Source organism: Podarcis pityusensis (genome assembly GCF_964106645.2).
Source record: "Podarcis pityusensis genome assembly, chromosome: 2".
In the NCBI taxonomy this organism is placed as follows: domain Eukaryota; kingdom Metazoa; phylum Chordata; class Lepidosauria; order Squamata; family Lacertidae; genus Podarcis; species Podarcis pityusensis.
In genome coordinates, this window is record NC_138029.1 from 32107543 (window position 1) to 32249590 (window position 142048).

A 142048-nucleotide genomic window follows, 5' to 3' on the forward strand; every position below is an offset into this window, starting at 1 on the left:
GGCATTTTGTATTTAACTGCATTTCATAGTTTGGATGCAATGGAATTTGATATTTGATAGCTGACTTTATATGCATTAATAGCAGAGAACTGATACCAGGGTTTGTTTGTTTGTTGGGAAGATCACTTACTGTATATAGTTTCAATGTTAATGACTGTATAGATTTTAACATCTGTTTATCAAATTAGGTTTTTCTAACGTCACCAATAACTGAAACAAATTTGTAAATGATGTGCATGTGCAAGTATTGAATTCTGGATTTTATTTTGTACTGTTACTGTTTACTGCCAAACAAATACATTTACTTATCCTGTCAACATGGTAAAATTACGTTTGATTATATTTGCTAAATCATATGCAACAATGTTTATTATTTGACAGCTGACAACTAAAAAAAGATTTCGCATTTGACAACTGCCAAAATCAAAGCAATCAATAGATAGCAAGTCCTAAGTGCTCAAATGTCTACTTTTGAAATCAAAAGGCATATCCAATTTTCTAATTTGAATTTCAAATCTTTGTGAATATTAATTTTAGTATGTATGTGTGTATATATATATATATATATATATATATACATACTAAAATTAATATTCACAAAGATGAACAGAGAGGGGTGAGTTCATAGCACATTATCGCACACATGTGGTTTTCTTACATGGAAATTATATCCATGTAGGAAATCAAAATGAGGGAAGCAAGCAACGACTGCAAATTCCCTGCAAATGGTCACCACCAGTGTTTGAATAGTAGGGTCCACTGTCCTGATATACCGTAATCATTGTAAACAGGTAGCTTATTTTAATATGTGCTGCCAAATGTGTTAATAGTCAAATTCTTTTACGACGTGCAAATATACGGTTGTGTGTTGCAAAATGAATCCTTGCAGAGTAAGTTCCTAACAGTACAAACCAATCTAAGATTCATTAACCACACTTGGAGGAGTACTGACACCCAACCAGTGAGGAGGTACAGTGGTGCCTCGCAAGACGAAATTAATCCGTTCCGCGAGTCTCTTCGTCTTGCGGTTTTTTCGTCTTGCGAAGCACGGCTATTAGCGGCTTAGCGGCTATTAACGGCTTAGCGGCTTTAAGAAAAAGGAAACAAATTCGCAAGACGTTTCGTCTTGCAAAGCAAGCCCATAGGGAAATTCGTCTTGTGGAACGACTCAAAAAACGGAAAACTCTTTCGTCTAGCGAGTTTTTCGTCTTGCGAGGCATTCGTCTTGCGGGGCACCACTATGAGCAGTTCAGTTCTACTTTCAGGGCACATAAGCTACAAGTGTAGTTTGAATTTAAGCTCATTTGAGACGGGCCTTTTCCAGCTGTTGATTCATAACATTCCTGGCGTTCTTCTTCTGCGTTTTGTTTGATTTTTATTTTAAATTGCCTTGGAATCCTGCTGGTGTTAAACAGTATACACTTTGAGGAATGCATGTGGCATAGCTCCAACTGTCAGTGACACTTTTAAAGGGTGGAAAGAAGATTTAAAGTGGATAGCAGGTGTGAGGAAAGGCTACTGTTAAAGTTGTGGTTTTATTTATAACTTGTGCATAATCTAATATTAAAAAACCACATTCAGCATTTTGCATTTAATGTCTTTATAGGTATTTATTTAATAGGAATTATATACTGTTTCATAATCAAAACCTCTTCACAGTTAATATACAGGTAGAGAGGTTATGTTATGATAATTCCCATTTTGGAGATATTGGCATCTTCAATCAGCTTCCTCCTTGAGCAATGGTATCTTTTAAAATTATCTTTTATGTTCAAGAGGCCTGGAAAACCACATACCTGCAATCAAACTATTAATTGCAGAAGTTGACTTTCTACAGGCACACAGCAGTTTCTATCGGTTTCTAGCACACTCACTGTAAGGTATTGGAGACATGGAAGCAGTTCTGAAAATGGCATCCCCAGACCCCTCTAATATGTCATTGTAATGCTTGGTCTGTGAAATATAATCTTTTATTGTTTATGGGTTTTACCAGTTTTATATTTACAGATCACATTTTCATGCCTATACAATAATTCACATAGACATCCCCACCCAGCTTTCTATGGCAGTTCAGATACATCTCATTAAGGTCTGTGAAATATCATCATCATCATCATCATACCTGGTGCTTCTCTGTCCGCATCAATGACAGCTAAGGATGTGGAGCAGAGGCAGGAAAAGGTACGCTATAAAGAGATTCTGTCCAGGGCAAACATGACTACATGTTTGGAAGGACCAGATGAGAACTACTCTCTAGTAACATGGTGCATCCAATTCTAGGTGCATCCAATTCTAAACAAAACTCATAACCTACATTCATCCGTTGCCAATTCACATGGGCAGATGCAGAAAATAATGGACCATCACACACATGGAGGGAAGCTATTGTCTTTGTGCTCAAAATGCTCAGACCCAATATTAACTTATTTCCAGAAATCACAGGATGTTCCTGTGGAGACGTGCGTTTAAACAGATTTCAAGAAGTGAGAAAATCCAGCTCCTGTTGTTCTGCTGATAGAAATATTTATCTTTCATTGTATCAAAACCTGGGATTTTATTTGCCCTTCTGCTTTTGCTGCTGATTCAGATCATTTTGCTACATCCTCCTCTAGGTTTCTTACAGTCCTCCCTGCTCTACTTGCAGTGCTATACTGAAAGTGTTGCTACCACCCTGTGGTTCCATAGTCATGCAAAACCCTTAGGGCACTGGGAACACCAGCAAAAAAGGCAGGCAGCTCCATACACTTCCTCTGCCAACACCACTACCAGTATCCCTAGCACCAAGGCCAAACTAAATGACCCTTAGAATCAACTGCAGCCTGGACTCTCAGGGCCTCTATGTCTTCATGGGCAACAACAGAACAGTGTGGTTTGCGTACCTAGAGTCCACAGCCCTCATCCACAGCAGGAAGCTCAACTCCACCAAGCAAAGGGGGTTTCTCATCTCTTTATGCAGGGTAAATGGGTCCACAACCCATCCCTAAGACCTGGACACAGGTGCACATCAAATAGCTGGTGGTGCAACTCAGCTGGAAGCCTCCTGCAGGATGCATCCTATGAGCAGCTGAACACCTTCCATGGGGAGCTGGCAGATGACCTGGCTGGTTTCTAACACAGTGAATATGTGGAGGATTGGAGCATCCAAGCAGAAAATGGATTCCTGCATTGCAGGGGATTGGACTAGATGACTCTTGTCCAGTTCCAGTTCTATGGTTCTGTGGCTGACACACTGAATTGAATAGTGGCAACAGCAGTGGGGCATCCTCTTGAGCATTATATAGCTTCCAGTGCCACCCAGATAGCTATCACTCTGAAAATCAGCAAAATGCCTTTGCTCTATTGCAGTTTCCTCAGTAGTTCCTTTACAGAAATAGTGCTCCTTTCTAATGTTCTTTGTATTAAATTAGCCAGTACAGGCAGCCCCCCACTTACACGTGTCCAATATGTGTGTGACCATGTATACGTACATTGCACTGAACCCAGAAGTGACCTGGAAGTGTCATAAAGACGTCACTAAAAGGATGGAATGGGGGAAGAACTGGATGTTTGCAGGTTTTTTCAATGGGTTTCAATTATATGTGATTTCACCGACACGCAAGGTGCCTTGGAATGTAACCCCTGTAAACGGGGGTCTGCCTGTAATTCTAATATGAGCATTTTCCACCACCTTCCTGTTTGGTACTAATGTACCTAGCAAATATGGAAAACTATGGGGAAGTAATTGGATTAAATCCCAGAGCAAATTTTTGTTTTATTTTTGCTGATCGTACACAATGGAACTGCTTAGCTCCATTCTTCTCACTCTCTGCAGAAGTGATTCACAGTGATTCTCACTCTTTCTGCAGGAGCAGAGGAAAGCCCTAGGAATTTATTTGTCCTTAGTTCTTGATTTAATTAGAAACCTAATTAACAACTAATTAATGCTAATTAATAGAAACTTAATTAAAACTTGGGAAACAGGGGTTAGCACCAAGGAGAGTTCCCCATCCCATATTTTATGTACCTGATCTATGCCCCCAATGGCCACTTATGCTACACAAATTGAGACAACACAGCAAACATTTCATCATCCTTTGACCTCTATCCCAACTATATTGCTAGCCTGCCTGAACTGTGTTCAGGATGTTTGCTACAGGATTACAAAACTAACCAAAATCCTGTGTAAAAAATGTGCAGGAAGAATGAGGAATTATTCACTTGAGGCTATCCTGTGCTGAGCAGGGGTTCGGGCTAGGTGACATTCAACGTCCTTGCTGTCATTTTCTATGGATGGTTTTGACTTCCAGTTGGGTATTTTTTTGTAATGTTGTGGAACCACAAGTTCAGTATTAATGTTCCACCTTATGCTGCTTTCAGACTGCTGAAGTAGTGTTACTTTATGCTCTATTGGTTTATTCTGTTTATTAATAAATTGTTTTGGTGTTTGTCAACTGTAGCTGATAGGGAAAAGAAGAAGTGTGGGAGAAGAACCACAAGGTTTTGTGGCAAGAGGAGAGTAACTGGAAGCAGGGGTGAATTTAGCTTCTGGCAAAGTAGCCATTTGCCAGCTATAGAAGGCACACGCACAGATATTATTTTTTTGGCAAGGTTTATAATTGTGGAAGGAAGGAAGCTTGACACATTCAATTTGGGGAGATGGAAATTAATGGAAGGACGGGATGCTCTGCAATGAAATGTTCCTCACCTCCAGAAACATTTTATCATGCATTCAGATCCTGACTTGGGTCTCATATTTTGCCTGGTGTTAGCCTCAAACCTCTCTCTCTCTCTCTCTCTCTCTCTCTCTCTCTCTCTCTCTCTCTTACTTCAGAGTAAGCAGAACTAGAAAATTGGGTTCCGTTCCCCCCCAATCAAAGCTGTAAATGTCAGCATTAAAAAGAAACAATCCTATTCTGCATTCAGAAACAACAGGATTGCAATCAGAAATCTATTTTGCAGATTTCTAGAATTCCTTCTGGTATTATGAGGGTGCTCCCTTTCCCGCATTACAGCTGGGATGGCCACCTTTTAACCTGGTAAATTCACAGAAGTCAGTCTAGCCATTCAGTGGGCAAAAGTAGCTCATCATTTAAATTATGAAATACAGAATTGAAAAAACTAGGTCACTAATGGCTAGTAATATTTAAAAGGCTTACTGCTACAGCTTGCATACTTCAGCCGCCAATCGTTCTGCTTTGCACAGGAGCCAGAGCAGTTAACTGCTGTCTGCTTTCCCCCCGTTAAGTCTGCTCAATGTAAGGGGGCTCCTAGAAAGACAGGCTCAAGTTGTTATTCAGAATCAATTGGAGACATAGGTGGAATCTAGATATATAAAAAAAAGTTGTGAAAAAGCTTTTTAAAAAATGTTTTGAAAAACTATTGAATTTGCCATAGCTCACCATTACCATCTAGTGTCACATTTGTATAACACACTTTACAACACACTTAAAAAAAAATATTTACAGCTGTATAAAGGTAAAGGGACCTCTGACCGTTAAGTCCAGTTGCGGATGACTCTGGGGTTGTGGCGCTCATCTCGCTTTACTGGCCGAGGGAGCCGGCGTACAGCTTCCGGGTCATGTGGCTAGCATGACTAAGCCGCTTCTGGCGAACCAGAGCAGCGCATGGAAACGCCGTTTACCTTCCTGCCGGAGTGGTACCTATTTATCTACTTGCATTTTGACATGCTTTTGAACTGCTAGGTTGGCAGGAACAGGGACCGAGCAACGGGAGCTCACCCCGTCGTGGGGATTCGAACCACCGACCTTCTGATCAGCAAGCCCTAGGCTCAGTGGTTTAGACCACAGTGCTACCTGCATCCCTTTTGCAGCTGTATAGCTGAGTCTTATTGTCCAGCTAGATTTTGTTTCATATGCCACTCTGCTAGTGCTATTGTTAGGCAGAAAGAGGCTGTTGCTAGGTGCCATGAAACAACAGCAAGTTGTTTAATTTATTATTGGAGTATTTTTACTGCTAGGGAAGAAGTGAGACCTTTGTGGGATTTTCTGTCTCAGGTACCAGAATAACTTGACTGGCTCTAGGTACCATGCATGTTGATGGAGGTCGGGGAGTGCCACTGCTGCACTGCCTTAGGTGGAAAATATCCTGGGCCGGCCCTTTAAGTCACACTGAAAATGTTGTTGTTGGTATATGTCCATCTCATGAGACAATGGAGTGTCTCTTCCGAACGTAAAGTCAAACCACTGCATTAGCAGCAACGAAGTGACCTTTCCAGAGCGCAAGCCTGGGCAGTGTGTATGCAGGTCCTGGGCTGCTCAGACGACAAGACCCCCCCCCCCTTGGCCTCGCTGATGCCAAAGAAGAAGAGTTTGGATTTGATATCCCACTTTATCACTACCCGAAGGAGTCTAAAAGCGGCTAACATTCTCTTTTCCCTTCCTCCCCCACAACAAACACTCTGTGAGGTGAGTGGGGCTGAGAGACTTCAGAGAAGTGTGACTAGCCCAGCAGCTGCATGTGGAGGAGCAGAGTCACGAACCCGGTTCACCAGATTACGAGTCTGCCACTCTTAACCCTACACCACAGTGGCTCTCAAAGGAATGCAGAGCAATAAGTTTGGCACCAACTTGGCTGCAGGAGTTGCCAGAAGGAGACTACAAGGTGCCTCAGAGCATGTGTCTATTCATTGTGGCACCCCTGGTGGGTTTTTTTTAAAAAGCACACTATCTGTATTAAGTTTCTTACCAGTGCCAGAATGTCTGTGTTTTCAAATAATTTTTGTGTGTGAATGTGCACTTAATAACATAATTAACACACTCTGTACTTCTCTGCATTCTATTCCCTTCTTACCTAACTGTTTGCAATCCCACATTCTCTCCAATCAACTCAGGGTAGCACTTTACGCATCTGATGGACTGTAGTCCATGAAACCTTATGCCATAATAAATGTGCCACAAAACTGTTGTTTTGCTGCAAAAGACCAATACAGCATCCCCTCTGAGAAGATGAGACCTTTAGGGGACACACACACACCCTGTAACTTTAGCTCTGTTTCATTTTAATATGCATCTGAGCTACATTAGGGTGTGTTGACATTAGTGCTTATTCCTCATCCAGCTGCTAGTTTTTGAAGCAGCATGCACAATTCATACCAGTCCACAATTCATACCAGTCCACAATTCATACCAGTCCTGCAGTCTCTGGACAAATGCTGTTGCTTGATGCTTCCTTGCCCCTCTCAAATCAGCTTCAATCTGACTAGAGAACTGGATGCAGAGTTAAGTGGTAATGTGAACAGACCCTAACAGCCACCATGCATGTGCAGATGACAGCTTGATGAGCTGATGGGAGGCAGTCATGAGCAGGGCCATGCATCAGGTGAAGACATCCTTGGCCCCTCTCCAATGTGAACATTACTGTGCCAATGTGGATTCAACTGCAGCAGGCTGGGTGTGTGTGTTTGTGACCTTACTGCATTATAAGATACCAATGTGAGCATACGCTTAGACAAGATAGTGGCATTCAAACACCATAAATCACTGTGTATTTCCAGACGGGAAGAAACTTGTTTCTGTGCATTTATGTTTAGGAGGAGGAGAGGATATACAGTGAGTTGGTTGAGGGAGGAGAATAAATGCAAGACTAGGGTGCTCTGCCAATTAAGGAAAACACAGAATACTTTTGCCAACTTGCTATTTTTATTCTAGATTGGAATAAAGCCTTCCTACCTAATTCACACACATTTAATATAAACTATTGGAATAAACTACTTGTTTTGGCTTCTTATATTTGAAAATGTCTCTGAATTCAGGTGATGATCCTGATCCACACCAAAGGAGACCAGCACACTTCTTTGCACCATGATGCATTTATACAGACATGTTTTCTCAGCTGGGAATCAAGAATCAGCACCTCCAGGAGTTGGACAATAGGCACTTGGTTGGATGTATTTAAATGTTACTCATGTCCTTTCAGCATTGTGAAAGACCAGCGAATCCAGGTCATGTTCTAGATCATTAAGTAATCTGCAGTTTGCACGGTGCCAAGCGTTTGCGGAATTAAACAATGTCTGTTGCCTAACTCTTGCAAAACGAAAACAACACAGTTTTATTTTGTCTAAATTAATATACTTTGGTTCAAAGTGTGGTTTTGGTTCAAAAGTCTGGCTTTGGTTCAAAACGCTAATGTCTTGTGTGTAGCCACAGTTTCCGCAGGCATAGCAATATCCCCAGATGCTTCTTGAAGGAATAACTGAGGGAAACAATCTGGAAGTAATTATTTTAGAGCTTGCAGCAACCTTCCCTACACCCATTGTCAATTACAAACTTGACAGTATTCACTTCACTTCTCAAACTCTTCCAAACAGGAATGTGCATCTCACCAACAACCAAGTACATGCATAAGGAAATTGTTATTTTCATACTCTGGGCTGTGGACGAGGGTCTCAGTCTTCTTGGTGGTTGTAATCTCCCCTCTCTTTCCCCTGCCTCGTCTGAAATTTCTGACAGAATCTATTAGGTTTAGTTATACGTTTTTCACTTTAACAGAATTTCATGGATTGAGCTGGGATTTTGGCAGTTGCTCTTTTGGGCCTAGATATTTTTCTATTCTTCTTGCAGTTTTAACTTACCCAACAATTTTGGGATGAACAATTCAGGGTCCAAAACCTGTTTTTCCCACCCTTAGTACTAGGCCTTACAAAACCTATTAACATGTAGAGTCACTGATGCATCAAGCGTACACATCTGCTGGAAATGAGGGTGGTATTGCAGATGCATCACTATGTTTCTTTCATGATCAGGCCTATTTCGATCAAGACAAGTTCTTTTGGTGTGCCCTGGATGTCAGCTTTCTAGGCGGGTCCCAAAACTCCTGCTGCCTGAGTCATTTATGGCTTTTTTTGCGGCTACTAGGGGTGTGAGACGAAGCGGATGCGTTGTGAGTAGGCTAAGTCCACAATGTAAAGCACCAGGTTCACACACGTGAACACTGCAATGACCACCTGGCTGTCCCAGGGGCACTTGCCTCTGGAGCACTGGTAAGGGCGGTGTGGGGAGCCGTACTTACGGTCAAAGCAGAACACTGGCCAGATCACTGCGGCGCTCAAGTACATCAGGACAGCCACAAAGGTATAAACAACCACAAAGCGCTCAAAGGGGCACTTCAGCATGGCTGTCTTTCCCGTGACACTGAGGGCCACTACCACCACTGTCACCACAAAGCAAAAGCTGTAGACAGCCACGCACCACTGGGTTGCCACGTACCGGTCATATTGGCTGCCGTTCACCAGAGCTCCAAATATGATGCAAGCTACGAAAGCCTGTACAATTTTCAGGAGGCCAGAAACGGTGGCCATGTAGCTGGTCACCTGTCCCGGCTTGGCCCTCGTGAGGAATACTTCCGCGGCGTAGGCGATAAACAGAAGCCCTGCGAAAACACTGGCCGAGATGCGGAAGTCTCTTGCCTCGCACCCGTTGGAATGGCAGCCAAACTCGACGTAAAGCGGATAGATCACAGCAGCTGTGATGGACATGAGGGTGGCAAGCATGGCGAAGGCGGCGGTGAAATTCCCCCAAGAGATGCTCAGGCAGCTGTGGAGGCGCGTGAACTCGCAGGTGACGATAAAGACGGTGACTGCGAAGCAGAAGCACCAGACAGACATGCAGAAGGTGCCATAGGCCGCACTGAACCCTCCTCGGTGGGCCACAAGGCTGAACGTGGTACATCCAAAGGCTGCCTGCAGCAGCCGGGCAGCTCCAACACGAGATGCCACGGCAGCCATGTTGAGGTGTGTCCCTCTTGAGCTCTCCATCTCCAGATCAGGACCCCCCAGAATGTTTCTTTTGTGTTCGGATGTCGGCTGCTTGTCCTTGAGTTTCTACCCGATGCTGAATGACTAAGCGGGAGCTGCAGGGTGAATAAGCCCCATATCCCTCCGCCAAAAACCTTTGCTGGCTGCTATTTATGCCGCAGAGCATACATTTCTGGCAGCTTTTTGAGATAGCGTTGCCTCTGCAGTAAGAATATTGACCTGCCCTTCTGGTACGCTGCAGTTATGATCCATCAGCCCTGCTCTTCCGGGGTCTGTGTGTTGAGTAGTCTGTAGGCATCCCTGTCACTCTCACTCCACCTCAGCTGATCAGTTTCTCCCAAGTGGCTAGCAGGACGCCTATTCCGTCTCGGTTATGCAGCTGTAGCTCTCTACTATGTTGCTGCAAGGAGCCAGAATATAAATAGGAAGGTGTATTAATAGACTTATCTGGAATGGAATGAACTGCGCGGTCTGTGCAAAATAACGAGAGGGTTTTAGTTTCACCCAGTGCTGCTTTGCATGTTACTTTTTAAGCTCTGTGTCAAAAACCAAGTGAAAGTAATTTGAATTGCCTAAGATTAGAGCATGGGTAGGCAAACTAAGGCCCAGGGGCCAGATCCGGCCCAATTGCCTTCTCAATCTGGCCCGCGGACGGTCTGGGAATCATTGTGTTTTTACATGAGTAGAATGTGCCCTTTTATTTTAAATGCATCTCTGGGTTTTTTGTGGGGCATAGGAATTCGTTCATTTTCCCCCCTTCAAAATATAATCCAGCCCCCCACAAGGTCTGAGGGACAGTGAACCGGCTGAAAAAGTTTGCTGACGCCTGGACTAGAGTCCCAGAAGAAAGCATGGGGAAGCAAGGAGTCCACCTCAAATATATCATTTGTCTTGTCATGTTGAACTTTTCCTGCATGGTTGATGGTGGTTGCGGGGAGACATTCCATCTCCTTTCAGGGATTCGCTGAAACTGACTATTTGACCACAAGAGTGAACTCAAGAGAGCTAGTCACTTTTGTTGTTGCCATTTGTACTGAAGCTGGCTTACGCAAATTCTATTGCTCTATATGTAGTGATGGCCGCCAACTTGGATGGCTTTAAAAGAGGATTAGACAAATTCAAGGAGGAAATGGCCTGTAGCCATGATAGCTATATACTATATCCAGAGGTGGTATGCCTCTGACTGTTGGCAATCACTAATGGGCAGAGTGCTCTGGCACTAAGGTCCTGCTTTTAGGCTCCCCACAGGCATTCTGGTTGTCCACTGTGGCAACAGGCTCTGGAGCTAGATGGGCCCTGATCCTCTTAAGTTATTTAAAGCCCTTTAAGGACCACACATATCTGCTATTGGGTCCCTGGAGCACAGATTCACACAAAGCGGCAAAACGTCCTTGCAGGTTATTAACAGGATTTTTATTTGAAGTGCATATGCAGAACAAAGGTACAGAGCAATAAGTTTGCAATCTGCACACAGTAGTCAGGGTGCACCCCTTTATATAGATTTGCAAAATAGAATACCACCTGATCTCTTGTAAGTCACCTGATTTCTGGAAAATCGAAACTTATAATAAGTTCCTATTACCATATAAGGTCTTGGTCTTCTCTCCCTCCTTCCTGCAACCTCCCTCATCCTGGTATTACAAGAAATCCTTGTTCCTTATCTCTATCTGCCCAAGCTAGACATTCCGAGAGGCCCATTTGCAATGTAACATTTAAGCATGTCCTTCAGTAATAGAACAATTATATTGTAATATGCTCCTTCACCCACAGGCATCTGGTTGTCCACTGTGGCAACAGGCTCTGGAGCTAGATGGGCCCTGATCCTCTTAAGTTATTTAAAGCCCTTTAAAGCCCTATACGGCCTAAGACCCTCGTACCTACAGGACCACCTCTCCTGGTATGTCCCACGGAGGACCTTACGGTCTTCAAATAAAAACATATTGGAGATCCCAGGCCACAGGGAGGTTAGGCTGGCCTCGAACGCTCTGTCACAAGAGACATCTTTCCCCAGGGCCTGCAAGACATAGCTGTTCCACCAGGCCTTTGGCTGAGGCACAGTCTGACCCTCTCCTTTTGTAATCCTCATAGAACACTAGCCCAATGGTTGCCATTAATTTGATTTTAGAATGAATTGATTTTAGTATGTATTTCAATTAAATGATTATGATTTTATGTAAACTGTGTTATTTTTACTGTTGTTAGCTGCTCTGAGCCCGGCTTTGGCTGGGGAGGGCAGGATATAAATAAAACTTTATTATTATTATTATTATTATTATTATTATTATTATTGGCTTGCTCTTATCAACTGTTGACTGGCAGTGGGTTTTCCAGGGCCTGAAGCAGTGGATTACCATCTTTTCTAATCTTTGTTGTAAAAAGTTGAAATGCCAGGAATTGAAGCTGGGATTTCTGCATGCAAAGCGTGTGCTCTACCACTGAGCTATGAACCCCGAGATGTCTGCAGATTTGAGGTTGCAGAAGTTGGAAGTTAGCTTACCTCCTGCCCCTACAGGCAAGTGGCAGCTGTAGCTTCAGAGGCACCTCCATAGAAACTGGTCCCTGAAGCTCCATAGAAACTGGTCCCTGAAACTTAATGGCGCACACCAGCACTCTGCTTGGAGTAGATGTGGGCTGATGACAATGCCAGTTTACTTCTGCTCTGGGTAAGTAGGTGGAGGCCTGAAATGATACTCTGAGCTGTGAGGTCAGGAGGTAATTTTGCAGAGCAATCTGGCAGGGCACTCTCTTTTCTCCTCTCATAGTTTGGAGCAGTATTCTCAGTCAAGCATGGCTAGGGATAGTAGACTGCACAGTGACCTTACAATGCCAAAGAAAGCAGTTTGCTTGCAGGCCGGATTTCCTGGTTATTGTTTAACCCTCAGCTATCTATCCTTAGAGTGCTAACGACAGCTGCTTATATAGAAATCCATTGCTGGAGTATGGTTGGATTGTTCTGTAGTGTTATGGTCTTCCACTCCAAAACATTGAAGCAAAGACTGAAATTAATGTTCTTTCAAACTCATGTCTTTTGACATAGGGAAAATATGGTATCATATTCTTTTTTGTTTACCTTAAGAAAACAAAAATAAACTGAATATATAACAGGAACGCTGTTAGCAATGAGCAGCCCACACCAGATTTTGTCCAACATTTTAGACAGGAAATGTTCACATCAGATTAGAGAGGACCAAGATAATACAAACACTTTCTACTTCCGATTACTTTTGCTTTGTGTTACAAGCCCTTCATTTCTTTTTATATTCAACATGTCAGTGTCCCAGGTTTGCCCTAACTCTACTTGTTCTGGTTTCAGGTAACTTGTTGAATAACGAGCTAGAGAAAAAAGGAGGAAGGATTTCATTCATTCAAGTTTAGGCCAAGCTTGAACACCAAACAACCCATTAATTGCAGGAGCCCTCCAAATATTTAACTCACAAGTGTTTGTTGGAAGGCTGTCATTCATTCACCCATCTCCTTAATATTCTAATTTTCACAGTAAGCCAGACCATCAGTGCCATTCGATGAGGCCACCTGTCCCAGCTGCCAGATATTGCAAGACCATTACATAAGAGGGGAGCACCTTAGTACTATCTTTCTGTCTCGTCTGTCGCTGGTTGCATATACAGACCTCAGTGTGTAATGAGAGGTGGACATCTGCACCAGGGGGCCTTTTTAGCTTGCTATAAGAATTTTAAGGTCTCAAATATATAATATTCACAAATGCACACATATCTAAATATATAAACCATGTTTCTGAAATAGTACAGAAGAGCAATCCTTAAGCCATTTTGACTCCCAATGACCTCAAATATTCCTCTGCAGTAAGGGAGGCAAATAGGGAAAGACTTCCCATTGTCTTTTTGCTTACAAATCCTGTTTTAAGGGAGTATTTGTGTATGAATAGGGTGAGCCTATGACCTGGATTCAGGAACTAAAGTATAAACCATCACAAAAGAATGGCCAGGCTACCCATGTAATGCAATCAGCGACCATTATCAGGTATCCTGGCAGACAGGATTTCTGCTGTAAACCGCCTCCTATGATGTATGATAGAAAAATAAGTATCTGCCTTGCTTTCCACTGGGTTCTGTATTCATCCATTCTTCTCTGACCAATCATGGACTATGGGGACTCAAGAGTCTCCTGGGGAGTTGGGCAGCAAAATCCAAACCCCAATTTTTACATCAAGCTCATGTTAGCTCCTTGTGTGATTTTGAATGCTGATATTTGAACTCATAAAGAGAATAAAAAAGGGAGAAATAAGAAATGGGGGTAATCAGAGAGAAAAGAGGCAGTGTCATCAGTGACACTTTAATTGATGCTTTTAGGCCAGGACCCAAGAACTTGCAGCTGTAACTGGACTACAACTCCCATCATCCCTGACCACCAGCCCTGCTGGCTGTGGCTGATGGGAGCTGGAGTCCAATAACATCTGGGGGGGACTGCAGGTCACCCATCCCTGCCTTGGGCAATTAGCTCTCTCCCTTCTTGAGACAAGACACCCAAGTCAATTTCTGTCATCTCATCACACCCAGGAACACCCCTATTTTACTCTTTCCCACACTGCCTTGTGATGTCAGGTCCTAGAGAGAGTAACAGCATCCTTCTGTGTCAGATTTTTGTGATGGATCAAATAGCTTCTTTCCTTCCTCTGTTGTTTGATGCCAGACCTTCTTGCCACTCAAACAATCTGGAGTACCGATTCTCATCTTTTGCCCTAGGAACATGATGAGAGGTGCCTTACAGAGTCAGTCCCTTGCTTCCACTAGCTCCAGCATGGTCAATATTGCCTGGCCATGGTAGTCAAGGTGTTAGACAGGGGTAGGCAAACTAAGGCCCGTGGGCCAGATGCGGCCCAATTGGCTTCTCAATCTGGCCCAGGAATCAGCGTGTTTTTACATGAATAGAATTGTCCTTTTATTTAAAATGCATCTCTGGGTTATTTGTGGGGCATAGGAATTCGTTCCTATTTTTTCCCCAAAATATAGTCCGGCCCACCACATGGTCTGAGGGACGGTGGACCGGCCCACGGCTGAAAAAGGTTGCTGACCCCTGATGTTAGACAAGGGTCTCTCCTAGTCCTATCTGGAAATCCTTGGACCTCTTGTGCTCTATCACTGAGCTAAGATCTGGGGCAGTTCATTTCAAGGCTCATGGCCTCTCTCAGCTAACTATGCATCATTGAAGGCTGCTTTTTCCCCTGCCCTTTTTTGCTGCATCTCCTCCCACTATCTGACTGGGAGAATCCAACCCAGCATTTACTTTCACTGTGATCAGCTGGAATGGCAACAACTCCTGCATCCTTTTTCTGCCATTTGTCTGCCTAGGGCACGTATTTTATACATTACCTTTAAAACAAAAAACTTTATGGATTAAGTTCTTGCATTTGGTCTTAAATAAACAATCCTTATGATTGTAAATAGTCTAGTGCATTGCAACAGCTTGATCTTCTCCTATCTTTTAACCTACTAGGGCTTCCTAGCTAGGGAAGGAGTACAGGAGATTAAGGGCTTGCAAGACCTATGAGACTCAAAACCAAAATTGCTTACCTGTAGTAACCAATGGTGATGTGATTCTGTTTCCGACCATCTGAAGTAAATTAGAGGGAGGTGACAATAATGTACTCATTTGATAATATGAGGGTGCCTCGCAACTGGAAAAAAATATGTCTGGGCACCTTTCTATTCCTTTCATTTCCATTATTATTATTACATCCTTAAAGTCCAGAGAGAAAAGGCTCAACCAGATGTGAGTTGGTTCCTGGAAATCAAGCCAGAGTTGACTGCAGAATATCTGCCAAGTCCTTGCTTGGTGTTGGAAGGAGTCTGGAATTTGCATTAGCTCTCAACCCTGACAAGTATGGAAGCTTTTAATGACATAATGCTGCAACTGAAATTTAACAGCACAGAAGAAAAGTGATGGGCTATTTCTGAGCAGTAACATCCATATACTTCAAAATCAGCTACTCCACTGTTAAGGGCAGAAATTATCTGGGATATCTCCAGGATCTGATTCACAGGTAAGGACACAGTCCTCTCTGAACAAAAGATGGAGAGAACGTAGGTGAGCAGGAAGGATAAAAGCTCTTTACTGAGGGTGTGGTTGGTAATCTTTCCCCCTTTCACAAACAACAAGAAACATACTTCAAAAGAGTCATGGGGATCTAATAAACAATTTGAATAATAATAATAATAATAATAATAATAATAATAATGCCACTGCTGACCCTTGCCCTTTCTCACACATATGTGATCAGAAGGAAAACCTTTCCAAAGGAGAAGTATTTACAACTTTACAACAACATGTGAGGATATCTTGGGTCAGCCCTTATAAATAGCATTTACATATTAAAATAAATATTTTCACATTGCCAAAAAATAGCACAAGGTGTTTTTTCTTCATTATTTAAAAAAATATGTTACAAAACAATATCATTAATCTTATATTTCTTGCTTATTTCTTTAAAAATTAATAAAAATCATTTTATAAAATAATACAAAAGTAAATTGAGTACAAGATAAGTCCTTTTCTAGCCTGTGTGCTCGGTTTGTACATTATTATGTTACATCGTGAGATGCTGGCCTCCAGGAAGTCATATAATCAGCTATACCTTCATCATTTCTAATTGGACAAATAATCCAGTGCTTTTCTTTTTTTTCCCCCCAAAGCACCTTTTGTTGTCAGTCTCATGGTGTGAAAAGTTCTTGGAAAAGGCAAAAAGTATACAGTCCTTTTAACTCTGGAGAGGGTTCGTGATTTTCTATGCATTCCCTGCAGACCATTAGTGAATTATTGCAGACAGAGGTGACGCTTAGCTGAGACTGTCCCCTGAAGTAGAGGTAACATTTCAATCAACTGGTGTTCATTTTATCCTGATAATACTAACTGTGCCAGAGTGTGCGTGCATGACTTGTGCCTGTATGTGTCTGTGTAGATGCTTATGTTATGAAAGTGAGCAAGGAGGGCAGGAAGTTTGAGAGGGGAGCTAAAAGGCTCCTGCTCTATACGCAGTCATGCAGTCCTCCTTAGTGGAAAACTCTCCTAGCTACCACTACTCAGCATCCCCAGCAGTTTACTGGGCTCCAGACCCTGCTGCTGCGCCATCTTCTGCACATCAAACCCCATATGCATGAGAAACTGGATCACGTTCATCTCTTGTCCTGTGTACTGGTCCCGGATGGTAGGGCATGAGGGGTTGCAGTGTGGCCAGGGACAGCTGTCAATCAGATGGACAGGGCAGCCTTTCAGTGGAGTTTTCCCATTCTTGTTGCTGTCGTGGAGGCTGCGATCCCAGCAGTGCAGGGCGCGGGGTAAAGAGGTCCCTTTCACTTGGATGTCTGTCCAATGACTGCAGACACAAACCACACAAGTTGCATCACTATTATTGTTCATGTTCATTAGTGCTTAACCTTTTGCACGCTCCAAAATAGAAAGGCTGTGATCAGAAGAACAGCTGCTCAAAATGGGATTCCGTCGACAAGTTCTGCTAGTGGAAGCTCGCAAAAAGACTTCCACTAATGGGGTTCCTCCCTTCCCAGGTGCCCCACACAATTGGATTGGGGAAGTTCAGGAGAACACCCCCCCCCCCCGAACAACACATGGAGAGAGGGATGGGGGGGGTTGTTCCACCTGGCAAGCTGAAATGCTTGCGCTGATGGAACAATTGCCACAGCGCTACACTGATTTCCTCCCACTGGCCACCAAGAACATGGACCTAAGTCACATGCAGGCATTATGCCATCGTGATGTGTCTGCAAGGAAGGGGACAGAGTAAGCTCTTGACAGATGCAGCACAGAAATAGTATCGGTGAGAATGTGGGCGTTCTGCAATGCCGCTGAAGTCTCTGCGTCAACTTACATTGGCTCCTAGAGGGTTAAAGAAGTTCCTCAAGATGTAGGAGCAATTACTTCTGCTTATCAGGACCTTTTGCCATTTTCTAGTGAGCCTTCCCAAGTGGGCGGCTGGGGAACGGTCTTCCCTGGTGCTCTCTTCGGTACCAAGGCTATAATCCTAACCCTACTTCCCTGGGAGTACATCCCACTGAATTCAATAGGACTTACTTCTCAGTAGACATGGCTAGGGCTGCACCGTAACCCCCGCAAATAGGAGAAAGTACAAAGCAAGAGGGAGAGTTCATCTCCCCAACCTAGGTACTTACTTGCGTGTGATGATCTCATGAGACAAACAAGCAGGAGCAAAGCTGGCACTGAAGCAGAAAAGAACAAGATATAGAATAGGTGTGATAGGAGCAATGCAAAATATTGATACATTTCCTTCCCAGCAACCCAGTGTTTGGTCATTCCTCACAATACGGCTTTGGGCTTTATTTGTAGAGACAACTGTGACTGGACACAGTGGCTGCTACAAGATCGGCAGCGAATTTCAAGCAAAATTTCCTCCAATTGTTTTTGGTGGCTTACAAAACAAACCAGATTCCTAACACAGAATGAATGTAGACAGTAATTCGAGAATTTATCTGACAAAGTGTCTTAGGCTAAGTCCACACTATACCTTTAAAGTGCATCCAAAAAACATTATTTCCCACAAAGTATTGTGGGCACCGTAGTTTACCCCTCACAGAGTTACAATTCCCAGCAGCCCTTAACCAACTACAGTGCCCAGAATTCTTTAAGGCAGGGAAAGGTGATTTAAATGTATAGCGTATATGTAGCCTTATTGTTAGGATATTGGAAGTTCTCAATTTAAAAACAAAACAAAAACCACACAGTGATCTTAAAAAGAATGTGGTTTCCAGACCACATATTTAGAAGAACATATTGGAAAGTATTTAGGAAAAGAGAAGAGGCAAGACTAACGTCACATCTTTAAGGGTGTTCCTAAGTTCACGACCCAAATTCTGGATGTATAGCCACTGCCCCTCCTGCACTGGCTGGCCAGTCAAATGTACATTGTCCACGGTGAGCTGGGCTTCATCAAAGAGCCACTGTACTATAAACACAGGACCTGCAGCAAGAAGAATTGAGGAAAGGTTTCCCCATTATCAGGGATGCAAACTTCCATTGGTTTAATCAGCTAAAGCTTAAAATGCACAATTTTAGTCAGTGAGGCAGAAATTTAAGAATACACTTTCTTATCTTTCAAGGTTATTTTGATTCTGGTGTGTTACTGCAATAGGGAATGGAATCCTTTCTTAACAATGTAGTAGGTTTTGTTTATAAAACTAAGTTGTCAGCATTCCTTCAGCATCTCAAGGAACATCTATTCTGAGTGGTAATATTTATTCAAATCCAACAATTCACTTAGCCATTGCTACTGCTAAGCAACTGGGAGTCAGAAATTCTTTCTGTTAAAAGGCACATGACTATCCATTAAAGTCTTCAATGCGTTGACACTGCTGGCCCTTGCTAATACTGATAATGAGGAATCTTCTGAAGCGCATTTCAGATCAGCAAACAGAAAGCAGAAAACTCTCCGTTTCATACTTACATCGCAGTGTGGGATAAATTTTATAGCCAAAGAAACAATTCCATTCCTCTCCCTCTTTAAACTGCATCTTGCAGCGTTCAGGAACAAGTCCGTTCCAATACCTGAAAGATGACATGATAACAAGAGTTAATTACAGCAGCTTGTTCTGCAGCGGAGATCCAAAAATGTGCAAGTTACAAAAATTACAGACAGCAGAGGGCAGCAGAGCTGCAAACTGAACACATCATACATTTCAGCAAGAAGAAAATTATACTTGTCTTCCTTTCGTGCCAGATTACTATGGGGGGGGGGGGACACCTTCTACTCAGCCACATTTCATTAATATTATTTCTTTTCCAAATAGAACTTCATCAGCTAAAGGTACTTCTTATAATTACAAAAAGAAAGGAAGACTAGGTGTCTCTGCCCAGTCTTGAAAAGGATACTTTAGAATAATTCAATACCTAATTCCTCTCCTGATGGCTTCTGTAGGGGCGCAGGTTATGGTATCAATGCAGTCTGTTCTACGATACTGTTTATTGTCCAAGAACCATCCAGAGTCTGCAAGGCCACGGACCTGAATCCCAGGATACCCCATCTCTTCCAGCTGCTCAGCTACTCGATCTACATTCAGGAGCACCCCCGTTCCACCAGCACTGCAATGACAGCATCAGTCTTTCAAATGAGACTGTAACACAACCACAGACATATTCAGGATTGCTTACAGAAGGGCCATGCCTCTCTAAACACCTGTCATCCACATCTGAATTCATAGGGTGCTCTTCTAGTGTGCTTTTTGTAAATTGTGCTCATTTGCATTTTTTTATATAACAAAAATTACTGCTTGATTGTAATTAAACCTTTAACCTTATATATTGGCTATATTCCAAAGATGCTTCAGACAAATAAAACTGCACAGATAACTATGACCATTTTGATTTGTTAAGGAATGTGGCAAGATAGGAAGCTACTGAATAAAAGAATTGGGATGGTGCCAATCCTGCCTTAGAGGGTTGCATTATCTTGACAGTGCAATCCTATGCATGCAGCATTACGGCATCGGTTGTGGACATTACTGGAATCTCACACAGAATCTCCCTTCTTCCTCACCCAAAAGTGCTGCTACTGTTCAAGAAGCATATTGAAATGCATCTTCTAACACCACAAAGTAAGACAATCACAAATATGCAGAAATCAAGATAATGGTAGCCTTTGTTAACTTCAGCACTTTTTTCCATCAAGAGGGCAAGGGGGCCTGTGGTATAAAAGTCATGCCCATCACCAACAAGTCAATCGGCAATCTTCCCCCATACACACACACACACACACACACACACACACACGACACTTTCTAGACAGTCCTTGTATACACGCACCTGCTTCCTGCTAGTAGGAGGACTTTGGCATTCCCAAGACCTTTTCCCACCAACTCTTTTACAACCTCTTGAATGATAAGGGCACCCATGAAGACAAATTCATCTGTGGGGAGGAGGAAAAGAAAAAAGTTCACAGTAAACAAAATTGCTTAAGCTGCAGATTAATTAAAACATTTTCCCATTCCTCTCTACTGAAGGCTTGTGGCCTATATAAATTGGAAGAACAGACAACATCTTTATAGAGTCTCAGACTAGGACCTGGGAGAGCAGGGTTGCCACTCAGACATGAAGCTCTCTGGGTAACCTTGGGCCACGCAGTATCTCTCAGCCTAACCTTGTTGCAAGGATGAAATGGAGTGGGGAGAACCGTGGGTGCTGCCTTGAACTCCTTGAAGGGGAGGCTGAATTTAAATGTAATTAGATTTTGGTTTTTTAAAAATAGGTCTGTTGCAAACAAAATTCTGTGGGAACCTGGCTGGTGCTTGTGGGTCTAGCCATGTACCTCAGGTGTACTGAGAGGAATTAACAAAGTACCACAGCAATTGTTCCATCAGCATGAGCATTTCAGCTTGCCAGACAGAACCATCTTCCCCTCTCTTTCTCCTGCACACTGTCCCGGCTTGTCCTTCTGATACGTCTCCGCCAAGGCAATTTCGTGGGAGAGAGGAAAGTCCCACTTCACAAGCAGAGGCTCTTGTGTGGGTTTCTGCTAGAAGAACTCAGTATCTTTCGTTACCTGATGTCTCAGCCCTAAAATCACTAGAACGTAATTTTGCAGAAGGTTATATCTCCCATCTCTGAAATGCTACCACCTCTAGGCAAAAGACAGAACAGCAGCTCAACAACCTTCCACAACATAACAAGTGAAGATCCATTATTATTGGTTTTTGATTTACCTATGTGGTGAAAGCTTATGCCATAGGGGAACTGTCAAGTTTTTAATGTATCAGAAATCCCTTTGTTGTCTTTACGGCAAAGAGAAAAGATACACACACAGCCTAAAACGGTGGCAACCAATCCTGGCTCTCTGAAGTTACACACAAGGCCAGTGGAAGCACTAGATGCACCTGCAGTTCAAATTTATGGCTACCATGGTGCTCACCTGAGGACCAATGCTACCTGGGAAACGCCAAGATCAGCAGTGTAAGGGGGGAAAAACAATATCCTTTGTTCCTGAAGTATTTCAAGAAACTCTTTCTTAAGGAAATACAGATAAGGCAGTTGAATCTGCTCACCCTCTCAAAACTGGTGGCTCAAATAACTTCCTCTATCGATGTCTCTGAAGTCAAGGCAGTAGATCTGCTCAAACCACTTCAAAAATGCTGACTGACTGAAATAGTCTGTTGGAATAAAGGATATTGTTTTTTTTTCTCTTCTCTTCTCTGTCCTTTTTTATGTCAGAAATGCTTCATTGAACCAGATGTTAATCTTGTACTGTTATAAGAGGCAGGATTGTGAAATGTTAAGTATTCTCATGCAGGATCATTATGTTGTGATATGTTATTAGTAGGGTAAAAGAGACAGCACCCCTGTGCCTCTAAACCAGTGTTTCCCAACCGGTGGGCCATATGGCCTCCTGCCCCCCCCCGCATAGTCTACAGGGGCCACAGGTGAAAAATATGTACCAGGTTAGCCGGCCACAGAGGGAAGTGAGAAGTAAAGAAAGAAAGATTTTTTTTTAAAATCCTGATTGGCTAGCTATCCACTTGGCCAATCACAAGCAGGTCAGGTAAGTACGGTGGTGGGGTGGAAATGGGTAAGTCTGGGCGAGCCAGAGCTGCTTGTTGCTGTTGCCAGTGCTGGGCCAGGCTCTATGAGGCACAGGATGCAATCCACCCCAGTGTCTAGCCAGATCGGGACCTTTGGATGTTGCCTAGGGGCGCAGGGCTCGTCAGCAGTGTCAGCCCAGCTCTGCAAGGCACGGGGTGAAATCCATCCCAGTGCCTAGCCAAGCGGGATCGTCTGGTGCTGCTGACTAGCATCTAGTAAATAACTAAGTGTCTACTCAGAAGAAAACCGCACAGAGTTCAGTGGGCCTTATACCCAGGTAAGGGTGTGTGGGACTATAGTGCTTTATCTAGGCAGCCAGAGCTCCTCCAGGTGACAAGATCTTTTTGCACCAGATCAGTGAGGACAACTTGCTTTTTAAAATTCTCCCATATATATATAGAACTCCCTTTGCACCTTTTGGGCTGTATCTTTAGGTTTCCCCTTCTGTGTCAGATGACTGGGGTCAAATAAATGTTGTTTACGTTTTATAACACATGGAAGATGGATCTCCCTTGGGAGGTTCTGAACTGTCTTTCCTTGGAGGTTTCTAAGCAGAGGTTGGGTGGCCATCTGTCATGGATGCTTCAGCTGAGTTTCCTACATTGAAGGGGTTGCACTAGAAAGATGGCCCTTGGGGTCCCTTCTAGCTCTATGATTCTATGTTTTTCTGCTTCAACAATATTTCATTATGTTCTTATCATTTTATGTACAGTGGTACCTCAGGTTAAGTACTTAATTCGTCCCAGAGGTCTGTACTGTGACCTGAAAGTGTTCTTAACCTGAAGCACCACTTTAGCTAATGGGGCCTCATGCTGCTGCCGCGCCACCAGAGCACGATTTCTGTTCTCATCCTGAAGCAAAGTTCTTAACCTGAAGTACTATTTCTGGGTTAGCAGAGTCTGTAACCTGAAGCATATGTAACCTGAAGCATATGTAACCTGAGGTACCACTGTACTGGTAATTGTATTTTGTATAAATTATAAATAAAGCATATTCTGTTTACAAACAAAACATTTAAATAGCTACCTTTCTACTGGTAGGATGGAGGGGCATGGGTGTAGCCAGGGTTTAAGTTGGGAGAGAGAACCTTAGATTTGTAATGATTTTTACTTATTTGGGGGGGTAGCTACCCCCGTCCCCCTCCTTGGCTACACCAGAGGGGGGCACAGGAAGGAAACAGGATTGGAAAAGGGCCACGGTCGGAAAAAGGTTGGGAAACACTGCTCTAAACAACCTTGTAGAAGAGGGAATTTCAGCAGGTGGACCTTGTCATGCCAGCTTCTGAAGCTCCCTCTCCTGCAAGGGTATTAAAAGTTCACGAGGGAGCCCTATCTTTTTACCAGAGGCACCCGACAAGCCAAGGTATCAGCAGTTGCCACCAAGAGGAAAAGAGTCATCCTGAAGAGACCAGTGAATTAATGAGAGGAAAGGACTATAATAGGATTCAGATTTGAACTGCTGCAGCTGTGGGGAAACCATTGCCCTTCCAGATGTTTCTTAACTGCTGCTCCCATTATCCATGGCCATTGACTACGCTTGCAGGAGCTGATGGGAGTTGCAGATTAGTAACATCTGAAGAGTCAAAGCTTCCCCAAACTTGACCTACTGAGCCAACGATGCTGGTAGCCCCAAACTTTTGAACTGCATTTAGGTCAACATCCATCAAAATAAAGTTTTCTTCTGGCCTCTCTGTGTCATTTTTTGGTGATAGGTTTAGGTGATCAAGTCCCTCAAACCCATACTTGGGAGCATTCATGATTCAGTCTGTGAATCCTGGCATTGTTTAGTTCTTCCCTACCAAATCCTGGCTGCTGCGGGGGGAGTGGGGAGGAGTGGGGGACATTTAGCTAAACAGACTGGCTGGGCCTCAGACATTCAGGATGCAGCTATTCCCTTCAGGCTACTGCTGCGTGATGGGGCTCTGAACCATGACAAAGCAGAGTTAGCAAGCGGATGTTTTATCCGGAGAATATTTATTATTCCTTCCTGCCCATTGGCAAGAACCATTTCTTCATTTGCATAACTGTAGAGAAGTTGGGCCATATCCCCTTTAATGCATAATGTCTGTCTGGCAGCAGGAGCCTATCAGAAGCACTCACTTTTCTCAATCCTGGCAGAGGCTCCGCTCCAGACATCGCTTGAGCAATAGGGGATGAAACTGCAAGAGACAAGAGATATGTGAGCGCCATTATTCCTCTTACATGCAGGGAGGGGTCAAGCAGGGGTCAAGCAAATTAAACCCAAAGGGAGTCGGAAAGAGACCAATTTCATGCCCATTCAAATCTCATGGTACCAGCTGGATACTCCCAGAAAAAACTCACTCAAGGAGCACGGTGTTTGTTTAACGGACATTAACAGTGTGTTTTACACTTTGCAAAACAGGCACATATCCCTGTGCACCACTGTCATGATAAAGGCATAAAGCCTGAAAAGGAAACACACATGCCCAAATGCAGATATATGTCACTGCCCGCAGTTTGGTGCATGTCCACAGCACGCACGGAGACATGTGCCAGCCCCTTACATATTACCAGTGTTTGCTACGGCAACCATGTCATACTTTTAAGTAGTCCCAAACCCTTATCCGCCTGCCATGTTCCTACATCGATGGAGAAGATTTTTGGGGTATTCTTGTTTTCTCCATTTAGTTTCTCTTCCTGGATATAATGCAAATGAAGGCATGGTAACATCTTTGCTCCACCCAGTACCTCCTGTGTCTACCACTATGGCTGGGGCTGTGAGAGACATCAGCACCAGCCACCCAGTGAAGACTTCCTGGACTATATAGAACTCTAGCTGCTTCAACAGCCAGGAGATTTGACTATATAGGATGGCATTTGCTGGAACATCAGAGAACAAAGGGATGGTGGGTTTTTTGCTTTGCTGTAGTGACTATTTGTATCACCATCTCTTTTACTGTGTTTGAAATATACTGTAAGCCGCCTTGAAAACTTTGGTTAGTAGGTGGGGTACAAATACCCTCAAATAAACAAACTGAAGTTGTCAATTATGCTATCCTACCCATTTTGACATTTTACAGCCACAAAGGACTTTGATTCCACTCCCTGTATATTGCTTGCTTCATCACATCCGCTGTGTTCCTCCCAACTCACACAATCATTCCCCTACTTACACCATGTTTGCATTCCACCAGTGTGGATTTTCCTCCGGTTGCGATGACAGAATACCAGTTCCTGTAAATGGGAGAATAAAAAATATATTCAAAAAGAAAAACATCTGTCAGATATCAAATCAGCAATGTGTGGAGAACATTTGAAAGTAACAGAATAGCAAAAGATGCTAAAGAGGCAAGGACTTTGTACACATATCTCCAAGGACAGGCCTTTAGTCTGGCCAATGCCTTATGTATGTGGGTCTCAGCATTTGCAAGAATAAAGTGCAGACAATAAATTATTTCCTAGTTTCTCAGAATTTAAAAGAATACAGTGTATCCAATAAATCATCCCCTAATGTATCCATTTTTGTGCCAAAGGAATAGAGAAGAGGAAGGGAATCAAGAAAGAGAGGCTGAGGTAAAATGATACAAATTATACACTTCCCAAACTGAAACTCTAAAATTTCAAATAAGAAGCCAATTCCTATTCCAGGCAAATAAGCAGATGCATACACGTAGAATCATAGAGTTGGATATTTCACTAGAGTCTGAAGTACACAAGAATTAAAGATGTAGGATCCCTACCTTCTTTTCAAATCTCTCCACCCAAAGAGACAACAGATTTAAAAAAAACAAAACAGGAATGGGAACTTGTGATCCTCTGGAAATTGTTGAACTACAATGCTTATCAGCCTGGATAGCTCAGCTGGTTAGAGCATGGTGTTGATAGTGCCAAGGTTGCAGGTTCGATCCCCGTATGGGACAGCTGCATATTCCTGCATTGCAGGAGGTTGGACCAGATGATCCTCAGAGTCCCTTCCAACTCTACAATTCTATGATTCTATGCAGCCTTTCTCAACCTTGGGTCCCCAGATGTTTTTGGCCTACAACTCTCATCATCCCTGACCACTGGTCCTGTGAGCTAGGGATCATGGGAGTTGTAGGCCAAAAACATATGGGGACCCAAGGTTGAGAAAGGCTGTATCTGATAATCCCTGTCCATTGGCCTTGCTGGTTGGGGCTGATGGGAAATTGGAGTTCCACACATCTGGAAGATAACAGGATGTGGAAGACTGAATTAGGCAGTGAGGTCCCAACACCAACTGTAAGTGCTGGCCAAAAACCAATACCTGATCCCAGCCCCCATGGCTGCCAGCTGTTTTTCTGAACTAGTGCTTATGTAAATGTGCTAAGCAAGGAAAATAACAGATGGCTTTAGCCCTCCTGTATGTCTGCTCACAATGTGGCATCTACTTCATCCTCCCTGAATAACACCCTATGGGATGTTTGTGTTTCCTGGAGCCGTAAAGATGAATGCAGTCTTGAACAAGCCTCTGGTAGAATTTGCTTAACAGGTCTCTCTCCATATCTTGAAGATTTATGACTTATTTATGATATTTACAACTCATTGCAATCCCTACAGGCAACTGATGAGGGAGTCACTATCATCTCTGCCCACTTTACTGAAGGTACAGACACAGAAAGTGTTCATGGGTTGCTTTTCCCAGGTGTGCTCTTCCCCCAGGTGTCCAATACACTTCCAGTCAGGTGGCTTTTCACCATTAAAAATAATGATAACTATTTATAAAAGGACAATACAGAGAAAAACAGAAAGAATCAAAACTAAAAGAAGGGGAGAAAACTGATGCAGGACTTAAAAAGAAAAAAGAAATTATCCTTAGTTCTCATTCACATTGTTTGAATATGTACTGCTCTGCTGTCAGATGCAATATAAATTAGCATTCCTGATTTCTAGAAATAGTATAAGTCCATTTTTCCAACAATTTGAATTTTTAAAGCCATTTTCCACAGAGGTATCCAAACCAAGAATAGGAAGACAATGAAAGGAACACTTATCAAAGCATCACCGTAAAAGCCTACTAAAAACTATTTCAAAATGCGACATAGCATTCCAGATAAAACACTTCATTTCAAAAATACTCACACTGTAACAACATCTCATTACAATATGTTAACTGCCCTTATATCGGGTCTGGGCAGTATACTCTCTGATAAGTGCACCCTCAGATCTGCAGAGAAAGCTCTGTTCCATGATCCTTCCTTAACTGTAGATAAGTCAGCAATGCTAGGGCACAGGGCTGGACTTTCTCCACAGTGGCAACTGCACCATGAAGTGTCTCCTCTGTTTGATTTAAAATGGCATTATGGAATGCTGCTTCACTGCTGTCATGGTTTGGACTTAATGGAGCAGGAAGGCGCTCCAGTAAACTAAAACGTAGAAAGTAGAAGCAATATATAATTAATAGAGTAAATCCCAGGTTGGTGAGAATAAAGAATTTACCAGTTCTGGTAGTGGGCCACTCCTTGGAGCTCATAAGTCTCCTCATTGTTTCATACCGAGTGTTGCAGTTCTCTCTGTTGAAGCAGTACCAGCCTCCTGATTCAGAAAAGAAACAAAGCAAGAATCGGATAGTGTCCATTTCTTCCTGTTTCACTTATTACATCTCTTTAGACTGTAGTTTGCATAAGAAACTATTAGTGTCATTAAATTAATTGAAGGTATTGATTTTTTTACTCATCCTAGGTCCACAGAGTAGGGTTTATAATGCAGTGGGATTTTTAAAAAGCATAATAACACTTACATAATATCCAGCATAATGTGATAGTGGGATCCTGTTGTGACTTTAAGACTGTGATACTATGCACGCTTCCCTCCAAGAAACCCCAACTGAACACAGTGTTCCTTACTTCTGAGTAAGCATGCGCAGGATTGCATTGCACAGTGCTATCTCTGAATATAGTAAAATTTTAAAGCAGGATGTGCTGTAAAATAAAAAGCCACTTACAGCATAAGGATGTTCAAAAGGTAGGTTGCCATCATTTCCAAAGCATGATCTGCCTTGAAGTGCTCCTATGAACATTTTGCTAACTTCCACAAGCCTTTTCAGCAACATCTAACTTTCCTGAGAATTAATCTGATGCCTTCCGGTTTTAGATCTAGCCAAACTTATATTTAATATTCTGAGGAGCCTGAAAAGGCACGTCCAACCTTTCAACCAGGCCTGGATTTGCACTATTATGCAGAAGCACCCAAAAATGCTTGTTTCTCTATGTGGATCCATCTACCTCACATGTGTTTAGTACCGATTACCCAAAGAACACTACTTCTGTAAACTGCAGAGAATTCTCTAGCTGAGATGTTTGCACGGCAAAAGCATGCAAAATGGTTTTTTGTTGTTTTTTTTAGTAACAAATACTGTAGTGAAAAGTAACTATATTAATAACGATAAATCTTAGCCACAGTTTCATACGGTCACTTGCAAAATTTTGAAAACACTATTTCTTGGAGCACAGTACCATCAAAAGCAATGGGACATTTCCAAACAGATGATGAGTTCAGGACCGGAATGTAAGTACCAGTTAATTTATTTCATATTACACAGAAGAAAATTAGAGAAAACAGCATATATGTGTAGACCAAAATCTGTTTGGAGACTTACTGCATCTATGCATTGAAACCTAGGAAATACAACGCCAAAAGTAACATTGCAAGCAAACAACAGCAAGAAGTAGATTGACTAAGTAGCTTTGATTAAAGTTTGGTGAGTAGTTAGGCTGCCAGCAAACCTCCAGGTGGCATGGCATATGAAACCGTAAAAGGGGGGAAAGGATGGAGACATTGGTTATAGTGAAGGCAGCCAGCACTCGCTATAAGTCTTTGAAGAAAGCAGCTGGGAAGCTCTTCCGCCATCGCTCGACTTTTTACAAAAAGAGCCTAAAATGATTGAACTTTGCTTAAATAAATTAAAAGAAAACTCAAGCTCACCTTCCAGGAAAAGCAGCCACCTTCTACTGCCTTTCGATTCTTTGAGGTAGTAGCTAAAATAAAAACAAACAGAAGGCAGCGTGAACTTAATTAGGGAGACTGGCTCACTCAGCCACAAGCCCTTTGATACACCAACTCATTATAATATCAAGAGGGTTACATAAAATACTTGGTTAAAGAACAAGAGAAAGAAACAGGACGGCTGTCAGAGGAGCTCCAAACGAAGTCTGATCAAAGGGCCTTCTCGGGGACCCTGAGCCAGGCTTTCATCTTGCTCCAAAATAAATGCATTAAACAAATTCCTAGCATTCCTAAGTATTTCCAGGCAGGAAAGAGTTATTCCACCTGTTACTGGCTGCGTTCTTAGCAAAGGCCACATGGTGGAAGCAGAGCTTGAACACTAGGAAGGATTGTTTCAGCACTTTTGAAGTACTAAGGAGCAGAGAGGGACCAGCAAATGGTATTAATAGTAAACAGTCGTGTGCGTGCTCTGTCAAGCATCCCCTCCGCATAAATGGTGCTTTACAAAGAAGCGGGTGATGTTATCCATGTTTGCTCAGCACATACACAGAGAGTCTGCGTGGAGCTAGTTTGAGAACTCACAGAGTTCTTGTTTCAGAAAGCAGCTCGTACTAGAGGGGCTGTGGTAGCTGAACTGAGATCTAAAAGAAACAGGGGCACCGCAGAGCTTCAATGACTATTCTACAGAGTCCCAAGGAACTATACTGCTGGGAGATAACTTTTTTTATCTACTCTGCTTTGCAAAGTCCCTGTTTTCTGGACTAGAGCATATTCCTCGGAATAAGGGAGAGCTACTAACTTGAGACTACTGTATAAGGAAATCTAGCAAATACAAGGAACTAAAGTGATGAGGGACAATAAGAAAATAATAATAGGTGCATTCAAAAAAGTTTTCTCTTCCTACTACCCACTTCTACTTTTGCTCTGTCTGCCCTCAGGCACAGGTTTAAGAGTAAGTTCATCTCCGATTCTTACTCTTAGTGGTATGAACTTGAGAAAAGAAAAACTGTTGGGCACGGAACGGGAGAGCACAAAAGCACACGCCGATGGAAGTGGCCGTGGGTTTGTGCGCACAAATTAAAAGAGACAGCAAAGAAGCAGAGAGGATGGAGAAGGGCTCTATTTTCTTAGACGTTTCTTCGCTTCCTACTAAGCACAGGAGCCACGAAGATGGGCTAAGGGGAGGTGCCTGAAGGGCCAGGGACGAAGCAAGGAGATCGCAGAAGGGTCAGGCTTGGCATGTGCACTCACCCGGCGGGGCTGCCGTCGTTGCAGGTGACCGAGCTGTTGAGCAGCATGTGCAGCCTCAGCTCCTGGTGCAGATTCTGCGCCGAGCAAGGGTACAGCGACTGCGCCAGGCTCTTGATCTGAGCCATGAAACTGTCCATGTTGCCCTCCACAGCGGTAAAGTCCAATGGGAAGCTCTCCACCGGCTGCCCAGCCGCCTCGCTCCGCTCCCGACCCGCCGCCGGTTGTTGTTGTTGCTGCTGCTGCTGCTGCTGCCCACGCCGCCTCCAGCTTTTCCTGCCCTCCCCGCCGGGGCCCCAGTGCAGCAGCCCCAAGAGCAGCAGCATCTGCACGGCCCCTCTGCCCATGGCGACGCGGAGCCACCTGTTGGGAAGGAGGAGAGGGAGCCGGTGAGCGCAGCCCGCCGCTTTGCTGGACGGCCGATCGGCGCTTGCTCGCCTGGCCTCGGGCGGCTGCTGCTGCTGCGACGGCAGAGGCAGCGGAGGGGTGCGCGCTCTGCCCCTGGCGGCGCTTGGCGGGCGGCGCTTGGCGGGCTTTCGGTTGGGGGGCTCCGGCCTGTGCCTGCTCCTCGCCTCGCCTCGCCGAGGGTCTGGCAGCTCTGGGCCCGTCTCCCTGGCTCCAAGGAGCGGCGAGCAAAGCGGCGTGGGGAGCGGGAGCCGGTGCTCGGGGCCCGCGCTGTCCGAGGTCTGCGGCGGGGCTGGAGGGCGCGCGGCTTTTCTTGGTGCACGGACTCGCCGCCTCGTCCCAAACCACAAACATGACAAGAGGGGCACGGAGTGCACGGGGAGCCCGCCGGGGGCGCCGCCAGCCCCGGCGCCGCGTGGGGCGGCGGCAGCAGCCGGCCAGTCCCCGCCCCCTCCTCTCCGCCCCCACCCCACCGCACGAGGAGGACCAGAAACGGGGGGCGGAGGGGTGGGGGGCGTCCCGAGGCTTGACTTTCATTTCCCAGCCGACAGACGTCGCTCTGCCGGCCGCCCTCCTTTCTCTCCCCACACCCCCCCCCCCCGCCATCCCGTCTGAAGAGACGCCCGGCGAGTGCCAAAAACACCTTCGCCACCTCCCGCCCAGCATCGCGGGGCGCCGCTCCAAGGGGCTGGCTGCCGCCGAGGATGGAAGAGGGATGAGGCAAGCGGGGCTTTGAAGTTCTCCCCTCCGTCCGCCCCCCCCTCCATCCTCCTGCGAGGCCCCCCGCGCCCCAGCTGCGGTGTGCGCACAGGGATGAAAAGACTGGCTGCCTCTTGTTGGCTGCAGGCGGGGGGCTGTGCTGTGGTATTGGAGGTGGGGGGGGGGGCGCCGAGGCAGAACAAGGAGCCCTCGCGGCCTGGGGCATTGCCACTGGGGCTGGACGGCCACAACCCAACCTCCCTCGCCTGGGGATACCCCCCCCCAGCGGGGATCCGGCTCTGACCCCCCCCCCCCGCGCACTGGGGAGACTCCCCACACAGATCGGGCTCCCCAGCGCTGTGTGGCCCGCTCGCTTCCTTTCCCGGGGTTCCCCAGCCACGTGCTGCGCCAGGCGGCCCGGTCGGCTTTCACGTGCTACCGTGTTTGTGAGGAGGAGCGAGCAAAACTTTGCTTGCGTGAACCACGGAAGGCGAGTAGGGGCTGGGAATGGGTGACCGTCCAGGCCTAGCTGCTTCCAGGACTCCCTTCCCCAACACGAGGGCACAAGAAGCGGCCTACTGCGGTTAGATGAGTGTCCCTATAGAGTTCCACAGCCTTCCCCCGCGCTTTCCAGCAATGGCGAACTGGAGGCCTCTTTCGAGGCCCAGCCCGCCCTCCTTGTTTGTCCTCAGTATCTGGTGTTCAGAGCAAGGCTTCTCATGCCACTGGCATTCAGAAGTATTTGCCTCAAAACTTGCAGGTTTCGTTGGGCTTATGGCTAATAATCTGCCCCCTAAGAAAGCCGCTGTGGTGCACCGACTAAAATGTTGGACTAGGGCCTGGAAGACCAAAGTTCAAATCCCCACTCAGCCAAGAAGCTCACTGCCTGATCTTGGGCCAGTCGCAGCCTGCCAGACCGGCCTACCTCACAGGGCTGCTGTGAGGATGGGAAGGGAGAGAATAGTGTAAGGAAAAAGTGGGAATATAAATGTAACATTAATAAATAAGAGCTGCTGGTGATGGCTAAACTCCCTGCCCTGGAAGGGAGTCCTCTAAGCTCTGCTAAAGGCTTGTTCGTTTCTCAAGTGCTGGACTGCTGGTCAGGCAGCCTACTTACTTGTTTAAGAAGCCAGGCCTAGGCTGTCCCTGATGCTGGAGAGTGGAGCTGTTCAAATGCTGGCGCTTATGAAGAACTGCAGGTCTGGGTTTGGAGAAGCAGGATGGAATAAGTCTGCTTAACATAATCTGGGTGTTGCTAACTGATACCCAGTTAGAGAAATCTTAATTTTATGGGTTCTTGTCAATCAGTTGTTTGCTGAAATGTGCACATATTCTCATATTGGTAAAAGGAATAGATCTGAAGCAGAAGCATCTTTTAGGTTGATGGAGAAGTGTATTTTAGTAGAAGCATTGCCTTCTGTGCATGGGAAAAGGGAGGGAAAATCTTAGAAGACAGCATTTGCTATCTGCAGTTTTTATAAATACTTGTATTGACAATACTTTTTTTCAGAAACCGGTCTATCCAATTAATCAGAGTCAATCAATCAATATTTTTAGTCAATCAAAAGACTTTCATCTGATCAATCTGACTAATATATTAAGGCTGCAATTATCCTCTGCTTGAGTTTTGTCAGCCGAGGGGCTCCAGAATCTGGCAGAAGCCCTGCAACACTGGTGGAACTTAAGATACTGGAAGAACTCCTCCCAAAAACACCAGTGGAAAACCTCACCAGTGAAGATCAGTGGTGGAGTGGCCAAAATGTTCTTGTCAAATCATACCCAACCCATCACTTTAGTAGCCACTTATCCTCCCATTCAGTCATGAATGTGATACTAAGTCTGAGCTCACATAAATGAGTACAGCCTTGGGTGACGACTGGAATATGCAGGGAGTGTGTATATGAATAAGTTAGGTTTGGTGGGCGTAGGGGTCAGCCATAGCACAACCTATTTTATTTGAGGGTCAATGCAACTAAATATCCCCTAAAGGTGACATACCCCTAAAGGTGGCTCTGAAGAATCTATCTATCTAAAGATTTTTTACCAGTTCCTCATCAATTAGATATCAGTGGAGTGTACAAAATAAGACCAAAAATGAATTATGTAGGGTGTATTCATCTTTTCCCTGATGAATTCATCTCTCTTCAGAACTGTAATGAGCTCCAGGTTGTAGTCCCCTTCCCCCTCCTCTGTGCCCCAATGCTTCTAATTTTATACAACTATTTCAAATTAGAAGTGGTGCTGGAAATGAAATGTGACCTTTAACCTCTTTATAACAGTTCTGATTATTACATGCCCTTGGAAATTGGAGGCATTTCTTGAATCCTGCAACATGGATAATTCGACTCAAGTTACTTCAAAGAGTGCTGTTCTAACAGAAGTAATACAGTTCTTATAAGGATGTGCCACTTTCTGATGCAAAATAGAAAACAGCTGTATGCTTCAGACAGAAGATGGGGGCCATCCCAAATTCAAAGTGGATGAGGAAACAAGCTCTGACTGTGCAGGCCTTTTTTATGCAAGCAACCAGTCCTCTTTCAGTTTATTAGAAGAACCAAATGTTTCCTTTTTTCTGTATAATAGTCTTATGGTGACATCTTACAGTATAATGTAAGATGTAATCAGAAGACAAGTCCTCCATTGGCAAGTTCTGTGTTCTGTTAATGTACGGATTACCTTATGCTGAATCAGACCACTGATTCATCTAGTTCATTGTTGCATATTCTGATGGACAGCAGCAGTTGAGGTGTTCAACTCTTGCATGGTAGGCTCCCCACCACTTTCCTTGTGGGGTAAGTGTGTGTGTTTGTGCTGGTACTGGGTGAGGTCAAAACCAATGATTAGTGACATTACAGCCAATAGTAGAAAGGGCCATTCTTTCTTTCGGACATCCCCATCTCTCTCCTCCCTTGCAGAAGACATCCCCCCTCCTCCTCCTCCTTCCATTGCTGCATCCATTTCAACTCCTCCCTTCATTTCCTTCTGGGTCTGCCCCCCACCCCCACCTGCATGAAATTAGGCCAAGGACTGCAAGTTGCTCACCTCTGCTTTAATCGATTACATCAGCAATGGAACCTGGGAGTTCCCATGTGCACTACAACTTAGCTATGGCAGGAATTAGGAACCTCTGGCTCTCCAACACCCATAACCAACAGCCTTCATTGCCAATGGTTGAGGACGATGGGAGTTGTGGTCTAACAAAACATTTGGAGGGACATAGGTTGCCCATCCCTGAGCTATTGCATCTTCCTTTCCTCCCTTCCTCCCTATATATATCTTTCTAGTGTCTTGCCCAGGGTGTCTCCTATATGATCAGCATTAATTATACCCATGTTCATCACTTACAAGACAGGAATGGGAAAGCTGAGGTTCTCCAGATATTGGACTGCAACTCTTAGAACCTTTGACCATTGGCCATGTTGGCTAAGCTAATTGGCATTGGAATCCAACAACAGAGGCCACAGACTAAGCATTCCTGCTGTCAGACAAGAGCTATGGTAGGACATTAATTTTGCATTTGGTGCCCAATACACAGTTTGCTGAACTTCAACAAAAAGTTGCCTTCAATAATTTTTTTAATCAATGTTTACATATGTTTAATCAATGTTTACAAAACAGTTAAACCTACATCCAATCTAAATGCCTACTTTTCCATGCCTAGTACATTCACAATTGAAAAGTTATATAGTCCTAGCTAATAAACTAGTTGGAGAAATAAAGAAGCCATATTTGACCCTTTATTCTCAGAAAATACTTCCAAGATGACCTTGAGCCTTGAAATCCAGAGAAAGTGCAAGGAGGCGGACATTGTAAACAAGATGGAACCTTAAATGTGTCAGTCTAAACTTCAGATGGTAGAGATAAAGGTACAGGGATAGTCTGGGAATTTGTTCCCAAAGCTGGTATGATGGCACCACTTGTTTCTCACATCATCACTAGAATACTTGCATATGGTCCTATTATAATCTATGTTACTTTAGCAATTCCAAAGTGTTGGCTGTATATGCCAATTTACAAAATAGGTTTAAGCCACATGTAAAAGTACTGATAGGGAAGCTTTTAATATTTGATGAATCATTGTATTTTAATATTCTGCTGGAAGCCAGCCAGAGTAGCTGGGGAAACCCAGCCAGGTGGGCGGGGTATAAATATTATTATTATTATTACTGATAGGCCTTTTTTGACAATATTGTGGCACTCACATTTGTTCAGACTCTTTCCTTCATGCCGTCCCCCGCCCTTTCTTTTTGTCTCCGCTCCACTTCCTCCACAGCCTCCCACCTACTATCTAGGGATTCCTGATCTACACTTTTGAGAATTCTTTCAGGAAGATTATATAAGTTAAAAGAGACTGTTAAAGGTTTTCCATACCACTGCAACCCTAATTGTGTCAGAACTTCAGAAGTATTGAATTATTGAATCCAATGAGGCTTACCTTCAGGTAAATTAGGTTAGGATTGCAGCCTAAGGTAGAATATGAATAATTTGATGTGCAGGATAGAATGGATGAGATGGTACTTTAAAAAACAGACGTAACTTGCAGTGCAAGCTAAAGGAATCTTAATGGATCCTTTTGGAAACTAGATGGGTGTGAACACACTGAACAAATAGGCTGATGAAGCTCATGTCAAATCTGTTGAGAGTATTTGCACTGGGGAAAGTATTTTTGATTAGTAGGGAGCTTTTTGTTTATCAATAAAGTTTAACTTACTGATGAGAAAATCTTAGCACAGATGGAGTAAAATACAGTGGTACCTCTGGTTACATACTTAATTCATTCTGGAGGTCTGTTAACCTGAAACTGTTCTTAACCTGAAGCACCACTTTAGCTAATGGGGCCTCCCGCTGCTGCCGCGCCGCCACCACGCAATTTCTGTTCTCATCCTGAAGCAAAGTTCTTAACCCGAGGTACTATTTTTGGGTTAGTGGAGTCTGTAACCTGAAGCGTATGTAACCTGAAGCATATGTAACCCGAGGTACCACTGTAATGTTACATTTATTTAAGTTTAACAATGCATTCTCTTAAACATATTGTTCTAGCAATGTGAAAATTAGGAGCCCAGACTTCAACGTTATATCCCCTCCTTGCTTTCATAATCTATCTGAGAAGAGGTTGGGTCAAGTGGTAGTAGCTTCTTGTTTTTTAATTTATCAGGGGTCAATTATAGGTGATCACTGTATCTTTTATTTTGCTACTGACTGCATAAAAAAAAAGTAGTTTTCTTTGGAATTTCTTATCCTTTTATTTGTCTTGATGGAAACAAGCTGCTCTGTACTAAAACCATTTTCCGCCCATTTAAACTGGCGTGTCTCATAAACAGAAGATGTTAATCCAGTCAATTTAGCATTTGCTAGCACCTACGTGTCATACCTTTTATACAAAATGGAAAAGATAAGATGCAACAGGTATCAGTTACCCTTGGTCTTATCTGTCTCAACCTCACTATCAGCTGGATCTAGAACATTTCAGAGGCTTAAAGATAAACACATCAGGACCATGAACTGTTTATGCAGGACTGTCAGTTCTCATGTGTTGGACTGACTTGTTTCGACTGATTCTGGCTATATTGCAATGCTGGATAAAAAATTTTAAAAGGTCCCCCCCATCCCTCCCAATGATTTCATAAAATAAGCCAACCCAGAGACTGTAGGAAAGGTGGTATGAAATGAACTCTCTGTTGGCCTTGCAGGGTTAATATGTGTTCTGATTTCCAGAGGGATATGTGTTGGTTTCACAGCAAAAACAGAGATTTGCAGAACTGAAAAGTCTACCAAATTTGTTAAGGCATAAGAGTTCATGGACCAATCCCCACAATGTCAGATGCCTGAAGTAAAATCTTTGTTGACAGGTATATAAAGGAGAAATTTGTAAGGAGGGAGTTGAAGGGGAGGGGAATCAAAAGTTACAATCAGTAGTAACTGGACCTTGAATGCATGTCAAATAGGTTTACATTTAACTTTTACAGTAGTAAAGGTAAAGGGACCCCTGACCATTAGGTCCAGTCATGACTGACTCTGGGGTTGCGGCGCTCATCTCGCTTTACTGGCTGAGGGAGCCGGCGTACAGCTTCCAGGTCATGTGGCCAGCATGACTAAGCCGCTTCTGGTGAACCAGAGCAGTGTATGGAAACGCCGTTTACCTTCCCGCTGGAGCGTGCTTTCGAACTGCTAGGTTGGCAGGAGCAGGGACAGAGCAATGGGAGCTCACCCTGTCGTGGGGATTCAAACCGCCGGGACAGAGCAATGGGAGCTCACCCTGTCGTGGGGATTCAAACCGCCGACCTTCTGATCGGCAAGCCCTAGGCTCAGTGGTTTAATCCACAGCGCCACCTGCATCCCTCTTTACAGCAGTAGATTAGTGATAATTTACTCAGAATTGCTGTGGTGATTGTATTATAAACACCTGTAATGGGCAGGGAATTATTCACAAAACACAATAGATAACACAGCTATTCTGTCAATGGTAAGCCAATCAACACATGTAGTATGGATTTTTAAAACCTTCAGTCTTTGTCTTGATGTAATCCACAAGCAATAAAACTGATTTTTTTAAAATTGATCATTGTTTCTGGAATGCTGGCCTTATGATCAGTTACAGAATGCCCTGGGAAGTCAAACGTTTTCCTACTAGTTTATGAATATAACCATTTCTGAAGTTGGATTTGTGTGAATTTATTCGTTGCATAGGAAGGCCTGTCTCTTGTAAGCAGAATGTAAGAGGAAATTGTTGACAGATTATGGCATAAATGTCATTGGAACAAGTGCAGTGAATGAACCCCTGATGTTGTGTAATCTGGGTCTGCCTCAGTAGAAAAAAAATTTTGGGCGAAGGAATAGTGTTGCAAGTTTGGGAGCTCAGTCTGCATGATGCCCTGAGTCCCTCCCAGTTCTTGTGGTCCTGTATACAGGGAGGGTCAAAATCTAATGGAAGGTTCTATTGTTGAAATATTTGTGTAAATAACTCATAGGCAAAAGGGGAAGCATCTTACAGGGGTAGTTGGAATAGGTAGGTAAGAATGCCAGTTTTCCTATGCTATTTATCTGGGAGCGGGACCTACTTCTGAGTAAACATTGACTGTTTTACAGTAGCATCAAATTCACTACCATGTCCTCCTGTTTCCTTTACCATCTTTATTCCTTAGGACATCCTTGTGAGTGAGGCAGATCATTACTATTCTCATGTTACAGATGGGGAACAGAGTCTGAACAATTTGGCAGGGGCCATGTGAGCAGTTATATATGGCAGGAGTCCAGTTCATGGATCCAATCCTATTCATCTAGTAAAGGTAAAGGGACCCCTGACCAGTAGGTCCAGTCGTGACTGACTCTGGGGTTGCGGCGCTCCTCTCGCTTTATTGGTCGAGGGAGCCGGCGTACAGCTTCCGGGTCATGTGGCCAAGATGACTAAGCCGCTTCTGGCAAATCAGAGCAGCACATGGAAACGCCGTTTACCTTCCCGCCGGAGCGGTACCTTTTTATCTACTTGCACTTTGATGTGCTTTTGAACTGCTAGGTTGGCAGGAGCAGGGACTGAGCAACAGGAGCTCACCCCGTCATAGGGATTCGAACCGCCAACCTTCTGATTGGCAAGTCCTAGGCTCTGTGGTTTAAACCACAGCGCCACCCGCGTCCCATCTATTACTCTCTGCCAATGGGTTGGCAGATTATACAGGACTCAGGATGCTGCCGCTCCTTCCCTGGCAGGATCCCGGTACATTGCACCTGCTGCGTGCCAGGCAGGCAGAAATTCAACAGAAACATATATGCCTCTGGGATAGAAATGTAGATCTGGGGGACCCTGGCACAGGGACCCTCCCAATATTAAAAGTAGCCGTCTTTGAGCAAACGCTGCAGTGGTACACACGTATTTTTCAAGAGAGAAACCCAGGTGGAAAAGTTGGGTTGCCCCCCTTTTCACTACTTTGGCGATCGCTTGTAGCCGAGTAAGATTGACTTCCATAAACACGGTTTTAACAATGAGTCCGTTAAGTGACTGGGGAGGCAAATTCTGGATCCACACGTCCTTCCACATTGGGGATATTGGTTTCTGGGCGGATGTTGATCACGGTGTAGAATAGCCAAGCGTGCCTTCCTCTTAACACGTTTCTGCCTTGCGTCCTGAGTTGTCCTGAGTTCGAGTGTCTTCAAAGCCCATATGACACCTTTGGTAAAGGCTGTTCTCCAATTGTAGCGCTCGCAGGCCAGTGTTTCCCAATTGTTGGTGTTTATACTGTACTACAATTTTTTAGATTTGCCTTGAGACCTCTTTTGTTGACCATCAGCATGATGCTTTCTATTTTTAAGTTAGGAATAGAGTAGTTGCTTTGGAAGACGATAATCAGGCATCCGCACAACATGACCAGTCCAACGAAGTTGATGTTGAAGAATCCAAAAGTTGGGTGTGTGTGTATGTGTGTGTGTCCCCCGCCCCGCTTTTCACTAACAGTGAGGGCACAGCTGCCCCTCGACAACGAACGGAAAGCAAAGCACAGCCGCGCATACTCGGAAGAGATTTCTTTCAGGAACCGGCCGCGAGTCCTTTAAAGAAGGAGGAACCCCTATTGCAGCGAGCGAGCGAGCGGGAGGCGAAGCGTAAGGCGGGGCGGCCGGAGTGGTGGCCGCGCCCCCTTGCCGGGGCCATTGGGCTGAACTACCTAGGAGGCTGGCTATAGACAAGTGCCGGGGCGCGGGGGGTGAGCCCGGCGGCTGAGGCGCTCGAGGGCCAGCCAGGGGTGGGGTCGGCCGGGGGCTGAAGAGGGGGGACGATGGCGGCAGCTGGCGGCGGCACTTCCGCGGTCTCCGTGCTGGCTCCGAACGGGAGGCGAGTGACGGTGCGAGTAGGCCCAAGCACCGCGCTGCTCCAGGTGGGTCTGGCCCAGGGACGGGGAGGCTGGGCGGATGCAGTCACTCTGATTGGCCCTGGGGCAGGAAAGGGGGGAAAGAGGCTCGTTCTGATTGGACCAGAGGGCACATAATTGTCAAGGGTTTTTCTCTCGGACCCGGCCGGGCCGGGAAGAGTTTCTTGAGTGGTAGAAACGGAATGGGTTGAACACTGATAAAAGCCGGTGACGGGCTTTTTCCTCCTCCCTTTATCTCGGTGTCTGAAAGGAAGTTGTGCAATAATGGAAGGACTCCGGCCTCCTGAAATGGGGGAGGATCGTAGATATTTGCCCCTGGTGGGGAAAAGAAATGGCCCCTGACAGCGCAGTCATCTTGGCTGTTGACTTCTGTCATTCAGCAGGGGCTTACTCGCTAGTAAATGCGTTTAGGATTGCAACCTGAATGGGGTTGTGTCGAGAAATGCATTTTTTGTAGGAGAAAAGAACTGAAAGGAGGGATCTCCTCCTGTAAAACCTTAGTAGACCCTTCCGGAAAAAAAATAGACGCCTTCCGATGTAGGCAGGTGCGAATGAGAGAGTTGAAAGTCCCTTTGAAATGTTAAAAGTATCTCTTCTAGTCTTATGTAATTTATGGGGGGAAACCAACCCGTAGTCCTGTGGCACCTTAAAGACTACCAAATGTATTATGGCACATGCTAGTCTTTAAGTTGCTGCAAGATTCTTTTTTGGGTTTGCCTCTCAGGGAAATGTAATTTATATTTTTTTGGGGTAGATCTTCTATCGCAGTGGTGGGGAACCTCAGGCCTTGGGGCTGAATGTGGCCTTCCAGACCTCTCTGTCTGTCCCTTGGGACTTTTCCCCAGACCATACTCTTCCCCAGGCCTGTTCTGCACCCTCTTCAGGTGTTTTTGTCTGGCTGGCATGTGCCCTTAATATGATCATGCCTCTTATTTAACTGGATGGAGAACAGAGAATGGTGTCTGTAGAAACTACCCTACCATATAAAGGTAATATTTACATTCACTACTCTGCCTCCTTTTAACCCAGCCCACCACTGGCATGTGGATCTATAACTTTAAAAAGGTTTTCCACTCTCACTCTATCAGACTTCTTCAGAGGTTTTCTTTTTTTATCGGACCACAAAGATTTTGATTTAAGCTTCTTTCATGTAAGGTCTTTTTTCTTTTGTTTCCCAACCTGCATGTTCAGTGGTCCATAAATGAGTATTCCATAAGGTTTCCTTGCACTTATTCATGTAAATAATTATCCTCTATAAAATCCCACAAGGATCAATGGGGTACCTAAAAACAACCAGTCAATTTAGCCTTCCTTATGAAAAATTAGTCCTCAAATTAATGTAATGTTGAGGGAGATTGCTACTTTCTGTCAGAAATGTATCATGTTAACATCCTGGAATAGTTTGCAGTGTTACCCCAGAATAAATGTAATTTTCCTCTGATTGTACTCTCACATTTGGCCTAAATTCTCTTGTCGGGCTGTGGGGGAGAATCTTCCTCTCATGCAGGTGGAATTGTTAATGTAAGTTAGAATCACAACTTGAACCATAAGCATGAGTTGAGAAGGGGGGGGAAGGATGCTGACTGAAGTAAATGATAGCTCACCTGTTAGAGCATGAGACTCTTCATCTCGGGGTCATGAGTTGAGCCCCATTTTGGGCAAAAGTTTCCTGCATTGCAGGAGGGGGTGGACTAGATGACCCTCATGGTACCTTCCAACTCTATAATTCTATGACTAATCTGCACTGAGTATGTTATGGGACAGAATGGGAGAACTCTCTATTTTATATTAACATCTTGCCTTTTTTCTTTTTTAAGATTCTGGAAGAGGTTTGTAGAAAGCAGAATTTCAGTCCCAATGAATATGATTTGAAGTGAGTCTTACTGTTTTTTCCATACCTTTATAGCTTGACAGTTCGCTGTTTCTTTGCCGTTAATTTGGGGGACAGGTGGGAGAGAAGTGTAATATGGAGCCCACAATGGCCGTCCAGAACTATTCACTTTTGAAGGCTGTGATCCCAAATTTGACATGTCTAGCAGAGTGTTCCTTGGCCAAGATCAAACTTTCATCTTAATTGGTCAGATGTAGTACCAGTTCTCATGCACCTGCAGCTGGCTGTTGAAAACAGGATGCTGGGCTAGATAGACCCACTTCCCTGATGTGAAAACACAGTCACTAGTTCATTCAGAATGGAGATGGAGAACGGATGGACCGCCAGATGTTGTTGGACTCTGCCTCTCATCAGCACCAACTAGCATGACCAGCGGTTAGGGATGATGGGCGTTGTACTTCAACAAACTCTAAATGGCCACAGGTTCTCCCTCCCTGTTTTAGCAATAATATATCTTAATTCCATGCATACTCACCAACTTCTCTAGGGATTTATAGCCCCAAATTCCAAGTATTTTGGCATAATCGGTCTATGAAATAGGCATGTATTAATATCATTATTAATATTTCTTAGATGCAGAGAACTCAAGGTGACTAACAAGAATACTAAAATATTTACAGTGCAAAATAAAACATTGAAATCCAATAATTTATCTGTATAATACTAAAACCATACCACCCCACGAAAATTAACAAAATCTGGCAACAATATAATCAATAATTACAGGTGAATCAGAAAATGATTAATAAGAGCCCAGATTTCAAATTTAGTTTAAAAAAAAGTGTTTCTCAAGTAAAAAAAAAAAATCCCCACAGTAGGTTCCCTTTCATAGTTAGGGCAAGAAGCATCCCATTCTGGTTGGTGCAGGTCATGTTAAGAGGCATGGCAGTCTAAAGGAAATGTAGCTGCAGGTGGACCTGCTGTTAATGGTGTTGCTAGGGTTGTGTTTTCCTGCAGTTGAGTCACTGAGACAGTTAATACCCTTGTTATTGCAAGATCTCCTGCAATGCTTTTGCAAAGTTTTTTGCAGATAAAGTCGCTCAGATTCAGAAGAGGTAGACTCCACCGTGGGAGTTGGGCCAGGGTGGGAGAGTGCTAGAGTCCTGTCTAGTCATGTTACATGGGATCAATTCCAATCTGTTACCTCCGAGGATTGCTTGGACGAGTGAAACCGACCACCTGTCTCCTTGATCCTTGCCCATCCTGGCTAATAAAAGTGAGCCGGGAAGGGCTGGGCGATGGGCTCTGTGGGGTGATGAATGCTTCCCTCTGTGAGGGAGTCTTCCCAGACCCACTGAAAGAGGTGGTCATTAAACCGCTTCTTAAAAAAAAAACTTTAGACCTGGCCAATATGGCCAACTATTGCCCCGTCTCAAATCTACCATTCTTGGGCAAGGCAATTGAGCGGGTGGTTGCTGAACAACTCCAAGCACGCCTGGAGGATGCGGACCATTTAGATCCCTTCCAATCGGGATTCAAGCCCCACCATGAGACTGAAACTGCCTTGGTCGCGTTGGTCGATGATCTCTGGGGAGGGATATAAATAATAAATTGTTGTTGTTGTTGTTGAAGCTGCAGCTATGGAGAGCCAAAGGCATTTACGTACCTGGGGTAGAAAATGGAAATGGCATTGCCTTCACTTGAACTAGTTCACAGGTCTAGAGAAAACCATCTTGTGCATAACTAATGGATATGAATGGGAGCTATTCCAGATCCTGCTCATTTTAATGGGGCTCATGCAGGAACTGTCCTGGTGGATTGTGCCTTATGGTTTTGACCTGCATGCCTCCTACTCTGCTGTCCTTTGGAACACTAAACATCTGCTGCCCACAGATGCCATCTCACTTTGCCTATGATAGCTGCGATGCAGAGTTAACTGTTGTGCTGCTATTTCATACAGGCCTCTAACAAAGGATTCCACTGACTCCCCAGGTCTCTGAGCACTCTGGTGGAAACAGCCCCTCTCATAACTGACATCACACGGCACTGTGTGCAACTGGGTCATGCTGCTGTTCTAGACTATTCTTTTTACAACAAGCTGTTCCTCTATTAAGCAGCTGTTTGGGCCTGGGCCCCTCTCTGAAAATAAAAACACTGACAGTAGCGTTGCCTCTGCTTGTCACATGTATTTCAGCTCTTTCCAAATAGCAACTCCTGCAGCATTCTATCCAAATGTTTTCCTGATATGAAAATGCTTGCACCTCTTTCCATTGCTTTACTCTACAGCTTCTAAGAGTGTGGCCCTTTGTATGCATATTCATAGTTTGTTGAGAGTTGGGTGGCTCCTGTTGTTCCTAGTCTTCAAACAAAAACATCCTGAAGGTCCCAGGCCACAGAGAGGTTAGACTGGCCTCAACTAGAGCCAGGGCTTTTTCGGCTGTGGCTCCGATCTGGTGGAACTCTCTGTCACAAGAGACTAGGGCCCTGCGGGACTTGACATCTTTCCGCAGGGCCTGCAAGACAGAGCTGTTCCACCAGGCCTTTGGTCAGGGCACAGCCTGACTCCCTCCTTTGGCAATCTTCACAGAACTTTAGTCTAATGGTTGCCATCAATTTGAGTTGAATTAATTATATAATGAAATGATTTTAGAATGTTGTACTATTTTATTGTAGTTAGCCGCCCTGAGCCCGGCTTCGGCTGGGGAGGGCGGGCTATAAATAATAATTATTATTATTATTACTAAACTGTGTTAAATGAAGCAAGGGAGAGGGGGAAGTAAGTAGCTGACCTAATATTGTTGGCTTGAATCCAGGGGAGCATAGGGGTGAATGTCATGCAGTGGACCTTTCCTGCCTCTTGCTTCCAGCCACAGTCCTTGTGCCCTCTGAAAAGCAGCCCCTGCAGGTCAGAAAGCCTTCTAGAATGACATGGGATATGGCAAGTGCAGAGATGCTGCTGGAGAGGGATGTTAGTGGATATTGGAACCACCAATTGCACAAGTATAAATACCTCTGGATTCAAGCCATTGTTTCTGTGAGCATCAGTAACTAGTACTAATTGTTCCATGATATTCTGATTATGTTGGGGATATCTATGTGGAACCTAAAATCATGGTTGCACAAATCTACATGTTCTGTTTAGTACGCTATAAAATGTGGCAACAGAAAATAATATTTTAGGAGTACCTTTCAAGCATTACTGTGGTGCTGGGGAATTGCTTTTCTGTGGGTCCATCTCACAGCATTGTGGTAACATTTAAAGGCCCATAACCACATGAATGGTGCAAATTGTATAAATCCTTGTTGCCTGACCATGGCTAGGGAATGATGATATCATGCTAAGGACCTGTGTGGTTAGCACCCATGTGGTTTGGGGCCTTTAAATGTTACCACAGTGCTGTGGGAAAAACCAGGGGAAAATGTCTCACATGTACTGTAGTAACTTAATTTAATTTAAGGAAGATTGTCGGGGGGGGGGGTAGATTTAGAGATCACCTGTTTGGGGTAATTAATAAAGGACTTGGCTGGATCTTTAGATCCAGAGTGCAGGCCGAACACATTCTCCAGTAGTAAGAGAGCCCCAGCAGAGTTTAAAAATCACAAAATGTTTAGCAACAGTGAAGCATTAGGAATAAAGGCTGTTAGACCCTTTTAATATCCAGTCTACTATGCTTACAGTGCTTCTCCATTTATCCCCCTCTTGTAGTGATCAGACCACACAGTTCTGTAGGTTTTAATGGATTTTACTTACAATTCCCAAATGTCAGATTTATGTGTTATTCCATGCAGCAGCCAGAAGAACACAAGTAGAAATTATCGGGTTACAAAATACGGGGGCGGGGGGGAATCACTGATAAGTAGTCTGAATTAGTCTCAGGGCAAAAGGATATCATTAGACTGTTTCTTTTGCAGGTTTCAGAGGACTGTGCTGGATCTCTCTGTTCAATGGAGATTTGCCAACCTACCCAACAACGCCAAACTGGAGATGGTGCCAGTCTCTCGTAATAGAGCAGGAATTGAAACTACGGTAGGTTCTTTTCACTTTATAACACACTTCTAGCTCACATTCCAGCCGTGATCGTGGCAGGGTTTTGTCAGAGGGACGATGATAAGATATCCCCCTTCACAGGATTCTCAGCTTCCTTATGAACCTATATATGTTGCTTTGTTTTTAAAGCAAAATTTCAAGGCAAAGTGGAGGAACCTGCGACCCTCCAGATGCTGCTGGATTCCATCTAAGGCTTTTTGTACAAGATAAAGACAGGCACGATAAAGAAATCCCTCAGTTTCTCTAGGTACTGTACTGTAAGTTGCCTCTCATTCACTGTCAACCTCTTCACCTTCTTTCTGTCAACTCATTTATAATCTTAAATGGAGTTGATAAAAGAAAGAGTGAGAGATGGCATAGTAGTAGTAGGACCTCAGTCCTTTTTAGAAAGCATATCATACACAGTGGTACCTCAGGTTAAGAACTTAATTAGTTCTGGAGGTCCGTTCTTAACCTGAAACTGTTCTTAACCTGAAGTACCACTTTAGCTAATGGGGCCTCGCGCTGTTGCTGCGCCGCCCGAGCACGATTTCTGTTCTCATCCTGAAGCAAAGTTCTTAACCCGAGGTACTATTTCACGGTTAGCGGAGTCTGTAACCTGAAGCATCTGTAACCCAAGGTACCACTGTATTTCTCCGTAATTTTATTTTTAAAACTCATGTTCTTTGGTAATTACCGTCTGACATAAGGCTTAGTCTGACCTGAATAAAGTTGCCAAAAGAGAAAGGGTTTGGCTTTCCTTGTCTGGGATATACTATATTGTACTGCGGTTCTTATCAGTTTTGTAAATGAAATTGGATCTCCTAAATGGTTCTAAATGGTTGACCTGGCTAATATTGCCATTAGATGCTGTGTGCCACTTAGATTTTCACGTATCAGTAATAAAAGTGTTGGAAGAGTGATAAAAAAATGGAGGAATGCACAGAAATTGGTTTGAAAAGGGCATTAATATTGCTTTAAAAGCATAGATTAAGCTTTGCTATGAAATGGTGATATATGTTTGACTTACAATGCAGTCCAATGTGTATTTACCCCAAAATAAATCCCATGGTATTCACTGGGGCTTAATTCTAGCTAAGTGTGAAACCCAAACAATATACTTTTTCAGGGATAGCAGTTCTGCTCTTAAAATCCCTAAAAGAAGGAAGTTATTTACCAAGGCCAACTATATTTTCTTTAAAAAAGAAGAAGCCCTAAAGACTTACAGAAATTGTATATACAACAATGAACAAATGAAGAACCAAGGCAAATCCTTTTCAGTGGAAATTTGCTGGAGCACACTAAACCAATTAAAGAATCATCAATTTATGGTCAGTTAGCCAACAACTTTTCATAAAATTAATTGGCTGAGAATGCAATGGAGAGAAATTGCATTTGTACTGGCAACGTGAGTCAGTTAAGCTTTTGATGAATAAGTATTTGGAAGGCTCAGCTTTGTTCTCTAGGTAAATATCAAATGTTCTCTCTACTCTCGCCATGATGTTTGGAAATCACACCAACAGGATGGGACAGATGGATTAAATTTACTCCACTTGGCCCAGCACTGTGATGGTTGTGGGCAGGGTAGGTGGGTGAGGAAGCCACTCACCTGTTAGGATCCTGACAGACTCATACCCTGGAGAGACCTCTTCAGAGGAAGAGATTTGGGGGTTGCATGCAGCACCCTGTTCCCACCGAATACTTAAAGAAACCCATACCAGTCTCAAGGCAACCAGAAGAGCCCCATCTCAACGATGCCTCCTTTGCTTTCCCTTCAACCCTATCCACCTTGATCTGCAGTTCTTCCCCATCATCCCCTGGGCCACAGGAGGAAAGGTGGTGGGAGAGCAGGTGGGAAGGCCTAACTTGCAAGGTAATCTTCTTGCCTTCCATACAGCTCTGTTGGCAGGGTTCTATATGGGAGGAGGGATCTATTTGGGAGGAGTGGGGAGAAGACCCAACTGCAGGCTGTGACCCAGAAGAGGACCAGGGAGAGACGGGGACTATGTACGTCCCTCAGACTCCTCTGGACCTTTGCTGGGTAAAGAGCTCCCTTCAGAGCTCCTCCGTGCTCCAGTTTCTGTGTTCCACCTCCTAGCTCCAGACTCCTCATTCCTTCGGCCTCCACACTGGTTCTGGTTGCAGACATTACCTTGGAACAGCACTTCTTCTTCCTCTTGTGAGACACCATTGCTAGAAGCCTTTGGAGGTTGGAGCATCCGTTCTTGTTTCCTGAGCCTAAGGCCTTCCAGCAATTGTACTGTGCCAGAGAGAGAAGAGGATCTTCTCAAATTAAGAAGTAGTGCTTGATTTTGGTAAAGGGCTGGCAAGCTGCTAACAGTGGTTTTGCAGGCTGCATTGAGTCATTGGGCTGTGGATTTGTAACCTGTATTTTATGTTGTAGCGTTGGAAAGTTATCTCCCTTACCTAAGGGTTGTGGGTTTCAGACTTGGTAGTGTAGCTTTAGAACATCTGACGTCTGATTTTTTAGCTCTTGAAAAAATTATCAGATACATATTGTAATTAAAAAGAAATAACTCCCTCAGGAAACTAATCAATACTAGCAACTGAAGGATAGAACTAATTTAACAAAGCATATTATTTATTTATATTTACTTTTAGAGTGGAATGAATGGAACTAGATAGGGAAAATATATGGGGATTGATGTTTGTATATTTCAGAAATGTAAATGAATTCTCTGTGTATATCCTTTAAATGAATCCAGTGTCTAGCCTCCAGTAGTCAGTTGTTGAACTTAAGGAAGATATTGACTAAAACCACACATACATTTTTAGGTGGAGTGTTCAGGGGAAACTACTTCAAAAATAAGATAATTCTGTAATCCCAGAAACAGATTTAGGTAATTATTGACTCGGATATATATAGTTAATCAACAGTTTAGTCCACTTAATCCTAAATTATTAATTACAAAAGGAACATGTTTAATTAATATAAAAATATTGCTATTAAGACTCATTACTAATCAATAATTATTTATCAATAATTCATGGAGTTAGATTTTATCTGTTGGAAGTATTGAAATTGTTATCTGCTGCATTAAACCGAAAAGGGAGACAGGTCATGACTAAATAACTAGTTGCAGAAATCAAGATTTATCAGTTGTTAGTAACAAGGCTAAGCAATGCCTAATTCTGTTAATTCCAAACTATTACTATAAGTAATGTGACTCAGTTCATTAGAAGTGGTTTGTTAAAGTCTGTGAAAGAGCTTCTTGAACCGAAACTGACAATTCCAGAGGGCAGAGACAACCAGTGGGGGAGATGGGCAAGGAGTGGCGTCTTTTTTTTTTTTATGTGAGACTGAGGGCATTTTTTGGTTGAAGAATGGGATTTTAACATGCTTTAAATTAAGCCCCTTGTGCCGACTCTTGGTTTGTTATGCTGTCAATACTGATAATTAAATTATAAACCTTGACTGCTTTGTTGTCTGCAACTCCGGAAACCTTGTCGGGCTCCAGTTCCCATCAGCTTCAGCCGGCATAGCAAATAGGGATGCTGGGAATTCTAGTTAAACTGTATACGGTGATACCTCAGGTTAAGTACTTAATTCGTTCTGGAGGTCTGTTCTTAACCTGAAACTGTTCTTAACCTGAAGCACCACTTTAGTCAATGGGGCCTCCTGCTGCCGCCGCGCCGCCGCTGCATGATTTCTGTTCTCATCCTGAAGCAAAGTTCTTACCCCGAGGTAATATTTCTGGGTTAGCGGAGTCTGTAACCTGAAGCGTATGTAACCTGAGGTACCACTGTATGTCATTAAACTACCTTAACTTGAAAATTAGACACCTCAAAGGATGACCTTAAATTGTGTTGGCTGGCAATGGCCTGGGCGTGCCACATTAAACCATAGTTTAAAATGAGGAACCTGAGGAACCTTTGAGCCTCCAGATATTGTCCAGCTTCCATCAACTCCAGCCAGCAAGGTCAATGGTGATAGATGATGGGAGTTGGATTTCAATGATATCTGGAGCGCCCAAGGTTCCCCAGCCCTGGTTTTGGGTCAACCTGTTGGGATTTGCTGCTTAAAAGCTTCTCTGTGATACTTCTCTCCCTGCTTCTGCTGCACTGTTGTGTCATCTGAACCTCAGCTTCTGGTTTGTTTCTCTCCAAACAAGCCATGAGCGATAACCAAGGCTTATTCTTCGTTTCCCACTCATAGTTTGGGGGAATTAGGAGCCAGAATTCAGATGATACGACATGTTCGGCTGTGACATATTTATTATATCGTGTGGCAACAGTGGGAAAATACAGGAATCTCAGCTAATTCTCGTCCCATTAAACTATAGATAGCTGAAAACTGTGGCTAAATGTGAGCTACGAATTGGGGCAATATATATATTTAACGAACTGAGTATACTGCTTAATTGTAAGCAAATCTCCAAGCAGTTTATGAAAATCTGTTATTTCGCATTTGGTTTTGTTGGTTGGTTGGTTGCAAGGACCATAATATCGCATTCCAAAAGAGTTTTTAAATGGCTGCATAATTTCTTCAATTACTTCTGCTAAATAATAATACCCTTTTAAAATGTGGGGGGTTTTTTGGGGGGTGGGGCTTTATTGGGTTGTTGCTTTTATTATGATTATATATTTTGTGGTTTTATATTTTGATTTTGTTCCGTGAACCATCCTGAGACCTCTGGGTATAGGGCTGTATAGAGATTCAATAAATAAATAATAATAAAGATATCTTCCTCTGCGGCTGCGATGCTAGGTGAAGTTATTTGTATATTATTTAATTTCTGAGACCCCCCTACTACTGGAAAATAGTCTCAAGGTGAGTTACAACATATACCGTATTGGCCCGAATATAAGCCGCAACCGAATATAAGCCTCACCTTTAAAATTCACAGGGAAAAAGAAAAAAAGTCAATACCCGAATATAAGCTGCTCCCTTAAAATTACGCAGGCACTCACACCCGTTCCATTTTACTGTATGTCTGTTTCACCAGCATTATCGTAAAAAAACCAATTTTTGTAAGGTCGCAAATTTAAGTCGCACTTTAACTTTTCATGGTCGGAATTTCTAAAAAGAGGTGTGGCTTATATTCAGGCCAATACTGTAAACAATATATATTTTGTAGTGTTTATTGTATTTCCCAGCGGCCTTTACATGAGCTAAATCAGCATACTATGTCCTATATCCCAGTGTTAGTGCCTCAACTGGTAAATAGTGATGGTGTAACTGAATAATTTGTAGCTTCGATAGCGTGATGAAAACACAGGATATGTACATCTTGACTGGAAGCAAGCTGTGAAATTTTCTAGACCACAACTGTTAAGAACTGTCCTCTTTAATTCATGTCCTCTTTATTGAATTTGGGTCCACATCTTCTTTCTTTCTGGCTTTTGAAATACATGTACGTAAGGCAATGAAAGCAGATTCCTCAGTGGTCAGGGGAAGTGTACTGTTACAAAGAACTAACACAGCACTTTAGCCGTTCATCAGTCTTGTACTCGTGTGTTTGTAAACTTAGAAACTAATTGGCATGGCTCTCTGTTTGCTGGATAAAAAGATTAATATTTATACGTAGCTTGGGATTTCTGTGAAGTTTTCATTTAATTGCCTGAATATGACTTTCGTGTCATGACTGGCTTTGAACTGCTGCCTAAAAAACTGATGCATTTGGCAGAGTCAATTTCTGGGCAAGAGTCTTCTAGCCCAGTGATGTCAGTTGTCGGCACCCTTATGCAGCCAAGGATAATCCAGAGGCTGGTCTTGGGCAATGAAGAAACAGGGAAAGCCATGACAGTGATAGGATGAAACTACTTTGGCCCTTGCGCTTAGTGTCTGAAGCTCTGCTTCCTAGGGGCGTGCTGCTGGCTCCAAGCAGGTCACATCTCTCGGTCATGGTGCAATCATACCCTGCCAATGAAAGCACTAGGGCACGTTGGATTTTATGGTGTATAGGGTTTACTTTAAAAAAACTCTTGTTAAAATCTTGGAAGGATTTTGTTGTGTCTGTCTCTTTCCCCAGAACCCTTGGATGCTTCGGTGATGAGGCCTATGTGCAGAATGAGTTCAGTGGGATGGTGGTTCAGCGCTCTTGCCCCATTGCCAACTCTGGAGATTTCATTGGTGTTTTCTCAAATAATTTGCTTGTTAAAAAGAGTGTTTTGCCCTCCCAGTTACGGTGAAAGCTATCATAAAAAGAATACAAATTCTGTGTTCGCAGGAGTTGCTTGTTGTTGAATGTTTATAGATGTCATTGGACCACCCCTGCATGTCATTTACTGGCTCAGGCTTTCAGATTGCAGTTTATAGTGTGGATGGTTCTCAGATCCATCGCTTAGGAGGGAAAAGTTCTCTTCTCCATAAAGGAGATTTTTCTTGCCCATGTCAGTTGCACAGTTATTTAAGTCAAGCATTATTTTATATCACAAAAATCCAGGGGCTGAGCTGACCATGTGGCGTGTCAGATGAAGAGTGTTCTCAAATGGAAATTAGGTTTGTGCTGGTCAGAAGTGCTTGCAGTTTCTGACCAAACTTCCTCCATGATGGCTTCTCCCAAAGGGAACGTTTGACTGACCTTCCCTTTATCGTTTTGTCCATGACTGCCTTGGTCAGACGCAGCCCCTTTTGAACTATGGCTGCCTCCTTCTGTTTTGGATCTACCAGTTGGCCATTTTTAACATTGTGCAAGTGAAATTCCTTGCTGAAGAAGTAATTAATTTACATTGGAAGCATTCAGCTTTTCTTTTTCTTTTTCTTTTTAATTTGCTTTTTATTGAAATTTCCACAAAAAAACAAAAGACATACAACAGAGGAAAAATAAACAGACAAAAATAAAAAAGAAAACACTCCTATCCTGTCGTGGTTTTCTTACATCTTTTCTTCTCCTGCAGTTTCTAACTCTGTGATTTACGCATAGCAAGGTTTATGTTAGGCCTACTGTAGTTTTTAATTTGTTACCATTACTTTCAATGTACTTCACAAATTTACTTCATTCTTCAATAAACATTGTTTCTTTTTGATGTCTAATTTTGTTTGTCATTCTTGCTAATTCTGCATATTCAAATAATTTTGTTTGCCAATCCATAATTGTGGGAGTCTCTGCTTATTTCCAATTTTGAGCTATCAATATCCTGTCTGCCGTTGTCGCATACTGAAATAAATTCTGGTCTTCTCTTTTAATTTCATCTCCGATTATTCCTAAGAGGAATGCCTCTGGTCTTTTTAAGAAGGTGTACCTAAAGATTTTTTTTAGTTCATTATATATGAGCTCCCAATTTTTTTTAATTTTGTCACACGCCCACCACATATGGTAAAAATCGCCTTCCTTCTGCTTACATCTCCAACACATTTTATTTCCACTTTTATACATTTTATCTAATTTTACCGGTGTGATGTGCCAACGATACATCATTTTTTCCAAATTTTCTCTTAACGTGACACATACTGTAAATTTCATTCCTGTGTTCCATAACCTCTCCCACTTGTCATACTCTATGTTGTGTCCAATGTCCATGGCCCATTTTATCATTACCTCCTTTACCAATTTCTCTTTTGTGTCCCATTCTAACAACAGATTATACATCTTAGCTAAGAGTTTAGTTTTCCCTTCTAAAACTTCTGTCTGATATCTAGATTTTTTCTCGTTCATCCCCAATTTTTTATCCTCATTCCAAAGTGCATTTATCTGATGATATTGCAGCCAACCTGTCAATCTATCTTTCACTTCGTCATATGATTTAATCTTCCAACCTTTTCCCGCTTTAATCAATATGTCTTCATACGTTAACCTTTTCTCTTCCATGTTCACTTTTTTATTGTTAAAATATCTGTCGGAGATAACCACCAAGGGGTATTTTTTTCCAAAAATTTCTTATTTTTTCCCCAAATTTCAAGCAATGCACCTCTGAAAATATGGTTGGAAAATCCTTTATGAACCTTTCCTTTGTTGAGCCACAAGTAAGCATGCCAACCATATCTATTGTTGAAGCCTTCTAGATCTAACAAATCCAAATTCTCCAGGGTGATCCATTCTTTAAGCCAACACAGGCTGGATGCCTCATAATATAATCTTAGCTTTTCTTAATTCTGCTTTCAGAGTGAGAAAGAAATCTACCTCTGAATGAACGTGTTTCAGGTCAGGTTTTTGGACGGGTTGTTTTTCCCCAGTGGCTACGAGATTTAAAGTTGCCTGTGACAGGATCCCAGGATCATGTGCAGTGGTGAGAACAGATCTAAAGTGTAAAATAACTTTCCCTTAGACATAGGGAAGCTAATTATTCAGTGTCTTTAGACTTCAGATGAGATCTAGCCTAGTGAGAAGAAGAGCTATTTTGAATAAGATACCTTATCAAGAGTTCTAAGGAACTTATACATGGGAGAAAAAATATCTTATTGTGTGTGCCTGCACACAAACTCCTATGGATATTGGGATATCTCTACAAGGATTTCTTAGTGGCATTCCTTTGTTTGTTATCCCACCCTAATGCTCTTTTGTCCTTAGTTGTGGATCCCTGTGATTATGCCAAATGTCCTCTTGTTTCTGACTTAACATAGTGAGACCTAGCTGTCTTTGCCCATGAAAAAGAAAACTTCATTAACATATATTGTGTCTGCAGCCGTGCCTAACTACCAAGCCAGTAGAACTATCTGGCAAAAACAGATGTGAACACACACAAAAAACTGTTGGCAAAACATGCACATGCTTGCTGTTGTGACTACCTTTTATTTGAAATTATTTTATAGTAGAGTAGACATGCAAACTGGAGAAGCTCTTAAGTCTGCACAACCCTCTATGACAGTTACCCACAAATGTTAATAGTCCAGTTTCGTACCTACCCTAAGGAACTCTGTTTGTGATCCAGTCTTTTTATATCTCCCTGTTTTCCATGGAGCCAAGGAGGTAATTGCATATATGAAGAAACTCAAACACCTCTGATTATTGCTCATTTGAAGTATGTCAAAGTCCAGCCACATCGTCTATAGCAGCATTGACCCCAGGTGATGAAGCTGATATCCAAGTACTGTAAACACCCAAGTTCATATAACTTTCCATTCTGCACTCCTGCTGCAATTCTTTTCAGGACCAGTCAGGATGCAGTTGAATGCAGATGGGTCAAGATTTGCTATTGTAAACAGGCTTTTTTGAATCAGGAACACTTCCAATCATAGAATGATAGAGTTCCCATGGAATAACTTGATTCTCTCCTTGATTCTCCCCGATGTTCTACTTTTCTGCACAGGCGTCCATTGACAAATATCATCCCTCACTTGAAGTATGAAGTAGTGCAATCCATGGACTCTGCAGTGTGGTTTTGTTCAAAATATAGTTCCGCCATCTAAGTCTTGTATTCATGTCTCTAGAGAGGCAATAATGGAACTGCAATTTGATCCACATGATCTGTTTGGTTTTTTGGGTCACTGTATGTGCTGATATCTATTGGTCTGAAGCATTAGTCAAAATCCCGGATGGGGAGGTCAGGATACAGTTGGCCTGATGTGACCCTGGATGGCTGACTTGCCAGATGTGACCTTAAGCAACTTGCCAAATACTGTTCTGCCATTAGTTATTTGGGACATATATATTCTGTTCTAATTCCCTGGGTTCTACCTCCTAGGTACGGATTGTGCTGCAGCTGGATGATTGCTCTAGGCTCCAAGACACGTTTTGCTCCAGTCAGACCTTGTGGGATATTCTTAACCACTTTGCACAGACCAGGTGAGTGCAGACAGAGAGCGATGAGAGAGAAATGTTTCAGAAAGCTGAAGATGAAAAGCACAGACGGTTAAGATGTCATGAATGAATAGATTCTGTGCTGCTACTTGAATAAGGCTCCACTAATGAATACTTTTCAGATTAATGACTGTATTTAATATGATTGTTATGCTTCATAGCTCTTTGTTCACTATTTGCTCACTAATGACAGTTGCTTTGGGCAGGGCTGGGTTATACTGCAAATGGGATCACCTTTCATCATTGTCCTGGAACTTGGATTCATTCAGGGCAAAAACTGCTAGTTTCCTTTAAGGAAGTTGGAATCACTGCTTAAAAGCGGGGGTTCAGCAATGGAAGCGGATGATAGCTCAGTCTGCATTTGAGGAGAATAATGCTGGCAAGAGAGTATTGGTTAACTACTTTGCCATTTTCAGACTTCTTATCCTCTTTCCTGTCTCGTTTAGCTCCCAGCAGAAAGATGGGAAGATACACCACTAGGTCCAAACTACTCATTACACACAAAGGCATGTAACTGCAGCCTGATGGCCTTTCTGTGTGTTAACAGATACTGTGGAAGGGTTAAGCTGAGAAGTGGTGAGGGAAGGGAGCAGCTAGCCCTTTCCTACCTAACCTATCAGTTCCTTGCTTCAAATCACCCCTCCTTGCCCATAGTGTTTAAAATATAGCCATCAGTTTTCATGCATTCAGAAGAACAAACGAGTACTCAAAATTAGGTAGAGTGTGTGCCTTTGTCCAAACATACAGTTTTATATCTCATTAAAGTTCCTCTTTTCCTCTGCTGCTTCTTTGCTACCTCTTGCACACTTCCAAAGCAGCTTTTGATACACCCACACACCCTGTTAAGCCGTGTATGTGTGTGTGTGTGTGTTTTCTCCAGGGGTACTTCTTCACGGTCAGTTTATTGTGCCATTAACATGCATTTTGTTTCTCAATGACTGTACATTGTTCGCATGTCTGTGTGTGCCTCCCTCAGTATCCTTTGAACTGCTGCTCCAGACACAACATTTTTTATCTAGGATGATGTGATTTTTTTCACCAGGAGGGTACATTTGCTGCTCTTTTGGTTGCTCTATGAAATGTGGTTGCACAAGTGCCACGAGCTATAGTGCCGTATGACTGACGAGACAAACACAACTTCCTTTCTCTTCCCACCCCACCCCCAACACAGTGTTTTATTTCAGTCTTCAGTGGTTGTATGCTCCTGCTCCCCCCCCCCATTTTTCATTAAAAAAATCATTTATATTCAAAAGTAATAAAACAATAGAAATGACATATTTAACAAAAAGAAAGCAAAGGAAAAGAAAAATCAAAACCCAGCCGTTCTTGTGTACATTTCACAAGTTGAGTAACAGTATCATCATGTTGTTCATAGTTATATTTTTTAATGATCCCTTTTTTGTTTTTGTTTTTTAGAAGGGTTGTATTGTATGCAATCCCATATGCACAGATGGGATTGAAAGGGGATGTGTAAGAGAATTGTGCCAAGGCTGGAACTTGATTGAGCACACTTTTGACTGTGCAGAGAAGTTCCAAGCATGCTTGCAGCTCATAGTGTTGACTGAATGGGCTTTTTCAAACCTTTGCTGAGTTATGGTTATGGTGGAGAAAGGCCTTGTTCTAATCTGGAAGCGGTCTACACTTCCAATATAGCGTCTCTGTATTAGAAAGCTTCTGTGAGGGTTTGCCTCCCTCTTGCTGCAGCCTACATTTAGTGCTTTCCTTCTTCCTGAAGAGGATTCAAGAACAAAAGGTGCTCTTTCAAACCAAAAATGTCAAACGAATGATCCATACTCCAAGACAATTTTGTTGCTTAACTTTTTTTCTTTTTTGTGGCATGGAAGGCTGAACTTCATAAATCAAGGGCAATTGCTACAAATTCTATTGGAGCGTCTTTAACACTCTCTCTCTCCCCCCCCCCAGTCACATTCACTTATTAGGCAAATCTTCTAACACTTCGGAAGGGTTTCTCAGCCTCGTACGGTTTCTGTCATCTCTGCTTCTTGAATTCGTTCCAAGTTCTCTTTCTGATCCAATGGGAGCTCTTGGCTCCCGTTCTATTTAAAGGTCTTTTTCCGTAGTCCACGTGCTGTGTTGTAGGATTGTGTAATTGGCGGTTGTTTCTTTCGGGCTCAGAAACCATTCCAACAATCATCTAAAGGAGTCATCGACCTACTGTCATACCAGGACTTCTAAAGCTGAAATGATAGAACTACCAGGAAAGGGGTGGGTGGGCCAGCTTGGACTCTGGTATGAATAACAACAAGCAGATGAGTGCTATTTCTTTGCCAGCTAGTGGATTTGCAGTCTCTGTATTCCTGCCCGCCCCCCTCCCGCCCGACACATTGGAGACATTAACCTCGCAAGTAATACTGTTTATGTCTATCTGCATCGTTGTGTGACTGCCACAGAGCACTCCTAATTTCAGACGTTTACAAAAGATATACCTGTTAGCCCTTCCTCCATGTGCTGGCTCACATCTAATGGCTTTATTGTACACAGTGCACACCACACTCTGTAGAAACCCCCAACTAGGGATTACCTCGGATCCGCTTGGCAGTCTTCTTCTGTAGTTCAGCCCCTACTGATGGATCTGTGTAAAGATTGTTCTGTTTATTAAAGGTAAAGGGACCCCTGACCATTAGGTCCAGCCATGGCCGACTCTGGGGTTGCGGCGCTCATCTCGCTTTATTGGCCGAGGGAGCCGGCGTACAGCTTCCGGATCATGTGGCCAGCATAACTAAGCCGCTTCTGGCGAACCAGAGCAAGCAGCGCTCGGAAACGCCGTTTACCTTCCCGCCGGAGCAGTACCCATTTATCTGCTTGCACTTTGACGTGCTTTCGAACTGCTAGATTGGCAGGAGCAGGGACCGAGCAACAGGAGCTCACCCCGTCGCGGGGATTCGAACCACCGACCTTCTGATCGGCAAATCCTAAGCTCTGTGCTTTAACCCACAGCACCACCTGCGTCCCATATTCTGTTTATTAGCATACACAAATTCCCTCAGGCCTTACTTTGCTGACTCTTATTAGGAATTTACCTGACCATGCAAATGCTCGAAGTGTTGGAAGGGGGCGGGGGGTGCATGCAAGCCCCGTCCTTAATATCTTCCTGTGCGTTGCCCCCCAGTCCCTGGGCTTCCCCATGCTTGTATGGAGAAGATCTGTAGGAAACCTCTGTTTGCGTTTGCTTGATTGTGTGTGTTTGTGAGTAGACGCCTTGCAATCAGGGAGCCTGTTTTATCAGAGGATTCTACTTGCCTTCACGCAAGCATGAGTAAAAGCCTCCTGCAGACCTTCTGCTCTCACTGCCAGGGAAGGTTGAGGACACCGTGGTGTACACTGGGGTGCTGGTGGTGGAGCTTGTAGAGTAGGGGTCAGTGCGTGAGACGAGAAGCAAAGTAGACTTGTTCCCGTCACGATAACCCATGATTTAGTGTGAACTCCAAATGTATCTTGACATGCAGAATTTGTCATGGATTATGCTATGATTATGAAATCTTTAAGCCATCATCTCCCGTACTTTATCATGGGATATATACTTCTGTTTCCTGAATTAAAATTGAAAACGCAGCTAATTCTTAAAGCTCTTAGTGTACACAAGAATAGCCACACTTGGAGGAGTTCCTGAGTTGTTGATCTGGGCCTTCTTCCTGAAAATAACATCTGGCCTCCTCTGACTTCAGGTAATTCTGCTATGTGTCTCCATCAGAAGTCACTTCACATGCAAAGGCGCAGTAAAACTAATCACCTTCAACAGAGGCTGATTGGAAGGAGATGAGACTGGAGCAGTGAATTATAGAAAAGATGTAGCAGGGTTCTTTTGGTGAAAAGTTGGGCTCACAAAAGCCTTTCATTATTTAACTTGTGTGGCATGCTGCCAGTTCTATGGCAGCACATCAGCGTGCCTCAGCACACAAAGCATGAGAGGTCCTCCTCAAAGCTCTGAAATTGGGAAACTACCTTATACAGAGTCAGACCATCCAGATGACATTCTATGACATCTTCCATAGTTTCTGTGCTGTAGGGAAGTATTGTATCTTCTATAGCTTTTTATATTTTTATTTTTACCCCCACTAGTGTTTAAAGCTTTTCAACTCTTGCTCTACGACTTTTATAGCACATCATACCTATCTTCCTAGAAACTTGTTTTGTCTATTGCATCTGTCGGGTCTCGATGCCACAAAACTGTTCATGTTTCAAAATATTTTTCCTTCCAGAGTTCTGTGACGTATAAGAAATTCACTGGAAGGGCAATACAAAACAAGAAGGGTTTGGTTCATTTAGTAGATTTCCCCCTGCTCTTGGTTTTGTGGCATGCTGTCATCTTATTTCATGAGCTAATGTTATTTTGAAGAACTCTGTGTATGGAAAATCCTACTTCAGTATCAATGATTTTGGGGGTCCTACTAGTTTTTTTAATTTGTTGCTTGAATACTGAATTGATTCCAGGGCATCTGCTCAACTCTTGGGGAGGCTCTAACTGTATTTCAAAAGGCTGCATTTAATTTAAATTTTTTATTGGTTTTTTCCCTAGCGTAATTTGGTTGGCTTCTGATCATAAAGCAGAATACAAGTTTACTCTGTTCATGCTGCTGGTGTCACATGTTGTTGCTGTCTTTTCTCTTTGGAAGCCTGCTATTTACTTAAATTTATGTTCCCTTCTTTTGCCATAGGCATACGTTTCCTCTTCTGTCCCCTACAAGTGATCCCACTGAAGTTGGGAATCTGCTTGCTTATTTTGGAGGATTTATTGCACACTTCTTATTCCCATTTCCTTCTCTTAAAGTAGTGGGGAAGTTTCGTCTTCACACTGCTTCCTCTCCCTGCCCTACGTCCTCTCTCTCTTGACCATTTCATGAAGTGGCAGGATGTATATATTTATAAATTTTGGGTCTGATGTTGCTTTCAGAGAATTTCGGAAGCTCTTAAAATTTGGAGAGTAGTGCTCGCTGGCCAATGATGTGGCTAGGCTGGTGCCACTACTTTGGTCCTTAAATGTGTTTAATATAGAACTCTCTCTCTAAAAAGAAATACATGAAATACTAGTAAAACTCATCTTAAGAACTAAAATTGTGGCCTTACCTAGGGGCAGGGCCATGGCTCAGTGATGGAGCAGACTCTTTACATGAATAAGTGTCTAGGTGCCCATTTAAAACAAACTAACAGATTTTGGGTACCATGATCCAGAGATCCTTGGAGAGCTGCTGCCAGTCTGAGTGAGTTAGATTGGCAGCTTCATATGTTTGCCCAATGAAGCTATCAGCTTCTGAGATGAGTGCATACCCCCTGAGCACGGCTTCTTGGTCTCTGCAATATCTTTGCTTGGTTTATCAGCCGACATTTTTCTTTTTCTTTTGCAGACATTTGGCTTATTGTGGTTTAAGGTATGACAGTGCTGATGAAACATCTCTTTTGAAGATGAGAAGCACTAACAGAAGTTCTAATTATTATTAATTTCAGTCCACGACAGACAGCTGGGATATTCTGCCCTCCGGGATGGGAAGGCAGCCATTTGGATGATATTATTCTGCTTTTAAAAAATTAGGAACACTAAAAAGCCATACGTGATCTGGCAGAGTAGTGATCTGAGCTGGTGATCTTCCTGGCTGCATTTGGTCGTTGTGTAAGTTGGGGTGCTTCTGCGTTTTGTAAGCCATCTGGCTCAGTAGCTGTTTTAGCATGGATGCTGGTAGCCACAGCTGTTTGTCTAGCTGCTTGACCCTTCTGCATCCTCCTTTGGCAGCCCCATTTGGAGAGTTTTCTTGGAGTTCTGAAGCTCTTCTTGGAGCACAAGGGGGATAAGTATGGTAAACCCACTGGAATTTCCCCCCAGGTCCCTTGTGTCCATTTCTGCTAATTAGGTCTGAAGAAGGTCTGGAAGCTATTGTGAACTGCTCCACCTCCTCCTCCTCCTCCTTCGGCATGCTCTAGTCCTTACACAAGATGTTTACAGGCCCTGTCAGATCCCTACATGAGGGAATCTAATCTGCCTGCTGTTCCCCTTCTGAAGAACAGCACATCAAAGAAATGGCAGCCTGTTTGATGTGTCTGCTTGCCTCAGAGAATGCACGTAATGGATTAGCAGCAGCTGGAGGAGGGGCCTGCTGACTCCCAACTATTGCATACAATCTCATCTCTTGGGGCTATGTGTGTGTCATCTTTTGCAGAGGCTTGATCAGGGAGACACAGTCTTGGGATATTAATGCCCGGGCTATCCAGATTTAGAGGGGCGGCTCTTTTAGCTTGTCTATCAGATCCCTGCATTCCTGTGTAGCCTTGCATGTTAAACATGTCGGGAGGAATTCAGCAACATGCTTTTACAAATGTTCCATCAGGACATGCATTTCTGCTTGTCCAATGGAATAATCTCCCCTCTCTTCCTCTTCCCTGGGGGTTCCTCTGGGGGTTCTCCTGCCTCCCCCCCCCCAGCAAATTGGGAAGGTGCGAGGGGAGAGGGGAAAAGCCTTGTAGTTCTAATGAAGGTCCTTGTATAGGCTTCCACTAGCAGTGCCAGTTAACTGAATCCCAGCTTCAGACCTGACATTTGCAGAGAACTGTCACCTGTACTGCTTTTGTAGCTTTTTATTTTGGTTTTGAGGAAGTACCCACCATGTCTTTGGTATTCTGAAAATATCATGTGGAAGTTATTGGCGTAAGAAGAAAATAACAGGAAAGTGGAGTAAGGCAACTTGAAAAGGAAGGACCTTAGTTTAGAATGCTTCCTTTGCAAGGTACGGTTCAGGGAAACTGAGTATGGAACATCAATCCAAAGAGTGTTGGAAACCTGTTAGATAGAACTCCTGCTTTGAAAGCAAGAAATGATGTAGGAGACAAATCTGCTGTAGGATGTTTCTTGCCAGAAATCCTCAACGATGGCTAAACATTGGAATAGTTAGTAGTGACACAAGCAACTCCAAGGGTTCCACTAGCAGCAGGTTATTTAAAGCATCCTGAAGAAAACTCTGCTGTGTGACCTTATCCTTACTCACCTTTCTGATTTGCACTGCTTCTATAGAATGAAATTGATTATTACACAAATGTCATGCTCAGAGAGAAGGCTTTTTAGGAATCCTGCAGCTCCTCTTCTGTGCTCACAGGTCTGTCATTGGCAGGGTGCTCTTTTGCTTGACCTTGACATTTACTGTTAAGAACTGTTATTGTAGAACTGTCCTGAGTAAGTTCCAGTTTCCAAAGCCTGTAGTTTAGGCATGTGTCATTCTTCTCCTTTTCAGGAGCATAGCTTCACATCTGCCAACATGAAACACGTTCTGCATTGGAAATATTGGTTAGGTACCAGTCAACCCTTAATGTTGGCATGACGCTTTTTCTGTTTCACCAAATGCTTACTGGTCAAACAGGAAATGGTTTTCTGTATTTGAGTGAACTGGGCTGCTGCACACTATTCTTCCCCCACTGCTGGAAAAAAATGTGGGTAGAATTATTTTGCTTTAACCATGTAGCTGAATGGAGGGGAAAGAAGGTGAGAGAGTTTGAAGAGACATCTCTACAAAGATTGGGAACTTCCTTATAAAACCCATTTTTTGTTGGGTACTAATGGGAGTCTACAATATAGTCCATGATGTGTCTTGTTGGCAGTTACTGTCTTCTTGGAGATTGAACTACAGGTTATTATTTAGGACATTTGCCACATGACTTTATATAGGAGGTGTGAATCTAAGAAGGTGTGCTATTCTACTAATTCCTGCCCACCCTTCCAAAAAGAAAACCTTCTTAAAATCCAGTCCCACTAGGCTTAAATCTTGTTGGTCCTTTCCTTTCAGCCTTTCAGTGCTAACCATTCATTTTGTGGTGCTGGTGAATGTAACATAGAATGCCTTTGAGGCACTCTTATTTTCCTGTCTCGACCAAGTATTTTTGTTTGGTGCCTGAAATCTCATAATTCTAAACTGAACTCGGGCACGACAGATTCTGCTTCAGGAAAGAGCAACATTCCTTCTTCCCTAGGCCTGATTCAGTCCTAAACAGGAATTGAGTTGGAGTTCGGAATGAAGTCTTCTTGCTGGGTTTTGGATATACTTTTCTCTATTCCTTCTGTATAAATTTGTTAGCAGCAATAGCCTTCTTCCACAGGCAAGTATCCTGTAGGCAGGGGTGCAAAGCATATTCACAAATGCTGGGAGTACCTTTAGGCCTACTAATTTGTCTTAGCCTTTAGCTCTATCTACACCTTTTTTCTACAGCAGGGTTGCTAACCAACCAAAACACACACACACACACACACACACACACACACGGCCTTCCTTTCAATATCAGTTGCCTACAGCACACAGAAATCAACAAATGAATATTTTAATAATATTTATTTAGAACATTTATTAGCCACTCAGTCAACTATGTCTTCTGGTGGTTCACACAGAGTTAAGACAATAAACACTTATGTATTAATTTAAATATTAAAGAAAATAATTTCCTGCCTAAAAAACAGAACAAACATCAAAACATCATTTAAAACCTAAGCAGAAGTAATCTGGTCCAATGTCAAAAAAATGAACTTCTAAAATGCCTGGGAGAATAAAAAGGTGTTCAATTTATGCTGAAAGGACTTTAATATAGGTACCACCAGGCAAGCCTCAATGAGGAGAGAATTAATATACAGGGTACTACCGCCACAAAGGTCCTCCCCTTAATATCATGGAGAAAAACTTTATCAGCTTCTAATATATTCAGATAATCGAAAAAAGACAGTCACGGAACCCAGAAATTATACAAAACAAAATAAAATACCGTGAAAATCCCTGAAACGAGAAGCAATCAACTAGAAATAATATCTTATGGAATTAAACTAAATAACAAAAATCAAAAAGTTTAAGGAAAAAAATTAGAAAAACCTAGAATTGAACAAAGCCTTAACGAGATGCAGGCTACAAACCTCGTTTCACTGAACTATTCAGTTTCCTCAGAAGGAGATAGAGAAATCATAAACTTTAAATGATTTTAAACAAACTCAAGAAGAGGGCTGAAACGCTCCTTTGGTCTAGATGTTACTGCTGAGTCGCAGAAGCATCGCTCTAGTTGCGGACTTTGCAGGGTGCGAACGGCACCCCGGAACGGATTGTGTCCGCAACTAGAGGTACCACTGTACCCATAGCCACAGCAATACACCCCTATTTGAACAGTGAAAAATCCAGAGATTATGAAACTACCAGATTCATTAAAATGCACCCAGACATCAGCGTAACATTCTCCAACACTACCGTAGTGCCTGCTGCAATGTCCTTCCTCCATTCTGCGTCCTTGATGTCTCCTTCCGTCTTTCTCTTTTCTTTCCATCCTCCTCCTGCCTCCCCCATTTTTGTAAATTTCTTTCTTTGGCCCTTTCATTTCCTAAGGGAAACATAAACTGCACTGTGGCAGCCATAGAGTGGTTTCAACTAGCTCCTCTCTCTTTGCAAAAACTGAGGGAGGTTATCTAGAGGAGACTTGTGTGTAGGCACACAGCTGACCTCTGAAGCTCAGCCTTACGAGTTTCCTTTCTTTCTTTCTTTTGTATCTAATTTTTATTAGTTTTCTTTTCTAAGAACAAGTATCAAAATCATTTCCAAACATACATTCTACATTCCCCCCCCCCCCATTGACTTCCTTCAGCTTCCCCCTCTGGCTTGTTACATTAAATGATAAAATTTGCTATTCCTTATCTGTCAAAATGTTATTACAATGTTATTCCTCATGCATTTTGTTAAGTAAAGTTGTGAATGTTTATTCAAATCCTGCTACCGAGTCCATTTCTTTCAGTTGTTTCTTCAGATAGTTTATGAAAGGTTCCCATTCTTTTTCTAAATCACTATTGTCTTTTTCATGTAGCTTATCCGCTAGCTTTGCTAATTCCACGTAGTTCATCAATTTTTCCTGCCATTGTGCTTTCGAAGGTATTTCTCCAGTATTCCAGTTTTGTGCTATTAGGATTCTTGCTGCTGTTGTCGCGTACATGAATATTTTCCATTTCTCTTTTGGCAGTCCTTGATCAGAAATACCTAGTAAAAACGCTTCTGGTTTTTTAACAAACGTCATTTTTTCAGTTCATTATGTATCATCTCCCAATTTTTTTTGATATTACTACATTCCCACCACATATGATAAAAGGCACCCTCCTTATTTTGGATTCGGAGGAGTTTGGATTTGATATCCCGCTTTACCCTAAGGAGTCTCAAAGCGGCTAACATTCTCCTTTCCCTTCCTCCCCCACAACAAACACTCTGTGAGGTGAGTGGGGCTGAGAGACTTCAAAGAAGTGTGACTGGCCCAAGGTCACCCAGCAGCTGCATGTGGAGGAACGTAGACGCGAACCCGGCTCCCCAGATTATGAGACTACCGCTCTTAACCACTACACCACACTGGCTGTCTTGTGTGCAGAGCCACTCTTTTCTTTTCTTTCTTTCTGGCTTGAACTCAAGTGGGGCTGCAAAGGAAGATCCCTGCCGAAGGCAGGGTTTGCAGACGCCGCCAGTCAGCTGCAAGCTCCGCTTTCAGTAGGGGTCAGCTCAACTTGAGTTGAGCGAATCCCAGTGGGACTTGCATTGAGCACCAAATTTAAAAGGCACTGAATACAAGTCCCATTTGCCAAGGAACAATAGGCAGTGCACATTAAGGCTCCCAATGTTCCTCCAGGTATTTGCCTGTCCAGCACCTGATGTCAGGTGTGTGGCCCGAGGGAAACTGTCTTTTGGGCCAGATTAGGAAGCGGGTGGTGCTGTGGGTTAAACCACAGAGCCTAGCACTTGCCGATCAGAAGGTCGGCGGTTCAAATCCCCGCGACAGGGTGAGCTCCCGTTGCTTGGTCCCTGCTCCTGCCAACCTAGCAATTTGAAAGCATGTCACAGTACAAGTAGATAAATAGGTACCGCTCCGGTGGGAAGGTAAACGGCGTTTCCGTGCGCTGCTCTGGTTCGCCAGAAGCGCTTAGTCATGCTGGCCACATGACCCGGAAGCTGTATGCTGGCTCCCTCAGCCAATAAAGCGAGATGAGTACCACAACCCCAGAGTCGGTCAAGGACCTAATGGTCAAGGGTCCTTTACCTTTAGGACCCAACACTTGAAGACCAACCTGAATTGGACTTTTTTGCAAACTGAGTCAGGCTGTGTGCCGTGTTTTAAGAGTCATTCCCTGATGCTGTGTAATACAGTTGGTTTCAGTACGACTCTTTTCTGAAGCAAACCTCCCCCCCCCCAAAAAAAAGAAAAACTTGAGAGAAAATAGTGGTTTGCAAATTGAGCATTAATACTGATAGATGTAGACTGGGCTTGGAATATCCACATCCATAGGATATTTGGATTGGGACAGACTTGGAAAATCTCACAAGATATATATCTATATATATTGGATTTGGGTCAGACAGGTTGCTTTTCCAATGGGCTTGAAGCCAGCATAGAATTCTCTTAATAGGGCATGCCCGCTTTCCCTTTCCCTTGCAGGGTATACGTGGAGCAGCCCTGTGAGACCTCCCCCGTCTGTATTTACATGCGAGATGAGGTAAGTCAACAAACCCTCTTCTCAGCCATCCCCCTTCATCTGCCACTGAAAATAACAAAATATACCCTGCACAGCTTTCCAGCCTGGAAAATGTGTTCCATCTCTGGGCTTGCTGAAGAAGGGAAATGGAAGAGCTTTGGTCTCTTCAAAGCTTGACGTGTTTGTGTGGGGGAGAAAAAAAAACCTCTGCTGGAACATAATCACGGGTCGCTCGGCACAAGCCTCTGAGCCCGTAAAACATTCTCAATGACCTGTCTGTGTGTTTTTTTAAGTTCTTTTAAAGCTCAAGAGTCACAACAGTGGTTTCATTTTAATAAATATTTGCTTTTTCCATGTTTTGATCTCTGCAGCATTTTTGTTTTTGTTTAATACTTTATATGTCAGCATTCTGGAGGCTCCCCCTCCCCCAAATAAATAAACAATATCCCTCCCCTGGGTCTGCATAGATCACCCGTATGCTGAGACTAAGAGGTGACTGATATTGATTCTGCCATCTTGCAAGGCCACAGGGTGGTTGTTTGCCCTTGCACGGTGGGTGGCGGAGGCAGTTGATTTTTTCTGAGCTTCCTTCTGGATGAGAAGTTGCCCCCTGGAACATGAATTTGGGAAGTTGTTTAATACCAAGCCAGAACAGTAGTTCATTCAACCCAGATTTGTCTCCTCTGACTGGCAGTGGCATCCAATGCCTCAAGCAACACCTGCCTTTCTGAATCTTACGACCCAAGAATCCTTTCTTTCAAGGGTAGGAAAGCTGTGGCCCTCCAGATGTTGCTGCACTCCCATCATCTCTGTCGGCCATGCTGGCTGGGGCAACATCTGGTCATGGGTTCCCCATCCCTCTTCAACTGGAGATGCCAAGAACTGGACATGGGACCTTTTATGCCTGCAAAGCTTCCCTGACTCCACACTCAACACATTTAAAATAGCATAAAGCTGCTTACAAGTATGACAGAAAGAGTATGTGAGGTAGCCCTCAAATTATTCCTCGGTGTCAGTTCTGAGCGTTGAGCCTCTTCATAACTGAGAAGCGTGTCTGCCTTCATCTCTTTTGCAGGTAACTGGGAAAACTGCTTTGGAGAAGACAAGTCTGAAGTCACTTGGTCTGACAGGAGGCAATGCTATCATCAGGTTGGGAGAAAGAACAAACTGTCTTCCCTATTAGTGCGCTTTGCTTCCCTCTTTATTTTTATTTTTTTTGCATAAGGGATGCATTTAAGAAAATGTCCAGAGACCAATATTTGTGGTACTTGATAATGATTGGATTTTCCTTTTTAGGAAACAGCTGCTAAGATATACTTTCTGTAGCTGCAGCTGCTGCCACTTACCCCCCAATTTTGCTGGGAGGAATTTCTTCATAATGGCTTGTCTGCTTCACTCAGGAGGAAGCACTGTGAAACTCTGAGCAGAACCTTTAACTGCTTCTAGCAGACCATATATCCATGTTTTGCAGCATTCCAGCTGACTGGAAAAGTTTGCCTTCACTGGTTCCGGAATACATTCTCCTGCACCAGGAAATTGGTCACCTGGTGCCCTCCAGATGTGGTTGAGCTCCAATTCCCATCAGCCCCAGCCAGCAGTGCCAGTGGTCAGGGATGGTGGGAGATGTGGTCTCTAAAACATCTGGTTCCCAATCCCTGACTTATACACCCCTCCCTATAAATTGAGATAAGCAAGAGAGGACTAGCTTCACATGAGAGGAGATTGGTAAGGATGTAGGGCAGGGCTTTCTTAACACCAGTAGCCATATTGTACATCCCCGTGAGTTTTTCCTGGCTCTCTTGCTTTTTTCCTTTTGCCGGCAGTGAAAAACTTAGTCTTCCCATCTTGCTGATTGCTGATGTACTTTTTAACATGCATCTGAAGTTGTTCATTTTGAGTTTGCTGTCTTTTAGCTCTTAAAACATACAACACTATTTGTGAACCCTGAAATAACTAATTTGGGGGTTAGTGGTGGTGGCGGCATTTCTGCCTCTTCCATGCGGCTTCAGGTGTTGGAGAATGCAACACCTGAGTATCTGAAATTAAAATTTCAGGCATGATATTCAAACCCTTGATTAGGTCTTCCAGTGTTTACCTTAGTCACACACTCCTTAGCCTGGGACATGTGGCGTTGCTCCTTTCTCATTATCGTTCTGCGAGCCACTTCATCGTTAAAGGAAAAGACTGATTCTAGCTTTCCTGCAGTGGGCTGACCACATAGTTTCTGTTGGGGAGTGATATTTTTCCTGTGTATGTGTGTACATACTTATGTCTCCTGACCTACTTTCTGGACTGCAAGATAGGGATACAGTGGTACCTCGGTTAAGTACTTAATTCATTCTGGAGGTCCGTTCTTAACCTGAAACTGTTCTTAACCTGAAGCACCACTTTAGCTAATAGGGCCTCCTGCTGCCGCCACGCCGCCGGAGCACGATTTCTGTTCTCATCCTGAAGCAAAGTTCTTAACCTGAGGTACTACTTCTGGGTTAGCAGAGTCTGTAACCTGAAGCGTATGTAACCTGAAGCGTATGTAACCCTAGGTACCACTGTACTCTTGTAAATTAATAAATCTGTATGTTGTGATTTAAGGACGCAGGTGGCGCTGTGGGTTAAACCACAGAGCCTAGGACTTGCCGATCAGAAGGTTGGCAGTTCGAATCCCCGCGACGGGGTGAGCTCCCGTTGCTCGGTCCCTTCTCCTGCCAACCTAGCAGTTCGAAAGTACGTCAAAGTGCAAGCAGATAAATAGGTACCGCTCCGGCGGGAAGGTAAACGGCGTTTCCGTCTGCTGCTCTGGTTCGCCAGAAGCGGCTTAGTCATGCTGGCCACATGACCCGGAAGCTGTACGCTGGCTCCCTCGGCCAATAAAGCGAGATGAGCGCTGCAACCCCAGAGTCGGTCATGACTGGACCTAATGGTTTTACCTTTATGTTGTGATTTGTATTCTGTTAGTTCAGGTCACTTTTATTAGCCGTAGGCTCTGACTCGTTTCCCCCTTTGTCCATTATGCAACTGATCAAAATGGTGGGATAGTGTGTAGGGCTGGTCTCTTTTTCTATAAGAGGTGCAGTGAACTTGGATTGTGATCTGCAACTTTTTAACCTACTCCTTATCGTCCCAAAGTTGGAGCCCCTGGGACAAAATGCCCGCTTTTGTTCATGTAAAGAGTGGCATTTATTTTTAGGCATTGCTTCTGTGGAGTGTTATGTGCCCAGATTTTTCGAAGTTGTTGTTTGTTCCTTTCTTGAGGAAATGACTTGGGGAACTTGTTTAGCCTGAGCTGTTTGTGAATAAGAAAAAAGTCAACATTTCCACTGTCAGCGACTGCTTCACTCTTTCCCTTTATGTCTAGGGTGGTCAAAAAGAAGTCCACCACCTCTGGCCACGCAGAAGCTGGAAGTGGTGAATATCCTCCTAAAGATCTGACAGCAAGGTCACCTTCCAGCGAAGAGCCAGCGGGTCTGCCTGTGCCACATACAGCTGCCTCCCCAGCAAGCTCAACCTGCAGCGATGAGGCTGTGTTTGCCAGCAATAGCACCGATAAGCAGGACAGGAGTGCAGAATCTCAGAGCAGCTCAGTGACCTGCCATTCTCCTTCGATGCCTTCCCCATTTGTCCCTTTTGTAGGTGGTGGCCAACGTCTGAGTGGTGGCTCTTCTGTATTGGATGTGCCATCGCCAAACCTATCAACAGCTCTATCCAGTCCTGGAGGGCCTTCCAAGCCAAAGAAGCTAAAAAACAGTCCAGAAAAGCTAAAGGAACAAAAAGAGGTAGTAGTCTGGCTTTCTTACAGTGTTCTGGGGAGGCGGGATTTTCTCTTTGCTTGTCCTCCTTTAGCACTGACTTTTGAAGAGATGGAGGAAGCTTGTTAGAGTTCCACTCCCGTAATCCTACAGTAAACCTCTGGCCTACAACCTCTGATGTTGATGAACATCACATAGTTTGGGCAGAGTTTGATCTTCGGCCTGCTTGACCTGATGTATTAAGAGTTAAAGTGGAAGAAGTTGGTGGGAAAGCGGGAATTTATAGCCCTTATCTGGTGCATTTGAAATCCAAGTTGTTAGGAACCAGTGAAGTTAGGTGAAAGTGACAGGGCTGAGTCAAAAGTGCAGCACAGATCTTAGGGATTTGCTGTGCAGACTGAAGGATTAAGCACAGAAACTGAACTGTACATTCACAACCAGTGGCAGAAGACTATGAAGCTAGTTGCACTCTTCTGCTGAAACTGGAATGGATCTTGATTTACTAAAGCTTCCTCTGGTGTTGTCTCCTGTTCTCTGAATGGATTCCATAGTTGAGAGGTTCTTTGACTTCCTTAACTCAGCAGGACTTCCGCTGCTTCACAGCTTTTCTAGCATCCGAATGCATCAGGAGGGGGAAGTAACCCTGAGATCTTATAGGGGTTGTCCTCCAGAAATGAGAGTCGAATTGTAGCGACTGCTATTATCCTCTGGTTTACTATAGTTTAATTGGACTTTGCTACATTTTTCTTCTGAGACCTTCCTGTTGTGGAATTCCTGAAGTTTTGGTCTCTTGTGACCCTTTGGACTGAGCTAGCCAAGAGAGATGAGTAAAGAAAATGATTAGGAACAGTAAGTGAAATAAAAGTGAAATTTTAGGGAAATTGAGCCAATCCTTCCCCCTGCCCCAGTCTAGGCATAACTTTCTGATGTGCTCAGGATATAATTTGCCCTCGGTCTTTTCCCCTGTGTAGCTTCTGATACAGAGAGCAAACGTTTCCCTGGCAAGGTGATGCACACCTATGAGCACTCATAACTGTGTGGTCCTTTGTGACCTCTGGTTCTTGAGTGTGTCACTGAATGCTGCCCTGCCTTGCTGGCATCCGGGACTAGAAAAGGACCATGATTTAATTCTTGAGGATGCAGCTGAAGGGTTGGCTGGTTTTGTTCAGTTCTGATACTTGGATTGAGGCCAGCCTTAACTCTTCTTTACAAGGTTTTGCCTGTAGCTAAGGAAACCTCCTGTTCAACAACCTAGACACCCTTAACAAACTCGTGTAACGGTACATTTTTAGAGGAAATTCTTAGTTCACAAAGCAACGTTCTGCAATCAGATGCTTGGTGTCCTTATATTCCCATAAGCAAAATAAGAACAACTTTGTAAGCGAGTAATATTTGAACAGATTCAACATTAATAGGGATGTGAAGCTAATTTCTCCCCTAGACATCTCGAGTAACGATTACGTGTTAGGCAAACTTGCCATTAAAAATGCACGAAATGGATGGCTGCCAAAGACCTGAGGTCCTTATATTCATGTGACAACAAATCTGTGGGTCACCATGCATACCAAGTAAATTGGTCTTGTGGATCAACATGCCAAAAAGGTTGGAAAGCAGGGCCGATGGAGCGGTGTCTCGGGAGCAGCTGCAGGTTCTGTTGGAGGCTTCCCTCCCTCATGCTAAACAGCGTGCGACTCTGACGGCTGCTTTCAGGCCCTTTGATCTCGGGTGCCTTTGCCGCTGATTGATTACGTTGCGCTCCCTCCTCCATTCCTTCCATTCCCTTGCCTTGCTCTCATCAGCAGCTCCAGAATGGGGCTGGCCGCATGGCATCTGCTTTTTGTCCCTTTTCAGTCCAGAGGGGGAAGAAGAAAAAAACCCCAAAACAAAACAAATTATTTTTAAACATCAAAGGTCCATTTTAGCAAAAGAATCTTCCCATTAATGTTGTGCCTGTGTGTGGTTTTTTGGATTTGATGGAAGAGGCTGGATAAAATCTGTGCCGGCGTCCCTCCACTTCTGGGCTGGGGATGGTTTACAGACCAGCCATACTTTGATGTCAAAACATTAATTATTAGAAGGTAGCTTAGCTCCAAATTCCCCTAGAGATCAGAGACTTCTGCAGTGTGGGAGAGGAGCTGGTTTTGCCCCACCACCTTGCTTTAACGTCACAGCAATCCCTGCCACCCTTCTGACTGTGGACCGCAGTAATATGTAGGAGTGTAAAGGGTTGGTTTGAGTGACAAGGCCAAAGCACTGAGCTAATGGATGGCCTGTTATACTGTTGGCAAAGGATCTCTTGAGAGTTTTGGTTTGGAAATGCGTACTGAAGAGAGTGAACAAGGGTTAGTAGTTTCACATTTATTACTCCCTTAAGTGCTTTTTGCAGCGGTTTCCAGAATTGAAGAATCATCTCAGACAAAATGACCACTGAAGAACTCTTGTCATGCAACCTGCATGCGAGCATCATAGCTAGTTCTTGACATCCTTCTCTGAAGGCTATGATCAGACCATGGAGCCCCTCCAGGCATTGGCTGATGATGGTGTTGAGAGTTGAGGTGCTGCCCATCAGCCCCTCTGTTACAACTGTACACCCAAAGCTGAAAGCTGACGCGGTAAATTACATCATATTGAAGATCTACTGGAAGGGCTTGGTATTCAAAAAGTCCTGTTCCCTTTGTCTCCATTTTTGGCAGCCCTCCCTAGCCACACTGGAAGTTGCCAATGTCCTGGGTTTGTTTAATAGTCTGTAGAGAGGAATGTGTTGCATTGTTTCTGTCCTCAAGTCAATTACTTGTTTCTAGACAGAGCCCTTCTGGGATTTGCTTCAGTTATTGAGCAGTCAGTGCTGCTGAGAGAAGAGACAAATGTTGACAGTTCAGATTATGGAAGAATTTTATACCAAGCAAGTTGTATTGAGTTGGTGGGAAAGACCTGAAGATCTTAAAGCAGACATAGAGAACCTCTGGCCTGCAGACCTAATCTGACCCACCAGCCCCCAGTGCTCTCCCTACACGCCTACCCCCCCCCCCAGTTGTTCTGTTCTGCCGAGAGCTGGCAAGGCCAAGAAAAGAGCAAAAATGTGTCTCCCAGGGAATCATCAGACTTTGTTTCATGCTGCCATGGGAGAATGATATTGGAGTGATGGAGAAGTTAGTGTGCCAGGCTTAAAGAGTTCTTCCATCTTGAAGTAGAGCATAAAAGCACAGCTTTAAATGGGCATTAAAGGATGGAAGAAGAACTGTGGTAAGAGGGATGTGACACTTGTGAAATGTCCCATTATATTATCCCAAATGAACCTTGACTTTAAGCCTGCCTTTTTAACCTTGGGTACCCAGATGTTGTTGGACTAAAACTCCCAACATTCCTAGCTAGCAGGACCAGTAGTTAGGGATGATAGGAGTTGTAGTCCGACAACTTATGGAGACCTAAGGTTGAGAGAGGCTGCTGTACCTTGTGTGATCTTGTAATCGGTGCAATAATTTGGTGCTCTCGGATTAAGCCAGGAATTTCTGCCAGTATGCTAGCTGGCTCTTGATTCTGGGCTCTCTTCTTCACATAGGGAATCTGTGGTGTGGGAGTTAATTTTTCCTCCAGACTTTGCTAGGAGTAGTAGCTGTCTTTGCGCCACACACACACACACACACACACACAAACACACACCAGTTTTTGATTGGATCTTTCCAGTGTATAGGTTAGAGGTGTGGAAATAGGACCGTAGGTTTTAGATGGGGTGTCAAAGGACCCTTTTACATCACTCTATAGTAAATTGCTCCTAGCGGCTGTCCCAGACTGTCAGTACAAGGCGGTTGCTTATCCCATTCTGCTTCTTCTGCCAGTCCCTAAACAACCAGCGTAAGGCGACAGTAGTCTTTGAAAGAGGACAGATTGGCAGCTCACGGGTACTTCTTGTGCTTTCTGCCCAGAGAAAGCTACAATCAGGCTCCTTCACCCTCTAGTTAGACCCAACTCTCTTCAACTTTCTAAAAGTAGCTGAGGGTCCCACCCACGCAACCTCACTCTTTTAACTTCCCAAATTACCCTCTGGTGCCCACAAATAGAGAAAATCTTGCCTTGTAATTTGTGTTGTCTCTACTGACAATTGAGAGAGACTCCTTCTATTCCCAGAGGGCTTGTTCGGGGTGGGAGGGGGGGTGGTGATGCTGCAAAGAAGTGAGAATAAGATAGGACAGTAGATGGCCAGGGATGTGTGGGTGGGAAAGAGGGCACAGACAGGGATGTGCTAGAGACATTAAGCGTGGGGGGTATGGGCGATTATAAATAGGAACGTCCCAAGTTCACAGAGTCTGGGGCCAGGCTAAGCAGATCATTGATGGTCAAGGATGCTGGTCTTCAAAGCAGCCTATTAACAATACAGACCAAGTGGTGCCATCATTTTTTAGCTCTGGATTTACAGAGTGTCAGCCAATAGCTCTGCAGTGCAGCACCTTCTCTTTTCTGTCAGAACTAGCAGGATTATTTGCCAACTGAATGGTATCTTATGCATGCATGGAGGGGAAACTGAAAAGGGAGACTATATCAGCAGTGGCAACAAAGCCTCTTCCCCTCCATCCTTCACAAAGTTGCCTGTTTAAATCTCTAATATGTAGGAATTCTGATGTAGATTGGTACTTGCAGATGCAGGTTATTCCAGTGTGTGGGGTGCAGCTGATAACCAGCTCCCACAAGCCCCAGGTCTTTCTGCTTCCAGTTGAATATATAGCGTGGTATCAATGTCAAGCTCACTGTTCAGTAGTTGTATAGCCTTAATGCTTCTGCTCTATATAATCTGCTATAAACTACCAGTGCTGGGTTCAGTAAAATCTGTCTCTTGTTCATGCTTGTCACTTCTGCATAACTATTTCCGAGTTACTTCAGTCTCCCCAAAACTGATGGAGGCTTTCCATAGCAATCTTGACTGAATCAGTTCTCCATAGGCAACATACCTGATGTGGACACGGAGGAGTGGCAGCAGCTTTCAGGCTATATAAAGCATGCAGAGATTGCTACTTACCAGATTAATTCTGAAGCTCAGAAGAGCACATTTTGTATCATCTCTGATTTTCACAGTGGAGGATCACTTGCTTGTAAACCATCCCAATAAACAGCAGAACCTGCTTGATTGTGCAAACCTGTTGCATGAAAAAGCTCAGTTGGAAGCCTTCTTTTCAGTGTGCAAGCTGTGCACATTTGAGGAGATTTTGGCATTGTGTTCAAGCAAGAATTCTGAGGTGGTGCACTTCCATGTGTTCTGTGCCTTGTGCCCTTATTAAAGCTTATATTATTATGTGTCAACTAAGAAAGTTTGCCCCATCCCATTTTCACATGTCGGTCCTATTGTCGTGCAGGTTTTTAAAACTGATTTCATTTAAATAATCATTTGGGGAAAATGAAATCAAATAACCTTTAATTTTTTTTAAATTACATAGATTCAGCTGTACTATTTATGAGTTCTTTCTTTCTTTCTTTCTTTCTTTCTTTCTTTCTTTCTTTCTTTCTACAGTATGGCTCCTAGCAGCTTTAGTTCAAAGCACAGCTGCTCTGCTGCCCTGGATAAAAATGCTTTAAAATGCTGCAGAAAGGCTTTTTGCCCACTGCTTCCTGTGTAATTGTGTAGGCACAAAGGGACCTTGTACAGTAAAAAAGATGGCTACCCCAACAGCACATGGAGGCTTCCATATTTTTTCCCATACAATGTCCCTTTGTTTGTTCCTTTGTGTGCAAACCACTTACCGCAGCATTTTAAAAGCACCTTTACCCACTGCTGTACTTTGAAGCTGTTCTTAGCGGCTTCACAGTGGGAAGGAAGGAAGGAAAGCAGTCTTCAGACCATCTTGTAAGTGGAATGAGTGAACTGTGTTTCAAAAAGGTTTGTACATCTACAGGTACAGGAGTACTTGTTTATGGGGTATGAACCAAGGGAGCTAACCTCACATTGCAGAGCAGATAAAATCCTTCCCCATTTCTATTTTAAGACCAGGAAAGAGATTCACACGGGGAATGATTAAGCTGAAAGTTACTGTAATTCTGAAGCCTTTTTGTAGTTAAACAAATGCTTTTGGGCAGGATTTTCTGGACACCCCCAAAAGGCACAATTGTACATATGCAAATGTGCTCAGCTGATTCCATGCCTTCTTGGATCCAGTCATCTGAATCCAGTTCCTATATTCTTTACAGCATCTGGAGCGAGAGCCAATTTTGTGCCATCCAGATCTACAGAAGCCACTGGATTTTGGCTCACAGGAACTTCCAGATGAGTTCTTTGAGGTGACTGTAGATGATGTGAGGAAACGTTTGTCTCAGCTCCAGAATGAGAGGTAAGTTTCTTTTTCATTGGTGATGCAGTCACTCCATCTGTAGTATGTTGTGGATGGCCACTGACAATAACGGAATTTTCACCATCTGTATTTTCTACATTTCACTTCCTTCTGACCTTACAATTTATAGTTCTCTCCACCATATGTGTGTGAATATTCCTATAATTTAGGATTATACTTCAGGTATCTGGTGAAGTGGACTATAGCCCATAAAAGCTTATGGCATAATACATTTACTAATCTTTAAGTGGCCACAAGTGTCTTTCTTATTTTTCCTGCAATAGACTAACACAGCTAATTCTACCTATAGGCTGTTTCACAATCTTGCTGACACAAAGCATATCACAGTATGGGTCTGCATTGGCCTAATATCTGGGAGAATTACATGCTGTTATAATTTCACCCACGTTCTTTGAGATTTTGAATCTTTCTCATAGTTTCCCATATAATCAAGTACGTTCACCTGTCCCGGATGGTGTTTTAATATATTTCCCTAAGAGCTCAGGAAATTAGCATAAAATCAGACACCACTCAGCATGATGCTTAGAAGAATTAAAGTACAGTATTCTGAATTTAGTGGGTGTACTTCCAAGTTAGTGTGAAGCTGTAATATGATGAAGAAACTATTTCATTGAAATTGGATAGGGAAGGGTTTTTTTGTTTTTTTGCTCAAATTACAGGCATGGGAAATGTGTCTTCTAAGCGAAAGGGGGGAAACATTAATTTCTTTGTGAGTGTTGAGATCAGGTTGTAGTAGTTATTCCAGGCACACACCTCTGTTCTAAGGAGCTGACAAATACAGTTGCCTCCTGCAAGGCTGAAGGTTTATCTAGGCTGCTATTTTCCTAGTTGATGTTTCAGTTTCGTAAGCCTTATTGCTTTCCAGTACCTCCAGCCAGTGTGTCTAGGTCACAGAGTTGTTTAGAAATCTTGATACACTTTATGTCATCTACTAGATGCCTCTGTTATAAACACTGGAAAAAAGATAGACGACTGGACAGCAAAGCTCATGATTTCTTTGTTTATATATTGGCAATCCCATTTAGTTCCCTTTGATCACAATGCAAGTCATCAGGTGCTAAGCCAAAAAGTAAATCCATGTTGGAATTCTATTTCCTCACATTTTTACACTGTGGCAATATTTTCCAGTTTAAAACTGAAATTTTCATCTGCTGTGGCAACGAAAGGGGATTATACAAGACACAGGAACAAAAGAGATTACACCAATTGTGGATCAGGCAATATAAACAAGAGGAGGGATGAGCCCGGTGCCAACTTTATTTTTGTGTTCTTCCACAAACTTCTAGGGGGACCTAGATGGATTCTACATTTCCCCATCCCTTGACAGTTGCCTTGCCACTCCTGAATAATATTTGGGATAAACATGAGCATGTGTAGTTGTCACATTACTAATATACTCCCCAGTACTGTTGCGCATTTATAACATAGGCTGTCATTAGATCTCACTGATACTGTACTTGGATTTTGGAAGGAAAAAACTCAATCTGAAGACAAGGAGGTAAACTTTACTGACCATTGCAAAGATAACAGATTACCCCATTTTAGAAATTGGAACAAAGCCTGCATGTGAATTGGCCTTTATACAGAGTGTGCAACAACGTGGGGGTCACAAAGCAGACAAATGGTGTTAACACAAGTGAAGGTAGTCTGGATTGTGATACTTTTCAATACATGTTTTTCATGATTCCCCCCCCCCCCAAAAAAACCCTTTTAGATGGAAGGACTAATGCACAAATGGAAGGATTAGCTTGATCTTTCCGTAAGCTTCTGAATATTTGTATGGTTTCACTGGAGGTTTTTCTTTGAAGCTTTCAAAAGTTTTTTTTTTAAAAAATAGTTGAAGAAAGTGAAGGAGCAAAGTAATTTAAATGAAAAGTGCTGTGTCATCTCTTAAAGTAAACAATTAAACTGTGGAGCTGTGAAATCTGTGGAAGAACACCTCTGAGCTGTATCTGCAGTTTTGTTTTTAAACTTCTCTGATTACAGTATATCCTTTACCGCTCATCAGTCTTGGTGAATCAACATTTTGAATTAAATGTCAAATGAATCAAACTTCCCTCTTTAACTTCCAATCATTCCTTTGGTATTGTGGTATGGCATTTGTTGCACCATAGGGAAGGCTGAATTGAGCTTTCTGTTTAAGGCTGAAGCCTCTTGAAGACTGTACAGTCTGTCCCTGCACCTCCCCATGATTTTAGAATAGTTGGAAATTGCACAGGGGGTACCTGTGTGAGGAGTATTCAAAATACGAGCACACATATTGCATAGTTTCAGTTTATATGCTTGTCACAACTTCTTTTCTACACCACAAGGGGGAAATGTGGCAAGGCTGTTACCAGCAGACTTTTTTCTAAGCTAAGTAAAAATTACAAAATGCATTATTTCAGACATTAATCTTAAATTGTTATAAATGTATAGTGCTGGTGCAGACATTTGAACATAACCAAAAAAGTTCAGCCACTTTCAAATATGTTTGAGATTTGTTTGGTTAAAATGATTTTGCTGCAGAGTTTCTCAGATCTGCCTCTTTTGCAATCATGTTTTGGGAGTGTGTAGTAGTGCTTTGTTTTAGACAAACATACACAGAGGTAGAGAGCAGGAAGAAGAATGTATGGAGCTTAAGCAGATAAGATAGTTACTAGATTGTGTGGAGCGGCAGCCCCTGGCTGTATAGATCTGTGACTATACTGGCTTGCTAAGCTTCCCCTCTTCCTAGGAAGCGTTTGGAAGAATCTCCCTTGATGACACGAGCACAGCGAGAAACTCAGCTGAAGGACAAGCTTGAGCGCTATCCAAAGGTAATGTTTTGTTTTGGGTCTTTCACAAAGTGGGGAACAGAAAGTTAGTTAGTGGATGGTAAATTCTCAGGTACCGACTTCAGGTTGCTGGCATCATTGAACCATCTTCTGTTACATTCTGGGACAACCAAATGAATGGCAGACAGGGCTAGCTGGTTATAGCGGTGCCCTTAGCAGGATTCTTATACCTGAAGGTTTGATGGGAATCCTGCCTGTTCTGCTCCCCTGGTTCTTTGCCCCATTTTTTCCTTTAATTTGAGATCAGTAGCTGTCTTGGAACAGTGGTGGAGCCCAGAATGAAGCTATAATAGTACTTAGCATTTATATACTGCGTTAAGTGTGCTGAAAATTTGCTAAGGTGTCATAATTAGTATTTCCATATTTCAGAAGGTTGCCGGGGGGTGGGGGCTGAGTCTGAAAGAAAACGCCTTGCCTAAGGTCACCAAGTGAGTTAATATCAGAGGTAAGATCTGAACTGGGAGCATCCTGATTCATAACTCAGTCTTAGCTAGCGTGCTACCCAGCTATTCATTGTTGTTCCTGACAACTTCTTGTTGGTGTGGGTTTCTAAAACAGCCCTTTCAAGTATCTTGAAAGCCCCATATATAGTGTCAACCAGTCACAGTTGCTCATTCATGAAAAGGCATCAGTTTCTCAGAATGAGCTAGTCTTGTCCAAAGGCAGAGCTGGTTTGACCATGGTTTAGGTTTACTTGAGTAGGCTCCTGCTCTTTGTTTTCAACTAGGTGGTACTGAGAGTTTACTTCCCAGATCGTCACATTCTGCAGGGCTTCTTCCATCCCAGTGAAACAGGTAAGAGTGTATCTCCTTCCCAGCTTCTGCCTCACCCCCAAGTAAGGTGCAGTGAAATAGAGAAAAGTTCCTTGCTCCCAGGCTAAGGTTTGTGACTTGAGATAGTTACACTGCAGTCCCTCTAGTTGTTTTGTTTGGGCGGTGCTTGAAACTCAAGCACTGTGATCTGAATGAAGGAGGGCTGAGATTTGTGCTCTAAAGAGGACAAATCTTCCAGGCCACTTACCGCTGCATTAGTCATGCCCAGATGAGGCCATTGAACAACAGGGTGTTGGTCTAGTGTAGTTTCAACCAGAGCCCAAAAAAGGAGCTGGAAACACTGAAGAGAAGTTGAATCAACCACTCTTCTTAAATGTGCCAGGGGCCAAAAGCAAAACCAGGCTTCCTGCACCTCTAAATAGCAAAAGGCTAGAACTTCCTGCGGCATGGCAGGGCACACACCCAACTATGCTTTCTGTCTTGCATCTGTCTCCATCTACGGAACTAGATGTCCGTTCCTCCTCATGATTTTCTGCTCCTCCTTTGGCCTTAGGCTTGTGAGAGGGAACTCTAAAGTGATAGTTCTTTTGCACAGGCCTGACTAAAGTAAGATCCAGAATCTTCTGCCTTTCTGGCGTGAGATGTGTGCGTCAGCCCCTGTATTCCTAGGATCCTGAGTCGGGGCAGGCAGAACATACCAGACAGGAGGTTACACAGTGCTGTACAGATAGCTGGCTGGTTTATCTGATGTAAACACTTAAACACTACCATTGTTGCCTGTACCTTTTGAGGGAAGTGATTTGAATATTGAAGGAGTGGGGGGCAGAGAAGATAGATAGGACCGTGGGTAACTACTGTTTATGTTGCTCATTCTTTTGTGTCAGATGGCAATGGTGGTTGCTCGTGAGTAATCAGTCAGGACTCCAACCTGTCTTTTACAGGTTTTATTTTGGTGCAAAACTATTTACAGTGCAGAACCACAAGTTCATGTCTGCCTCAATCGCTAGCAGAATCCAGGAGTGGTCATTTCCGGGTCCTCCCCCAACATAATAGCTTAGTCACCCCCAGCCTTTTTCTTCCTTCTTTGCATTTTACACCTCTGCGCAGGGTGGGCGATAGAAGAAGCATGCTTCCCTCCTGGCTAGCTTGACCAGAAGCAGTGCTGAGGCTCTCAGCAGCATCCTCTGGTCCCTTCCCCTCTTCCCCACTGGAGGTGTGGCTTTCCCCACCACAGGAAGAGGAACTGCTTTGCAAGATTTTTGGAGGTTCCCTGTAACCCAACTGCCCCTCTGCTTCCATTCCCTGTTCTGATGGCAGTCCCCTGACATTTTGCTTTGTGTTGAATTTGGGTTTTTGCTCCATTTAGAAGCAGCCGTGTTCCTTGCTACGCCATCTATCTTTCAGTCTAGCATTGCCTGGAAAAATCGTTTGTGAGGGTCTCCAATAGCAAAACTGAACACCACTTCAGTTATTCCTTTCAGGGAAGCCAATCCTTGTGAATTGCTCATTGGGGGCAGAGGGGGTTTGTGCTGGCAGTTAATATAAGATGGAAGATTTGTAAGGAAAGTTTCTTTATTTATTCCTAGGCAGAAGAATTGGAACATACTGTTGAGACTTTGCATTGGGGAAACCAAGCCAGATCTTGGTTAGGAGGATAATTCCCGCCCCCCCCCCCCCATCATTGAAGGATGCTGAAGTCTCAGCGTTGGGGTGTGCATAGTGTGGGGAGGAGACTTCCAACTATAGAGGCAGAATGTGCAGTGATGAAGCTTGAAAGCATAGACAGATGTTACGATGCGCTAACCTCTTCCTTTTGGTGAACCTAAAATAGGTGCTGACCGATCAAGACATCTCCTCTTGCTTTGTCCTCTCCATGTGTCTTTAAGGCAGTGACTACATTGGTTTTCTTTTCTAATTACTGCAGCAAAGGAGATGTGGTCAGTGCTGTAAAGAGAATGCTGCTCACAATATATCTTTTGATCCACACACTGATTTTTATGCTTTATTTGACAGTTGGTGCTCTGAGGAACTTTGTGAAAAGCCAGCTTGCAGATCCAGAGATGTCGTTCTATCTATGTAAGTTCAGATTTATGTTTTATAACTTTTTAATGTCAGTTTTCCAGGCCTACTGTCACCATCTAGGTCTTTTAATTTTAATTGCCGCAGCTAGTGAGCTATGACTGCACCTCTTTCTCTCTCCTCCTCCCTATTCCCCCTCATTCCCCAACCCTTTGCTAAATGAGCTTTTTCTTGTTCTCTTTTCCTAATGAGAACTTTGTGTTTTACTTTAGTTACTACACCTCCCAGATGCATCTTGAATGATGACAGTTTGACCCTCTTCCAGGTAATGGCTGTATGCCTCTTCCTGTTTGGTTTGTTTTTCTTATCACAAAAATGCCCTCTACTCTGGCTTTGCTTTTAAGAGCCTGAATAATTGCCTCCTGTGGGTCTCTGTTAAGCCAAAGGTAGGTGAAAATCTGCAGTTGGAGTCTAAAGTGCTTCCCTTTGCTTGTGCACCTGGCATGTTACGAGGGCTTCCCATTGTTGAGCATAAGTGCTTCTGGCAAGGCCATTTTTGCCATGAGTGAGGCAAATAAGCCCCACTGGGTGGAATTCAACTGAGTTGTTACATGCACAGAATGAGGTCAGCTTGCACAATGGGACTTCCCTCCCTTATATTCATATCCCCTAAATCTACTCTGAAGGATTGGGGGAACCCACAGAACAGGTTTGGGGGGGCATGGAGGGGAGGGGAAGTCTTGTTGCACAAATGGACTTCATTCCCCACACATACCCTACTTAGCACTATGTTGAATTCCACCCACTGTGCTTACTGGGGCTTTCTCTGGAGCTAGTATGCATATAAGCACAGCTTAAAATTGAATTATTTAGCATAGAAGCAAGCCAGCTGAAATAAAGGAAGAAGGGGCTACACATGCCCACAGTGTTCACTAGTGTTCTTGTGGGAAGATTCCGAAAGGCCATTGCATCCAAAATTAAAACGTTTTCTCGTCTCGTAACACTGACCATACAGAGCACTTTGCTTGCAGAAGCTGGGAGGTGATGCTGATGAATCGGGCTGTTTCCTTCCAGCTATATACAGGTTTAAGGATTCATGAAAGGGGATTTTCCCCTCCCTGACTGTTGTGTGTACCTCCTGATAGACGTGGGAATTGTTGTGGCATTGCGATCACCATTCTCTGAATTCTTGGGTAACTGGAAATGTTGCTTATAATTCCTGGAGGCTTTTCCAAATTGGACAACATTGTTGTTGTTTAGTCGTGTCTGACTCTTCGTTACCCCATGGACCAGAGCACGCCAGGCACTCATTGCTTCACTTTAAAAGAGTGCTCGAGTATTGTGATATGGATCCTCTTTTCAGAAGGTATGGATCGTTGGAAAGGGGAACGTGAGCTCCTCATAACGCCTGTATCCCAGGTGTGTGCATCTTAAGGAAAGGCTATGACTCAATGGAAGGCATATGATTTGCATGCAAAAGGTTCTGGGTTCAATCCCAGGCAGGGCTGGGAAAAACCGCTGTCTGCTACCCTGGAGAGCCCTGCCAGTCAGTGTAGACAATATTGAGCTAGGTAGGGCAGTGGTCTTGACAGTTGAAGGCAACTCTCTGTGTTCCCATGTCTCTGTGACTTGGATCTTGGCTCTTGATACAAGTCGCTTCTTTCTGTTCATGCAGTGCAAGAAGCTTGTGTTAATTATCAATGTTGAGGATCACTGGAGTGACCTTCTTCCACTTCCCCCTTCTAGGGGAGGTAATTTTGCAAGTTCTCTGAAGTTCCTCCCTCTTACGGGTCCGTGCAACCCTGTTCTGTTTTGCCCCTGCCCCCCTTTCTTTTGATCTCCTTGCCTCCGGGCCCCAGATGAGAGCACGCACTTGCCAAGCGAACAGTCTGTCTCTGTTTTGGAAGGCCTGAAAATGTGTGCTCTTGATTTTTAGGAAGGCTTACTGTGACGGAGATGAAGAACTCCTTGCACAAAAGGCTTTTTGCCTGAACCTAGCTGCGGAGCTCTGGTTTGTTTTGCTAAATGCCGAGTGGAACTGAAAGGGCCTAGCCAACAAACCTCACCGACTGTAGCTTTCCTGCCCAAAGAAAAGTGAGGCAGGACCAAAACTGTCACTCGCAGGGTATGATATACCAAGGGTCATTTGGAGGTTGACAGGTCATACAGAGTGTAACAGGAATCAGTTTGCGTAGTGTATGTCAGAGCCTCTCAGGCGGCATATTGAATTAGGAAAGGATTAGAGCTCTTCTGAAGTTGTTTATAATGGAGCTTTCCAAATTCCATGACTTCCTGGCCAGGCCATGTGGACAAGACACCAGTGCAGCTGCTGTCAGAGCACTGAATGCGTAAAGAGCCAATACCGATGGCTACCTACGTTCAAGCTCAAGACCTGTCCCCTTTCTGACACACAGTGCCTCACAACTCCTTGCCAAGAAGCTTAGGTTACCCCCCAAAACATGTCTGTCTCTGTATGGTTTACTAATAGTGTTTTGTTTGTTGCCACAATGCTTACATTGGCCTCGGCCTCCTTGACCCCTGGGAATGTGTCAGGCCTGCGCACTTTTACAGCATGGGTGTGCTTTTATTGTTCATGGCTGGTGACTCCGTAGCCCGGGCATGATGTAGTGGTTAGTTGTGTTTTCTGCCGTCTTGAGGCCCCTTCGGCATGCTTAATCAAAATGTGCACAAAATACATTTTGACTTTCATGAGATACTTCTGCAAATCCCTTTCCAATGCCAGTAGCACTATACTCTGCCGGCATTTAACAGATCGGGGAGGGAGGGTATCTGTGCAACTGTTGCCCTCCTTTTAAAGTCCAGATGTGGCTAGATGTGTTCTCCAGAATGGGGGGGGGGACATTTAGCCTTTAGAGTTTGTTTGTTTTTTAAGTGTTAATGAAAAAAAACCATCAAATGGTGGGGCGTTGCTGTGGGGGAAGTGGTACTCTTGGGTTTCGCTTATTTTGTTTCATTTTTGCCTAGTTTTCCACTCTGTAAAGAAACAAAAACAAAAACAAACTTGTGTGTTCCAGCCCTGGAATTTATAGAACAGGTACATGCATAACCTCCATATTATTATTATTTTTAAAAAAGATGGAAAATATTTACAAAACTGGACTGAGGTGGAAGAGGTGTTTTGCCCGTGACTAGTTACGTCACCAAAATATCAAGCAGGTGCCTGTAGCACTTGTGGAAGTATATTCCACACAGCAGTGATCACACCGTCTGAAGGAAGTAGTCATATTTTCTGAGGTATGCTTTATTTGTCCAAAGAAGCATGCAACTAGTTTTGTGAGCCCAACGAAGCTCCAGAGTTGTTTTTCTCAAACTGCAGGCATCCCCCTGCCCCACCACCACAGTTCCCTGGGTGCTATGTGCCAAGCTGCTTTCAAAACTGACAGGGGTTTTAAATTCAGATGTTTGAAGGAAAAACCTTAAGAATTCAAAGAGGTTAGCAGAAACCTCTTGTCTGAGCTTGAAGCAGCTCTTGGGATTCTTGGCCAACAGAAGTTTGACCTTGGATTGGGGGCAGGGGCAGAGACATAATGTCTGTGCACAGCAAATGAGAAGCAAACACATATTTATCGTACAATGGTGTAGAATGACCCTGAGAGCCATTTAGCACCTGAGCCAGGCCTCTGCTCGGATGTGCTTGCAGCCCTTCAGTGCTGGAACAGAAAGCTCTGTGCCTTTTCTTTCTGAGTCACAATGTCATCTTGGTGGGGAGCAGCCAGTTCAGTGCCTTTTCTTCTTCTCCCCCCCCCCCTTCAAAGCCACTGAAATATTTTAATTAATAGCAGAAGTGCCAGTGGAAAGGTCCCTTGTGCCTTTGAACTGGGCGACTTTCCCACTCATTGGGAAAGCAGCTCCTCCCATCTTCCCTTGTTTTGTGCCATCTTGCCCACAGCTGCCACCCAACACGATCTCCGATTCCCACACGCTTGTTGTGGTCGGAAGATAGGAAAATAAGAGAAGTTTTCTGTGGAGTTCTGAGAAGTCTTAGGAGGGAAAGGTCACACTGGGAGTCTGATTAAACTAGTGATTAAAACCTGTATCTGGAAACGGAAGTTTCTCTATACGTTTTGGCCCTCTTTAGCCCAGCCTATAGGCCAAACCAGACCTGTAAAGCAATTGTAACTTGACCTATCCCATTTTAATCAATGTGGGGTATAAAACCTTTGTCCTCTTGAGAAAATAATCAAATTACACAGAGACATGGAGTTGCAGGGGAGTCACTCCTCATTGTAATGTTACTACTCATCTCTGGGTCTTACATACAATGCACTGGCTGCGATTGAGTTTTGTGTGTGCCAGGCTCTTCTAGGTATCTTGAACACACAGGAGTACTCATCCCACCCAAACTCCCAAGTTGGCTTTGTTCTTGAACTTTGCTTTCCAACATAGATTTTTGCATCACCACCACCACCGCATATCTGAATACTTTTTGGCTTTTAACTTCCTCTTTACCTAGGATGCTTTTCTTCACCTCTCTTTTTTTGTGCATTTTCTGAATATATTAACCAACAGCTGCAAGGGAAGGTTTAGTACCTTCTCACTCCTTGATCCAGCTATGGCGGCTTTCTGGTCTATATACCCAATTTTGACTATGACTTTTAGCATTCTAATATGCAGTTTTATTGTTACACATAAAGTAGGGTTTTTGTGTAAGCAGGCAGGCGGTTTGAATGATACTACAAGCATGATCCCAGACAAATAGATAGAGGATTTGAGTCTTAGGCTGCAATCCTAACCCTATTTACCTGAGAGTAATCTTCACTGAATTCAATGGGACTTACTTCTTAGGTTAGTATTACTACCTTAAACTCCCTAGTGAAGTGGTTTCCTTGCTATTGCCACCTATAAGGTCTCTGAGCAAATATTCCTGTTTTCATAAAGAGAGTTAGCAAAAGGTTAATGGAGAGAAGTTCAGACAATAATTGCTGCAGCGACCATATAAGGACATCTGAAAATAATTCAACACAGATAGAATATCACAAACATTATTACTGTCAAAAATGGTCTTGTTCATAGTGATCTTCCTTTGATGGTCCGTTTAAAGTCTCTGCTATCTGAACACTTCATTCACAATCTGGAGTCAGGTCTCCAGTTCCTGAGAGACTAAAGCATCCACAACAAATGGCCATCTAACCTCTGCTTAAAAATTTCCAATGGTGGTGAGTACATCACTTTCCAAGGGAGTTCATCCCACTGTCAAACAGCTTTTACCTCCAGAAAGTTAATCCTGATTATGATTACCGTATTTTTCGCCCCATAGGACGCACTTTTCCCCCTCCAAAAATGAAGGGGAAATGTGTGTGCGTCCTATGGGGCGAATGCAGGCTTTCGCTGAAGCCTGGAGAGCGAGAGGGGTCGGTGCGCACCGACCCCTCTCGCTCTCCAGGCTTCGCGCAGATCTCCGTAAGCCGTGGGAGCCCGTGCTGGGCTCCCGCGGCTTGCGGAGAGTTGCCTGCATGCTGAAGGCTGGGCGCGCTGAGTTCAGCGCGCCCAGACTTTGCGCAGATCTCCGTAAGCCATGGGAGCCCGCGCTGGGCTCCCGTGGCTTGCGGAGAGTTGCCTGCATGCCAAAGGCTCGGCGCGCTGAGCTCAGCGTGCCCAGACTTCACACAGCTCTCCGCAAGGTGCGGGAGCCCTCGCTGGGCTCCCATGGCTTGCGGAGAGTTGCCTGTTCTGGGGGCTGGGGTCAGGGGAAGCTCGGGCTTCCCCCGCCCCAGCCCCGCTCCTAGGGGGGGAATAATTTTTTTCCCCTTTAATTCCCCCCCAAAAAACTAGGTGCGCCTTATGGGACGGCGCATCCTATAGGGCGAAAAATATGGTAGTTTGCAATTTTACACACACACAAACACACACATAGATTGTCTATCATCTTTGTGACCCTTTTTTCGGTATTGCCCTCTTTCACAATAATGAGTTTTTGACTGAATGTGTTTCAGTGTTCTCTAGAGTAGCTGCACAGCTTTCCCAGGTTGCTCACCATTTATTTTCAGCTGCTTCACAGTTCAGAAGTGCTTCAGTGAAGCATTTTCATTCATCCATTCCAGAATGCCTTGCATCAGCTTCCTCCTCTACTGGTGGCCCCTGACACCTTTTCCAGCACCTGTTCTGTGAAGCCTCTTGCAGATGACAAGCTCAGTCTGTTTCAGCAGCCCCTGCAATCTAGCTGGCCCTCTACATTCCCATTGCCCTCAGATGACTAAGGCAACCACATTTAATTTTATCTGCTAGAGAGCATTGATTGCTCTCAGAGAGATGCGAGTTGAGGGTTGGCAGCACAATGTGTGAGCATCTGTGGGGGTTCCCCCCCCCCATGCCCATGCAAAGTCTGTTACTTCCAAATCTTCAAACCTACTTTCAGGTCAGCCCTCTAAAGTATTCAAGCTTTTCAGCTGGCAAAATAAGTTGGAGGTCAGGGAGCTGGCCAGGATGTTTTGATAAACCTTCCTTTCTATGTTTTTTTTAAAAAGTATTTTGGAAATCTTCATTTCCAAAACAACAGGAATGATTCTGTTCAAAACTTCGCTTTTCTTGGAAATTTCTGTACCAAATGTGACTGTTAGAAAAAGCCGGGAGAATGTGAAAGCAGCCCAGGCTAGGCACTCTTGATGGCGACCACTCTTCAGAATTAAGTGATTTTAATAGATAGTTTTTGAGCTTCAGGCTTTTTTCTTCCCAAACCTTAAAGCTCTGTAGTCTTCAGCACTATTCAGCTTTGTCAGTTCTCCTGGTTGCTAGGTAGGTAAGTCCTGGTATATAGAATTATCAGAGGTTTAATATGATTTACAGGGAAGTGATAGTAGGTATGAGTTGGGCAGGTTAAGGGGTAGTAGTAACCTGTGTAAATGAGACCTGGATAAAGACCACCTCACCTCCAAATCTGAGTGTGGTGGGAGTATATCAGCAGGGTGTTTAATTAGATTAATGAATCTGTTTCAACAACAAATGGCTGGACCTGTGTGCCTTAGTGCTGCAGAGCCCAGTCAGTGTGAAGTTAGTGGCCACACAGTCCTTGAGCAGAGTTAATGGCAGGTTTTCTAGCTCATGTTTCATTTGAGTACAAGGGTGGGCGGTTGGTCTTTTCTGGTCCCAGTAGGTTCTCCTACTGTGTGCGATCAACATACAGAAAGGAGCGGAATGACCAACAAGAAATATCCTAGCCTGCCGATGCAAAGTACAGCAATCTGGTCATGGATGTACTTGTAAAGGACTCCTGCCTGCAAGCAGATCTACTCCTAAGCACCCCAGTCTTCCCTTTTCAAGTAGTTGGCTGGAATGTTTACCCTCCAATAGAGTTACTCATGAATAAGAACCCTGCATAGTTGTGAGTAAACACAGCCTATGAAAACACTGACAAAACTGTGTGTGGACATAGCCGAGGTACTGAAAATTGCAGTGCTTTAACTGCAAATGCTCATGTTGTCTAGAGTATTAGGACTGCACCCAAATTCTCCTTAAAAGGTGAGTAAGCCCCACTCAGGATGACTGCACCAGTTGATCCTAGGGTGTGCACTGTTCAGGTGCATCAAAACAGGAGCAAGCAAGCAACTTACTCCTTATTCTCTTCCTTTTTTTTTTGAGGTGGGGGAGATTGAAATCACATTGCTATAACTTCCTAGGTTGCCTCTCCCTTTTCCTAGTTTAGATTGGCTGATTCTAGATGACATTTTGCTCCCTATCACCAGTATAAACATGCATTCATCCGTTCGTTCTTCCCCCCTTTTTTTGCCTTGAGTCAGTGTATGCTCCATGCTGTAATGGCTTCTGCTTGGATAGCCTTTCTCTGCCACCGGAGATCTGAAAGCTTGGCAGAGGCTGAAGGGGGCTTTCTTTTCTGGAGAGAAATGGGTGCGGAAGCTGCTCCAGCTTTCATGTCCCTGGCAACTCTGTTATTGTTGGATGCCCTTTTTATAGGCTGCTGGTCCTAATCGGGCTGTTTTGCCTAAGCCCCTGTGTTCCTGGGAAGGAGGGGTGTGTGTGTGTGTGTGTGTGTGTGTGTGTGTGTGTGTTATTTGACCTGTCTCGGCACTAGCGTGAGGGGCAGTGCTGAGGTGGGGAACCCTGCTGTTTGCCTTCTCCAGCATTATTTGCTGAGCGGCAAACTCATGGGCGCAGGAGTGGATATGTATTGTGCAGACTCCTGCTTTTGAGTCTGCATGTGACTAATGTGGGAACTAGAACAGAGACTTCTCTTATTTTTGTAAAAAAATAAACTATGTTGGTTTTGTGTACACATGGAGATGGAAGCGAAACGCAAAGAAACACCAACCTTGTTCAGTGGGATGCTCTTAATAGTTTCCGTATTTAATATAGACGAAACCACTCTATAATATTTGAAATAGTCTTCTAAGAGACTTGTAAATTAATTTAACATGGATTAACTGACAAAAAGGAGCTAATTAGACTCATGGAAACGCCAGACAAAGGCCTGCTGTAACAAGTGGGTTATAGCTAGTATGATGAATCTTCAGAAAAAGTCTGTCCTGGGCTTGAATCATCAGATCTCTGTGCTCTTGAGATCTCTGCACTTTCATGCTGTGTTGTCAGGACATCAGAAGAGGCTAGACCAGGAGTGGGGAACCTCTGGCCTTCGCAACTCCCATCAGCACAAGCCAGCATGGTCAAAGATTATGGGAGTTGTAATTCAATAACAAGGGGCTGCAGGTGCCAACATCCTTGGACTAGACTCTAGAGCATCCAGCCTTAACTTACAGTGGAGAGGTGAAGGACTGTCTCAGTCGCTATTACAGTGCAGAAACCCAGGCCAGGCATCGGGCTCGGGAGACCCGTACATACACGGTCACTGTCGTTTCAACAACAGAATATATTGTTTGGAGGCTGGTCCTGAGAATCCTAGCTTTTGCTGCAGAACCTCATGGTTGTTTGTAGTGGAGAAAAACTAAACTACAGAAAAGCAGGGAAGGTCTGGAAAGGATTCCAGTGGCTGATGTGGCAGGTATGAGAGTGAAGCATCCTCATTTTTCCCAAGTTGGAGAAGGCTGCTTTAAATGCCATTTAATGGTGTGTGGTTCAATGTAGCCTAGATTTGCTACTGTTCCATGAACTCGTTTCTACCTCATGCGGCCGCACTAAAGTCTTGCCAGCAAAAGTAGCAATCTTGCAAAAGGGTGCTGACAAGCTTTGGTTGCATTTGTCTGAGCAAAGGAGGTTCGTCTTGATTCCGGGGATGACTTCTGAAAGTTATTGCATGATATTTCTTTTATGCTGAGGACAGAGAGATCAGAAAGTGAGTGGTCCAGCCAGGACATCTACATCATTCTTTCAGACTCTTTGAAACTGATAAGGCCTGTGGTTCCAGCTATGAACCACTCCATAGCTATTTGTGACCTCCTGAGTGAACTCAAAATGCTTAATGTTAACAGCACCTTCTTACTATTTTTGTGTGAGAACATCCAAAGGGAGCAATCCCAATTGCATCCAAAGTGACAAGTAGGGGAATAACTACACCGGCACATTTTCATAGCATCTCCTCTCTCTGAATTCGGTCCAGTTGGCACCAGTTTTGGTGCATAGCCCACTCGCCTTGTATGAATTCCGAGGAGAAGAAAAGTCTTACGTTCTCTTTCTGCCAAACTCAGCAAGGAAGTTGCTGGGGAGGCGGGGGATGAAACAAGTCAAGTGGGAAGGACAGTGTGCAAGGGAGTGGGTAGCAGAGATGGGATGTAGAGAAACCTGCAGTGCTACAGAAACAAGGGTGCTATGGAGTGCAAAGGCAGGGAAAGGAACACAGAATACTGCCTTATACAGAGTCAGACTATTGCAGTAGGTCTCTGAGATTTCAGACAGTCTTTCTCAGCCCTACCTGGAGATACCAGGGATTGAAACTGGAACTTTTCACATGGAAAGTATGTGTTGTTCCCTTTCCAAAACTGGTTAGCAGTGGCTGCACATAGACCTGAAGCGGGAGAGAAAGCGAGCTGTAAGATGGAGAGGGATGCAAGGAGATTTCTGGAGGGGAAAAACAGAAAAAGGAAATAGCAGATAAGAGTACAGACCAGTGGCACTTCAGACAGAGAAAAGAAGGCCTAACAGGGATGCAGAGAGCTAGGAACATGCTGTGGGCCACGCAGAGAAAAGAGGCATTAACAAGACACTTTTTTTAAAAAGAGAACACTGAGCAATAAAATAAAATAAATTGGAATAAAATGTTGTTCCTTTGCAAGCCTAACAGAGTAGCCCTGCTAAGTTAATACAACTATAAAAGTGTCTCTTAGTATTTGAGTTGTGCACCCTTGAAACGGACCGATCAATAATACATGCTTTCAGCTTTGCAATCAGCAGTCATTGAGTAAGAACAGTCACTTACTTTTTTTCTAACCGAGATTTTGCTACCTTTCCAATTATGCTGATGTGTTCTGTCCTCAAAGCTTGTGTATCAAGTTGCTATAATAAGTCTTAACATTTTGTCTGCTTTTTTCTGTTCAGACCTTTGGGACCAATACAGCCATTGCTATCTAACAAGCTTTCTTGTCTGAAGATGCAACAAGCTATTCCAGGAATCCCATTATTTGAAACACAGGCAGTGATAAGGGTCACCGGACCCTGAGTCCTTTCTGATTTCTGATACTGTTTGTTTCTAGAAAGTCTTGGGGTGTTGAGTTCCTCCTCTACCCCCACCCCAGAAAGGCTTGGCTCACTGTGATGGGCTGAAAGAATATAGATACCTTAGATGGTTACCCTAGCAGGGGCCTCTGTGAACAAGTGCTGGAATTACAAGGCTATGACTGATGCTTATTTTCCTTACAAGGTTGAAAAGGCATCTAGAGCTACTATTGTTAAACCTGATAGCCACCAGAAAGGGGAAGAGACTTCAACTGTGGGATCAAAGCCAGGAAAACAAATGTTGTCAACTTGTCTGCTTAAGAGAAAAGGGGTTGCATCTGAAGAGAGCGTCCTGCAATGTGTGCCTATTTACTGGAGGGTGAATTTGCAGACTGGCAGCAACATGGAGTTTTTGGAACCCATAAAGACTTCAAGGCATTGCTTTGATATTTTGTTATTGCTGTTTGTGCTGGCTGCATTATCCCCATGTCCCATGAATTATTTTAAAGTGTTCTCGAGGGCAGAACTGATCAACTGCAGGCTTCTCTGCTGAGTACTCCAGCCAAGGGGTCCCTGAAGCTCCAGCTGTGTGTGTGCTTTTTCTTAGCTAGTTGGACTTTCCCCCTCCCCACTCTACCCCAAGGAACACACACTGGCATGACTCAGTCCTGGGGCTTAGGAAAGGCCAGTTCACAGATCTCTGCTTGTGCTGGGAAGCAGTGAAGAGAGGTAAGCATCCCAGAGTCTGGGAAAGGCAGCAGACAACTATGGTCCCATCTTCAAAGGAGCTGAAGAGGCCCCACATGCTTCCATCTAAATATTTATTCCCCCCTCCAATGTATCTTAACATTTCTGCAAGTGTTGAATCAAGCTATTCTTGGCTTTGTCAACAAGAGGAAAAATACAAACGAGCTGAGGATCTTTTCTCATTGCTGTTCTACTTTCATATTCTTTGGTGCGGTTTTGGGTGCGCTCACATCTTTGAGTCAGTGAATCTGATGCTGGCAAAGCCTATGCAGGTTGAGAATCTTCCAGTAGACTTAGATACAGTAGGTAGCCGTGTTGGTCTGCCGTAGTCGAAACAAAATAAAAAAATTCCTTCCAGTAGCACCTTAGAGACCAACTAAGTTTGTTATTGGTATGAGCTTTCGTGTGCATGCACACTTCTTCAGATACACACAGACTTGTTACACAGGGACAAACTTGGCAATTGAGTTTCCTGCCGCAAAAGGTACCTTTTGAAGACTGAACCTTCATTTCTGTGCTTCAGATGGAATGGGACACCATGGTTTCCCATTGTGTCTGGACAAAGCCTGTGTAACCAATGAGAGAGCAAAAACAGCAAGTACAGTGAATATTGCACCTTTCCAGTTTGTATGTCAAGTCTTAGCCAGTTTACTGTCCCTCTGTGTTGCTCTTAGCAGAGAATATATGCCACTAAACATGTTAGTTTCTGGTATGATTGTCCTGGGTGGTCCCATGTGCCCAAACAGCACCAGATATGTTCAGTACTAATACTGTTAGTACTCCGTGGTCAGAACTTGCTGTACTTTGGCTTGGGAGTATCTTAAGTAGACTGTCTCCACTTACTTTACCCTTGTGTAAAAGTTCCCCTTTCAGACCAAATCTCATAAAAGGTAAAAGACTTAAGCCTCTGTTTTCCAGCTGCCTCACGCTCACTCTCTGTTTGATCATGGTCTCCTCTGCTTTGGAAAGCTTTTTTCTTGGGTATTAAATGAGACAAGGCCATTTAGGCAACGTCCCTTTGACTGTGGTGGTTCTCATGTTTGTTTCCTTTCCGGAGATGCTCTTTGCTGCTTGTCAGGGAAGCTTTTGATCTGCTAGCTTCCCCATTGAATTTTCCAAGTGCTGATTTCTGTGTATCTTGAAGGAATGTGTGTGTGTGTGTGTGTGTGTGTGTGTGTTTGGGGGATGGTGTTGTGAGGTATTTCATGCTGGTAGCTTGGATTTCTGCATTCATGCGCATGTCCCCTTTGAAGCCCTCATTTATTTATTAATCTTTAAACATCAAACTAACAGTGGACCTGTGGCACTCTAATCATTTCAGCTCATGTAACGGAAAGAATGCTTCCTCTTTTGGCAGCTGCAAGTCCCTGTCCCCTGTCTCCAACTCCCCACCCGCCCCCACCCCTCCAAACAAAAAGGGGGGGAAAGAAAAGAAGAAGACAACAGCCTCTTCCTGATCTCAAGGTCTCTGAACGAACTTGGCAAACTAAGTAGCAGTGTGGTGAATTGCATCCTTTTGCAGCAGCCTTTTGTTGTAGGAGTGTGTGTGTGTCCCTCAGTTGTTAGGGAGGAGGATTTATAAAAGAAAGGCTGTTGAAATATTGGAGGGGGTGTGTGCAGCCTTTCCACTATAATGTATATACTGTAATGTAAAGATCCAGGGAGAAATATGTTGCTTCAAGTAATTGCCTCTGTTTAGCACGCTGACAAAGATCATTGTGACCAATGTGCTTATAGGACCGTGTTCAAGGCTTCTCCAGCATGTCATGGGCTCCCCAGTTGCCTCCCACACTCCCAGCTGCACTTTTTCAGTGGCTTCTCATTTGAATCTATAACGTGCGACTTCAGGTGCCTGTTTCGGTTGTTGCTCACCTGATACTCACCTCACTCCAGTTCATCTAACATTAGAGTCTATGTAGCAAAGTTTGGACCGCTCAGAACACGCTAAAAGTGCCAAATGATTGGTCTTATTTTTATCCCCGCTTAATATAGGCAGTAAGGCTCTTGAAATAGGGGCAGAGAGTAACAGCCTTTCTAAATTAGAATGGTGGGGGAGAATAATGTGATATGTACTCCAGGACTGGTGAGGAAACTTCCAATGCCTTAAAACTTTGAACACTATTTTATTTCCCTTTAAAAAGAAGGCAGCTCTTAAAATTATTATGTTGGAGGCCTCTTTCTTTTGTGACTGAGAAGTGAGAAGGCTCAGACTGCTGCTACCATCAAACGAGAGGATGTTTCTGAGCTGTGAGATTCTACTTTGCACATGCAGTCCTGATTGATTTATATTAACTCTAGAAATACTTTTCTAGTTTCTAGGGTAGCTTGGGTTTTGCCAGTTTTTTTATCCACAAGTTTCTTTTTTTAGACTTGTGATGCCATAAAGAAACAAGACACTCATCTTTTGATTTCATAGCTTATGTTTCTCTCTCTGGGGCGGGATTCAGCATAACACTAAGGCAATTCGGCTTGCTAGATGAATCAGTCCCCCATTTCTTCTGCCTGCATTCTGTTTGGAGTTCTTTTGAGTAGTTATGCATAGAATTACACTGTCAACAGCAGTTTCTCAAACTTTGATATCTGGTGAATAGTTCTCCTGCAGCCCCTTCACCCCACATTAAAATGGGAGGCATTGTACTAAAGCATTTTGCAGAGCACTGTAGGAGCACCTTTCCTTGCAAGATAGCCCAGACCAGGCATGGCCAAACCTGGCCCTCCAGCTGTTTTGGGACTACAATTCCCATCATCACTGACCACTGGTCCTGTTAGCTAGGGATGATGGGAGTTGTAGTCCCAAAACAGCTGGAGGGCCAAGTTTGGCCATGCCTGGCCCAGACAATATTGCTTCCCATTATCCCTCCCCTTAGCCTTGTGTCAGTCAGGGCCTAGGATTCAGACCATGCTTTCTGGACAGTGGTGAGCTTTCTGGGATTGCCCTGCATCTGTCGGTTCATAAAGCCGGGGGGGGGGGGGGAGAGGCTGCTGCTGCTGCTGCTTGGGCCTCCCCACTCCAAGAGGCACCAGAGTGTGGTGAATGTGTGCAACACAGTAGCTAACCTTTTCAAGGCACTCTTGAGCTCTCTTGCAGCACACTCTACTTTAACAGCAATTGGTGAAGACCTCTTGAGCTCTTCATAAGAGGAGAAAATGTGTATTGGCATTTTTAACTTTAAAAAAAGTTAAAGGACCCCTGGACGGTTAAGTCCAGTCAAAGGCGACTATGGGGTTGCGGCGCTCATCTCGCTTTCAGGCCAAGGGAGCCAGTGTTTGTCCACAGACAGCTTTCCAGGTCATGTGGCCAGCATGACTAAACCGCTTCTGGTACAATGGAACACCATGACGGAAACCAGAGAGCACGGAAACGCCGTTTACCTTCCTGCCGCAGCAGTCCCTATTTATCTACTTGCACTGGCATGTTTTCAAACTGCTAGGTTGGCAGGAGCTGGGACAGAGCGACGGGAGCTCACCCTGTCACAGGGATTCGAACCACTGACCTTCTGATCGGCAAGCCCAAGAGGCTCAGTGGTTTAGACCACAGCGCCACCCGCTTTACGTGTACCTTGAGCTAGTTTAAATGAACTGTCTAGTCACCTAAATCCTGTATTTCATGCAGAGATGTCTGTGTTAACGTTTTAACATGCTGACTAATTCCATGTCCTGTTTGTAAGCTTTCTGAAACATCTGGCTAGCTGCTGTTGGATATAGAAGTAGATGGACCCCCAGTCTGATCTTGCAAGGCACTTCCTAAGTTCTTTTGTTGTTAATGTGTTGATACCTCCAGGCCAAAGCTGAGATGCTGTGATAGCACAGATCTGTCACAGTCTCCCCTTTTAACCAAGACTATCAATATCAGCTTTTAAGAGCATTCAGTTTTGCATCTTTTCACGTGTGCCTCTATACTTTACCAACTTAATTTGGTAAGCTGCTTTCATTTGTGTAAGAAGACAGAGATGAATGCTGTGGAAGGACCCTGCAATATTCCATTAAATTGCAAATAGTCGTATATGTTTATATAAAGCTTGGCAGGTTCTTCTGAGAAAGAATGGTACAAATGAGGTTGGACTGCACTCTGCTGGACTACCCTTGGCTAGAGTGTCAAATAACACAAGTTCCTGTATTAGGCACCATCTGTTCTTTCTAAAATCTAGCTTTTGGAAGGCCTGATGCTACTCGCCCTCTAACTTGGGTTTTGATTTTGGAGTCTTCTACTCTTTCATGCGTTCCAGAGGCTTTTTCGGCCGTTAATCGAAAATATAACCAAAATGAGAATGTGATCTTCAGAAGATCTGGAGAATTCCTGATCCTAATGTGTTATCCCGGAAAAGAGGCAGGAGCAGGGCCAATCATTCCAAAGCCAAAGGTATCCATAGCCCAGAGGCAGCATTGAGTGACTCATTCCTTGGAAGCAGTTGCTGCCAGCGGCAAAATCGGAAGTGGCCTCTAGTCTTCTGTTTTCATTTAAGATTCTGTCCCATGGCAGAAAAATGAAAATGGCATGGAGATGCCATCAGATGGTGTTATCCCATAGCAGTGAAGTGATAGGAATGTGCAAGAGTTCAGTGGCAAGGTGGATTTAGAGAAGGAAAGCAGAGGTGGAATGAAGTTGTTTTCTCTGTAAATCTTTTTAACGTGTTCAAAAGCTACCCTGAAAGTCCATGATGATCATTTTGCTGATTTTTGTGCATTGCAGGCGAAAGGATTTCATTGGTCCTATTGAGAGAATATACTTTTCCTTTCCTTCACCCATGGAACGTGTTGTGTCTTTGGGATTCCCGTGTAATTTATACAACAGACAGAGGGAAGCAGACAAATGACACACAAATGAGCCTTAAAAGTAAAGGAGGGAGCTGTGGAGAAGCCCCTTTGAGGGGAGGTTTTTATTGGCCAAACTCTAGGAAGGGAAAAAGGTGGGCAAGGGATGCAGAGCTGGGAGGGGGAGAGGAAAAAACGAGTCTGGAGGAGGTGGCTGAATGTTGTGTGCTTACGAGCTGCTGTCCCATTCCTTTAAGTCTCTTCCAATTAAAAGAGCTTTGGACTGATGTTTTGCCAGTGGTGGGAATTGGTTGGGAGAGGAGGAGCTCAGAAGTCAAAGCGGGACTTATTTGTCAACCTCTGAGTAAAAATAGGGTAGCGGCTCTTATCGGGGCATGCTGTGTGTGTTGCAGCATTTGTGCCTCATGTGTCTCTCATTCTTGAACTGTGTTCCTCTGCGCTCTGTCTATCCCTTCTTTCTTTGTGCCTCACTCACAGGCCCTGCCATGAATTTTCTCTGACCCCTTGGGGCCATTCCCACATGAAGCTTTGATGTGTGTGCCCAGAGCTTGATTGACAAGGAAGTTTTAGTGGCAGCAACTGGAGAATCGAAGAGAAAAGGGCAGGGCTTTGAACTAAAGGGCTTTGAGCTCCGAGATGCTGTGCTTAGTTATCTCCTTCAGAATGTTAATTATTCATCATGATAATTGGGCAGGAGAGGGGAAAAAGAGAGGGGAGGTTATTAAAAAATTCCAACACTAACACGCTACAAAAACCTCATTTTCCAACGTTGTGACTGGCGTGAAAAGGATAGTGTGTATGTGAAGAGGTTTGGGGAGGGGGGGGCCTTCTTTTTTCTTTTTCTTTTTTTAATCCATTCCCTAAATAGTAGGATCCCTTCAGATGAAGGCAGCGGGGACATCAAAGCTTTTGTAAGAGTTTTCTTGGGGGTTTCTTAACTGTGTCTGGTACTTTTTAATTAAAAAGTTTATGGAGAGCCGTCTTTGTGACTGGCTTCTGGTGGAGCTGGCAAGCCTGGGTCCCGCTGCTTGAGAAAGAAAATGTTTTTAAGGGGCCTAATAAATATTGTTTCCTACTGCTAGGATGTCAGGTTGGCACTGTGAAAGACCTCGTCGCTAGAAAGGAGGTGAGCCCTGGTGCTGAGGAGGGCAGGGAGTGCGGGCTTTTCCTGGGAGCTAGACGTTGTCGGCCACTTTGAATGCCCATGCCCACATCCGCCCCTCAGGTGCTCATTCCAAGTCTATGGCGAATGGGTCAGGAAGAGACATTCTGCGGTCACTGTTATGCAGGCGTATTCTTAGTATCCTGACATTGTTTCACATCAGTCGCTTCAAATAATGGAAGCAACGTGGTTTCTGTGGCAAGTGAATATACACCATCCTGTCCTCTTTCGTTCCAATACATAGCTTTTGGACCCAAATCAGAGGTTCTCCATCAAGAACACTGATAATGGAATGATGTGTTCAGTGGGAAGCATAAGATTTCCAGACTTATGATGCTGGGAATTTTTGCCTCAGTGTGCATCACCTTTGTAGGTGTTTACATGGAACAGGATTTGCCATGTTGTTGCTCCTTTAGTTTGGAAAGATCCTTGTGGAGCTTGAGTTCTCACCATCCTGAATAACTTAAGAATTCTCAGGTATATTCCATCCAGACCCAGTGAGCTAAGTTTCTAATTTGTCAGTAAGTCCTAGAATGTCATCATCTTCCCCCCTTCATGACTTAGATCTTCAGATGCCCTCATTTCCAGGAAAGTGGTTTATTAGCAGATATCCAGTATTATTATTTTTTGCTCATCCAGCTTTGCTGCAATCTCCCTATCTTCCTATTAGCATCCTTTCTCTCCTTTGTCATCTAATGGTCCAACTGCCTCCATGTCCTGCTTCTGACATACTTAAATTTTGTATTAATACTTTTAGAACATGTTTCTCACTCCCTCTCCCCACCCCACAAGCATTGCCAGGCACTTAAAAGACTTTGGGTACGTGCCCATGACACCCGCTTGTCCTAATTTATATTTATAGATGCCTCTGGGTGAATTAAGATGGTGGGTACTCTAGAGCAAGGGGTGGCAGGAGGGTCTCACAAGCACTGTGCTTTGCAAGGCACCCAGCTGTCCTCTAAGCAAATGAATGTTACCTTTCAACTTCCTTTTAAATATAGATAGATACGTAGATACATAGATAGATGGTAACTAAATCTTGTTCATTTGCTGTTGTTGTATATTCATATTTATAGGATTCTTTTTTAATTGCCCTGTATTATATATTGTTGGCTAACTTGGGTGCTTGATGTGGAAAGTCAAGATATTACATTTAATTATTTATCCACAAATCCCCATTATTTAAGTTTTCTCTTTTGAAAACAAATGTGACTGTGCTGGACATTCTGGTCAACTTTCCACTTACATAGGTATTGAATTTAGCAGCACAGTCAGTTCATCAACACTTAACATCTTACACCAGACTTCTCCAATGTAGTGCCCTCCAGATGTTGTTGGACTCCCAGCTCCCATCAATTCCATCCAGCATGGCCAGCCATCGTAGTCCAAAACACTTGGCAAGCACCAGATTAGGAAAGGCTGGGCTATATTGTGATTGCCTACACATATGTAAAGGGCTTTGTTGCCAGCATGGTGGCATTCTCGGTATTCTTGAAATGTGGTGACCTGGTTTGCACAGAGTGGTAAGCCATCGTTTGTTTAAAAGTCTACAAGTTAACCACAAGTTGTCCCACGGACAATGATAACTTGGTTTTCCAAAGTTTGGTTTGTTGCTTCTCCTGCTTCTCTTGCCTTTTCCTTTACAGTTTGGTAAGCATCATCTAGGATGGGGTGGTCAAACAAACCATGGTTAAGGAAGGATCCTGGGAGTAATGCCAGGTCACTGTTAGAACAAACCAAGGTTCAAACCATTGCTGCAACAAACCATAGCTTCAGAGTGTAGTTTGTTGGCAGTAAGTAAACCATTGTGAAGTTGTTGGGCCAGGTTCATACATAACATTAAGTCAGTTTAGTAAACCATGGTTTAGCGTTATGTATGAAACCAGCCATGTTGTGACAAGCAAGATTTCCCCACTTTTAAGTTTCAAGGAAACAGTACTGTTCTGTGCATGCATGTTCCCAAGGCTGAGAGGAGAGGCATTTCTGGCCCTGGCTGTGTTTCTTCTAACCCTGGATATTTTCTCTTGTTAACAGGCTAACCTCTTCCCTGCTGCCATTGTACATTTTGGATCTGAGATGCAGAAAGGTGAGTCACTTATCTTCTTCCTCTCCATAAGAAACTCTGCATAGTTGTTACATGAGCATCTAGATGAACTGTGTCCACGGTTTCAGCTATGGTGGCTGAACTCTGATTAATGTGTTGGGCATAAATAAGTGGATATTTATAGCTCGGGGCTCTTAGAGGTTCATGAAACCTTTTCGTTTGATGCAAATTAAATGATAGCCCAATATGGAAATGGTTGTAAGGGAAGTGCCCACTCTGGTTTAAGGCGAAATGAACTGAATCTTGGTGCCATTCATTGTTTGCTGTAGAAATTTTGGTTCACAGGTGGCTTTTTTTTTCAATTTGGGGGTGAGGCCTGTTTTTAGGTGAAAATCTCTGCTTTCTATGTACCACCCCTTTCTCAATTCTTTTTTGACTCAGCTAGGGAGTACTCTTTGTCCTATTGTGTGTATCTTGAGTTAGCTAACAGCTATAGAAATCTTAATCATGCAAAATAGGTGAGGTATTATCTTTTTTGAATTGGCCCATCTTCAGTTAGTGTGCAGAATTGCACACTTTTTCAGGGTAGGTATTTAGACCTTAAGTAAAAATTGGGTCCAAAGTATGGCAACTTTATGTATATCTTCTGCATCTAACTTATTTTTTTGGACCAGACACTAATACAGTAAATGTCCACGTGAACATTTCACAGTTGTCTCTCGCCATGGTTCACTGTTAATCTGAGGACAAATGTCTGTGTGGTGCATACTGTTCTGGACATCTTTAAAATGCAGCAGGACTGACCACCATAGTTGGATGGGCTTTAGGGGGATTTGTCTGCAGGGAAGATCAGAGTAGGGTTGTGCTGCAGGTTGAAGATAACATCTGGTAGTCTCTCCTAACGGTTCAATTTACTAGGAACCTGCCAAGAACTAAATGATAAAAGAAACATATACAAGCAGGGGGAGACACCATCCCTGTCTGGCAGTTCTATTTTTGTGTAATGTTGCAGTCTTTACTCAACTAGTTCACAGAATAGGATCTGATAGGCAGATGCGTGTTCTAAAACACACAATCTTAGAAGTTGAGATAAATGTTTCACAGGTTGGGAGAAGAGTACTGAAGACGATTAGTGCAGCTTGTTGGGGCTGTTGGTTTCACAAAATAACAGAGTTGCATCATGGGGCTTCCTAGCTCTGAAGGACAAGAACTTTGAGTGAGGGGTGTGTGTGTCTGTTTAACAGATTATCTAAGGTCGGACCTCCTGGAATCTGCTGTGTCCCCTTCTGAAGCTGACATCTTAGTAGCTAGGTAAGTAGTGTGAGTAATTCTTTTTGAAGCTGTTGTGGATGAGTGAGTTATCATAGAACTGCAGAGTTGGAAGGAATCCTGAGGATCCTCTAGTCTAACCCCCTGCAATGCAGGAATCTCAGCTAAAGCATCCATGACAGATGGCCATCCAACCTCTGCTTAAAAAGCTCCAGTGAAGGAGAGTCTACCACCTCCCAAGGGAGACCAATCCACTGAGTTGTTGCCTTGCCCAATGAAGAGTTTGCCAGCAGTTTACAAAGCTTGCTTTTACACGTGTTCTCCCACTGACAGCTTTGAACACCCCAAATTAATGAAGAGAGACCCCTGTAGTATCAAAAGCCATAGGGATTGGGAGGCATTTTTGCTGATATGCAACCTCTGGCTTTCGCAACAGTATTTGCAGTGATTTACATTTTGGAATATGTAAGCTTAGCAACTGGAAGACCCATATGAACATCTAATACTTACCTTTTCTCTCAGGCAGTTGTCTAAATCAGCACCTCCCACTAAGCGAAATTCAGATCCTGTTCTTAGTTCCCTACCTAAACCAAATGAGACTGATGGGAGCGTGGCAAGAGGGCACTCAGAAGCAGCAGTGGCTCCTGAAGCAGCACAGCCACCAGTAAGGAGGACGCCATCTGGGAAAGTGCCAAAGTGGCTGAAGCTGCCAGGTACCTTCTTAAGTATTACAGTGACGCGGGTGGCGCTGTGGGTTAAACCACAGAGCCTAGGACTTGCCGATCAGGTTGGCGGTTTGAATCCCTGCAACGGGGTGAGCTCCTGTTGCTCAGTCCCAGCTCCTGCCAACCTAGCAGTTCGAAAGCACGTCAAAGTGCAAGTAGATAAATAGGTACTGCTCCAGCGGGAAGGTAAACGGCGTTTCCGTGCGCTGCTCTGGTTCGCCAGAAGCGGCTTAGTCATGCTGGCCACATGACCCAGAAGCTGTACGCCGGCTCCCTCGGCCAGTAAAGCGAGATGAGTGCCGCAACCCCAGAGTCAGTCACGACTGGACCTAATGGTCAGGGGTCCCTTTACCTTTACCTTACTTGTTCCTAGCCATTGTACTGCTCCTAAAAAAGATTCTGTGCGGCAGTCTGGCTCGTCAGCTAAGTGCGTATCTGAATATCCTGATTTAGGGCTGGGAAGGAATTTCCCTCAAGCAGATCAGAGTTTTCCTTTCCTTTCCCCCTCATACTCCTTTCCTACTACCCATCTTAGGCATGGTACGCCATGCTTGTCTCCCCCTGTAAAATGTGGCCCTGTTTAGTCTCCTACCAGCAGAGCCCTAAAATATTCTAATGTACTTTTCAGTCTGAAAGGACCTGTCATTTGGGAGGCTCTGGAAAGCTCAGCAGTTGGCAGCTCCACTATATCAAAGTTTGTAGTAGAGGTTGCTTTCACAGTTGCTTTATGTTTGCATTTCAGGTGGGAAGCGATGAAGGACTTGTGATTTCCACCTTCAGAAAGTTGCCTCACGGGGCTGAGAGGCAAGTTGGGTTGCTCTGTTTTCCTTCATCTGAAGCTGCTGAAATACAGGGCCCAGCAAACGGATTTTTCAGAATAAAATTGCAAGCACCATTTTCTGTTGCCCATTCTGCTGCTCTGTGTGCAACATTATGTTTGGGTGGGGGGTAAAGCAGAGACACACTCCAGCCACGCTGTTGTTTAACTAACATGAAGTAGGCGCGGAAATTTGTAGAACTACTTTGCTGTATTTGTTGTGTAGGTGCAGGGAATTTCAGGACCAGGTTGTTGATGATAATTAAAAACCCAGTTGGGTGGTCATATATGAGTCTGTGACACGTCAGTTGTCAGATGATCACCTTTGTGTTGTATAAATTGTCACCAAATCCCCTATGTTGGAGGTTTGCTTCTGGTAACCCACAGGACTCCATGCCTGCCACACGCTGGACACTCCTTTTCCAGTGCTGCAGGCACCGTACGTTGCTGCAATATTTTGTAGTTCTCAAAATCTGTTGGTAGATCTGAATGAAGAGATGCCTTAGGACCTGGCAACACTTAAGAGAGGTCAGTGAATACTCTTTTGGGGTAATAAAAACACACACATCCCCACGAAATTGCTTCAGACAACATAGGTTAGTGATAGCCAAAATGGATGTCATCTCAAAGTCTTCAGTATGTTGCTTTTAATTCTTTAATGCCATTGGCAAGTAGAGGCAAGCCAGAATGCACTTCATGGTCATCTTTATATTAAAGATATGTGTGATGCACAAGCAGAGGATGTAGGCAAGGTCACATGCCAAAACCCTTTTGGAGCTTCAGATCCATAACGAAACTTCCATTTGCTTATCTTTTTAAATATTCCAGTGTTCCCGGAGCCTCTTCCTACTTCCTTTTGAACACTAGCTTACGGTAGTTTCTGTTGATTTCATGCTGTCACTTCTTAATAAGCACACAGTTCGCTTTGCTTTATGTGCATGTTTGAATCATGTACCGTATTTTTCGCCCTATAGGGTGCACCGGCCCATAGGGCGCACCTAGTTTTTTTTGGGGGGGGGGGATAAAGGGAAAAAAATTATTTCCACCCCCCAGGCGTGGGGCTGGGGCGGGGGAAGCCCAAGCTTCCCCCAACCCCAGCCCCCAGAACAGGCTGCTATCCGCAAGCCTAGGGAGCCCGGCAGGAACTCCCGCCGGGCCTCCAGGCTTGCGGAGAGCTGCCCGAAGCCCGGGGTGCGCTCCGCTGTGCTCCCCGGGTTTTGGGCTGCAGGCTGCTGTCCGCAAGCCTTGGGAGCCTGGCGGGAACTCCCGCCGGGCTCCCAAGGCTTGCAGATAGCTTCCTGAAGCCTGGAGAGCGAGAGGGGTCGGTGCGCACCGATCCCTCGCTCTCCAGGCTTCAGCGAAAGCCTGCATTCACCCCATAGGATGCACACACATTTCCCCTTCATTTTTGGAGGGGAAAAAGTGCGTCCTATAGGGCAAAAAATACGGTATTTCTACACTGCTTTTCACTGGAAGAAAATATCACAAAGTGGCTTCCGAAAAAACAAATGTAACAAAAAATAAATCATACAATATATAAAGCGATAAAACAGACAAATCACTAGAAAAATGCACAGATGTATTGCACTTCAGACTGAGCCCTACTTAAGGCTTCCATCAATTACTGGGAGCATTTGAGGAACAGCCAAATGCTGGTTTTCTCTTTCGCTACCCTCAGAGCCTTCAGATGTTCAACTAGTTCATATCTTTGTTGAAGTATTATTCTGTATTCCACCTGTATCTTTTTTTCCTGAGCTGCCTTTTCTCCAGTTTAAGCTGTCCTCATTTTTGTTTCCTTGGTTGCTTTTTCTAAACCAACGGCTAATATTGTGCTCCCTCCATGTCCAGTCCCTGGCAGCACGAACGAGCACCGGCAACTGCTTCCTGTCAACCCATAGTTCAGATTAGGCCCGGAAAGATCGGAGTGGCAGCAGCTTACGACCCCTGCCCCTCAGCAGTTTCAAGGGCTCGGGTTTCTGCGTCCTGGGGACTTCCTAACCATGCCAACTCCTGATACCAGGCTTGCCAGAAGGCTGCCAAAATAGTAGCAAGGTGGAAAATATTTACTCTGGGAGAGAAAAACACCACTGGCTTGCTAGTTGGCATCATTTTGGTCTGAACTGCGATAATATCTGGTAGTTTTCAGAACTTTTGACGTTTGTTCTCAATGAAACACTGTTATTATATAAAAATACATTACAAAACAGGAAAAAATATGTTATTCTAACTGAGGACTTTTACAATGATTATTCCAATGTGCAGCAAAAGGAACCCATCTGTGCAGCAGTTAATCACAATTTGTTTCCAGTTGGAGTCATATCAATATATTGTTGGCATGTCTATTTCAGCTGCAAGGAGTGCTTTCCCAGCTCCTCCGCAATAAGCCATGGTCTGTTGATTTCTAGTTTGTTAAAATTACAAATGCAGTAACTAGCATTTTCAATTAGAGCTTTGTGGTCCATTAGCACCTCTCCCCAACAATATCATAAAAAGAAACCGGTTGCAGCTTAATCCAGATTGTTATCAAATGGATGTTTTCCCCATAAAATTCACTAACCAGAAGGTATTCTCATCACATATGTATAACTCCCACCCATATATGTTGACTCATTGAATCATTTAGTCTTGTCACTCACTTCTCCCTCCTCCCCGGTCATATTCAAAAATATGAACATTTCTCTGGGCCCAGCGGGCCGCTGCACACATCACATTATAAGCAAGGGATACCTGCTAGCAGATTGCTGTGGATACATGCAGATTGCTCTAAACTGAGACATGCAAGGTAGCTCAGCCATATACAGGGCAGCAGTGAGCCAACTGAGTGCATTATTCCTCCAGCCCTTATTGAATTCAAACCGTAACCCCTGTTAAATAATCAGTTGCTGAGGAAGGCCATTAAGGGCTATAGGTCCTTAAATAACATCTGCACCAATCTCTTCCCATGACAACAGTATGGTGCTCCCTAAACACTTGTGCAACTTCAAAGGTTTCTGGATCCAAGTGTGATTCAATTGCCCCTCTGTAAACAGTTGTGAAGTTAAGCTAATTTCTTTAACCCTGTGCTATGCTATTCAAAGACCCTGGCTCTTCTACATAATAGTTGATGAATAAGTGGAGGAGGAGAAATATCTCTGCTGCAGGCTAACAGATCAGGCTAGTTTGATGCTAGATGGGTGCTAAGAGTTACACTTTTTTCTGAGAGTGCATAATTTGTAGGTGTATGGAAGCAGGGTGACCATAAGAGGCCTTTCAATTAGTCTCTTTTTGAATTGCACATCCTCTCCACCTACTTGTTCGGGTTCTCTATCAGTTCAGAGTAACCTGCTTCCTGTTCAGTGTGCCTGACATGGCCCATTTCCCTCCTGCCCCTGCTTTTCCAACAAAGAAAACAAGAGCATTGTACCATCTGAATGAACTTCAAAGTGGCTGGAAGGGGCACCAAGGGTTCCTGGCACTTGTCATTGTCTCCCAGACTGACCAACATTTCCCTTCAGGTCTAATTACTTCCAAATGCTTCCAGCCGCTTTGAAGAAAACCAGGAGGGGAGGGGGGGAGGGAAAAGGTAGGGAGAAAAGCTTCAGAGCGCACAGGGAGCAGAGAGCAGTTAAAATAGCAAAGGCGCAGATCTTTAATGTCACCCAAAAACTGAGCCACCAAAGAAGATGAGTGTATAAGACAACAGCTGATGAAAACTGAATCCTGCTTTAACTGTACTGTTCCACACACACACTGCTGCCATCTGTGGTACTGGGAGGGTGGCTGCTACAGAAGACAAAGTGGAAACTAAATCCAAGCAAGGCTGGGACAGTGCCAATTCTAGCCTTATTATCCTTACCTGGAAGAATGTGGTCTGTGTGGTTCTTCAGTAAGTCCATTTCTCTGTGCTAGGAGCTTGGCAGATCTCATCTTTCTGCACTCTACGTTGGAGGTTTCTAATTGTTTCCTTTGGGCCGGTTAGTGTTGACACCCAAGCTGCTTTCTGGTTTTCCCTGTGATCTGCCCTTTGTATCTTTATACTGTAAGATCTGTCACATAATCAAGCAGCCAGCATTCTGCGCTGAAATGTTGTTCAAACAGAACACACACACTGCTGTTAGGACAGATCATACGCATTAGCATATGGGTCTCTGGCTGAAAGGTGTATGTGTGTTCTTGAAAAACAGAATTTTGTTTTATTGCTATATTTTTATTACAAGCCATGGAGGGAAACAGGGAAAGGATGACGCCCTGCGGATTGAAGCCCCAGACTGAAAATGCCAAGCTGTCTTGTTTCTAAGTTTGACCATAAAGTTAGTTACATTTCAAAGGTTGAGGTTTGTTGTTTTTTTTTCACTCACAACATTTTCATTAGAAGCTGTTCCTTGAAAAATGTAAAACAATTAGTTGATGCTGCTATAGTTTCTATACTGCAGCAATGCTTGCTGTTAAGACACATTTACCTCATAATCCCTAATTGTGGGTGGTCATTCAGTTCTTGCTTTTGCTCATGTCTTCCTTCAAAGCGGAGATGAGAGATCTGTGGCCTTCCAGGTGTTGCTGGACTCTCATCAGCTTCAGCCAGCATGGCCAATGGTCAGGGAAGATTGGACTTCTAGTCCAACAACATACGGAGAGTGGCAGGTTCCCCCACCTCTTGTTCAGAGAGCCCTTCTTTGCTGTACTTGCACACATCCTGCCCTGTGTCAGATTCAAGATCTGCACTGGTTGCTGACTCACTTGCCTATCCTAAAACAACTGAGCAGGTAAGAGCGCTGGTTTGATCCTACCTACACTGTCACTTAAAAAAAATAAAATCCCTCTGATTGCATGTAGTAGTATCAATTTTCTTCTGCCTTCCTTTCTCCCAGGCAACAGATGCTTTAACACTGATACATGTGCAATTGTAAAGTGTAGAGTGTTTCTTCTATGAGCAATAATCAGTCAGGTGTGCATTAGGCAGACTGATGCACAGGGACTACGGCTCAGGGCCCGTGTTCAAAGGCTGAATTGTAACCAAAGTAGGGCTATGAATAGATTCAACTGCAGCAGCAATAAAAAGGACCCATCAGATCATAGCTGTCAACGTTTCCCTTTCTTAAAAAGGGAAATTCCCTTATTCCGAATAGGATTCCTCGCAAGAAAAGGGGAAAGTTGACAGCTATGCATCAGATAATCTCTAGAGTCTCAAAATTAAAATCTTGATCATGTTGAAATGAATATGCAGCTTGACTAGCACTTCCAGCTACATTGTATGGTTGAATCACACCTCTCTGCTGCCAGCGTTTATATTCCAAATAAATTTGTTTGGTACTGCACACAAACTCACTGTGCCCTGTTTAAGACCAAGACTTTTAATAGTACATCTCTATCCCACAGAGTTCAGTGAGACTTAACACCCAAGTAAGTGTGTATATAGGACGTGGGTGGCTTGCCGATCGTATGGTCGGCGGTTCGAATCCCCGCGGCGGGGTGAGCTCCCGTCTTTCAGTCCCAGCTCCTGCCCACCTAGCAGTTCGAAAGCACCCCTAAGTGCAAGTAGATAAATAGGTACCACTTTATAGTGGAAAGGTAAACGGCGTTTCCGTGTGCTACGCTGGTGCAGGCTCCCCAGAGCAGCTTAGTCACGCTGGCCACGTGACCCGGAAGTGTCTCTGGACAGCGCTGGCCCCCGGCCTCTTAAGTGAGATGGGCGCACAACCCTAGAGTCGGACACGACTGGCCCGTACGGGCAGGGGTACCTTTACCTTTACTTTAAGTGTGTATACAGGATTGTAGTATAAATCAGGTGAAAAAGAGAGGCAGTTCCCTCTGTCCCATTCATAGAGTGGGTGGTGGGGAAGGATAGCATATTACCATAATCCCCCCTCCCAATTTTTAGCACCAGGTTTGGGCCATAATTTGGATTTTCCCTTTAGAAATTTAAACAGAGACATCCTGTTAAGTCAGTGTGCAAGTGTATGCAGAACAGAGACCTACATGTGTTTTAGTTTAGCTTTGCTGTGGGTACATGTGTGTTTAAACCCATATTAAATGTTCTGTAGTACATTCACACCCCTTGCTTAATGGGGGATTAAGCTTTGTGTGTAGTCAAAGCTGCTCAACTCTGGGGATCGGCCTGTTTTATACAATTCAGAGCTATATATGAAGCAGCTGCCTGGGCCATTTGCTGGTCCAAGGCCGCCTAGACTACATTAAACCAAATGGAAATGGAGAAGATACTTGCAAATTAAAGGAAAAGTTAGCCTTTAAGGCTGTTAACACTTTTGACCAGATCATTTTGAGCTCAGTGAGACTTGCTTCTGAGTAGACTAAAAGCAAGGTTTTAGGCCGGTACTTCTTAACAGATGGCTGTAAAAATTCTGATTGATCAGATACCTTTAACTTCTAGCCTAAGCCCTACAAGTATCCTTAATTTACATGTCAAGAGCCAGCGTGGTACACTGGTTAGACTAGTATGGGTCTGAGAACACACTGGTTCAAATCTGCATTCAACCAGGGTGACTTTGAGCCAGTTGCTATCTCTCAGCCTATCCTACTTTACAGGGTTGTGGTGAGGATACAAATGGAGAAGAACTATGCACATTAGTTCTTGGGGGACACACACAAAACTAAATACTATCTTTAGTACTGCTCTTAAGCCCACATCCTCTGAAGTAAAGCCCCACCAACCTTAGATTCCCAATAAACGAGCACAAAGGAGTGCATGCATTCTCAGTAGTATGTAGCATACTTTTGATGATGCAACAGAGCACAACATTGTTTTCATGCTTTATCACAATCGAGCAAAATAGCTATGACATAAACATTGCACTACCATTTTTGTCTAATGCAGACATAGCAAAGAGCTACAAATTCAATTTCTGGTTTAAGGAACCAGGTGGGAAAGAATAATGCCTAAGAGAACAACTCCCAGCTAGAGTAGACTACATGGATAAATACCTTTGACCTGATACAAGGAGCTTTAGCGTTAATACGCACTGATAAACCCACTTGTTTTTAAAATCTGATGAAGATGAGAATACTGGAAATGCTAAACCATGGTTAAAAGGCTGCTAAAGCAGGGTAACATGTAGCACTCCTAGAATTTGCTGGATTCCTATCAGCTCCTGCCAGAATCGCCACCAGTGGTAAGGGATCATGGGAGTTGTAGACCAGCAACAGTTTACTCACCCCTCTGCTAAACCATGGTTGAGGTTGACAAAGGCAGAACAGGAGAAAGGAAGTTGCTTTTGTAACGCTGGTTCCTAATTTATAGGCCATGGGTTTGTAGGAAGACAGCATTATGACAGTTCTGGGAAACTGCAGCATTCCACCTAACCCTCATCCTGTGTTTTTCAGCATAAACATTACTGGGTATTTCAGAGCCAGCATTCAAAGCCAGCAGCCCTTTGTCCCTGTCATTACCAATACGTAGCAACTGGTAGCTTAGGTATAGCATGCACATGACTTTTCTATCAGGCAGCATGGCTGCTAACCACTAGCTGACAGTATCATTGCTGCCTTGGTCTTGTTCTGCCTCTTGGCGCACTCCTCTATATCCATTCAGAAGTAAGCCCTGTTGAGTTCAATGGGGTGTAGGCCCAGATCTGTGGGTATAGGATTGCAGCCTGTCAGTACCTCGAGTGGCAATTGCTTCTCCCTCTGTAGGCCTAGCCTTTATTTTGCAGCAGAAAAAAAGATTCATTAGGCTATGCCCTGCCCCCCATGTATACGGTTTACTATTTCACAGCTCTCTTCTCTCCCCCCCGTCCTGCCCCACTGACACAGAGGGGCTGGGCCGTGCGTGATGTGGGATCCTCACACATGCTGTTTGTTATTCTGCCCCTTTTTGAAAGTTTTTCTTTCGTCCTACAAAGGGGGGGGGGAGGCCAAACAACTCTTTGAAGCTACTTGACTTTCTATGATTAATTGCAACAAGGAGCCCCGCGCAAGGGAGGGAGACTATTTTTGATTTATTGAAGTTTCTTTGTGAGAACAAATTTATAGCAGAGGGAAGCAGCTTCTGAGAGGAATATCAAATGGTTAAAAGGTTCCAAGCCCTCTTTGATGTCATGGCCCCAGTGGAATGCTGGAAAGGATTGAGGGACAAGCACTGTTTATTTATAAAATAAAGATCAGGTACCTGATGCTGGCACAGACCCGGGGCTCGGCTCCTGTTTAAGAACTCAGACAGCAGACAGGCCCGGAGCTGGCCTTTAAATGCCTGCTGAGGTGATGAGAGCCCACGGTGTGGGGAATGCTTCCAGGCATACTCACTCTTTCCACACACCCCTACAGGAAGGCACCTGCTTCTCCCATTGGAAAAGAAAGTGTAGACTCTGCCTGGCTGTGAATCGGAAACAGCAGCAGGCTAGGACGCAGCCTCAGATGGTGAGTGTCACTGACTCCAGGCATCCCATCACAAAGAGGGAGGGGTGGGGGGAGAGAGAGAAAAGATTCCAGCCCTTAGCAGCCAGCCTTTGACCATCATGGAGTGTCCAGAAAGAGATAGCAAACAACCGCAACTGCGCCGGCAAGGAAGGAGAGAGGTGATGAGAATATCATCCGAGCAAGCAGAATCACGGCGGGGCATATTCCATTTCAAAGCCTGTCTTCCACTTTGCTCCAGAGGTCAGGCCACGATCTTCCCCCTAGCAGGAATGTGGGCTTTGCCCCATCAGGTTTCTAGAAGTCCAAAAGCTGTAAACATTAAGCGTTTTTAAGTTACTGTGAGCAAAGAGTTCTCCCCAAACTGTTTGGCTGATTTGCCTGAGTTCCAGTTGCCCGGTGAGGATATTACTAACCAGCCAAACATTCCCCAAAGGAAGGGGATTAAGATGCCTTTGCCCACATCCTTATCCTGTTAATTTAGGAATCCAAGCTGTGCGTTACATACCAGCTGCGGCAGCACTTTTTCCACGTGCTCCACATCCACCCTGGTCAGGTCCTCCGTTTGAGCCTGCCGTGCGGCTCGTGCGGCTGCCTCTGCAAGAAACACACAAGGCAGGCAAGGTGCAACAAGTAGGTACTGGGAAGGGTAACAGAAATGGCCTTTAGGGAGGAATGACATCAGTCAAGTAACAAAAAAGTTACTTTGAGAGGCTTTGCTTGGGAACAAATAAGTCTGCAATTCACAGTATTAATACTGGACTTTCACCTCAGGAAGTGTTAACTTCTCACCACTCAGCACTTTTTCCTTGCCCAAAATTGTTCTCAACGTTCAGGCAAATGATCCCCAAGCAAAGCATGTGCTACCTTCTGAATGTGCACATGTCCACCTAGCTCCACCTAGCTGCTGAGGCTCCAAACAGTCATGGTTGGGGAGCCTATGGCCCTCCAGGTGCCGCTCAACTCCAATTCCCATCAGCCACAGTTAGCATAGGTGGTGGCTGCAGATGATGGGATATGTAGTCTTGCAACATCTGGAGGGTCCCAGGTTCCCCACTCCTGCAGCAGATCATGAACTCAAGACTGCTGAGAAAGTCCTAAGCTTTATATATCTGATGGAAGCATCATTAAAAATAAGCTTTCAGCATTTAAGCTGTACCTATTCTGTATCAGCCTGGAAAATCAAGCTCTGCTGCCTGGTTAAAGTGTAAGGTTTCATGAAGAATCTACTAGTTTCTGATAGAAAGATCAAGGTGTTTTTTTCTTCAGGACTTGGTTTTTGCGCTGAACCAAGATTTAGCTTGTCCTGCTTTATTCCTTCTAGTATCTCCTGTCGACTTGTACTGCCTTCTGAATGAGCAGTGAGGCTACACCTTAAAAGAATAAAGAGTTTTTATAGTCTTCTGATTTTTGCACTAATTTTTGTCCTTCTATGTCATTCATCTGTGACTGCCATTCTATGGAAAAAAGGCACAGTCCTTTACAACTTACCTCGCACGAACACTTTGAGCATTTCTGCCATGAGCAACAGAGCATCACCACTGACTGGAAAGAGGGGGAAAAGTAACCATGAGAAATGCCCAGCCCAGTTATCTGCCCACAACCCAGGAATCATGGTTACCTCTGATATTCCAGGGCATGATCTCTCTACAGAAAAGTTTGGCAAGATTGCGAGCAGGAATTGGCCTCCTTATTGAGACAGAAGGGAAAGCAATTACCTCGTGTTTTGTCATCTTTGAAGTGGAGCTGGAGCAGTTTGTTCACGGTCTCCTGCATGGAAAGGAAATCAGTCAAGGGGTGTTAATGGAGAAAAAGTGAATCTCCCTGTCTTTCCATTTCAAAGAGATATAAAATAGGTAAAGCAATATCTTTTATGAGATCAACTTCTGCCGGTGTAGGAGTACATCAAAAGAAGCTCAGCCAATAAAGTATATTACCTTACCTGTTTTGCATCTCATTCTCTGGGACCAAGAGAGCAACAACTATTGATGCCAATCTTCCATCCCTGGGCAGGGACCACATAACTGGCTCCATCACCCACCATTTCTCTGTTGCTGAGGCCCAAACTTTTTTTATTAATCGGCGATAATTCTCCTCCCCACCAACTGCCTTATTTGTGCTATCTTATTTATTATAGGGGTTTTTAATTCTGCCTTTCTGCTCTGAATACAAGGGTACCCAAGTTGGCTCTCATCAGGTTAAAAACAATATATAATCAGAACACTAAATCTCAAAAAGCAGCAGCAGCCAAGAAAACCATACTGGAGATGAAAAAAGGAAAAGAGACACTAAAGTTGGGCCAAAAGCTAGCAAGAAGGTCCTAAACCTGAGGCAGAAGACCAAAAAGCAAGGGGGCTAAGTGGCTCTTCCTAGACAGACAGTTCTACAACCTGGGTGCTCCAAACAGAACAGCCCTCTTTTCATGTTCCCATCCATTGTACCTCAACTGATGGTAGGACATGCAGAAGGAGCCTCTTCAACCCAGCTCAGTGGCTGGATAGAACTGCATGAGATTAGAAGCCTCATCATGTTAAACAATTTTTAGTTGACTAGTCAGCAACATCTAAATTCACACATGAATTTCTCAGAATAGGTTGCTCACTTGCACCTTCAAAAAGGAAAACAAACATTCACTGCCAGATGGAAAGGCCCTTTTTAGCATTTGCTCTTCTGTTCTGTTAGAACCAGAATAACCCAAAGAAATAAGGTGTATGCCCTTATCTTACAACCCTCCCAATAAAAAAATGATGCCCTCCCATTAATTAACTAGGGTTGCATCCAATAAAATCATTGAGCTTAAGGCAAGGACTTCTGCATACACAAAGGGTCTTGTTCTCCACATATACAGTGGTACCTTGGGTTAAGAACTTAATTCGTTCTGGAGGTCTGTTCTTAACCTGAAACTGTTCTTAGCCTGAAGCACCACTTTCGCTAATGGAGCCTCTTGCTGCCGCCACGCCGCCAGCACGCGATTTCTGTTCTCATCCTGAAGCAAAGTTCTTAACCCGAGGTACTATTTCTGGGTTAGTGGAGTCTGTAACCTGAAGCGTCTGTAACCCGAGGTACCACTGTAATCCCTCTCCCAACACCACTGCACCAATCTGCTCTGAAGGTTTGGGGAAGCCCCAGAAAATATTTATTTATTTCATATTTCTTCCATCTTTTCGTCTAAGGTAACTTTCAGTTCTTGGCAGAGATGCTACTACATCAAATCCTGTGAAGTGGGATTTACTAATTTTAGCCCTGGCTTTCTGAACTGGTATATAAAGTAGCACTGCACACTAAGAGAAGAAAGATGTATGAAAATGAGAGTCATGAAAAACTATGCATTACAGTGACTTACAGTTTTAGGAATTAAGAATTGCTCAAGAAAGGGACTGGTATGAATGTAAGTACTAACAGAAGCTGCAGTGACTGTCCCCTGAATCACTTCAGATGAGCCAGAAAACGGCATCTTTGTAAAAGCAAATTTAGCAGCTAGGCCACAAGTGAAGAATGTTTGTGGTGTACTGAAGATATAAAAATATTTCAAGGAAAATGCAGTTGTGTCGTATTAACAAAGAGTATAAGGAAGACACCAGTGGCAACAACATTATACTGGTTCAGTACTTATTAGGCTTTTGTTTGAAAATTCTGTTCAGGATACCAACAAACACTGAACAACAAAATATTACTAAGTGCTTGGAGTACATAGTATGAGAAAGGATGAAGGAACTCTTGGGAAAGAGACTTGAAGAGATATATTAACAATGGCTAAATATCTTAACAAGTTGTCAGACAAAAGGATGATCTACCAGAGCAGTTAAAGAATAGAGCACCAGCAAAATAGATTGACTGCTATTAATTTATCTCCAAGCATTTTAATCTTGCTTTTCTGTTTTAAAAAGACACTGAAATCACATCTATATAATACAGTGGAAAAGCTATCAGCAAAAGCTTCCTAATTTTAGGAACAGCTGATTAATGTATCAAGTTATTTGTTCTATGGAATTTGTGGTAGTTTAAGTAACTTACGAAATAAGTTTTTGGTTCTGGAGGCGAATTCAAAATATCTTTTTCAACTCCTGATTAAATCAGTATTACCCAACCTGATTCCCTCTAGCTGTTGCTGACTACAATTCCCATAATCCCTATTGGGTGTTTCCACTAGGGCTGATGTGAGTTGGGATCCAAAACATCTGGAGGACAACAGGTTTGGGAAGGGTTAATTAAAATGTCAAACTCTTTCTTCATCCAAATGGAAAATACTAGCTCGAGTAATGTAGGCTAAGAAATCCCTATCCAACACCCCTAGGAGGGACTGGCTGTTAAGATAAAATAATAATGACAAATAAGATCTAGGCAGGACTGTGCAGAAATGGCTGTAAGGTTACCAAAGCTGGATTTAAAAAAGTGCCCCCCAGATTCTGTTACAAAGGATTTCTAATGATGCTACCATGATAATTTCATTTTATAAGTGGTTAATCAGCCGTCTGAGCCTTAACTCCGTACCAGTCAGGAACATAGGGGCATGCCTTAAAGCAAGTCAGACCATTGCTTTGTCTAGCTCAATATTGTCTATGCCAGGTATGAAGAACCTTTGACGCTACAGATGCTGCCGTACTACAATTCCCATCAGCTCCAAGAAACATGACCAATGGCCAGGGATCATGGGAGTTGTAGTTCAGCAGCGTGTGGAGGCCAAAGCTTCCCCACATCTGGTTGACATTGATGGGAAGTGGCTCTCCAGGATTTCAGACAAAGGTCTTTTCCGACCCTAGCTGGGGACTGAACTAGGGACCTATTGCATGCAAAGCAGATGCTTTGCCACTGACTACAATCTTTCCTCTAAATGTTTTGAAATCAAAGGGTTTGGGCATGCCTAACTCAGCATAACATCTAGATTAGTATATAAAGAATCCTTTGCACAAGAAGGAACGGCTTACGGATTTTATCATGTGGGCCTGCTAGAAAATAAAACACAAAATTAACTAGGCTGTAGCGCTACCTGCTGCATATATCTGGAAGTGCTCTGGAGAGTTTCACTAGTTTAGCATATTCCATTAAGAGGGTCAGTAGGAAAGGGACTGAAAGTCTGCCAATATCATGATGCCATTCTACAAAGCTATGGCACATGGAATGCTAGCTACAATTCTGGTTGCCTTGTGTGATCATAGGACTGAATCAACTACCTTGTGAAGAAAAGTTGCATTTGGGGTTTCTTAGTTTTGAAAGAGTGAGTACTTGGGGGGAGGGCAAGACAAAGGGGCACATACAATGATGCGATGTGGAGAAAATGAACCAAGAAAAGCTTTTCTCCCTCCTCCTATTAATTGAACTCATGAGTCAATCCAATGAAATTGAATGTTGGAAGATTCAGGACAGGCAAAAGGGAGCTCTTCACACAGTACATATGGAATTTGCTCCCACAAAATGTAGTGATGTCTACCAATGTGGATGGATTTAGAAGGAGATTAGTCAAATTCACGGGGAATATCATGACTACCAGCCATGACTAAATTCACTATCAAAGGCTGTAGGTGTTTGAACAGCATTTACTGGGAATAAAAAGTGGGAGAGTGCTGTTGCACTCAAGTCTTGCTTGAGGGCTTCCCAGCAGCATTTGGTTGGCCACTTGAAGAGGGTTCTAGATTATATGTGCCTTGGTCTGATCTAACAGGACTCTTCTTATGCTCTCACCATGAAAGTGTGAAAGTGCATTTAAAACATTTTTACCAGATTCTTTGGCCAAAAAGTCCCCCAGGGCAGCTTACAAGGATCAGTCTTATTAGAGGATGAATGGAGAGACATCTGCTCTGATCTCCCAAAAGTTATGGTTCGGTTGTAGTACACCTGCTTTGCAATCAGAAGGTCCCAAGTTCAGAAGCCAGTCTGGGAGCATTTTAACTCTTCCTATTCCTTTCCTTTCCCATCTTCTGAAATTTAAGTTTGCCCATGTTTGACTTCATGGGCAGCTTTCCACATTCTTGTATGTTTAATTTGATAGGGCCGTGGTCTCTTTTCCCAATCAGTTCAACATCATTTACATCTTGCAACAGGTCCTGGGCTACCACTCAGGTTTCTAGCTACAATCCTAACTACTACTACTACTACTACTACTACTACTACTATGGCCTGGAGGGGCTGAACAAAGTGGCAGGACCAACATTGCATCCACAGCTCTGCCACCATCACCTGGGGGGGGGGGGGATGCTGGAGCAAGGAAGTAAGTGTATCACAGCAGCAGCCTGGAGCTGGGGCAGTAATAAGGCCTGCTGCCATAACACAGCATCACTGGGACAAGCTTGGGATCCAACAGCACATCTGACAGGGTGAATGGGAGCTCCATACTTGTGGTGTGACGCCGGTATCTCCCTGCAGGCAGCAGGGCTGGGCAGAGAGACACCTCTGCCCAATTCAACCCTCTCTCCAGCCTGTTGTGAAGGGCATTTAGGTTGTTCTGTAATTCCAGGGTCATTCCCATTAATTTGCTTTCTTCCCCAACAGTTTCATGGCACAGTCATTTAGATATGTTTTGCTTTGTCACCGCCTGAACGTGAGTTCACCTAAGCAACTTGAAGGCAGCTGAAGTTACCCATTATTACAACATCCATTATTACAATTATTTTCACACTCCCAGCCCTCAGATCTCTATAGCAAATGAAGGCCATTACAAAATGACCTGCAGGCAGACATAATATTACGGTGGGTAGGCAGCCCTGGCTAACTTACAAATCCGGAAGCCAGGGGCAAAAAAATCCCTCAAGCAAGCGGGGGGGGGGGCAATGGATAGGGCTTAAACACTACCAATTCATGTCTCTCCCCAACACCACTTTATAGTGGAACCTCCTTGGTCCTTCCCCAACCCCATTCCTCATCCAACGCCTACCCTTTAAGGAAACCACCCCTGCTTCTGAGCACCCATAATCTGATTCTCCAGAAGAAGATTAAGCCCAACTCTTGCAGTCCTGAATTGGCCAAGCTGCTCTATCTATCCACTACAGTGGTACCTCGGGTTAAGTACTTAATTCGTTCCAGAAGTCCGTTCTTAACCTGAAACTGTTCTTAACCTGAAGCACTACTTTAGCTAATGGGCCTCCTGCTGCTGCTGTGCTGCCGAGCACGATTTCTGTTCTCATCTTGAAGCAAAGTTCTTAACCCGAGGTAATATTTCTGGGTTAGCGGAATCTGTAACCTGAAGCGTATGTAACCTGAAGCGTATGTAACCCGAGGTACCACTGTATTCTTTAGTGCCCCCAAATCCAAATACAGTGGTACCTCGGGTTACATACGCTTCAGTTTACGTACGTTTCAGGTTACATACTCTGCTAACCCAGAAATAGTACCTCAGGTTAAGAACTTTGCTTCAGGATGAGAACAGAAATCGTACAGCGGCGGCGCAGCGACAGCAGGAGGCCCCATTAGCTAAAGTGGTGCTTCAGGTTAAGAACAGTAACAGGTTAAGTACGGACCTCCGGAATGAATTAAGTACTTAACCTGAGGCACCACTGTACGACCCTTCCTCTAAACCTGTGCTCCCCAGACTTGGGTCTCCAGCTGCTGTTGTTGTTTTTTGACTACAATTCCCATCATCCCTAGCTAGCAAGTCAGGGAGGGTGGGAATTGTAGTCCAGAAGCAAATGGAGACCCAAGTTTGGGAAACACTGGGAGTCTAAACCAAGAGCCCTCCCAAGACACAGGTCTTCTCTGAGGGAACCTCTTTAGCCTTCGCAGCAGGATTTGCAGAACTTGACAAGCCACTGAAACAACTTACATAGAAACCTTCCCAAGTTCCTGCCATAACATTTTAGCGCGTGTGTGTAAACTCTGAATTCTCAGGGCTCCCTTTCACACACACACCCCCTTTAACCGCCACCCGTCACTTTCCAAGATGAATTCCCTCCTGGTCCCCTGCTCCCCCCGTCCTGACCTTTTTGAAGCCTTTCGCGCCTTCTTCCCTCTTCTCCATTTCAAAGAGGACCCGCCCTCTTGACTCTCCTCCTCAATCACTGGCCAGAGGAGGCGCCGGAAGTCCCGAGGGCTCAAGGCATCGCGCAATGCATGCTGGAACATGTAGTCGGTCTGAAGTCGGCTCCCGCTCGCGAGTTCCACCCACTTCCGGTGGCAGAAGAGGCCTCCTTGGCCGAGCATTGTGGGAGTTGTAGTTGACTCTTCCCTCCGTCTCTTGCGTTGTGCTCTCTTGACTCAGTAAGTAATCCAAGGTAGAGACCTGAACGGGAAGCCTTGTTTTGCAGGGGCGGTGGAGCCCGGCCTGGGGACCTGGGGGTAGGCCAGGATCTGAAGGCAAAGCGAGATAAGAGGGAGAAAATAGGCGGTGTAAGAGCCGCAGCTCGAGTAAGTTCAGACAGGAAGGGTGGTTTTCTTGCTCATTTGGTAGTGGAAATGGTATTTTTTGCCCTCATTGCCACGTGCGCCTGCTCCTGTGCTCCACTGCTATAGCTGATTCTGCTCACATCTCTACTGCTCGTAGTAACCATGTTCAGAATAAACTAGTAGCTAGTAGGATAGATTGCAAATGCATTTTCCACCAGCCCTACAGGATCATAATTCTAAAGCCTTTACTTGGAATTAAATTTCTATCAGTAGGAATTACTTTTAAAAAAATAATTACGTCCCATTAAGTTCAGTAGGACTTCCTCTCTTGTACATTTGTGCAATCAAAGACTGTGACTTAGTCACACCGAATTCGGTGGGATTTACTAAGTAAACATTTATAGGACTGGATCACACAGTTGCAGTTCCTGAGCTTGCTTAGCTCCCTGGAAGCAGTTCTGTATCCAAAAGGTTTAGGGCCGGGCCGTTAGGCTGCCTTCCTAAGAGAACTTAAGTCATTGAAAGTCTGATTGAATTTAATGCATCTTACCTCTGAGTAAACTTGGCTAGGACCAAGCTTTAAGTCCACATACTAGGCACTGGAGCTACTGACACTGAAATAGTGCAAAAATGCTTCCATACAACTATTGTCACCATCTATTAATAACTTCGTGCCAACTGTATGATGGGTGCTAGAAAATACACAAATAAAGTTGTTTTATTTCTCAGGGTAATTCTAGTCAGAACCTTCCTTGGCATGGACACAGCCGACGGGCTGAGAAACAAATAGTGGGTACAGAGCAAGGAAATGTGATGGCATACACTTTCTCTAAATTCCACTAGGGCAGGCAAGGTCTAGCTTTCCCTAGGGGCAATGCCAGTGTTGGCTGGGACCAGAGGCAAATGCAGACAGAGCAATGAATATAAATGTTATTTTGTACAGTAGGCTATTTTCTACTCAAACACACACAAAATACCCCTATTGTTCTCCATTCAGACTAGTAGGAATCATCATCAGAGTTCAATGACATATTCCAACCAGGCAAAAACACTCAAAGGGAATGTGAAGCAAGGCCTTTAGTTTGGTGAGGAGCACTACAGTTCCCAGGATGATTGGGGGGTGGGGGGAGTCATGTGCTTTTAATGTATAGTGTGGATCTGACTGGTTGATACACTTTGCCACCTCTTCCCACAATTCAGCAACTATTCAACATTCCCAGTGCTCATCTTCCTAATGGCTTCCTTGTCTCCATGCTTTCAATAGAGAGCAGCAATTCTTCCTTTTGTAAAACTTTCAAATAGAGTGTGATGTATGCAGAATCTGCTGCTGATTCAGCCTTTTAATTTTAAATCCACACTGATCAGAACTTTCACTTCTCTTTTTCTTCTATCCTACTCTTCTGTTCATTTGATTTTCTCTTCTTTTTTGTCTACTGAAGCATGAATGGGTATGAAAGTGTGGCTGAATGTATACAATTAGAATATTCACAACACGTTTTTTAAAACTGCAAGACAGTGTTGGAGGGAAGGTGTAGGGAGAGAATGGGTGAGGCGAGGTAAGAATACATATATGAAACTCTTTCAACCAATTTCTTATTGCTTTACATATTTTTCTTACAATTAAGACAATGTAAACTTTTAAAAAGCCAAGTGAGTCTAGTTTTGTTCAGGGGAAGTCTCTGCAGATTTCAGAACCAATGTAATTTGACGTTTCACACTGTGACTTGTAGACACAAGAATTAACTGCCTCTATTGAAAAGAACTATGCTTGACAGTGTGAGGTGATACATAATGCTTGAAATGTGATAGTGGTTACTTTTGCTGCAGTCACTGAGTGGTTAACATGTATGTGTGAACTCATCCTGAGACTGAACTGTTACTGTGAACTAATTTACAAGTAAGTGGATTGTTCTCACATAAACATAAAGTGTCTAATTCTCATCCCTGATGGCACACTGTAGTGTCATATTGTGCCTCACATCTCTATAACAGTTTCTCACAGAAAACATGTGTGATTCCAAGGCAAATCTCCAGGGATGGAGACAACAACTTGGCATCTTTGTGTGAAAGGCTGGCTTCATCTTTCCCAGTTAAATTAATGCATTAATTTGATAACACGCACACAAAAATAAACAAGTTTTCCCGAAGTCCTGTATTCTGCAGAATGTGCACCCCAGATTTCAGCATCTTACATTTCCACAGAATATGAGAGACTAGCCAGACTTGCATTTTGATTCTGGCTAATCTCTCACATTCAGGAATCTTGTAGAACAGCCACACTATATATTTATTTTAAAAGGGTTCTCTTACACCACACGAAGACCACAGGTGCCTCTTATTTTAGAGAATGGCTGTCCCATAAAACAGGCACTGAAGGTCTCTCGAGTCCTTTTAAACATGCTTAATCTGCCAACTCTAGTTCTTGTTAAGTTGCCTTCATTACTTCAGAAACTTAACCTAAAACTCTTTATCAGATTCTAATTTGATTTCATATGTATCATTATATGTGTGTTTACCCTGTGTGTTTAAAACAAGAACTCCTTCGCAGAAGGAATGTCCGTAAGAAAGTCAAATATTACTTCTAAACTACAACTCCCAGCATGCCTTCCTAAATAATAGGATTTGGCAGAGGAAGAATTTAACTACATTACCCATCATGCTCCGTTTCCCTTGGTTACATAGGCTGGCGCTGGCAGTTGAAGGGTGAGGCTGTATTTCTAGCAACCCTCAGTGCGTGTTTGGAAACCTGACTGCTTTGTCTCGGGGTAAAGTTGGCTAGGCTGGTGCCATTCCTAGTGCCCTTATGTGGGGTTTTCTTAAAATCTTAAAAGCATGATTACCTGAGAGAAAGCACTCAGCAGCATGTATCAGGGTGGTAATATCTGACTGTTGCTGTCCCCCAGGCTACCCTCGGCTGCCATTTCATACCGGGACCCCTCTTAATTCCTCATCTACGTGGAGGGGCATGAGTGACACTGATGCCTGCCACAGAGATGGATGACTTCCGACGGTCCTACGTTAGGCTGTGCAAGGAGAGCGGTGCTGAACCCCAGGAAAGTATCCTTCAGCACTTGGAGGAAGCCTCAGGGAAAAGCCGCTTGGATTTAGCTACACACACCCTTTCTGTGGAAACCTGCGGGGTCCTGGGCAAGCTCTTGCAGGATGAACTCCAGTTCACCGAGATCACGCTGAGCAATTGTATGCTGAGTGAAGAAGGTGGGGCTCTGTTTGTTCATAAGGCAATTCTTGATTTCTGTCCTTTCCTGAGAATAGACCGTAAAAGTCAAAGTCCGTGGCCTCTTTTCCTCATGGCCTCTCACCCATCCTTCAGTTGCTGATGTGGCTTTGTCACCCATATGTTTTCGTTGCGTTGTACAAGTGGGAATTTCTTCTCCTCGTAAAAGGGGTTTCCAGTATCACTTGGGAAGGAATAAAACAAAAGATTACAAGTTGCCATGGGAGGCCCAGGGAAAAAAAGGGCTTGGAATACTTGCAGGTGGCAATTGCCATAAGGGGATTTGGTCACTATTCAGAACCATGATGGCTCTATGAGGGGTACATTTGAAATCCCATCAAGAGTCAAACAATGATGTGTGAAGTGATGTAAAATTGATTTTTGCAGAAAGTGGATTTTCCTCAGTGCCACAGCAGGGGAGGAAAGGGTTAACACCCCCCCCCCCATGCTTGCTAATTACCAGCCACCCAGGCTGGGGCATTTTTTCCATAATGTGAAGACAGCATTTAACAGACTAAGCCCCAGAAAATATTACACAGAAACAGAATTTTCCCAGTTCCCAAATAACATGTTGTTAACAGAGCCTCTTACACAGGGCCAGGCATACACTGCAATTTCTGTGATTGCACTATGTAATAATTGGCAGTGGGGGCAGAATACAGCATTCTGAGAATACAGGCTTATTCCTAACCCTAAAACATGGGTGAAAAGCTTGTTGCCCTGCAGATGCACTTGTTGCACTCTCTGATCGCTGGTCATATGGGCTGGTGCTGATGAAAGTCATAGTCCAAAACATTCAGATGGCACAAGCTTGAGGGAGACTGCCTTAAAGTATTCAGGTAAAATAACAGGAGCTGTAAGGCAATTGGAGAAGGCCAATGGCCTCTCTAGAATTGCCCCATTTTTCCTTTTTTGACAGAAGGTGTGCCTTTTGGGACTGCCTTCTACAATATGGATGGGAAACATCCAGGGGTCAAATGTAGAACTTTATCTGCCTCTCAAGGCTTCTTCCCCCCCCCCTCCCCCAGACACCTCTCCCCTGCAGACCTCCAAGTGTGGGTCCATTTAGTGTGGGCATTCCATTAAGTACTTGAGCCTAGAGCCAGTAGCAAAGCTTTGGATTGGGCCTGATGGCTCACAACATGCATAAGATGGTGCTTTAAATGAGTTATGCCTCCCCTTTGAAACAGCTTTTCCAGGCTAGAGTTATAGGCAACACATAATCCCAGAGGAAGACCTTTTGGCACCCATTAGAGCAGGGATAGCCAACATAGTGTGTTCTAGATATTTTGGACTACAACTCTTCCATCGTCCGTGACCGTTGGCCATACTGGCTGAGGCTGATGGAAATTGTCCACAGCATATAGAGGGCATCTGTTTGGCCACTCCTGCGTTAGAATCATAGCAAGAAGTTGCTGACTACAGAGCTTGCCTGACTGAAACAAATACCTGCTGACTCTTGCTGCTCATACCCAGGGGTTGAGAGGCCAGACCTTCAGTACAAAAAGGAATTAACTGCTCTTTCCTTTTTCCCTTACAGGGGCTAAGCTACTACTTCATGGACTTTGTTCCAACACTGTTGTGAAATCCTTGGATCTGAAGGTGAGTCGGTTCCACTTCCAAGTATTGGGGTCCAGAAATGACTACAATGCAACTTTGGAATTTTGAGAATCCCAGCTATTTTTAAAGGCTGAATTCCTCTTCTTCATGGTTGCAGAGATACAGTTTAAATGTAAAGGCAGGAATTCAGAATCGTAAGTCCCAGTTAATTGCTTTAAACTCTTACAGGTTCTGTGCATATGGTTTTGCATCCCAGTCCTAAACACATGTGGAACAAAGCACCAATAATAAATAGCTAGCTCCTCATTACCCCCCCACAAGCCAAGAGAGACAAATATTTTGCTTAAGTTGCAGCATATGATTAGCCCAGACCTCAAATGTAAACAGCGTGTGTCTATGTTGCTAGTACAGACTCTCTTTTTTGCAGTTTAAATGCCATGGCTTTCTGCCCAAAGGAATCTTGGAGTCTATTTATGTACTTACTAAATTTCACCCTGCTTTTCAGTTCAAATAACACAAAGTGATGTACAATAGCAGAATCATAAAAATAATAGTTGATAATGAAAATCAACTGAATGAAAATCAACTTTAACACTGAATGTGAACTGTTGTCAAGCGCTAGTCACAACAACAAGTGCTAGTCACCACATCTTTACAAGTTTCTAACTCCCAAGAGTCCTTGGGCAAAGTCATGGTACAAAAAGTTATTTTAAAGCAGTGTTGCTCGTAGTGTAGATGTACTTGTACCTGACGACGAGGCAAAGCAAGCAGCTGAGTCCCATTTAATGGGGACCATGAGTGGGAGAGGGCCATTGTGCTGCTGGCTTGCTTAAGGGCTTCCCACAAGCATCTGAGAACAGGATAACAGACTAAGTGGGCCTTTGGTCTGACCCTGCCATGCTCATATGTTATCCTGTTAACTGCTGGGGCTTGGTTTGTTTCAGGGAAACAACCTACGATCTGTGGGGGCAGAGGCTCTGGGGAAACTGCTCAGGCAGAACAAGACAATCCAGAGGTGAGCAGCTACAGGGATTTGGGGGTACATTTGCTCCTTTTGGACCTTTCTGGGGGTGCACTGTGTGCATGTATCACATCAAGTTCTTCAAAATCTGACCAGGAGCAGCTTCTCCTGCTGTTGCTCAGCGAAACTGAAAAGACTGGGTGCGTTCTTTCTTGTCTCGACAAAATTATTGATTGTCACACAATATTACCTCATAAAATTGGTACTGAGTGCGAGGAAAATTAAAGGCTCCTTGCTTGGTGTATGGCCCAGTCTTAGCTGTGCTGTTACGTCTCTTGCCTAATGTGGTCTCTCTGCCTTTCTTTTTGACTCTTCCCCGCTCCCAACTCCAGCCTCACTTTGGAATGGAACAACTTGGGTGTGTGGGAAGAAAGCTTTGCCATTTTCTGCGAGGGCCTTGGCGCCAATGGTCACATCCAGTACCTGGATCTGCGCAATAACCAGATCAACCACCAGGGGGCAGGAGAGCTGTCCATGGCGCTGAAAGCCAATTCCAGTCTTCGGGAACTTGGTAAGACTCAGATTTACTTCTCTGGGCCACGCTTTCAGAATAAAAATATACTCATGCCACACCAAATGAATCAACAATACATTGGAAAACACAGCTAGGATTGTCCTTGGTATTACTTGATGCTCTTGCTCTCATTTTAAAAAGATACATATCCATAGTCTAGAAATAAAAATATATTATGTTGACACTATATTATACCACACTGACATGTTTAAATCTTCCTTTGATGGTCCTTGAATCTTCCCTGCCCGGCTACATCAGTGGGGGGTGCCACACCCTTTGAGAACCACTGCTTTAAGCAGTGAAGCATCTTCCCCTTCTTGTCAGCCCAGTTCCTTTTTCAGGGAAGCGATGACTGCTCTCCTGGCTTGAGCCTTGGACTCTGCTTACTTCTGAAGGTATCTGCAGGGCATTGCATGGATGTGTCCAACCCCTGTCTGCACAGTGACACACTTTCACCCTGGGATCGTTTGACTCCTGCACTGCAGCCACCAGATGCTGCCGAGCAGCATCCGCAGAATTGGAGGTGGTCCTGAGGCAGCTGGGCATCTCACTTTGCAGATTTTGATACTCTGTTCAGAAAGATATAAATTTGCCCACTCTCGACCAACCAAGCCAGGGCAAGGGAAGCTTAGAACTGTACAAGTGCAGACACAGCCTTAGTGGCCTGTTCTGTGCCTTTTGGCATGAGGCCTTCAGCCATTGAGCTTTATTGGCTGCCTGGCTGGCACCTGAAGCAACGCATGGCAAAATACTTAAAACTCTACACACACACACGCAAACGCAAAGTCTCGCTAGCCTGCAAAGTATCCTTACATAAGCATTTTCAAGTTGAGCCCTGTGCATAATTTGGTGCACACGTAAACCCATAGTAATTAATGGGCTTAAGCACCTCTAATTATGCATAGAATTATACTGCTCGTTTCACACACGTATAATAAAGTATGGATCTGTTCCTTTGCTAAACTTTGCAGCAGTTCAGCAAGCATTTATCTCCCTAGTGCAAAAAAAAGGACATGAAGGGGAATGCCACCAGAAATTAGCCTCCCAGCCCTTTTCACTGGACCCTCGATGAATTACAGTTATAGGTAACACCCCCCCCCCCAAGTGGCCTAGTTTCAGCTGCTGGTGTGTGAAAACTTGGGAAAGCGAGAGCTTGTGTTTAACTGGTGGTCATGTGTGGTGCTTTTCTTCTTACTTAGATCTGCGCTGGAATAACATTGGGCTCCTGGGGGGCCGTGCACTCCTGAATTGCCTGCATAGCAACCGGGCACTACGACAACTGGAATTGGCCGGGAACAATGTGCCCAGTGACATCCTGAAGGCTGTGGGTGAGCAGCTGTGCCAACCCTTTACGTGCTTAGAGTTCTACATTCAGCTGTTGCAGCGGGCTGCCCTGTACCCAACGGTCCTGTACAAGAGGTCAACATCCAGCCTGAGACCAAAGAAGATTTTCAGACAAGCTCACAGTTCTTTGAAGTTGACAGTACATCCTGGGCTGGGAGGGAGGGCAGCACATTTGCTGGGTTTTTTAAGTTTATATTATGGGTGTCTCAGAGGTAACTGGTAGGCCCCTGTTGAAAACAGAGTGTTTGGTTTACTCCAGCAATGCTCTTCGTATGTTATACTCCCCATTTTGATGCCAAATGCACAGGGAACATACTAACAACAATTGTTGGATTTCACATTTGTGACTCTGGGACAAAACTGACCTTATTGGTCATAGGAAGCTGTACGCCGGCTCCCTCAGCCAATAAAGCAAGATGAGCACTGCAACCCCAGAGTCATCCACAACTGGACCTAATGGTCAGGGGTCCCTTTACCGTTACCTATATGATTGATTGATTGATTGATTGATTGCATTTATATCCCCTTCCCTTTTCTCCCAAGGAGCTCAAGGTGGCAACAGCCTTGTAAGGTAGATTAGGTTGAGAGTTAGTGACTGGCCCAAGGTCACCCATTGAGTTTCATGACTGAGTAGAGACTAGAACCCCAGACTCTCAGGTCTGGGTCCAACGTTCTATCGACTACACATCACTGGCTGCTCACCCTGAGCAGAATATTTGGTGAAAAGGTTCATTTATGCACTTTCTCTCTCTCCCTCTGGCCCAGATCAAGCCATGGAACACAACCAAGAACGTCAAAACATCCTCTGCAAGAGTCGGAGCATGACCCAAGTGCTCAGCAAAGAGGTGATAAGCTTGAAGGAGAAGAACTCTAGACAGGTTTGTTAGCTTTGTTTGATAGTTTTTTTGGGGTATGTACTACGGAGCTGTCCTGTCTTCTTCATCCATGGATTCAATCAGGTTCTCTATGGAGTGGAAGGGTTAATTTGTAATGGTGCTTGATCTTGAGGGCATTGCATTTCTAACCTCACTTGGTGATTCCTCCCAAGCTGCCAGAGGAAGTCGTTCTGATCTACAAAACCCTCTCAACTTCAGATGGCAAACTACTTTGAACATACTAGAAATTGAAGAAAGCCTCGACCAGTTTGTCTGGTCTGGTCTAGGGAGGATTGTTACTGTAAAATCATCTTTCTGGATCCCTGTGGCCTGGTAGAATTGCTGAAGCCAAGAGAAATGGGTAGTGCTCTGTGTAACTCTCAGCCTCCCAGAAATCTCATCTGCACTAGTCCAGCAAAGAAAACTTAATTCCTTAAACTCCCTGAAAGTAATCCATTTGATTGAATGAATCCTTGGTCTCCCTATATATATACCTGACAAGACACCTGTGGATCTAACCTGTTGCTCTTCAGCATCTTGGTGTTTACCTTCAGCTCTTGTGACTACAGTGATAACGTTCCCACAACAAAGAAAGACTTGCGGTCTTGTGAATAGAGCTTGAGGCTAGGACTGGGGAAACTCAGGTTCAAGCCATAAAGCTAATTGGATGAGTTTAGGCCATGCTACCTCTCAACTTAACCTGCTCCAGAGGATTGTTGTATAGTTAGAATGCAGGGAGGAGGCATTGTGCATTTCCCAAAGCTCATTAGTAGAAGGGTGGGATTAAAAATCTATAGACATGTTAACTGGAGGGCTGGGAAGAAAAGCTGTGGCCTGAGGCTAGAAAAGTTCGACTCTCCTAGTACTCTTGAATACATTGGCCTGCTTGCTGCTTGAATTTAAAACTCAGGTTACTGATTTTATACATATGTGATTTCCAGTACCTGGATATGATGGACACCATTGACAAGCAGCGAGAGGTGATGAACCACAGCAGTAGGTGAGTGGATTGTGAGCTGCAGATTTTTTACCTCCTCAGCTGAGTCCAGACCTTGGTTCCTCAGTGTTGTTTTCAGGTGTTACTAAGGCATTACTCCAATTAGAAATGGTAGCATGGAACAGGGAGCATCTCAAAAAGAGGATACTTCCACTGTGGAAGTTTAGGGATATTGCTATTTTACTTCGCTTCACTTTGTATGGTACAACCATGACATCTGTGCTGACCCTAATAGGTCTTCTGGACTAGCAGTCAGAATACTGTTATTTATTTATTTTAAAGGGTTTTTTTTTTTGCACCCGGCTTTCCTCATATAGTCAAAGGCAGCTTACAAAAATATCAAAACAGGTTATTCAAAGTGCTGAACCCTTGTAAAGCATTACCTGTCACATAGGAACTATCTACAAAGTATGCTGTGGGTTTAAAAAAAAAAAAATGATTTCTAAGAATGTTCCTTCGGCTTGTTACTGCTTGTCCCATTTTAACCAGTACTTTTGTCACAACTTGGCTGCTCCCTTCCCTGCTCTTGCTACAAAGTTTATTTTACAGATAGTCCCATACCTGGATATTGCCTCTCTTCTCCATGCAGGGTATCAGCGACACGAATTGGGCAGTTGCAAGAGGCCCTGACGGAGCGACATTCCGTGTTGAACTCGCTACAAGCAAAGTAAGGAGCAGCAACTCTTTGGGGACCCGCTGGGCAAGGGGGTTGGAAAAAGCAGGATTTCATTTCCACCCAGATATCTGGCTCAAGCAGAATCTCATTCTAAAGTTACATCCACACCATCCAATTAAAGCCCTCTTATACCACTTTAATAGTCATGGCTTCCTCCAAAGAATCATGGGAACTGTAGTTTGGGTTGCTGAGAGCTGTTAGGCAACTCCTCACAGAGCTACCGTTCCCGGTGCCCTTAACCAGTTCCCAGGATTCTTTGGGGGAAGCCATGACTGTTAAAATGGTCTAAGAGAGTTTTAAATGGATGATGTGACCCATCTAATACACCATCTTGTTCTCGCTACTGGGACTCCCTACTGGATCACAATTTGATCTAGACCAAGTCACACCAACCACACTACCACTATGCAGAAATACAGCTAAAAATTAAGAGGTGGGTCCCCAAATGCATGTCTTGGCAGAAGGTGGTCCCAAGTCTCAAAAGGTGGAAGATTACTGTCGTCGTGTACGCCTGGAGAAATACATTGGACTTGACCTGTGTTGCATGAATGCTGAAATGGTTTTCCAGCATCCAAAATGGATATGCTGTCTCTTTATTTAGTTATCACAATTATTTACATTCCACCAAGGTGGCTTACAGGTAATATTTCAATTAGGTTAGTATTTTTATTGTATTTCTAAAATATCTATCAAAAACACATCCTGATCCTTCACACACAACGTTCACCCTGGGGTGGTGAGGAGATAGTCAAGCAAGAACAGGCCCTGTTTATCATAGAATCATAAAATGATAGAGTTGATGTTGATCTAAGTACATATTTCTCAGAGGCATGGAGAGAATGTGGCCTTCCAGTTGATGTTGGGCACAAACTCCCATCAGCCTCTGCTAGCCTGGCCAGTGGTGAGGGATGATGGGAGTTGTAGTCCAACAAATATTGGGAGGGCACCAAATTCCTCGTCCCTGAAAACCCTGTGAAAGTTTATTATACTGGGTTAACTCCCCTTGAGAATGTCTCCTCTACTCTGCGCGTGAGGTTTTGTGGCTGTAAAGGTCTTCAGGTTGAAAGTGATTATGCAGGACAATTTGGCTCCTCCACCATCTGATTCTGGCCACAAGCACACGGGTGTTTGCTTTGCTGCATGTCCCTAATCTCATGTGACACTTCCTGCCTTGCAGACTCCAAATGACGGAGGCCGCTTTGGCTTTGTCCGAGCAGAAGGTGTGCAACCTGGGAGAGCTGCTGAGTACGGCAAAGCAGGAGCAGGCGAGGCTGGTTGAGAGCCAGGCCAAAGAGTTGCAGCAACAGAAAATGGTAGGCCGGGATGGTCTGGGCAGACTGGGGCCATCTGTGGCTGAGAAAGTGGCAGGTGGCCAGTGTGGTGTAGTGGTTAAGAGCGGTAGTCTCGTAATCTGGTGAACTGGGTACGCGTCTCCGCTCCTCCACATACAGCTGCTGGGTGACCATGGGCTAGTCACACTTCTCTGAAGTCTCTCAGCCCCACTCACCTCACAGAGTGTTTGTTGTGGGGGAGGAAGGGAAAGGAGATTGTTAGCTGTTTTGAGACTCCTTAGGGTAGTGAGAAAGCGGGATATCAAATCCAAACTCTTCTTCTTCTTCAGCATGGAAGAAGTGGGAAAGGTGCCCAGAGCTGATGTGGTGGTATGGGAAGCAGTGCTACATAGGGGGTATGTGAGGAGGATGGAAGAAAAGTAGGGGAAGAAGAACTGATAGTTGCCACTGCCTGCCTTTGTAGGCATCTGCTAATCGAGAGGCAACACTTCAGCGAGAACTTTCAGCAGCCCATGAGAAAAACCTCCTGCTCAAGAATCAGGTAAGAGAATGGCTTGAGTATCTGCAATGGGTAGCTTACCTGAGTCACACACACAGACACACACCCCAGAACTCCTGACAGCCCATCTTCTCCTTTTCCTGCCACCAGGCTCCTGCCTCTCACCCTTGTCCCAGCAGTCCAGGGTGCAGAGACTGGGCTTGCCTGGGTATCATGAGAGTGGCTTCCTTCTAGGTGAGCGACCTGGAAAGAAGGTGCAAAGCACAGCAGGAGCAGCTCTTCCAGGTGAAGGAGGACCTGACCCACACAACTGCAGAAATGAAGCTGCGGGCTGTACAGGCTGAAGGTGAGCAGGATTTGGGGAGTCTGGAGCTGTTGAATGTAAGATGCAGTCTGGATTCCACAGAAGAGGTGAATCGGTGAAGGATCAAGCAGCTGGCACCTCATTGTAGTTCTCCCTGCTTATCCTCAGAGCGTTTGGACATGGAGAAGAAGAGGTTCAAGCAGGTCCTGGAAGATGCAGAGTCCCTTCGGCTGAAGGAGGTGAGGTTGAGGGCGGCCAAGTCCCTCAGCAGCGTCCCTGGGGAGAGGGGGGGCATGATAAGAAGACAAACACAGATCCCTTCTCAAGGAGGCAGAGCTGACTCAAGCTAACTTTCTGTCTCGGGTGAAAATTTAATTCCTTCATTTAGCATCTTGCTGCATAGGATGTAGGGTCGCAGAGTTTTTCCTACAGGAGGTTTCAGTCCCTTTCCCATTTCACATGACTGAATGAAGAGAAAAGGAAGGGGGTGCCCCCAGGGCGAAGTGGGGGATGGAAAGGCCTTTTGTTCTCTTTTGGGGGGAATTCCCCGATTGCAATCTCCATTTCCCTCTTCTCCACACAAAGGACTGGATGCTTCCACAATGGTTCCCACATTTCAGATCTTACTTCCCAAGCGTCTGGGGCAGGGGAAATACATTTCCCCTTGAGGGATCTCCCAATTAGCCTGTATGGCCTGCTGCGTTAGACTGTATCTAATCAGAAGCTCCATAGTCTGAATCAGTCCTCATTTCTTATCAGGAGGTCAGTTCATTCATGTATCTATATTGAAAGGAAGGCTTTGCTCCCCAACCATTTGGGACGGAGTGGAGCCCAACATCCCTTTCTGAGCTGAGAATGAGAAGGTCCCCATTTGCTGAAGGGGTTACACTAGATGGTGCTGAGATGCTGTTATGTACCCCCTTCCTTTGTGCCATTCATAATGCAGGTAGATCACCTGAGCCACCACATGGAGGCAAGTGAGCGGTCCCTGCAGGAGCGCATCCAGAGACTGGAAGCCATCCGCATAGGGCTTGAGGAGGTGAGTCGAGCGGCAGCAGATCCGCCACAGGGTACGAAGTCCCAGCCATAAGCTGCTTACTGCCATAGCCAACCTTTGCGTGAAAAACATACCCAGTCCCTATCCTCTGTTGTTTTTCGACCTCCTCTAGGATCTTGGATCCAAATGCAACCTGTTGGATGAGAACACTCAGGAAGGCCGAAGTGACGTCGAGATTCTTAACAGCCCAAAGTTGTCACGTAATGCCCTTTTTTTGCTTTTGTAACTAGGAATTGAGCCGAGTGAAAGCTGCTGCCCTTGTAGAGCGAGGCCAGATTGAGGAAGAGCTCATCAAAGCCAAGAACCAAGCCAGGTTGGAAGAGGTGAGCGCGGCTGGGTGCTGAGGGTGGAGCTACATGTTATAAGAAACAATGGGGGTGGTTGCAGAAGCTGCAACAGCAGCAAACCACTTGACTTGTCCCCATTCCATCCATAATGTGTTGTACCGCCTACATCATATCACATCACAGTGTTTCAACAGCCACATGAGTGGCACCCAGTGATGTGGAAACAGGGCCGGGAAACTCTCCATGTCATAGCATCAGGGTGTGAAACCACTTTGAGAGAGGGGGGATAACCATTTTCCATGGCAGCTTCATGTTTTCTTGCCTCTGCAGAACAGCAAAATATATGTTGCAGAACTGCACACTTGGAAGCGAATTCAACATCGCATTGTATTGCTACTTCCAAAAACTGCAGGTGGCAAGCACGGTCTTAGAAATAGGAATTCCCCTTTCTCAAACACACACACATGGCTAATGTGAGCCCACAATCTATGCTTTTTGCTTCACAACTATGGCTTTTTCAAAAGTTGTGTGCAATTTCAGTTGAATAACTAAAGGATTAAAATTTGCACCAATAATGGGTGGAGGTTTTCCTTAACTGGAAGACGGCCCTAATTAGTGCATGCCGGTGTTATATATATAATTTCAAGCAGTTGCTTTCCCACCCCCTCTTCTCCCACCCCCTTTTGGGCTTTGCAGCAACAGCGACAGGAGCACCTGGAGGAGAAGCTGCGGCTGATGATGCAGTCCCGCGACGAGGCTCAGAATTACTGCCTGCAGCAGAAGCAAGCAGTGGCTGAGGCCCAGTCTAGGGAGGGCCACCTGAGCCTACAAGTGGAAGGGCTCAAGAGGCGGGTGGAAGAACTTCAGCAGGTGAATGGAGAGTGTGGTTTGGAGGCCATGGTGACTGAGTGGTATATACCGTATTTTTCGCTCTATAGGACGCATTTTTTCCCCATCCAAAAATGAAGGGGAAATGTGTGTGCGTCCTATGGAGCAATGCAGGCTTTCGCTGAAGCCTGGAGAGCGAGAGGGGCAGCTATCCGCAAGCCTTCGGAGCGCTCCCCCAGCCTGTAAGCTCCGGGAGCGGCGGCAAGGCTGCTCAACCTTGCCTCCGCTCCCAGACCTGTTCTGGGGGCTGGGGTCGGGGGAAGCTCGGGCGTCCCCCGACCCAGCCCCACGGCTAAAAACGAAGCTGCACACAGCCTCTCCCGGCTGGAGAGGTTGTGCGTAGCTAAAGAGGAAGCCAAGACAGCCAGCGGAATGGATCCCGCTGGCTGTCTTGGCTTCTTTGCTCTTTGGGGCTGGGGGGGGGGGAATAATTTTTTTTCTTTATTTCCCCCCTACAAACTAAGTGCGCCCTATGGTCTGGTGCACCCTATGGAGTGAAAAATACGGTAAATTGCCTAAGCAGCAATAATAATAAATAATAATAATAATAATAATAATAATAATAATAAAATAAAGTGGAGAAAACGGGTAGGGCAACCTTCACTGCCAGAAAACCTAAGATTAAATTTTCAAACACATGCAATTTCTACTGACTGAAGTATTGAATTGGTGTAGAATTGGGTGTCTGTAAGACATGGTAGATTACCTCGGGTTACATACGCTTCAGGTTACAGACACTTCAGGTTACAGACTCCGCTAACCCAGAAATAGTACCTCAGATTAAGAACTTTGCTTCAGGATGAGAACAGAAATTGTGCAGCAGCGATGCGGTGGCAGTGGGAGGCCCCATTAGCTAAAGTGGTGCTTCAGGTTAAGAACAGTTTGAGGTTAAGAACAGACCTTCGGAACCAATTAAGTACTTAACCCGAGGTACCACTGTACAGGGAAGGGATGGGATGGGCATCTCCTCTGAGCTTTTAAAATGGTTCATACTTAGCCTGCAGCCCTCTTGACTTGCTTTGTCGCCTGTGTTTTGGATGGCAGGAGTTGAGCAGCAAGGAACAGGAGAAGGTAACTGAGATCAACAAAGTGCGAGTAGGGCTGCAGGAGCAGATAGGACACCTTGAGGCCGAGAGGACGGCACAGGAAGGGCTGCGGGAGAAGATTGCAGCCCTGGAGCGACAGCTGAAAGGTAGGGAATGGTGTGTCTCTGCTTCCCCGGAAGCTGCAAGAAACAGGGTGGTATGCCACGCCTGTGAGACCAAGCTGATCTATTTCTAACTCCAGCAAGTACTCTTATTGCATCCTTTGATGCCTTGGAGCTGGGTCTGACAAATGGGACCTTTTGCATCCTGCTTCCCTCTTGCTGGCAGATTTGGGACTGAAGGAGGCAGAGATGGCTGACATAGAGTCCCAGCAAAGGAGGAGGAAATGAGAGGGCTGTCTGGAATCCATGTGGCAGCCTCTCTCAAACTGAGAGGAACACATAAAGAGAAATAGAAGCGTTTGATGCAGGGCAGGAGTAGAAGATTAAGTGGCTCGTACATGAGCAAGAGGTGTAAAGGTGGGACCTTTGCAGTCTACCAGCTGGGGACAAATTCACATCCAGCCCACGGGATTGAGAAGATTGGGGGCGCCCCCTCTTATTTCTGCCTCCCAGGTATCCCAGATGCCAACTCCCCAAACAGCAGTGCAATTGTAGCTCTTGTTCAGTAGCATCTTTGGAGCTGGGGGAGTGACTTGTCACAGGTTTGCCCATTTTGTCATTCTAGGAGGTTTACATTCAAAGAAGAAACCTAGATTTCTCCACCAGCAGAGATTGTATGGGCAATGGGGGCTTTCTGCCACTCCTGTGTAAAGCTTAGCCCAGCCCCAAGAGCATTTCCAGAATCCTGAGGACCACAGAGGTCTTGGTGTGCTGATGCTTTGTTCCTCTTTATGTAGTTCTGTCCAGCAACCACCGGGAGGCGCTACTGGACAAAGAGGGCGAAGTCTCAAGCCTACTGGAGAAGCTGCGGGTTCGTGAGGCAGAGATCTCCAGGATGAGGGAGGAGGAAGCCCAGCGAGTCAGCTTTCTTCAGAACGCCATCATGTCTTACGTGCAGGGCTCCCCACGAAGCACTCAGAGCCCCAAGAAGTGAGCATGAGGATCCTGGCTTCAAGGAAGGGAGTCTCAATTATTACTGTGGACAGGTTGTGGAGTATCATGGAGTCCATCTTCCTTATGTCGCTAGGAGATCCTGCAAGAGAGACTGCATTGCGTCAGCTTACCTGAGGCTGGGCCTGAGGTATCATTGGAGTGTTTGCCGTTGCCTTAGGAACTATTTTAATGGTCTGCACCAAAGCCAAGTCTTGTTTTTAAACCTGCAAACTGTGAGGAAGTCTCCAAGGCAAAGCCATCCATTCCAGTTTGTGAGACCACAGAGAGGTCTGGTCGCACGGGCAGGAAGTACAATGTCTTCCAACATGACAGGCATTAGCCTCGGCCTTTGGTCTGATGCACATTACCTCAGTGGCATGACCTGAAGCAAAAGCCCCCTCCCAGCCGCAATGTGGCCAACTGTCCTACTGTATCAGGAACAAGTGAAAGCACCCATTTCTCAGATACCCCAGATCATGTAGGCATTTCCCACGCCAGACTTTCACCTGCACAGGGACTACTGATGCAGACATGGGGGAAATTCTATTCCATGGAGAAGGTTAGGACAGGAATTGCTTTGTATAGCCTGGTCTACATCCATCAGCTCCTTCCACAGAGCGTATACTTTGCCTTCCATGCTTGGGAGGAGCCCTCTTGTTGCAGCTTTCGAAAGTGATCATTACAGTGAGCGAACCTCTAGCTGCCGGTGCATTATTTCCTTGGCCTGAAAGTGGTACAGGCTTGAGTGGCCTAATGGGGCAAGGATGGGGCAAATTTGCTGTGTTCCTTTCATGGGAGTGGCAAGCTTGGTGTTCATTTATAATTCCAGCTTTAAAGGCAGGATAAGAATGAAATGTTTCTACTTTTGCTCCAGTTCAAGGGCCGGTTTGTGCACAGACCAGTGTTCATTTTATGTGTCTTTTCACATATAACTATGACGCTGTTGTTTATGTATAATTTGACAATGGCCTGGTTCACAAGATGTGCTAAGCCAAACCTTAGCTTAGCGAGACCATGCAGTCTCCCCGGGGAAAAGCTTTCAGCTGCTTTACTTCTCCCTTGTCCTTTATGTTGCCAAACTGCACTGAGCTCAGCTAATGTTTGGTTTAGCATGCCGTCTGAACTGTGGTTAGTGATGAGAGTACTTGACCACAAGCCCCGGTTCAGATGACACATCTTGGCTTAGCTCAGCACAGCAGCTAAAAGCACCAGGGAGGAATACAGCAACTGTGAGCTCCTCTCCAAGAGCTACACACTCTTGCCATCTCTCACTATGCAAAGGTTTGGCTTCCTGTGCCATGCAGACAAGACCCATGTATGTCTACCCACCCTCCATACATGCTACAAAAATGAAGTAGCTCATTTATATACTATTATGAACCACCCTGTGATCTTCAGGTGAAGGATGGTATACAAATTTTAATAATAATAATAATAATAATAATAATTAATTGTGCTCCAGTGGGTTTGGAGGAGGAGGCAAAATCCCCCTCCTATAGTCTGGAATGTTCACCAAACTTCACAGTAGGGTGTGTGTGTTTGCAGCTTCCAATAATACAAATTATGTGCGGAAATGATTTTGTTTATTTTCAGATTGTTGCCACCATTTATATGGAGAAGCAATACCACTCATCTCTTACACTTTCCATTTCCCCAAAACTGGCAGAAATCCAAAACTGCTTTCTAAAGGAAATAGTTTATCTCTTCTCTTCCAAGCCCCTGTTAAAATACGAAACGCATTGTATGAAGTTGGCCTGAACTTAAAGCTTGTTAACGCAGGGTCTTCTAAGAGGTGAATACAGGCCTGCTTAGTTTTTCTTGACTTATTAGCCAACGGCAGGTGGCTTCCTTGTGGCAGATGTACTCTATGAGGATATAATTGTAAAGTTTTGTACATCTTCAGTAGCTTTTCAAGTTTCTTATCGTTTTAGGGATGATCTATTGGTGGTGGGTTTAATAGTGCTTGAGAACTGCATGTGCTCAAGCATCTGCCCCTTTTTCTGCCTTCACTAACACGGTGTCCTCCTGCTTATACGAAAAACAACATGGCTGGCGACAGAAAGGACACAGCTCAGCTAGAGAAGAGTGTTTGCAAAGGCAGCGGGGTGAGAAAAAGGACAAAGCTACCCTAGTTTATTCTTGCTCTTTCAAAGCTTTGTTTATGTGGTTTGGGAGGAAACCTGAGTGCTGTTTGCTCATGTCTGTCTGGAGTAATCAGTGCCCTGCAACCCTCTGCCCAATGGCAAGGACATCCCTTCCCCCATGCACACATCAACAGTGCCCCAGGCGTCAGGTTTTATGGAGGCAGACTCTTAAAAAAAATAAAATCCTTGCATGGGTGTTTAATGGGATCTGACTGATTCTGTGGGAAAGCAGAAATTTGTTCCCTCTTAGGCTTGTCCTGCATTTTGGGGAGCTAATCAAAAGGGGCAGCAAATCAGCAACCATCTTCAGCTATTTTACTAAATCTCAGTGCCAATTTGAGGTTTCCGTAATGTGCGGGTGGCAATTGATGAGTAGTCATATATGACACTAAAAGTGACTTTGAGCCCCATGTCACACTTTAAATGCACACTAAAGTTGCCATTATGCGATTAAACACGCACAAGATAGAAAGTATCTTTGATTTAATTTTTTTTTATAACAAATACCTTTGCATTTATTTATTCACTGCCCTAGCAAGGGCTGCAAGAACATACAGTTTAAACAATAACAGCATTAAAACAAAGGGTTTTCTACATAATGCAAAATAAATAGGCATAGCTGGTACAAAGGCCTTTCAACTGCTTATAATACTCCATGTATAGAACCAGTACATTGGCTGGAAATATAATCGCATATGGTCTAAGAGTTATAGGGGGCAACCCCCCCCCCCAAATGGTGCCCCTGGAGAGACATGATTACTTGCCTAGAGACACATGGTTGAAATTAGCTTTGCATCTCTTAGGTCACAGCTTGGCTGCTATCCAGAGAACTACATTGGTTTCCTGAACTTACTCTTGACTGCTAGACCATGACTTTGATAGGAAGTTATATAGCAAAGATCAGAAGAAATGTGCCCCCCATGGATGCAGCAAGCAGCAACTATGGTTGGCAAATCTATTTTCAATCCTAAAGACACAACTCAGCTCCCCCACTCCACCCCCTCAGGCCCTGAGAATGCCATAATTTCGTAAGTTCTCTTGGGTGGAGTTTGAGAGAAAACGTTATATGTACACACACATACACAGTGCTATTTTTCTAGAAAAAGAGGTGCCGGAACTCACCATGAATGCTTCCCTTGTTCTCTTATAATGGCAATGGCGCCCACATGAGAGGTGCCGGAACTGAGTTATTATTACATTTCCTCCAAGGAGCTCAAGGTGGTGTACATGGCTCTTCCCCTCTCCATTTTATCATCACAATAACCCTGT

At 44.2% G+C, this 142048-nt stretch overlaps 5 protein-coding genes and 1 long non-coding RNA gene across 13 annotated transcripts; 3 read left to right on the forward strand and 3 right to left on the reverse strand.

Annotated features, from left to right (window-relative positions):
- Positions 1 to 7617: 7617 nt before the first annotated feature.
- MYADML2 (myeloid associated differentiation marker like 2) lies at positions 7618 to 10440 on the reverse strand. Its single transcript, XM_080994031.1, has one exon. It carries the CDS (start codon positions 9749 to 9751, stop codon positions 8849 to 8851), a length of 903 nt encoding a protein of 300 aa, XP_080850157.1. The 5' UTR covers positions 9752 to 10440; the 3' UTR covers positions 7618 to 8848.
- Positions 10441 to 15815: 5375 nt separating this feature from the next.
- Positions 15816 to 31372, reverse strand: NOTUM (notum, palmitoleoyl-protein carboxylesterase). Its single transcript, XM_080993756.1, has 11 exons — positions 30499 to 31372; positions 29227 to 29279; positions 27742 to 27837; positions 25458 to 25518; positions 24424 to 24482; positions 20555 to 20657; positions 19643 to 19834; positions 19200 to 19300; positions 18569 to 18716; positions 17911 to 17958; positions 15816 to 17099 (listed from the first exon to the last, which is right to left on the reverse strand). The coding sequence occupies exons 1-11, from the start codon at positions 30840 to 30842 to the stop codon at positions 16793 to 16795; spliced, it is 1512 nt and encodes a 503-aa protein (XP_080849882.1). The 5' UTR covers positions 30843 to 31372; the 3' UTR covers positions 15816 to 16792.
- Positions 31373 to 31721: 349 nt separating this feature from the next.
- On the forward strand, positions 31722 to 36548 carry LOC308470712. 2 transcript variants are annotated; one of them, XR_013982585.1, is made up of 3 exons: positions 31722 to 32798; positions 34948 to 35096; positions 35873 to 36548. It is a non-coding gene; the product is annotated as an uncharacterized lncRNA (long non-coding RNA). The 2 variants fall into 2 exon arrangements; XR_013982586.1 differs by having other exon boundaries at positions 34952 to 35096.
- Positions 36549 to 40174: 3626 nt separating this feature from the next.
- ASPSCR1 (ASPSCR1 tether for SLC2A4, UBX domain containing) lies at positions 40175 to 105365 on the forward strand. The gene is made up of 16 exons (XM_080993842.1): positions 40175 to 40463; positions 42275 to 42330; positions 46201 to 46315; positions 55901 to 56001; positions 67450 to 67507; positions 68562 to 68635; positions 70839 to 71256; positions 77404 to 77543; positions 80281 to 80362; positions 81108 to 81174; positions 83167 to 83229; positions 83445 to 83497; positions 102467 to 102518; positions 103721 to 103787; positions 104268 to 104458; positions 105213 to 105365. Exons 1-16 carry the CDS (start codon positions 40365 to 40367, stop codon positions 105224 to 105226), a joined length of 1650 nt encoding a protein of 549 aa, XP_080849968.1. The 5' UTR covers positions 40175 to 40364; the 3' UTR covers positions 105227 to 105365.
- Positions 105366 to 113194: 7829 nt separating this feature from the next.
- CENPX (centromere protein X) lies at positions 113195 to 121666 on the reverse strand. 2 transcript variants are annotated; one of them, XM_080994154.1, is made up of 5 exons: positions 121543 to 121666; positions 115352 to 115403; positions 115125 to 115178; positions 114142 to 114230; positions 113195 to 113945 (listed from the first exon to the last, which is right to left on the reverse strand). In XM_080994154.1, the coding sequence occupies exons 1-5, from the start codon at positions 121579 to 121581 to the stop codon at positions 113931 to 113933; spliced, it is 249 nt and encodes an 82-aa protein (XP_080850280.1). In that variant the 5' UTR covers positions 121582 to 121666; the 3' UTR covers positions 113195 to 113930. The 2 variants fall into 2 exon arrangements, with proteins under 2 accessions (XP_080850280.1, XP_080850281.1); XM_080994155.1 differs by lacking the exon at positions 121543 to 121666 and adding an exon at positions 121387 to 121536.
- LRRC45 (leucine rich repeat containing 45) lies at positions 120296 to 140209 on the forward strand. Of its 6 annotated transcripts, none has more exons than XM_080993767.1 (18): positions 120296 to 120317; positions 124850 to 125162; positions 126722 to 126783; positions 127686 to 127756; positions 128095 to 128273; positions 129476 to 129604; positions 130386 to 130498; positions 131437 to 131495; positions 132082 to 132159; positions 133346 to 133481; positions 133924 to 134001; positions 134194 to 134305; positions 134432 to 134502; positions 135210 to 135302; positions 135551 to 135643; positions 136304 to 136477; positions 137540 to 137687; positions 138440 to 140209. In XM_080993767.1, exons 2-18 carry the CDS (start codon positions 124925 to 124927, stop codon positions 138634 to 138636), a joined length of 2031 nt encoding a protein of 676 aa, XP_080849893.1. In that variant the 5' UTR covers positions 120296 to 120317; positions 124850 to 124924; the 3' UTR covers positions 138637 to 140209. The 6 variants fall into 6 exon arrangements, with proteins under 6 accessions (XP_080849893.1, XP_080849888.1, XP_080849890.1 ...); XM_080993762.1 differs by lacking the exon at positions 120296 to 120317 and adding an exon at positions 121682 to 121820; XM_080993764.1 differs by lacking the exon at positions 120296 to 120317 and adding an exon at positions 121854 to 121967.
- Positions 140210 to 142048: the final 1839 nt, after the last annotated feature.

Coding starts and splice junctions, on each gene's coding strand:
- MYADML2 (XM_080994031.1), bottom strand. CDS start 9,751: ATGGAGAGCTCAAGAGGGACACACCTCAACATGGCTGCCGTGGCATCT.
- NOTUM (XM_080993756.1), bottom strand. CDS start 30,842: ATGGGCAGAGGGGCCGTGCAGATGCTGCTGCTCTTGGGGCTGCTGCAC. Junction 27,838..29,226: donor GTGGCTGCTTTTCCTGGAAG/GTGAGCTTGAGT, acceptor TTTCTGAATCAG/GAGGCTGGTACTGCTTCAAC. Junction 17,959..18,568: donor AACACCCTTAAAGATGTGAC/GTTAGTCTTGCC, acceptor TTTCTGCTTCAG/TGCCAGCTTTGCTCCTGCTT.
- LRRC45 (XM_080993767.1), top strand. CDS start 124,925: ATGCCTGCCACAGAGATGGATGACTTCCGACGGTCCTACGTTAGGCTG. Junction 133,482..133,923: donor AGTTGCAGCAACAGAAAATG/GTAGGCCGGGAT, acceptor CTGCCTTTGTAG/GCATCTGCTAATCGAGAGGC. Junction 135,644..136,303: donor ACCAAGCCAGGTTGGAAGAG/GTGAGCGCGGCT, acceptor TGGGCTTTGCAG/CAACAGCGACAGGAGCACCT.
- ASPSCR1 (XM_080993842.1), top strand. CDS start 40,365: ATGGCGGCAGCTGGCGGCGGCACTTCCGCGGTCTCCGTGCTGGCTCCG. Junction 67,508..68,561: donor GTATTTACATGCGAGATGAG/GTAAGTCAACAA, acceptor TCTCTTTTGCAG/GTAACTGGGAAAACTGCTTT. Junction 68,636..70,838: donor GGAGGCAATGCTATCATCAG/GTTGGGAGAAAG, acceptor CTTTATGTCTAG/GGTGGTCAAAAAGAAGTCCA.
- CENPX (XM_080994154.1), bottom strand. CDS start 121,581: ATGGAGAAGAGGGAAGAAGGCGCGAAAGGCTTCAAAAAG. Junction 115,404..121,542: donor GCGCGAAAGGCTTCAAAAAG/GTCAGGACGGGG, acceptor CTTTCCATGCAG/GAGACCGTGAACAAACTGCT. Junction 114,231..115,124: donor GCTCAAAGTGTTCGTGCGAG/GTAAGTTGTAAA, acceptor TGTTTCTTGCAG/AGGCAGCCGCACGAGCCGCA.